We start from the raw sequence: 121,896 nt of genomic DNA on the forward strand, positions 1-121,896 counted from the left end.
AGGCTAACTTTTTTGAAATTTTGATCCAAACCCATTCCTACGAAAACTATTTTTCTGAAAAATAAGCCGATTTATTGCAATAAAATTGCAATGCCTCATATGCTGTAGCCTACCCACGTAATTTTTTTATGTTTATGGCATTTCAAGGAGAAATATTATTTGATTTTTTATTCAAAATCGCTATCCGGTTATAAGATATTTGCAAACAGTTTCAGTCTTTCAGACTATAGGCAAAATTCGGAACGATACAAAAATCATCTGTCACAACATCACGTAGGCTACATCATATTAAAAAAAAAACTGATTGTGGGAATCCTTATTTTCGAACTGGGAAAAATTCTTGAGCTAAATCCTGGCAGTTTCGCATAGGCCACTTGCAGAAAGGCTTTAAACTAACCACTGACGCAAGCCCAGTCACGGAGATTGGCAGAGTAACGTTTCCGATTGATAAAGTGTTGTTTTTCTGTGAATTATTCCACTCATCAGGTGCCACTGAATAGAGAGCAGTCCTTAAAATGGGTTCGGCAGAGGCCACGGCCACGGCAAAAAGGCCACAATACCACGTGGCCATCGAACCAGCTACACACCATGCTGGGACTCTGAGTGTGAAGCTCTCTATCGCTCATACCTAGCCGCCACAAGTGGTGCAGCTTCTAACATGGCCGCCACCAGACTATTTGAGCGGCTGGACACAAAGAAGCTTGAACGATGGAACGAAGCTGTCCAAACCATCGATTTCTCACACTCTAGCCGCAAAGCATGGAGCATCATCAACAAACTCACTGGGCGCTCAGCAAACTCCCCTCGTCAGTGCCCCGTTTCTGCTAATGCCATCGCTTCCCAGCTAGTGCAGAACGGGGTCTACAAGACAAAGGACCGCAAGGCATCCCGCCTTGTTGCCAAGGAAGTATCTGCCCTGTGGCGAGTGGAAACACCACAAGAAGAAACAATCTCTGGAGACTTCACTCCAGAGGAATTCGCCACCGCCCTCCGCCTAGTGAAACCACACAAGTCTCCAGGGCCGGATAAGATCTGCCCTGAGCTTGTGCTCCATGCTGGCCATGCCCTAAAGTCCTGGTTACGTAGATTCCTCTCTTCCTGCCTGCACCACCTCACAATCCCAAAAATCTGGAGAAGAGCTTTAGTAGTTGCGATCCCTAAGCCTCACAAGCCACCAGAGGACCCAAGGAGTTATCGTCCGATATCCCTCCTCTTTGTTCCTTTTAAGATCCTCGAAAGACTGATCTATGCACGCGTCAACCCAATCATCGACCCGCTCCTTTCAAAAGAGCAAGCTGGGTTTCGACACGGAAAATCCACCGTAGATCAGGTCACACTCTTAACCCAAGACATCGAGGATTGCTTTGAGGCAAAAAAAGGCCGGCGCTGTCTTTCTAGATCTCACAGCTGCCTATGACACCGTATGGCATCGCGGCCTTACTTGCAAACTGCTTCGCCTGCTTCCTGACCGACATATGGTTCATATGATTATGGAACTTGTCAGGAACCGAAGCTTCACCCTCACCACCGGTAGCTCATGGCGAAGCAGAATGAGACGCCTGAAAAACAGCATCCCACAGGGATCGGTCCTGGCCCCACTTATTTTTAACATCTACACCCACGACCTGCCAACTACGGTCTCCACAAAATACGCTTATGCGGACGACCTGGCAATTCTCCACTCCACAAAGTCGTGGGAAAATCTAGAAGACACCTTGAGCCAGGACATGAAAACTCTCTCAGCCTATCTCCAGAACTGGCGACTGAAACTCAGCGAAACCAAAACTGTGGCAGCAGCTTTCCACCTCCACAATCGGGAAGCTGATCGTGAGCTACACGTCCAGAACAACGGAAAATCTCTGTCCTTCTGCCTCGAACCAAGATATCTTGGGGTAACACTGGACAGATCGCTCACATACCGCTACCATTTGGTGTCACTGCGCAAGAAAGTCACATCCCGCGCTGCGCTACTCAAGCGCCTGGCAGGCTCTAGCTGGGGGGCGAGGGCTGACACTTTGCGTATAGCAGCCTTAGCCCTTGTCTACTCTTCAGGAGAGTACTGTGCACCTGTTTGGTGCCGCAGTGCTCACTGCCACAGCATTGAGACTGCCATAAACAGCGCCCTGCGCACAGTGACCGGATGCCTGCGTCTCACACCATTGGACAATCTCCCCATTCTCGCTGGCATCCAACCTGCTGAGCTTCGTCGCGTAGAAGCCACTCTGTCCCTCGGTCGACGGGCACCGGAGCTTAACCACCTTTTCCACCACAAGATTTCTGCTCTCCCAAACGAGCACCCCCGTCGACTGAAATCAAGACACCCATTCGTGCCAGCCGCTCAACTTCTTATCAACGAAGCTGATGTACAAGACATCTCTGCGGCTACTTGGGCGGACCATAAATGGAGTTCTGAATGGAAGTCAAACGCCACCAGACTCCATTCGTTCATCCCCGACGCTGACACACGCCCCATCGGCCTAACACTACCTAGACAGGCATGGGTGCGCCTCAACCGTCTTCGTACGGGCGTCGGGCTTTTCCGCTCAACCATGCACCAATGGGGAATGGCCTCTTCCTCCTCCTGTGAATGTGGTGCCGAGGAACAGACCGCAGACCACATTATCAATGACTGTTCCATCTTCAAGCCACCTAACGGAGTGGAAGGTCTGCATGTCATGGATGATGAAACCAAAGACTGGCTGCTCTCTAGCAGCCTTCCAGTGTAGTCCGGAAACATCGTGAATCCGGGGTGGTAAAAGAATAGACCCTCGGCCCCAGAGGCTCACACGACGACGACGAAAATGGGTTGTTCAAGCGCACCCAAAGAGTCGAACCGGCACCGCTTGATCTTGTAGTTTCATGTTTCCTAAATTCAGGCGCTTAACCAACTGAGCTATCGGGGCGGACAATTGTTATTAAAGGGGTACTAAAGGAAAAACCTGACTTGGCGATTTTCCACGTTCTTTGTGTTTAACATGCTACCATAAAACGATTTTCAATAAAATTTTGCCCCATTGCGGTCTGACCACCATTGTGGGCGTGCTTTTGTCAGAGCTTTCAAAATGAGATTGAGCCTGAGCAACGAAGCGTGCGACTGTGCAGTCTACGTCATAAAGGCTAGCAATCAACCGATCACGCAATAATTGTTGCTGCGGGCGATTTGACTGTAGGCTATGTATGTATTTACATCAAAACAGCACATTTTAACATCAAAACAGCAGACAGTTTGCTCAAAACATCAGATTGGTAACGTGGCTTTTGTTATTGCTGGCCTTTATGACGTATTCTCGAGCAGTGTTTGCACGTTTTGGTCATTTTGAAAAAAATGAAAATAAATGAAACTCTGGACTTTGGGCCTTGCCAGCGCCATTGAAAACAAATTTTTTTCGGTAATTGTTTTTGAAATGTATTCTTGAATGTTCAGTTTACTCATTTTAATGCTTAATTCCGGTTTGAAATTTTCCTTTAGTATGCCTTTAATTCAGCATTTAAGAAATTCCACAAAATGCAACCTAAGAAAAACTACAAAAAAAATGTTCACCTTAAGGCATATTTCTTAAAAGATGGTATTTTTCTCAACAAGGAAGCCTGGTTGGTTTGGAATCTTTATCCTCGAACTGACAAAGCCTTGATCGGGTATTCCTGGTAGTTTTGTTTAGCCTAGGCCTACTTGTCGAGGCTCTTGACGCAGGGCCAGTTATCGAGAGTGGCAAAGTGAAGTTTCCCATCGTTGTTGCAGTGTTGCCGGGGAATTAATCCATTCACTAGGTGCCGCTGAATGGAGAGCAGACCTGAAATGTGTTGCTCAAGCGCACACCCCAAGAGCCGAACCAGCGCCGCATGATCATGAATCGAGCGGGTAACCACTGAGTTAACGGAGCAATAGCCTATAGCCTAATTTATTAGTTCATCCTCAAATACGGACAAAACTGCAAGGTCTTCTGTTTTATTTTTGTCATGAGAAATATTGATTGATTTAATCTTTATCGTCGGACTGGAAAAGCTTCTTGAAGAGTTTAATCCTGGCAGTTTCGCATACTTGTAGAGGCTTTGAATCACTGACGCAGGCCCGGTCACCGAGATTGACAGAGTGAAGTTTCCGATTGTTGAAGTCTTGTTGCCGGGGAATTATTCCCTCCATTAGATGCCGCTGAATGGAGAGCGGTCCTTAACGTGCGTTGCTCAAGCGCACACCCTGAGAGTCGAACCAGCGCCGCTTGATTTTATAGCTTCCTCGTTCCAGAAGTCACAGCAGACAGCTTCTGACGGGACGATTGCTTCAATGGCGAGAAGGAGCTTAGGAATCTCAATTCTTTCATTTTAGTAAGTTCCGATCGTTGATAGACAATGAATTAACAGAAGAACGTGTGAAACTTGAAGGCATGGACATAGGCTACAACTCTGAAGTCAAGCGAGACTGCATTTCACAAACAACTCCTGATGCAAATTGGCTAATGTTGCGACCGAATGTCAAAACATAATGGTCGGTATCTGATCGGAATAATGATCCGAATGATTGAAAGTCTGAATGCTGAATTACGACGTGAATTATGAATGTAAAAAAAATAATCTATAACTTATATTAATAATATCTAATATTTATCTGGAGTATTTATATAGTAGCCTATCTCCAGATTAAAAAAAGGTCATTCAGTTGGAGCAAGAAAATGTCCAAATACGGAAATTTGCGGAGTTCTACTGACAAAGTTTGCGTTTACCTGAATTTAATTCTATTATTCGACAAATGGTGGTGGTGGGATAACGTAGCGGATAAGGTGCTCGCTTTCCAATTATGCAATCCTGGTTCGACTCCTGGTTTATGCTGGTTGTTGAAAAACACCGCTCACCTCTACCCAGGGTGTAATAAATTTAGTGGGCGTAGTTGCTGAAGTAAAGGCGGCCGAGAGAAAGGAATTGGCCACCCTACTCTCGTTAGTGCCGAAGGCTTAGTATAATGAGAACCTTATCTTCTCATTCCTCGATGCTTGGATTCAACTAAGGACTCACCTTTACCTATTGGCTATTGCTACTGTATTACACAAAGATGGTGGTCAATCAGATAGATCAGATTTTCCAAATTTCGAAAGACTTTGGCTTTTGTCCTGGATATACTAGTACTTGGCAACACTGGTTTATGTTGCCAGATGGTTGACATTTGCTAGAAGTGTCGTTAGAAACAAAAATTTAAAATTTCAAAAAATTTCTGATTCCGAGTACCGTAGCTAAATCGGGCAACGAGACCTGCCTTAATAATGAGTGAGGACCTCGTTTCTGTTTTAGAAATTAAAACAATTGGTAATAAATGCATCAAAAACCAGTGAAATTGCGTATATGGAATTTACTCAGCAGCCATTTGAAAATTCAATGAGTTGGTTCTTTCAACACAATTTTAAAAGAAAACCTGTTTCGCAATGATTTTAAATGCATTGACTTGGCATTTTGGTTTGGGTTTCGAATCTTTATCCTCAGACTGACAAAGCCTAGATTTGCTATTCCTGGTAATTTCGCATAATTGTAGAGGCTTTTAACGCAGTTGCGGCCGGTTACCGAGAATCCGAGATTGACAGAATTTCTTAATTATTATTTCAATGAAAAATAAATCACATTGATCCGAGGGTTTCGAATTTAAATTACGTCAGATCTCTGTCTTTATACCAACGTTCACACGTTGACAAGGCCTGTGTTTTTTATTATAAATTAGGTTATTTTTTTGCTTGAGTGATCAAAAAATGTTTTGAGAGTCTGGCAGCACTGATCTTTTGAAAGAAAAACAAAGTAGGCTAAAAGTTGGTTGGCAACATACGGTAACTAAGCCTTTGCCAGCTTGCCTTTGTTTTGTTACTCAACGCAAGGAACAGTTTACCAACCGTTAGCTAACCTAGATATTCTGCAGTAACACTTCAGCAACGTTTTGCGAGAAAAAAAATTTACATTTAAAGTGATATAGATTTATTAGGTACTGTAGCCTTGTCAGAATTGGGCTAATAACTGAGGACTAATTTAAAGCATGGCTTAGCCAACTGTTTCAAGTGTAGGTACTGGTAATTTATCCTATGTTTTAGTCTAGTTAACTATTATTCGAAAGTCAATCATTTTCAACAAATTTGGAAATCTTTAACTATGAGCATGTTTTTTTTCAAAGAGCATTTCCGAGCAGCGCCGAACTAGGGACCTGTGGAATTTAGCATGCAAACATTGTAGATGAGTTATGCAAGCTGATGCAAAAAGCAGCAAATTTGAGACTATAAAAGCGGCTTTTTATTCTCAAGTGACCGGGAACAACTGAACATGGCTTAAAATATATAATAGGCTACAGTAATTGATCAATTACACACCATACTGCTTAAAATAGCGTTATCATATATCAATTTTATTGCATCAGTATCTGAAATGCTGAACTAAATCCCATTTAACGTAGTGAAACCATTAGTTAATTGTTTTTAACAATAGTAACACACCTAACTATAACACCGATTCCTAATACAGTAGGCCTAACCCTTTTTATATCAAATTGATTAAAAGCATTAGTCGAATAACTGTATCAAAATGTTTGACAACTAGGATATATAAAGTCTAACAAATTTTGTCTGTATAGCCTACTGGTAACGCATGCATTACAACCCCTACACTTTTGCGAACTTTTATAAGCTGACATCAAGAGCTGGCTAACAAAACTCTCAACTTTTGGTTTTTATATTTCTTATGTTACAAGTTCCAACCAACCCAATTGTTGGCGACACTAAAAGGCGGAAATGTGGAAATAAGCCGGGCGTGAAATGGCGTACTGTCCGCAGAAGTAGCGCTTTAACACCGATGTAGAAAACGCGGAAATACGATCTTGGATTCCTAAACAGGAAAAAGGCGGAAATGCGATTTTTATCAACAACTCAATACCGAACATTTTCTTATGTTGAAATATCATTGAAAGATATTGTTTAGAAGCAATTGTGAGGTCATTAAATACTTTGACTGTTTCAATTCCACAGTTATTGGAGTAAATTTCGAAATTTAATGGAATTTATTGAAATGGGAAAACGGCGGAAATGCGATTTTTAGCCACAACTCAATACCGAACATTTTCATATGTTGAAATATCATTGAGTTATCGCTATGTTAAACAATATGGACACCAAGATCGTATTTCCGCGTTTTCTACATCGGTGTTAAAGCGCTACTTCTGCAGACAATACGCCATTTCACGCCCGGCTTATTTCCGCGTTTCCTCATTTCTGCCTTTTAGTAATGTTCAAACAATCTCAAAACAAAAATGAAGAAACTGCCTATGTTTTGAGAACTCATTAAAATAGTGTACGGTAATGGCTATTAATGCTACAAAAAGAAAAATGTTGCCATAAATTTTCCTTTTTAAAAAAAAAATCAGCATTGGTTTGTTTCTTTAACATTGTATTACTGTTAGGCCTATTTCAGCCAGGATTAACCTATAAAGGAATAGGTTAGGAAATAAATAGAATAGGTGGCATCAAAGGGTGAAACTATAGAACTGGCAATTCCTGTTTTTTGTTGTATCATGTCAAAGATTTTATTTCATAAAATGAAAGAATAAATGTATGTGTTTATCTGGTACGGTATATATAAAATTTCAGCATGACCATAACATGCCCACGCAGTCATTTTGGGCTCTAAACGTAAAGATAGAAAACAGTCATTTCTGCCTAATAGGGTTTTCAGACCTACATAAGATTTCTGTTAATGGTACTTCAACTCTCAAATTCAAATGGGCAGAAGAAAAGTCTCCAAATACTGCAAATAATCATGTTTAAGAGAAGTTATTTGATTGATTTGGGCGTTGAAAGCATTTGAAAGTTGAAAAAAACATTTGCAAAAAAACAAAATTTTGATGACCCTTCCAACACCTATGCTTTAAGAGTTGTTGTTTTTTACTATTGATTTGCGTTGTGCCTTTGTATAGCCTAGTGCAGTGGTTCCCAACCGGGGGGAATTCCCCACTAGGGAGGAATTTTGCAATTTTTAGGGGGGAATTTGGTTTTAGGATTGTAAAGCTTTTTAAGCCTAGTAAGTTGGCCTAGACCAGAGCTTTGAAGCGTTAAGAAGGAGCCCTTAACTTTCGATTATTTAAGCAACTGTGCACTGACATTGATGCAGACCATCACGTATAGGCCTACTTCTTTTTCATTCAAATACTCGAAGGCTTTCAAGAGGAAACGTAACCAAGCGAGTGTTTGAGCTCAGAGACAAGCTTAAATTATTTTTTGACCTTTAAATAAAATTGGAATTTGTTTCATTGCTGAATGATGACAGATGGATTAGATTCCTTGCTTATTTGGTTGATATGTTTGGTCCATTGAATAAACTGAATCTGGAAATGCAACGGAAAAACACCAATATACGGTATATGTATATTCAATCGCCATCTCCGTTTGAAGCAGATTGCGCATCGACATGGGTTATCTGTATTCATGCGCCATTGACATATTGATATTACGTATTGATATTACAGTGAATTTACAAACTGTAGGCCTACTGCTTCCATGCTGGCTCAAGGAAGGTTGGAAGAGAGTGATTGATTTATGTCACTGTCATTAGGCGATTGTCCTGAGGTACTAGAAGGCTCTGTTGTCCTGATCGCGGGGGGACTACGTTTTTTCTGGCCTCTACCTTTCGACCAGCCTGGCTTGGGTGGCCCTTCCAGGAACAGATGCCAATACCGCTCAGCATTTAAAGATGCTTTGGAAGCTTTCACTAGCAAGCTTGATGATTGAAAGAGAAAAGTTAGAATGAACAATGGAACATGTCACCATATTTAAAGAATTATCATTGGTGCTGGTTGTTGACGGCAAAGCACAAGTTCTTCCAGAGATGGAAAAAGAATCGATGTTGCAACATCTCACAGCATTAGAACTGGAATTTATTCGACACTTTCCTGAAATTTACGACGATGAGCTTGATTTAATACGAAATTCATTCATATTGTTAATAGAATAACTTCCCGATACATTGCAGAATGAATTTTCAGAACTCAAAACGGATTCTTGCACAAGAGTCAATCACTGGATTTTGGCCACTAACGTGTAATTCCTATCCCAAAGTGTCAGAGAAAGCTATTCGAAGTATCCTTCCGTTTGCTTCAGCTTATCTATGCAAATAAGGTTTTTCAACTCTTGCCCATGAAAAGAAAACAGAGAAACAGATCAGACGTGGAGAATGATATTCGTTATGCTCTTTCCAATACTCTTCCACCACATTCATGAGTTGTCAAAACAAAAAAAATCACAAGCTTCACACAGACTGTTAAATACCTTGACTCTTATATTTTGAATATCGTTGGCTCCAGCTCGTGTCCGATCAAATTTGGCTTTGGATGGTGATGTCATATGTGGTTTTGGAGGCCCAGTCTATGATGAGAAGGACGTGGAAAAAATCACATTGTATGGATGGTGGAGGACGTGGTAGATTTAGCTTCTCTTTTTTAGTGTTTCGTTGTTCATGGGCTTTTTGTATCCTGATTTTTCGAAAATTTTTGTGCCTTCCCTAGTTCTTTTTCTCCAGAGTAATCTGTCACTAGCAAGTTGTTCCCATGAATCCAGATCAATGATTGCATGGTTGAGGGAGACTTTCAGCTGGTCTTTGCATCTCATTTTTCTTTTTTTTCTTTAAATAAAATACTTTTCAGCAACGTTCTTCATTATTATTATTGTAACTGTCTCCGCTGCCACTGTAGCCAAATCGTTTGGCATCCGCTGGCTTCGATCAGTCTTTCAACAAGGTTGATAGGACCTCCATTCTGTGTTGTCCTTTGCGATGTTTTGCAATCGATGGAGATGTGGTGTGCTGAACAGGGATCCCAGGCCAGCTTTTCTGATGTCAGATCTCAGCAGTTGTAATAAGTTGGTACGGTGACGTCCGGTTCGGCCTTGGTACTTTTTGCTGCCAATTATTGCAAATTCAAGGGCAATTCAACGTTCTTCATTTATTAAATTATTACTAGTGAAAGTTTAGTTTATCTTACAAGACTTAGATTAAAATATTAATTATTAATGTAAACGAGTTATTAACAAACTAAATTTATAGGGGGGAATTTAGATTTGAATATTGACTAAAAGGGTCCACCGGTTAAAAAAGGTTGGAAACCACTGGCCTAGTGTATAACAAACTAGCATCTAGCAATTTTTAGTCTTCTATCACAATTACAATAGAAGTGATGGGGCTCTGAAAATGGCTGAAATTCCTATTCACTACCCCTACAAGTCAAAAACAAGGGTAGCACCCAAACTTCAAATGGCTGCCATGGGAAAGCCATTAGAGATATTGATCTAAAACTTAGGATTCTTTTGTTTGATAATTTAACCTAAGGCATAGTATAACAACTTTTCAGAAAAATCTGAGAGGTGCCATATCGGTACAAGATATCTTCATATTGGCTGTTTTCATATGGAATGACCCATTGTGCTTGAATTGTTGTGTTTGTTATTTCTCTGCTGTGGCTGTGGGTATAAGATGTGGTAATATATACCATAGCAACTCAGATTTTTATCTTAACATGCTTTGTTGTTTTTATTTGTTCTATCTAACAAACAAAAGTTTGCTTTTATGCGCTCATAAATAAGCAATGATTCAAGTTTTATTTTTTAAAGGTTTAAAAAAATTGTGCATAAGGATGGTCACTTGGTTTAAGACATTTATATCACAACCCAGTATTGGAGAGCAGTATTAATTGTTGGATAGCAGATATAAAAGATACCATGCCTGCTTCTGGATCTGAAAAAGACTTGTTAGTTTCTGAATCTGGTCACACAAATTACAACACTTCTCCAAATCATAGTTCAGTACAACTATGCAATTTAATGGACACAAACCAGGTATGTTGTTGATTACATCAAAACGAAAAAATTTCTGAAAAAATTTAAACCATCAAGAAAAGCTAGCGCAGATTTGTTTATGTGCTTTTGCAATTGGTTTGGTTAGATATGCTACCATGTCATATAGCTACCATGCCTACCTATCTACCTAGCCTACAAAAACTACCAAATAAAACTGAAAGTGGCTCAAAACTTATTGTGGCATTTGAGAAACACATTTTTTCTTTGAAATTGGTACCATGAATCCTTTTATTTGAAAACTCCAACCAGTCTACTTCATTGGTTTGGTTGGCATCAGTGTTTTAAAACCTTTCAACCAAGTAGCCTATAAAGTATAAGAAACTACCAAAACCAAACTTTTCTAAAAAAATGTTGTCAGTTTGTGTAACAATGCAGCTGCAATATCAATTCAAGTTTTTAAAATATATTTGTGTAATTCTATTACAGAGTCACGATGGGCAACAGCATAAATTGTCAACCTTTTTTGGAGTGATCGTTCCATGTTGCCTATCAATGTTCAGTGTTATTATTTTTCTGCGGATGGGTTTTATTGTTGGTCAAGCTGGTCTTCCGGAGAGCATAGCAATGGTTGTACTTGCCTATGCCATCATTGGTCTGACTGTTCTTTCCATTTGTGCCATTTCAACTAATGGAGCAATAGAAGGGGGTGGTGCTTACTGTATCCTTTTTATATAACTGTAACTATCACTTACTGAAGTTAAAAGTTACGGTAACTTCCTTCTCTTGGTATTTTTAAATCTCCTTATCTAAATATTGTCCAACAGGACCAACACTGCTGTATTTATGTCCTCAGTCATCACAAATTTTGTTTGCTTTACTCATGGCTACCTAAAGGTACGGCCTGATTTGTCCTATTTTGCAGAAACTTTCAAATTTTGCTAACTTTGGACAAATGTTTCAATAAATTTTTCTAGAAATTATATTTTTACGCTTTCTTTACTGTTTTCCTCAGATGACACAATAGGTTTTAACATCCTCAGATGTTAAAAAATAAAGAAAATTTGATTTCGAAGATTTTAGTCAGACTGTTAATTTTTCAATAACAGTCTGATTCAGCGTTTTTCAACTTACTTTTTCTCATTTGCTACTGCTTTCCCAAGGCAACAAAGAGCTTTTGTATCAGTAGGAGACAACAAAAAGTAAAAAAATCCCAGAAAATGTCAGTCAAACACTAGCAGTAGCTGTAATCAAAATGTGACAAATCAGGCCGCATCTCCAGGTGGCCATGCTTGACTTTAAAACATATGTGATACGGTACTGTGGTACTGTCTTCACTTGATTCACACACAAGACCGGATGATTGCATAAACAATTTGCCAAGCTTGTTTAATGTTCATGCATTTTACTGATATTTCTAATAATTCAAATATTTTTAGGCTACCTGGACATTGAATGTTTTCATTGATTTAAATATTTATATATATCATTAAATTATTGTTCTGAAACTACTATAGATCACTATTGTACTGCATGATGTTATTGATCCCCTAATATATGCACTATTTTATTATTATTGCTTAACAATACCTTAAATGCAGTCATGATAAGCCGTGCACTTGGGCCTGAATTTGGTGGAGCAATTGGTTTGATGTTTTTTTTGGCTAACGCTGCATCAGCTGCTCTGTATATTTTTGGTATTGTAGAGGCAATGGTATCATTTTTTGGTGATGAAGGACAGTTAGAGCAGTAAGTACGGTACCTTAACACTGTAATATAGTAAAACTTGCAAAATAGTCTAATGTATTGCTTTGTGCTACCCTTAATCTGAAGCTGCTGCATTCTCATCTCAAATGAATTTAATGGTTAAAACCGTTAAATGGAACTAACTTGTTCATTTGAGCAAATGTTTGTTAGATATGATTTCAACATGTAAATGTAAACAGTGAACAAGCACAGGACTATGGCAGCTTAACAAACCTCTGCAAACATTACTTTTTAAGGCCACGTGGAGGTGAAATTTAATAGTTAAATCCCAGCTTGAAGCAAGTTATATTTCACTCTGTTTACTGTTAGGAATAATTTCGAGAGTTATTTTTGATAATCTACTTTCTTTTTATTTTCGTCAGGGGTGTTTTTCACACCAGCATGGGTTGGGATTATCTGTATGGCACGGTTATCCTTTTTATCTGCTTATTGGTCTGTATTATTGGAGCAGACATCTACGCCAAAGCTACATTCATCATATTTGTTGTTGTTATTGTATCACTTGCTTCCGTAGTTGTTAGGTAAGTAATCAAAATCAAGAGTTTTGTTTGTTCAATTTGAGCCAGAAAATTGTGTCTTATGCCATTTTAGAGCGTTAAGTTTGCTTTGAATACCGTATGTAACAAAGTAGCCGTTGTTTTTTTCGTCTTTTGCACTCTTAGACCTTCAGTTTGATATATTTGAGAAAGGGTAAGGGAATTGATAATAATATTAATGTATACCAATCTTCGTCAACGTCGCACTACTAAAAGACTCAAGTTGCAAATCGGGGTGCTGCTCACCATCTGTGCGCAGTCAAGCGGAAAAGTCAAACAATGTTAGAGAAACGACTCGCACAAGAGTTGCAATGACTTTTAGTTACAGTATAAGGAAGTAAATATTTTAAAACGTGAGATCTTTTGTACACGTTTGTACGCGGTGAAAATGCTCTTCTTTCAGTTGAGGTTTTATGTAAGAAGATTTTTGTTCAAGTCCGTTTTTTCAGTTTATACTTTTTGCAATGAATAGTGTGATATATTTTAAGTTACTAATGTTAACTTGTTTTGATATTCAACCCTTTTTGTTGTATTTTAATGAATTCTTTTCAAGTTCTTTTCTATCTTATTGCAGCTTCTTCGCCCAACAAGAGATCATTCTTTTGTCTAATGACACATTGGCGAGTACTTGCAACTATTCGTCGATCACGTACACTGGCTTAAACATATCAACGATGCGCGATAATGTACCTTGTGAGTATACACACTGAGTGTACTGCATATGATTTTTTATTGGCTATTTGTTGAAATTTTGTTGTCTTACTTGCTTTTCAACAAATATTTCTACAAGACCTATTGGATGTTGCATCTTAATACCATGCTCAATTACGAGAAGTTTATATTATACAAGAAATATCAATTTACTAGAACAGTTGTTAGCGGCCACAATCCACATCCTTGGCATTGTTATTGACTGCAGATATAACAGTTCACTACTCGTGACGTTTTTAAAGGATAACTGTTAAAAGGATAAGCCATTGCACAAAAGAGCTGGACATAGTATTGAGTAACTATAGAATTATACAGCTTCGGTAGAGAGTTTGTCTTGTTGAACCATAGGCATACGAAGCCGAGCAACGTTATCAAGTTTAACATATTAAAGATTATTATATTTACAAAAAACACAAAACTACGCAACAATTAAATGTCGAACGTTTTCGACATCACATGATGTCCTCTTCAGGAATAACATATATACAATTTTTACTACATCTGAATAAAATATAATGGTTATTATAACTATAAACAGGAAAAAACAAAAACTGCACAGTGCTTCTGACTAGCTCAAACTCAATGATATAGGCTCTGCGAGAATCAAAGGTAACTGCATCAAAAGGTGTTGAACAGATCACATGATGTGGTAGAAAGGCAAGGTGCAAAAAAACTAATTTTAAAATACAGAGAGCAAGAAAGATGAGCCGCAAGCATACAATTGTCTGTTCCAAGGTGGATTGTTACGTTTTATGTACAGGGCTTCTAAGATTTTAGTTTGATACTCAGACCTGCCTCTGGACATAATCTCAAATTGTTTTATTGAAATTGTTTTACAACGTTTGTATATATATATATATGTTATTCCTGAAGAGGACATCGTGTGATGTCGAAAACGTTCGATATTTAATTGTTGCGTAGTTTTGTGTTTTTTGTAAATATAATAATCTTTAACATGTTAAACTTGATAACGTTGCTCGGCTTCGTATGCCTATGGTTCAACTATAGACTTTTAAAACCACATCAGGCTGTAAATTGTAACTGACCTGTGTATTCTTTGATGCTATGTGTTTGTAATGAATGTGGTAATGCAATCCTAGATAACAAACTGCAAACTTCTATTTGAACAATTTGTCATGTGACACTGAACTAACAAAAACGCTTGAAGCTGTGTAATAGTCACATGCAAAATGAATTGTACCATCGAACTCTTCCCATGTCAGACCTTTCCAAACAGCAAAATCCGTCGTTTTTACATTGATTCAACGTCTGCAGACGTTGAATACGACGGATTTTGTTACCAACTGCCTAGCTAGCAAATATTGACGTCGAATCAATGCAAAAAAGGCTGATTTTTTATAGCTGGGGCTCTGCATGTTTTTTCATGCTGTATGTTTTTTGAGAGTTTGAACTACGTACTTCCTGTTATTTTGGCGTGAATTCAAACTTGAAAAGTCAAATCAACAATCGCATAATATGTATGAATATTCAAACATGACATGTTGTTCTCTATACGTCACAAAAAGGGTTTGCTGTCTGGGCAGTACCTACTACGAATCGCGTTTATGCTACTTTGAAAGTAATTTTGTGAGTGGTTTTTAATATATTTATCTTTTATTCAGCTAATTTCACCAAGGATTACACCACTAAGAAAACTCAGACCTTCATCTTGGTGTTTGCAGTTTTATTTAATGGTTGTACCGGAATCATGGCTGGTGCTAATATGTCGGGTAAGTTGTGTATCATAGCTTAAGAATTAGAGTTCGGCAGAGTAGTGTATCGGCCAAACTCCGTGCATCGGCTATTTTCGTCAGTACATTCTTGTCAGTATCGCACCGGTTGCCACAAAACTCTTGACCATCGCCTTTCGGAAGTCTCTCAAGCTATAGCAGTTAAGCTTGCACGTGCAGTGAGACTGAAACTTAATAATATGCTGCTTTGCTGGTGAGTGCTCAGCCCAGTGGTTACAGCCAGAAGCAACTCCCTCTCTCTACATTACGCAAGAAAGTGGAAGCTCGACCAGCAAGCTGTTTGATTGCTTTGCAAAACAGTGATAGGTCATGGAATCAAGTGACCTATTGTGAAAGATTTGAACTCCTTTTCCCTCGCTCTGTTAACCCAGCTGGAAGAAACAACGAATTGTAACAGTCTCATGTGCTCAGTCGCTGAATCTCGGTGAATGAAGAGATGGGTTTTTCATCGTATTAAGCCTTCGGCACTAGCAAGGGTAGGGTGACTAGTTCCCTTTTCAAGACCGCGTTTCCTAAGTAGCTATGCCCTAGTATCCTGATTAGGCTAGATGGGATTCTCCTTGGAAAACGAGTATCTTATCCGCTGTGCCATTCTACCGTTGTGTAATGAAGTTATTATGAAGTTACGCCGGTTTATTGGCAAAGAATATGATAACATTTCACAATCACGGGCCGCTTCATGAATCAACTGAAAAGTTTCCTATTTCGGTTGGAGCGCAAAATCTGTGCGATGACTAATACCTGGTTGGTTCTCGAACAACCACAACTGTTAATGCGATAAATTTAAGAACTGCAGTCGTCAACAGTTTTGTCAAAAAAAATGATTCAACTTCAAAAATTTTCTGTCACATTGATGACGTGTTAGTGCTTTTTACTTACCTCGTTGGTAACTGCACACAACGTTACAATTTGACGCAAGTTTGTTTTTAGCGTGGTGCACAGTTTTTATTTGCCTTCAGGAGCGTGTGAAGACGAGAGCATACGTACACTACCCAAAGTCGGGCGTGGCTTGATTGCGGCACCTCGCTTTTGCACGTAGTTGTAGTGCCAAGTAAAAGCAATAGGAAGCTTCAACTTAGGTCATAAATTTATATATGTCTCGCTTACACATTTAATGGCCTCCTGTCCGCCACGGTGCCATTAGTTAGAAAGACTTTATTGTTTTTAGGTGATCTGAAAAATCCGAGTCGTTCTATCCCGGTGGGAACTATTAGCGCATGTGTGATCACTTTCTTCACCTATCAGCTTCTCATCATGCTGATCAGTGCAACCAGCCCCAGGTAAAGGACTTTTATCAATGTACAGTATAATGGTATCAATGCATGAAGTTGTTAGGCCTATGTCGCGGTTTAGTTTAAGCTTGTAGAACGAGTTTGCATGGCTGCGTTGTATTTATCGGTGCATCTACTTGTTTACACCTACTTATAATATGGGGTCTGCTACTATTCGGTGAGTCCGATTCGGTGATTTCCTAACCTCTAACCCCTAACCCTAAAACGGCAATGATAATTAGGCTACGGTACCCAATAATTAAAAAAAAAAATTGAAAAAATCCCCTGTTAAGGGATCGGACTCACCGAATCGGACTCACCGAAACGGGCCATTCCGTATAATATGTGCTTTTACAGCGGAGCACGTCTAATTTCCTCGGGTGACTAATTAATGCCTGATCAAGGAGAGTTATTTCTCTTCCCGGCAATGTTTGCTTGTGCGGCCTCAGTTGTTTCAGGGGTGGAAGGTGTGAATGCGACTATTGTATTGTTTTCCTTTTAACATGAAATTGTTCGAACTTTTATGTTAATCTTTTAGTATATTTTGTCAGCGCGGCGGAATTTGTTGGTGACGGTTTACTGGTTTAATGAGAGAAGTTGGCTTTCAACTAGAAACGAAATAATTTATGTTGTTTGTTGCGAAGCGCAACCAAATATCTTCACTGGCAGCAATAAATCTTTTATGCGCTTTTCTGTCTTCAGCTATTCATTAAATGTTGCATTCAAACAAAATGTACCGAACTTTCCTTTGATTTTAATATAGGATTTTCTGGAAATTGCTGACATTATTGCTGGGCAGCCTCGGTCTTTATGTGTCTTCCCGTGCAATCCAATGACGAGCTCACGTAAATGTTTCTGGGTTGCTGCTACCTCCAGCAATGGTGTTATGATGTATTTAGTTTACCACTTTGACATCTTACAAAGCTCAATATTTTTATTCCGCAGTTGTTTAGCTCGCGAAATCAATACGATAATATTCACTGCTCAGATAATAGTATGTCATTTTCCTCTTACTTTGCCATGTGTACTGCAATGGCTTTAGGCTTTTCCAATTAGGCTTAATAGCCTTAATTAGGCTTTTCCATGCCGAATTTTGTATGTTTATAAGTAAATGTCATTCAAGTTTGAAGAATCTCACTTGACGTTGTGAACCAATGTGTGTTGTTAGCCTGCAGATTCGAAAACACAGGAAAGCATTTATTACTAACAAGACGAAATTATTATCATAAACCTCAAGTGCCCGCCATTCACCGTCACACTCTTATTTGTCATTTTGTTTTCGCTCGATGTTGTGCAATGCTAAAAGGTTGTCGACTGCAGTCATTCTTTGAATTTGGTAAAACTGTTTTACTGCGCGTGACGCCAATGAAAAGCTTTGTATTGGTCAACTGACCGGAACGTGTTGGCTTTTTTGTCTCTTGTGCCAAGCATTGCACCTGTGAAGTATAATCATTGCTAAAATAAAGATTCTTTTAACCACAGACATATACAACCAAGCAACCACACGGCATTTAACATAATCGATTAAAATTGAACAAAACTATAAGCTACAAACGTTTTCGGCCATACACACGTTAGCCCTTATCAAGTAACAAAAAATAACTGCTTATCATATCTACAATGAAAATGAATAACTGATCTAAACACTGAATTGAAAAACGAAATGCTTCTTTTGTTTCTGAACCAGTTGTTTTGTGTATGGTTCAACTATCGATTGTCTATCGTCTACCGAAAATATATTTTGGTTAACCGACAAATCCGATACAGCAGTTGATTCTTAGCAACTGAACGCCTATTTCTCATCTCATGATTGTACTAAAATTGTTTTTCGGAGGTTAAAAGTTCAGTTATTAGTTATAATCTAAAATATCTTCATGTGATTCCAGAGAACTTCTCCAATGCGACTACAGCTTTCTTCTACGGATCAACCTGTGGCCGCCATTTGTTGTAATCGGCGTCTTTGCGTCGTCATTGTCGGCTGCATTAAGCTGTCTCATCGGGGCCTCTCGAATCCTGTACGCCCTGGCGAGAGATGATCTATTCGGTACGTCTATTTTGGCCTGGATTGTGTGAAAAGAAATCCGTCACTTGAGACGTTTTTGAAATATCTCTTCATTACACACTTGCAACTTGCGAATAATTTCAATGACGATACAAAGCAGCCCATAAGTAGCAACGTTTGTAGACCACCAATTGCACCGTAGTTGAATTTCAACAGTATTAATGCACACTGCGCAGTCGATTGTACAAATGTACAATGTTATAGTAGGTTTATAAGTATTGTCTGTTGCTTTTCCACAGGGGTTGTATTGCGACCCGTGATGAAGACAACTCGTAATGGGAACCCCATTGCTGCCGTGCTGGCCACATGGTTTCTTGTGCAATTGACTTTATTTGCCCGGAAGATCAACACCATTGCGCCGATCGTCACAACGTTTTTTCTCTTTTCATATGCTGCCACTGATCTAGCTTGCTTAGCCCTTGAATGGGCATCGGCTCCAAATTTCAGGTGCGTTGTTCTGCGTAGCTCATTTTTCAAATCATAGCCAGCCAATGGTTGTTTGAATTTCCTGTTTGACATTCAAAAGCTTTTAGGTTTACCTTAAGTCCGTAATGTTAGTTAGATCTTGTTATTTCACTTATAGTTGGATGCACCAAGAACGGGTTGTTTAAGCAGCCGATTAAGGTAATCCTCGGATTAGATAATCGAGCACCATTTTGCCCAAACTTTATATGTGGATCAGTAATCGGAGGGTTTAATCAGCGGATTAAGTCTGGGGCATGAGAAAAAAACAGTCTGCGAAAAAAAGTTCTTTATCAGCAGATATACCTGATCGGTGGATAGTTGGTGTATCCAACCCTCGATATGATAGTGAGTCACCCAACTTACGGTTCCCACAAAGCAGTAGGCAGGTAACTGATGACACAACACCATTGTTGTGCATCATGCCGCGGTATACGCGTGTCGCTTCCTGCTTCCTTTTCAACAGTGCATGCCAACTGTCTGATAATACAACGCCTTTCGCAGCCATCTAAACGTTATATTACAACATCAGGTCCCAAATCTGTGTCACCTGTCTGTTTCGGCATAGAATGTTTTGTAACCTCAAAATCGCTTCTATTAATGCGCTGTCTTCCGTTTTAGCTATTTGATTCCCAGCATTGTTATTGCGCATCAATATCAAAACCGTCAACGCTATTATAAAAATCAACGTAGTTTTGTGTACTAGGATTGCGGTCTAATAGTAAAATCATGCATTTTAAAGTTAATTCTTGCGATATTCGCTAAGGGTACTGGAGTTGTGTTAATTTTACATCTGTCAACAAAACACATTTTTTCATCCAGTTGTTTCTGAAATTGCCTGCGGATTTTTAATTTGCGTGCATTGCATAGCTGGACATCGACTTTGCCCCTCAAGTTTATTTTAAAGTTTCTTTTTATTTGAACCATAGAGAAATAAAACATAGTAACTTTAGCGGGTTTAACATACTTTATTCCACACAAAATATAACATAATTAAAAAAAAATAAACTCAAACGTTTTAATGAAAAATCGTAAGATAAATTTGACTATGCACTGTAACTGTAGCGACACTCAGGACTGAAAGCACAAACTGAACAAATGATACGAGAATGATTGCGAGTAAATTATGCGGTGGGAAACAGATTTCTTTTTATCTCAGGCCAACGTTCAAGCTCTTTACCTGGCATACCTGTCTCCTCGGCTTTCTCAGCTGCATCGTCATGATGTTCCTTGTCAGCCCAATCTACGCTTCAGTGGGAATCGTTGTTTTGGTCATTCTTGTCATTATAATCCACTACAGAGTCCCTACCTCGTCCTGGGGCTACATCAGTCAAGCCCTAATATTTCATCAGGTTTGAACAATCCTCAAGTTTGTAACAACATTTTTTTTGTGTGTGACAATTTTTTTGTCTTATCCAGGCGTATGCCCAGTAGTTAAAGATTTAGATTAAGTGGGCGAACCTAATCTTAGACATGGGTCCACCTTCAGGCATGTCTTTAAGTGTCCTGCCAAAGGCACAGCCACATGCTCTTGAGCGGTGTCGAACCGGCGTCCTTTCGAACACCGTGCCAGCGGTCTCACCGCTCAGCTTTGTAGCCGACCTAGCCGTGTGATATATTGACTAATAAAACTTTTCTGCTTTTGTGAACCAACCCAGCAAACTATCCACTTGAGGCGGTTGACTGTCTCTTATCATTAAATCCTGTTACTCAACGCAACAAACAACAACAAGATCGTGTGATATCTGTAAGCTACCGTATCAATCCCAATGCGAGAATTGTACCCAGCTAACAAAATCTGTCACTTATACATTGGTTTCAACGTCTACTCCACCGCCTTGGTGGTAATGTTGTTTTTTCAACCTCAGGTTCGGAAGTACATGCTCATGCTTGATATTCGGAAGGAGCATGTCAAGTTTTGGAGGCCGCAGATATTATTGCTGGTCAAAAATCCCCGAATGTCTTGTCAACTTATCGACTTCATAAATTCCATAAAGAAGTCAGGTAACATATCCTCTGTTGCTAAATGCTAATATAAAAAGTGTTTTTTCTTCAGACTGATAACCGAGATTGACAGAATAAAATTCCCTGTTTTTGTTAAATGTGAATTATTCAACCCGCTAGGTGCGGTGTAATGGATAGCTGCGCTTGAAATGCGTTGCTCAAGCGCACACCCCGAGAGTCGAACCAGGGACGCTTGTTCTTGCCGTTTTTTCATCACTCACAAAGTCGGGCACTTAACCAACTGAGCTATCCGCGCAGGACGTCCGCTATGAGAAGTCAAAGTATATTTCTTGTTCAAGTTACCAAAGTTTTAATTTGGTTTCACCATTTAGGATTGTTTGTTCTTGGCCACGTGAAGATTGGCCGTCTGGCTGACATGTCAACTGATATTCTGAGCGTGGATTATCCGCATTGGTTGAACTTGGTGGACCTTTTAGGAGTGAAAGCATTTGTCGAACTAACCCTTTCAAGTTCAGTCAGAGAAGGCACAGAGCACTTACTCAGGATCTCAGGTCAGCTGCCTCGCATTTGCAAGATTCGGGTAAATTTAGATATTTTGTGTTTTTCGAACGGGTTAAATTCATGCATGCAAAGCACATATTGAATAACAAATTCGTGAAAAGAAAAGGTCAAATTTTATTTCAGTTCATCAAGACGTATGTAACAACAACAATTTTTGGGGCTCAATTATATTAAGTTATATCTTTAGGGGTGACATCTGCAAGTCCATATTTTGAATAATTTTTTATGTTAGTTCGCGTCTTCACTAAGGTGGAGAATTTTTCAATGGCCACTGAGGACGTGTGATGTCATACTTAACTGTGAAAGGTTCATCTCCGGAATAAGAAAAGGAATTAAAAGCTGAATCCAGGAAGCGTTACAAACTTACAGCGTCGGTCTCGAGGCTTTGCATCGCCAGCAAAGGCTTCACATGAAGTGTTCGAAATTTCCACATGAACTCTCGTTAACTACTCAGACAGCAAAATCCGTCATTTTTACATTAATTCAACGTCTGCAGATGAGACTGCATTGAGCGAACAGAAACTTTCTTTCCGAAGAACAAAACCTTTTCTTTGCCTTAATTTTTCACTTTCAACCGCAGGTCTAGGTGGCATGAAGCCGAACACCATTGTGATTGGTTTCCATGACGACTCTCCCTACCGTGACACGTTCAAGGATGTTGGCTTACTTCAGGACAAGCGCAAACGATCAGGGTAAGTTCGTCCCTGGCCTGTCGATCTACATTTCTTATATTGACGTAGATTTTCTACCTCTAGATTCACTAATGTGCAGTGATCGTACCTTTATTCTTTATTCACTTTTATTAACGTAATATTTTTATACATTACAACGCATAGCTTTGTTTAACGTGTACACTGTACAGTGTACACATGTGGAAATTACTGGGTGCTTCAAAATGTTTGTTGCGTTAAACGTTCTTGTACCAGAACGTTTCCATGAGGAGTTATTAACTTTAAGCCATCAATGTAATTTAAGCTTAAGTCTTATAGTTGTACTGTAATAAAAATAATATTTTATGTTTTTTTCTTTGAATAAAAAGAGGTGTTACCCCACCATAAAGAACCAACTGCAACAACCAGTTTTAATACCACGGTACCACCGACTGCTCTGCTTCCATCACTCCTTTTTAAACAAAAAATCTAATGCATATTCCCAATACATCATGATAGTTTTAAAGTTAGGTCGAAGTTGAGTGATTTTTTAATTGCAGTGGAAAGCCTTCAACTTAAAATAACCTATTTGTCGAAAAAGGTCCAAGTTAACGGCTGCACTGACCGCCTCCAGTCCTCCTCCTCCTTCCGATGAGGTCAATGACAACAGTCTGGAGACGTTCTTTCAACCTCCGGATTCAGAGTCCGCTCAACATGACAACCTAGCTGATGAGGAATACGTTGCTATCATATCGGACGCCCTGAAATTGCACAAAAACGTTTGTCTGGCAAGATATTTTAACCAGGTCATTGCTACAATACTGAGTAATGAAGATTATTTTAATGTGGGGTTGACAATTGCTAGAAGATACTTCTTCCCTGTACAAGTCATTGAAGTTAACACATGCTAGTCTGATTTTTGTTGCTCTTAGTGTTTGCTAGTATTCATGGTGTGGTTGAGCTTTTATGGTGAACATCTGCAGTAAAACCCATGCTTCTGAACCCTGGTCAAGGCAGTAGTAATTAAAACGTAATTTGCAAATGACTCGTAATAACTTGTGAAGTAGAGTGCTTTCTGGAGGTGAATAAAAAATATCAGTAACCTGTCAATTTAATGTAGCAGCTCCACACAAAGTGAAAATTACATGGCTTTTTGATTCTTTTCATTTTTTAAAAGATAACGTCTAAAAAGACAAGCAAAAGATAATGTCAGAAATCCTTAGGATCGAAATATTGGTCTTTGTCTGCAGTTAAAAGTGTCTTTGTGGAGCTACAATGCTACATGTATTGAGGGTTACTGAAATAGATTTATGCATATCAGCAGTTTGTATCCTCTGTGGTTTCTTCTCTTGTATCATGGACCAATCCTATAGAATATAGATGTTTCTGTAACATTGGTACAACCCTTCATTTTTTTGAGTTTTCTAGAGGATCTGAAATTCATTTTGTTTTTCTGCATCGATTGCAAATGATTGCTAGGCATATATTCTTAAACTTTCAAAGACATCACATTTGCGTTGAAACGCATCGTTGGCTGTTGTCATAAGATGTTTAAAGCAGCAATGAAATTATACTTTGGTCAGTTGGTCTTATGCGAGATTATATAATATTTACAGTTAGACAAATCTACTGTATTAGCGGACAAGGGCACCATCTATTACATAGACGTTTGGCCCGTTAACTTCCTCCGTCCTCTACTGGAACCCACCGAACCAATTAATCCTTCTAGTCCAAACGCAGAGGTAAGGTGTCGTGATTCTTGAGACTTCAGGTTGTTCGCATTCGTTTTGTAGACATTGTACATTAATGTGTGGCTAACTCAGAAAGGAAATCAACCATCTTTTTGCATTGATTGAACGTCTGCAGACGTTGAATCAATGTAAAAAGCAGTTGGGATTGACGTTGTTCATATTAACCCAACCACGAACCCGTAAAGTTTCTGTTGTGCAGCAAAGGCTGCTTTGCACAATGTTAAAAAAGTTTTATAATGAGTTGTTTGGCTTTTAACTGCCACTTCGTCAAAACCAGCCTCTTGTTTTATTTAGCACTTTTTCAAGCATTATGTGCGTTTTTAGTCTAACTATTCTCGTTCTCCCGCCAGCAAATCAGCCTCATTTTACATTGATTTAACGGTTATAGGCGAATTCTTCGTAAACAATTCTTCGTAAAGCAATTCTTCGTAAGCAATTCTTCGTAAAACAATTGTTCGTAAACAGTTGTTGGTGAAATAAAATTCGTATAAGAATTTTCGTAAAGCATTTCTTCGTATACATCAAATCTCCATTGCATGCACGAATAAATGCTTTGGGAAGAATTGTTTTACAAAGAATTAAGTTTACGAAGAATTGTTTTACGAAAAATTGCTTACGAAGGATTGCTTTACGAAGAACTGTTTACGAAGAAAACGTCGGACACCGATTTAACACACAATTTGAATTGGGACGATTGAAGACCTTGATGGTATTTAAAAATTAGCTAGTTTTCTGTTTAGGGTGCAACGTTCTGTTGTATGCTCGATTCAATGTCCAAAAGTTGGATGATTTAAGTTTAATTTCATCCGATTTCTGATTCAGAGCTTCAACCAACCGACCTCGTACTTTGACACGACCTGCGTCTTCCTCATGCAAATGGCTTGCATTCTTAACATGACGCCGTTTTGGAAGAAGAGAACGAAACTGCGAATATTTCTTTGCGTGGAACCTGGTAATGACACCTTCGTTGCACCTGGTGACCAGGAATTGGAGGTGAGGCAAATTTGCTTCGTCGTCTTAGTTTTCTGTATATTGGTTGAACACAGCGGACCAAGTTAGTAGAAGTTGCCATTTTTACATGATTTCAACATCGTCAGATTGTTGGCCACTTTTACTAACTATAAATGACAACTGTTCTATCGAATGAGTTTTCATCTGAATTGATTTTTTTGTATACTCGTACAATGAGAGCATTGGCAGGTGGGCCCAAAAGATAAACGTTTCTCTTTCCTCATCTAGCAAATATGGTCGTTTTTGCATTGATACAATGTCGGAAGACGGTGGATCAATCTAAAGAAGATCAACTTTTTAGTTGGGTCTAGTCTGATGAAGGCATTGCGAATCTTGTGTACGTGAATCAATGCAGATTTACATAGTTATTTCACTTTTTAGTCTACAAAACGTTTGATGACGTTTATACGATGCAAAAACAACAACATTTTACTCTACGCAGCAACAGACCGAAAGAGTATGTTTTTGTAGTACATCTCTGACGTGGATTAATTACGTGAATCATCTGAAGTGTTTAATTCCTATGCAATAAGCTCGTAAAAGTTTTGATCGATTTGGGTGCCACTTCACCGCGCAGTTATGAAACCACTTCAAATTCACATTAAGACCTCATTCAAAGTTCATTCAGCGTGACACTAACCTGCTTGGATGCTTCAGGACTTTCTCAAAAGTGTCCGCATCAATGCGGAGATCAAGCAAGTGGCTTGGGACGACGTTCCCGGGCAGGACTTGAGCGCCTCGGCTGAGTTCGCCATTCACGATCCTTCCAAGCAAGCAGGCGGTCACTATGACAGCAGCGAGAATCTTCACGCTTCGCAGACGCAGCCGATCAATTCTTTAGTGAACGATGTGCCGTCTTACTTAAACGTAAGTGTTGGTTGTTTCGTGCGTGGAGATAACCTCAACGTTTGTACTTGAGGAGCACATTTTTAAAAGCAGATTACTAATTACCGTACTAAGTTTCAATAATTGTTAATATTTCTTTTAACAACTTTCTGTTAATGTACTTGTGTTGAAAGATTTTACAGCTTTACGACCTCTCAGCAAGACATGCTGAGACGGTGAATATTTTTTGCATGCACACGGACCAATTCGCTGTTGTCTTCGTTCAGGCAACTGTTCTAGGGAAAGTATTGTGAACACAAATAACTTTAAGTTTCTGCTTAAGTCGAAGGTTTGCATCGACTTGTAAATGTCAAACTGTTGCAAATCCCAACAATATATTTCACATTGATTTAACATCTACATTCGTTGAATAAATGTAAAAAGATAGATGTTGTTCTTTAGAAGGCTCCATATATCGTTATTAACCGGACTATTGCTTCCTTTTGCTCAACAGCTGTGTGTGAACAATGAACATCCACCAGTGTAAAATAATTTGTTTATTCTGTTGCTGGCTTGTGCTAACCTTTGCTTTGAATTTGTCCGTTGTTGTCTGTCTTTCTGCAGTGAATCATGTTTGCGTATTTGTCAATTTGTGCGTTTTATTTATTGTACGAATGTCCCGGTTCGTGTGAGTGACAACATATTATGTTTAAAATTTTGTAGGTTTAAAGTATCTAACACGTTGTAAAGTGCAAATAATTTGGTGACGATAACGACTATTGATTTGTACTTCACAGTGTCGCTGTGTCACGAAAATTAATGTAATAGTAACTTGAATTTTCCTGTTATTGTCTAGTTTAGATGCGAGAATATCTAAAACTCAAGTTTCACGAAGTTAAGTCATTAAACTTCACAGTAATGCACGTGATAATGGGGTTAGCACTTAGGCTCTTTCTTTAAAGCGGTTTCTTTTGTAAGGCAAAATGCAACATTGCACTTGTCACTCGAATGGCTGTGACTCTACCACTACTAGCAAGTACGGATTATTTTGATGAGTTCTGCTCGAAAAAAGTTGTTCAATATGTGGTGACATCATGATTCATGAACCATAGCTCTTCTGTAGTGCGAGGCAACTCCAGGTGTTTAACTGTTTAGCTACTACAGTATACTTCCCACTTCCCAGTATACAAATCAGCTTGTTAATATATTGATTCAACGTTTGCATACGTTAAATCTATCTTAAAGGGCTGATTAGTTGACTTGGTTCTTGGTTTGATAATACGGGTGGTTTTGTTTTCATGATTGTGATTCGTGGTATTTTTTGTCAACAACCATTTTTGTTGCTACGACAATCTCGGTTTAATTGCGCTTCATTTTAGACCCGCGCATAATCCCATTACACGCTTCTGTAGAATTTAGTGGTTCAGATATCGTGCTAGTTTGATTACACGACTCAGCAACTTTTGTACTTTGCAGCGAATCAACTCATTGATCCGTTCCCAACGAGCTTCAACCGCCGTCACATTCCTCTACTTACCAGCGCCACCTTACGGTTGCAATCCAAACGAATATGTCGACATGCTCACCAAAATCAGCAACGACCTGGGACCAACCTTCTTTGTGCATGGGCTATCGCATGTCATATCAACTGCTTTGTAGAGAATTTACTATAGGGCCTTTGATTGTATTTTATTCTCTTGTATTTTAAAGTTTTTGTTTTTGGTGTTTCTTTATCTGTGACCATACTAGTTTTTGTACACGTGATATTTTCCATTGCTGCATGATGTGGAAGTGGCAGCCATGGATATTGGATAGACTAAAAGAAAATTGGAATCGCAGTAGAAACCAACTCAACATTGAGGTATGTGGGTCCCGACGACAAGCATTCTTTCATCACTTGCAAAAAAGATTTTGGCTAAACCGAATCAAGCTATGTTGATAACCAGCAGCATTGACAACATTAGTGGAAGAATCATTCCAGCTGCCCAGACAACAAATCAACCGTTTTTTACATAAATTCAACGTATGCACATTGCACACGTTGAATCAAAGTAAAAAACGGTTGATTTGCTGTCTGTGAGCAAACAGGAACAGGTCTGTAAAAGTCTGTAAGCCGTTTGGTTTCAGAAAAAGTTCCAAATAATGCAGAAACGACCTGTTTCATGGAATCACTCCGTCAGAGGTTTAAAATAGAGCTTTGGCAGATCGTCTGTATTGCAATAGTAGCTTCATGCATGGCTACCTGCAGATGTGGCTTGGTTTATCACATTTTCAGATTTGACTACCGCTTCTTCTTTTACTGTTTGACTGAAATTTTCTTAGGTTTTTTGACTCAATGATATAAAAGCTTTTTGTTACCTTGTGGAAGCAGTGAAAAATGAGAAAAAATAAGTTAAAAAAAAGTGCAATCAAACTGTTAGCAAGCCGCCAACTGTCTGACTGAAATTTTCTGAATAAAATTGTTTTTGTGTTTCAAAGCCTGATGATGTTAAAACCCTATTTGTCACCCCAAAAAGACATTAGAAAAGCTGTTAAATATTATTTTTAGAAAAATTTCATTCAGACGGTTACCACAAGTTGACAAAATCTGAAAAAGTCTGCAGAATGTAGCAAACCACCCCGTACCTCTTGGTAGCCATGCTCAAGGTATTGTGAACCGGTCAACTTATCTGCTTTTGTAATATCGATGCATCGTATTGTTGTTCAGGTGGTAGTAGCCTAGTGTAAAATTGCGTATTGTCTAGTGTCCACTGCTTTTATTTCTCATTTTCATGCAGTGCCAGATTACTTCTTGTAAAGTTAAACGTCCAATTCATTTAGCAGTTGCCTGTTGGGGTTTGCTTGCTCAAACGTCTTGTGCTGTAGAGTTCACTATTTGTAGTCAATCTTATCAGAGATTGAAAATATTTTCGCCAACAGTAAGATTTTTGAAATGCGTGCCGTATTTTTAAACTTATTCCTTTCAACGTTTTTTCTGAATAGTTTTTGATTTTAATACCTTGATCTTTTGCTGGTTGCGTTTGTCTGAATGTAGCTTTGTTTGGTGCAGGATTTCCCAAGCGCTTTTTACCAGGGCTGTGGAGTCAGGCGAAAAGTGTATGACGCCTACTCGATTTATGACTGACCGCCTCCGGCTTCAGGGTTGCCAGATTTTTTTTTATTCAATCTCACTTTAATTGTGATCGAAATTGAATTGGCGACTTACACAAAAACTGACGAGACCAAATACTTCTATTTTGAGGTAAAGTTTTAGAGTGAAATACTGAAAAAAAAAATGCAAACAAAATTTTTATTGTTCATCGTTTTGTATCAAGTCGAAGTTGGTCTTTTCTTTAACGACTCCGACTCTGGACACGCTAAAACTCCTCGACTCTAACTCCACAGCTCTGCTTTTTACAACTGAAGTATGCATTTCGGTTGTAAAAAAGAATCCAGCAACCGGTAGGCTATGTACCGGTAATTTTTAACAAGGTTCGTAGAAGATATCAGTTTGAATGTCTGCGCGCTCGGCAACACTGGGCGTCGGGGTGTTTTGAATGCTACAACTGCACATATTCTTAAACACAACTGGGTGGTGGTCAATTTGACATGTACAAGTACTGTAGGTCATCGCTAGACATATTTTCACTCGATGTTTTGGTAATTTTGTTTTTATGCATGGTGGTGCCATACCCTGCTGTTGTTGAAGTGTTATTGAATCGTTGAGCGTCATATCCTAATAAAATATATCAGTTTAAATAAGCCAAAGCGGTTTTGGCCATAAAAATGACCCAGTGAAACTGTACAGCTGCTCGTATTGTGCTTGGGTTTATGCGAGCTCTTTTTCTCCCACTTCATTGTGTTACGTTTAGTGCAATATCACACTCTTTGTGGTGCAGCACGGCTGTGATTTTGAATTTATCGCTTTTTGATTTTAGCTGCGTCAAAAAAGAATTCTGCAGCCGAACACATCATTCTTGTTCCTGTGATGGACCTGTCCTGTTATTGCAAATCCTTTGTAATCTGCGAAGACGCTACTCACGCTGAGCGTTCGCAGTTTATAAAATATTCATAGTGGCATTTGTTTTGTCGATAAACAAGGTACTGGTTGCACTGGCAGATCCAGAGGGTAGCAATCGCCTCCCACCCTGAATCACAGAAAAGTAGCTTTATTCACGATATATATTTGAAGTCGCCCCCACTCCCCAAAGCTACTTGCTGGATCTGCTCCTTGTTGGTTGTGCTTTGAAATAGATACCGTATGCCTACATTGGTATTGTCAGTATTCACAATAGTTGTTTCAGGTATTTATCCTGTAGTGTAAACCATTAAGATGGATCCAGTGGAGTGGTGCCACACTTCGTTTCCAATCTGCCATGTAATCAAAACCCGATGCTGTCACCGCAAGTCAACTCTTCAACAAACAATAAAACAACATGTACCGTATGTTTTTGCTTTTCCTTTCGCATCCGTTAGATGAACGTTGCAACTAGCTACGGCTAGAAACCGTAATATTGCTGAGGACCACCCAAACTTGGTAGTATTTAAAGATGGAACTGTTGCACGCTATGTCACATGTTTGGAAGAATGTACAAAAATGAAATGAATGAATTTACATCAAAACTAAATGGCGGTTTTGGTTTCGACGCCACTGGCCATAAGTTGATTCTCAAACTCAAATTGCTCTGAGGGCCAAATGAACTGGAAGGCCGCAATACTTTTTTGTATTACGGAAAGTTAAGCCTGTTTCCCTGGCCCATTCCGTCATTTTAAATTTGCGAATGGGTGCTACAGTTCACGAACATTCGATGTACACCCTCCTTTCACAAGCACCTCGACTCCACAACCTAAGCTGGTGGACCTTTCCCCGGGTACATAGCCACCGCAAAATTACACTGTTCCCCGCCGCCGTGGGTGTGGCAGGCCGGTTCTTTGATATCTCTGGCCTTGCTATGTTTATTATGCTCTTCTCGCCGTGTCAATTCATTTGTACTCGCGCGTTGTCGATGCTGATAAAACAGTTCATCACCCTTCAATAAACAAAATAACAAGAGTAAGAACGCAATAAAAGAGATAGTAGGCCTAATAAGAACAAACAGATAAACAACACTGTAAAAAAATCCAAACAGAACGACGGACCTGAAGAACAAAAATCTGTTACCAAAATACCCACTCTCAAAAAGCGCAGAAAGAAAACGAAGTCCTTGAACTGACTGCCGCAAATGGGATAACAAGGTTGCTATTGCGATAATTCACAAGAAGTGAATAGGCAATGTGATTGTGATGTAACAATCAGAGTTTCTTGTACGCATTGAAATGACGCGACAATGGGCTAGGGCAGGGGTGTGCGGCCCGCGGGCCAAGTGTGGCCCGCAAAGAAAAATTGTGCTGCCCGCGAAGATGTGCCAGTTTTGAATTGTGTGCGGCCCGCGAAACGTGTTTATAATTTAGTTTAGTCTGGTAGTCTACGTGCAAAAAATTCATTGTAGAGTGGATTGTACATTTCCACCTTCTGTTAACCATTTAGAAATCTCCCACCGGCGACGGCTAATTCGATTGTATTTAATTATTTGGAACGTCAGTAGATCAGAGGCACAGAATTGCTCAGAGAATAGCTCAAACTATGAAACCGTATTCTGACGGTAATTTTGTGAAGCAGTGTCTTATCGATGTCGCAGAAGAAATGTGCCCTAAAATGAAGAGTGAGGTCGAGAAAATAAGTCTGTCACGCAGGGCCGTAGCCAGACCGCAGAGCAAGGGGGGGCCGAAAAAATTTGAATGATTTTGGCATTTTAACCTCTTAAACACCGGTATCCACAAAAATTGCAATATGTCAGTTTAGTGTTAAGACCAGTAGCGTAGCCAGGAATTTTGAAAGGAGAGGTTTTGACGACCGGCGGGCGAAGCCCGACGGCGTGTTCGCCTAAGACGACACCCAGCGACGGGGGGTCTGGGGGGCCTCCCCCAGAAAAATTTGAAAAATTACTTTGAATTTGGTGCATTCTGAGAGCATTTTCAACAAAAATGTGGGTATGAATATTCCTGTAAAATGATGCTGTCAGGTGGCATAGCAAAAGGATAAGATCATGTTTTCTTCAGCATTTTTCGGAAATAAAGCTAAGTCTCTATGTTTTCTTGTTGCTAATTCCTGGCTGAGATGTTTGAATGTTAGGTATTGGCACAACTCGCTCTTTTAATGCAGTTTTGTTTAAAATTAGGCAAATTTTTTTAGACTGAAAGCATCATGCTCAAGCATAAAGAGACTGAAAGCATCATTCTCAATATCGTGACGTCACACGCGTGCCAAAGGGGGGGGGTTGTAACCCCCCCCCCCCCTTTGGCTACGCCACTGGTTAAGACCAACACTGGTCTCTTATCACGGCAACCATATTACAATGACCAACATAACAAAGCAATTGTTGACTTGTTGTATAAATAGCGGTACTTGTTACGAGCAAAAACTTTAACTGGCTCGAAGAAGCTACTGCCGAGGATTTTGATATTTATGATTACATTCCGCCTATACAACCGTGAGCTAGTCTATTGCAATTGCAGTCGCGGATGTTTGGATGCAAGCCGTCTCACAAACAAGTTTAAATCGATAGATTTCGATACAGAATGTTCAAAGGCCATAAGCACTAAGTTTGCCTGTCTTGGTTGTAACATGCTCCGTCTAGTGGGAGCGTCAGCCCTTGTTAACACTGAGAATCCACACTCACAAACGGCAGTGTTAGATTCAAATGTAGCAATATCTGCTGCAAGGTTGAACACTTCACAGATCAGAAAACTAGAAACAAAATTTATTTACACTGATTGGATTGAAGAAAAAAAAATAAACACTGCTTAACTGCACAAATTTGGTTTATCACTGCACAGATTGGTTATCACTGACCCTTAGAATTAAGTATGGTAAGTAATGGGTATGAATTAAGAATGGTAAGTATTTAAGAATGGTAAGAATTAAGTATAGCCTAATTTGTACCGGTTTGTAGGCCTGCTGGAAATCCATTCCCTCTTTGTTAGGTTATCATTCTTTCCCAAAACATTTTTATTTTACTCAGTTTCTGACAATTTTTTTACCAACCTAACACGTGTTGGCCTTGGTTGAATTGAACCTGTTGAGGTTGCCAAAGGAGGAGTTAGGGGGGGGGGGGGGGCGAAATTGTTTAATCATCATAGCTGTTAACTAAACAAAACAATTGTAGTTAATTGGACCAGTTGGAGCTGTGCAACGGGAAAATGGGAAAAATCATTATAATTGCAGCTGTTGTTCAAGAATGTTGGGATTTTGCCAGGGGGGGGCGAAATTTTTTTCAGGGGGGGGCGAGGCCCCCCCTGGCCCCCGGCTGGCTACCGGCCTGCTGTCACGGTGGACGATAGCGAGGCGTATCGATGATCTTGCCTGTGATATTAGTGACACTCTCAGGGATAAGGTGAAGAACTTTGTTTCATGGAGTTTTGCGATCGATGAAAGTACGGACCAGAAGGACACAGCACAGTAGGCCTTATTTGCGAAAGGAGTGGACAAAAACTTGAACGAAAGGAAAGAGCTTCTGTCATTACATTCAATGAAGGGCACGACAACTGGTGCTGACATCTTTACTGAAGTAATTGATGCTTTTGACAAGTTTGAATTGGACTTGTCCAGCTTATGCGGAATCGCAACTGATGGTGCTCGATCCATGTCCGGAACTGGCATTGGATTCATAGGTCTCTTGAAGTCTACCTTGAGGGAGAGTAAAATCGATGATGACATAGCAATTTTTCATTGTAGCATTCACCAGCAAAACCTGTGCGCAAAACCCTTGAAGTTCAAACATGTCTTGAGCCCGGTTATTAAGGCAGTAATTTCATTCGAGCACGAGGGCTCAACCATCGTCAGTTTAAAAGTTTCTGAATGATCTCAACACGACACATAAAGATCTACTTTACTTTTCCGAGGTGCGTTGGTTAAGCAAAGGCTGCATGTTGCAACGATTTTACGAACTGCGGAAAGAAGTCATCAATTTTTTGATTTTTACCGAAAACATTTCTACCAAGATGACTTTTCACATTCGAAAAAATTCATGGCTTCAAAAATGGCTCTTTTTAGCTCAACGTATTTGTGCGAACAATTTTTTTCTAAAATGGGCGTCGTAAAACCGCCCTATCGATCGGTTCTGACAGACAAACACTTGGAAAATGGACTTCGAATTGCGAGCACTTCCATTAAAGTAAATTTGGAAAAAGTCGTCGGGAAAAAAAGCCAGCTTTAAATTTCTCACTGAACTCGTAGTCGGTGTGACAATACATTTGAATAGCAGATTTCTTCAGAAATTTATGCGTCTTAACTTAATATTTCTGCGAGGAGATCACCTATAATATAAAAGATCAATAACAAAAATAAACTACTTTTTTGTGCCTGCAACTACTATAAAGCATATGTTAAATAAACGTGCGGCCCGCGGTTTCACCCAGATATTTATATATGGCCCTTCTTTAATAAAGGTTGGACACCCCTGGGCTAGGGCTGAAAAGTTGTGTGATGTTTAATGGGCATTTTAGATTTTTTTCAGCAAATCTAAAGTGAATATGATCTCAGAAAGTGAAAAAGAGTATATTTAAATTGTTAATTATTTAAAAGTTCAAAATTGCATCGCGGACCGCACCAAAACGTCCTCCTCAAACTATCAAATAGCAGAAACCATTCAGTGATACATAAATCAGGATGTTATAGCATCAGATTTTTCATCTTGAAACAGTTTAACATATCGTAATACAAGAAGAATATATTCTTGATGGAAAACATCTGGAGTAGCATTTACTAATGATCACAAAATATGCGCTTGTTCTAAAATTCGTTTATTAGCCTATTAATTTGGTAGCCTACATTTTTATTTTAGCGGTAAAATGGGCTCTCCTCAAAAGTGAGAAACTACTGGTAGCCTACTCGTTTTTCCTTTGGATTTTGAAAGCCTACTTGTGCTGGAAATCTCAATAAGTGTCTGACAACACTAGCAAGAATGCCAGCGCTAGGTTTTTCCACCTAGATCTGGGTTTTTTGACCACATCTTGGTTTTAAGTTGTTGTTTTTTCAAATTTAGGTAAATCTAGGTTTTTCGGTTTGTAACTTTTATTTGATTCAAAAAGTTGCTGATAGGCTACAGCTCAACATAAGATTCCAAAAGTAGCACAAACATGGTGGCTTTCTTTAGAACAGGTCATCAGTATCAGCAGCATAAGTTATTAGAACAGTGGGTAGCGCTGGTTCCGTATTTTCAATCTCAATATAAGACTGACAAGGTTGATGTTGATGGTGCAAAACGGATTGATGATGCACTTGTTAATTGTGGAACAAAGCATATGCTCGTTTTTTTTGCAATATGTTCTTAAAATGGTAAATAGTGTCAACCTGGAATTCCATGGTGAGCATTTTCGTCTGCACAAGTTGTATTTTATGGTTTCTAAACTTTGTACAGAATATAGAAATTTTTGAGTCTTCTTTTTTCTTTGGGTTTTCTTTGCCTCGTCTGGGTTTTTTTGAACACACGATCTAAGTTTATTGAAAATTTGTCGCTGGCATCCCTGAACACTAGTAATTGGGAAAGATTTGACATCAAGGATGCCAGAGCTTGGTTTTTCCACCTAGATCTGGGTTTTTTTGACCACATCTGGGTTTTAAGTTTTTTTATTTCAAGTTTAGGTAAATCTAGGTTTTTAACTTTGTACAGAGCTTGCACAGTATTAAAGCACTGGGATCTTAGATAAATGGTCCACACTGCAACACAAAAATGATAAGGTACACCGGTAATGTTTTTTTGCATCAGCTACTGCAGTCAGTGAGGTACAGGATGCTGAAAAAATGATCCAACTTTATGAAAATGTGGATGACTAAAAATTGGAGTAGGCCTAGTAGCCTACAACTATTTGTGTTACTGAGCATTTATTTATTGTAAATTTGAGTTATTCTTTTCAACAGTACCGGTATGTTCAAATAAAAAAGGCAAAGCAGGGTTTGTTGCTAAGAACCAAGTTACCGTAGTTGTAGGCCTACACCAAACTGCAAGCAGTAAGCAGGCATGATGATTCTCCTCAGCCGCAGTCTACAACTCACACAGCAAAAAGTTTAGTTCAAAAGTCAAAACTAACCTTAATGCCTAGCCTATACACTCATACATCTAGTCAGTTTTAGAAATTTTGGTTAAACACAGACTAAACCTTGCTAGCTAGACGCTTTACCATAAAGGTAATTTTGAACCAAAATCTTTGCCGTGAGCCCATATAGGCCTTACCAAGCTCTTGTTTTTGTAGGCTATATAGTTATATTACACATATATTAACTGGTCATATTGACTGATTGAATCTTTATCCTCGGACTGGGAAAGCTTCTTGCAGAGCTTAATCCTGGCAGTTTCGCATACTTGTGAAGGCTTTGAATCACTGACGCAGGCCCGGTCACCGAGATCGACAGAGTGGAGTTTCCGATTGTTGAAGTGTTGTTGCCAGGGAATTATTCCATCCAATAGATCCCGCTGAATGGAGAGCAGTCCGTAACGTGCGTTGCTCAAGCGCACACCCCGAGAGTCGAACCAGCGCCGCTATTAATCTTGAAGTTTCTTCGTTCCAGAAGTCACGCGCTAACCAATTGAGCTATTGTATACCGTCAATTATATAAACATGTTACTATTTGTAGCTTTCTGAGGCTTCTGTGTAATGCTTTAAAATGGTACTGAAAGCACACGCAGGTTTTTTTAACCGCTTTACTACATATTTTCTGGACCTGGGTTTTTTTTGCCTCATCTGGGTTTTTTTTAGCACACAATCTAAGTTTATTGGAAATTTGTCGCTGGCATCCCTGTTTGACATGTGTTAACGCAAAATTAGGAGTTTTGCCGTGATTTGAGATCCAGTGATCACACTTGGGCAATTTATATTTTTAAAATAATTTTTTAAAGAAATGTAAAATAAATTTTTGCAAAGAGTTAAAAATCGAAATTGCATTAGATTTCAGTGTGGCCTCCCGTTCGCACGTTGTCAAGGCCTGTGAAAATAGATCGTTATGTTATTGTTGAAAAGAGAGAGTTGCAAGTAAATTAAGCACAGCCAAAAAATAAATTGATTGTTTCCAATAAATGAACCTCTTTGGTGAAACCTAACAGTTTGTTTAGGCTCTCCAGATGAATTAGTTAAAAGAACCAGTCGGCTGGTTAAACCACTCATGCAAATGTCATTTTAGATAAAGTACCCTAGGCTAGATATGGAAAACATTTAGGCTACGTTTACATGATGTTTCATTGCACCCGAAATGAAAGATTTCCATTTCGGTTCGTTTGGTGGAAGCGTTATCTGTTTACACGCGGCGACCGAAGTGAGATTCATGGCGGTCTGTATTTCACATCGGTAGTTTTGACAGAAATGAAACCGTTATCAAGTGGTTGCGGCTATGTAAACATGCCGCAATGAGATCCTAGCAATGAAATTAGCCCTAGTAGTTTGATTATAGTCAGTTAACTGGTAATGTAATAATCTGTACACACGTAAAAAGAACTTGAATATAACATAAATAAAATAGTTTTGTTTTTGCAGTCATAATAATACAGTAGAATTTTTCCACTGGTTTAGAATGTTGGTTGTGCTTTGGAACCAGCCATCTGCATGATATAGCCTACATTTTCAACTAGGACTAGTCTAGAATGTTGGCTGTTTTTTAGACTGAGCACAAAGACTTATTGTCAATGTCATCTGTAATCATTTGAGACATGCATTGAACTGGTGCACTAGTAAAGAGCAAATAATTAGTCAATAAATTAAGCTACCGTAGTCCATTCTTGAAGAACACAAGTAAATTATTGGCTCTGAACTTGTGATGTCAGTCTATTGACCCAAAAGAATTTTGAAAATACTTGTGATATTTCAGTAGTGGTTAATGTAGCCTACCCTTTCCCTTTGGAATTGCACGTTTTATTGTAGATTCTATGTGGTTGTTTTTTGGGTAGAAGAACCAGCTTTATTTTCAGCGTACCCAGTAGCCTAGTTACAGGCGCGAAAATCACTCATGCCTAGAGGCTGTATTTCTTTCGCCCGAAACCAAAAGCCGCCGCAATGAGATGGCATGTGTTGGCTTATTTTGCTGGTCTTTTCGCAGTCTCTTTGTCATATGACACACAGCAGATTATTGCATATTTTGTATTCTTTTTATGTTTATGTTTGTGACAAATGAATAAACTGATTGATTGGTCGTCATCAACCATAATGATCTATATAAACAGCCCTTGACAGCTTGCGAACTGAAGGCCGATGTAATTTTGCTTTTGAAATCTATGCTAAATTTACTTTATATCTAACATACCGGTACCGATATTTAAAATGATAGTCTTGAGACTCCTAAATGCCAAAGTGTGATCACTGAATCTCAAAACACTGCAGAACTCTTAACATTACGTTAAAAAAATAACGAAAATTCCTAATTTAGCAGTGTTTTCAGATACTTTTTAGATTTCCAGCACATGGCAAAATCCAAGGATGCCAGAGCTTGGTTTTTCCACTTAAATCTGGGTTTTTTTTTACCACATCTGGGTTTTAAGTTTTTTTTTCAAATTTAAGTAAATCTAGGTTTTTTGGTTTTTAACTTTGTACAGAGCTTGCACGGTGTTAAGGCACTGGGATCCTTGATAAATGGTCCACACTGCAACACAAAAATGATAAGGTAATGTTTTTTGCATCAGCTACTGCAGTCAGTGAGGTACAGGATGCTGAAGAAATTATCCAACTTTATGAAAATGTGGATGTCTAAAAATTGGAGTAGTACAACTATTTGTGTTACTGAACATTTATTTATTGTGAATTTGAGTTATTCTTTTCCACGTTATGTTCAAATAAAAAAGGCTAAGCAGGGTTTATTGCTAAGAACCAATTTAGCTGTACACCAAACTGTAAGCAGGCATGATGAATCTCCTCAACCACAGTCTACAACTCACACAGCAAAAGTTTAGTTCAAAAGTCAAAACTAACCTTAATGGCTAGCCTATACACTCACTCATACATCTAGTCAGTTTTAGAAATTTTGGTTAAACACACACTGTCAAATCATTATAATTCAACAAGGGGTGTTACGCAATGTCTCAAAAACTCATGAATGTTTGATATAAGGTGCACTTGAATGAGCTAAATCTGATTTAAGAAATTTCAGTGAAATCCATCGAGAAATGGCGGAGCTACACTAATTTGATTGTACCACTAGAGGCGCTGTGTGCGATAAAGTAAAAATACAAATATTGATAAAATTTGCAGTTCTGATGCTAGGAATGTGGCAAAAACTGGTGATGTACCATTTTTGGGGGTGTAGAATTCAAAAATGAGGTCAAATTAAGCAAAAAAGACTTGGAAATGGGTCAAAACTGGGATTTATTTTCAAAAGTGACCTATTTCAAGCGTGTGCCCTCCGAAAAGGGGATGATGTTTCGAAAAAATAAAAATAGAAAATTGACCTTCGGGAATCAAGAAATCATGTCCAATATTCAAAACAGGTGCCCCAATGCATTGAAAAAAACTTGTAAAAACTGTTTGAAAAATTGTAAAAACTTTTCATGTTTGAATTTGATCACTAAATTACAGTATTTTGTGCTATTTCAGAGTTTTTTTTCATTGCAATTTTCAAATTTGAAATTTGTCTATAAAACGCATTGGGGCACCTATTTTGAATATTGGACATGATACCTTGATTCCCAAAGGTCATGTTCCTATTTTTATTTTTTCGAAACATCATCCCCTTTTCGGAGGGCACGCGCTTGAAATGGGTCACTTTTGAAAATAAAATTCCAGTTTTGACCCATTTGCAAGTCTTTTTTGCTTAATTTGACCTCATTTTTGAATTCTACACCCCCAAAAATGGTACATTACCAGTTTTCGCCACATTCCTAGCATTAGAACTACAAATTTTATCAATATTTGTATTTTTACCTTATCGCGCACAGCGCCTCTAGTGGTACAATCAAATCAGTGTAGCTCTGCCATTTCTCGATGGATTTCACTGAAATTTCTTTTATCAGATTTAGCTCATTCAAGTGCACCTTATATCAAAAATTCATGAGTTTTTGAGACATTGGGTTACAAATTGCAATTTTCTTGTTGAAATATAATGATTTGACCCTTGAACCTTGCTAGCCAGACGCTTTACCATGAAGGAATGGTAAAGCCAAAGTTTTTGCTGTGAGCCCTTATAGGCCTACCAAGCTCTTGTTTTGTATATAGGTATATTCCATATATATTAACTACGGTACGGTACCATACCAACATAAGCATGTATATCATATTGTATAATTATATATACGTGTTACTATTTGCAGCTTTCTGAGGCTTCTGTGTAATGATTTAAAATGGTGCTAAAAGCACACGCAGGTTTTTTTAACCGCTTTACTACATATTTTCTGGACCTGGGTTTTTTTGCCTCATCTAGGTATTTTTAGCACACAATCTTAAGTTTATTGGAAATTTGTCGATGGCATCCCTGGCAAAATCTACTTCGTTATTTAAAAGGCAACAATAGCACAGAAGTAACTCAAAATATACACAGACTATGTTTATCAATTAATATTCAAATTATCAACTAAAATTAGCGATTTTGGCTACTAATAAATCGGCCTTCAGTCAAATTTTAAGCTGCATGATTTCCCCCTGGATCCGCCATTGACTGTGAATAATTTTAGTTCCAATTTTTTATCCGACTCGCTAGCTCAGTTGTTAAACGCCCAAAATAAGATCAAGTGGCGCTGTTCGACTCTCGTGGTGTGCACTTGAGCAACACATTTCAGGAATGCTCTCCATTCAGCGGCATCTAGTGGATGGAATAGCTCACTGGCAAGAACAGTTAAATTGTTGAAAACAGCTGTGGAAATTTCAATGTTCACTCTGCCAATCTCGGTAGCCTAATATGCTCTGCATAAGTCATTCAAAGCCTTACAAGTATGTGAAACTGCCAGAAATAACCTATCAAAGACTTTGCCAGTCCGAGGATAAAGATTCAAAAGCAAATAATACAAATTGTGTGATAGGCTCTTGTCCAGTTGTCCATAATACATATCATGAGTGCATTCTATCTTACAAACTTGCATTCTACTTCATAACGCTTGCATTGGATCTTAAAATGTATGGAGCCTACTGTATGTCCATTTAATGCATTTATAGAAGTGTAATCAATTTCTGTTTTCTTCAAGGTGAAAGCAATTTGGAATTCACGTATAGGCAACTGCATTATTATCATGGCTGTTCCAACTGCAATGTTAAATACTGGCCGCACAATTCCAATGGTTGGACTAGGCACTTGGAAGGTGAGTGTCAAGTCTTCTGTAGGCTACTGTATCTCATTCAAATCTGGTCCACCTTCCAGCTATATTATATCGTAAGAAGTTTTGTATTATGCTTAGGGTCAACTTTGATCAAGAAAAAACAGCAATATGTCTAAGTTCGATATAATTTGCAGAAATGAGAATGCTTCAAACAATGTATGGAAAAGGATAAAACTTGATAAAACCTTGAAGGATAAAACTTGTTTTAAACTTTTCATCATGGTTTATCCCTTCTTTATTTTGTGAGACCTAGCGTTTGCTCTTCTTGCAGGAATTCGCAGGGAGTTGCTCCCCTCTAATAGTCTCAGACCTCCTGATGTTTTTTCTAAATCAAAGTTTAAGCTATAATCATGAAATAAAACTTCCCACAATATTTAAATAGGCTAACATGTTGAAAACAAAAATTGATTTCATATTACTGTTGATCTTGCATTACACGCTTAGACAATGTCCAGTACAATTGCAGTCCAGTCCACTGAAAATTACTGAATAGACCTACCTTCAAATGCTGTAGGCCAACCATCAGGTCGGAATTTTTTCTTCATGGATTTTCCATTTGGGATTTTTACTATTTGGGATATTTTTTTCTGGATTTTTACTGATTACCGTTAAAAACACCACACACTTTTACCTGTTGGTGAAGGAAAGGCAGCTGAGAGAAGGGAACTGGCCACCCTACTCCCGTTAGTGCCAAAGACTTAGTATATATAATGAGAACCTTATCTTCTCATCCCTCGATGCTGGGATTAAGTGTGAGACTCACCTTTACTATATTTGCACTGTATTGTATAGGTATACTGGTATAGAATATAAATGGGTTTTAATTATTTTGGCATGAAAATCCTATATACCTTGTACTGGAGGAAGTTTTTGTGTGGCCTATCTTTATTGGCAACTAGTTAATATTGAAGTGTATTATTTTATTTCGTGTTTTTATATAATAAGTTGGATGTAGTTTTATCATCATCCGATATTGATTTGGTTTTCACTAGTGGGGATGGCCAATTTGTTCTATGCAGCGGTGTTATCTTTCTTTTTTTTTCATTTCATTCTGTCTATTGCATTTCTTCCTTTGTTTTGACCTTGTCTACCTCATCCTTTACTGGTTCTTTTCATGATCTTTTTAGAAACTCATGTTTCATCTTTTCATCTGCCTTCAAGTTCAGTGCATTTTGAAAACGTTTTTTTTTTACTACCGGTACGTTGATCTATTTGCCTTTACAAGTCGGTAGCCTATATGTTCTTTCCCATCTTTAGCATTTCCAGTTATCCACCAATTTCTTCAATCTTTTTTCTGGTCTCATTTTCACTCCATACACTGATTATTTTCTGGTTATGTTAATTTTCTGACTGATGTAGACATAACTATTTGTTGCAGTCAAAACCTGGTCAGGTTAAAGCTGCTGTTGAAGAAGCTATTTCTTGTGGATATCGCCATATTGATTGTGCTAATGCATACGGAAACCAGGATGAAGTTGGATGTGGAATCCAAACTAAACTTAATGATAAAACTGTGAAAAGAGAAGACTTGTTTATTACTGACAAGGTATTTTTGTAAACAATTTAAAGTTGTTTTTGAAAAATTTGTTCTTACTCATGTTAATCTTCAATTTATCATCATACACATTATAATAGATAAGCTAGGTGGCTGGTATGAAACAGTCGGCTGTGCCATTATATGAAGACAAGCTAGTAAAGATAACTTGAGCTCTGCTGAAACATGTTGAGATTGAGAGGCTGAACCATTAGGGTTGCAACTCTAGGTTATTCAAAATTGTGTAGAGAGAATGATATAACACATCCATCCATGAAAGACCAACATAATTTGAATAAATCTATCTATTTTACATTGATTCACTCACCTTGATTATTCAATGTCTGCAGACATCGAATCAATGCGAAAATGCTGATGGAAGTTTTAACTTTTTAATTTTATTACAGTTGTTTTGTTTGGCAGTTTGACAAAAATTCAGAATAGTATATAAACATTGCTTTCTGTACTAGTTGGTGGTAAGTGTTGTGCTGAAAACCAAGTAGAACTCTAACTTTCTACATTTCTTTTTATCACAGCTTTGGAATGTTTATCATGCTGCAAAGGATGTCAAGCCTGCTCTTCTGCAAACACTTAAGCTATTAAAATTAGATTACTTGGATCTTTATCTCATACATTGGCCAATGGGATATGTGGTATGTAAAACTGTATGATACAGGATAGGTCAAAAATGTGAACCCAGCTGACCTTTGCACCTGCACTTAGCTCTGCTGCATAGAAATTTGTTGCATTGTTAAAGGATGATATTTAATTGGAAAATAAATCAAATATAGTTACTACTCTCTAAACCCTTGACAGCCTGTTTCACCCTAAAAGATGGATCATCAGAAGGTCCTTATCCTTATTCAAATGTTTCACTCGCAGTGCACAGTTCATGGTCAAACCTTTCATATTTTTCAAATTAATATGTGAGCCTAAATTTTGTGATATGGTTTTGCAGAACAACGGCAGCATGTTTCCCAAAGATGAAAATGGAAAATTCATCTTTAGTGAATCTTGTGATTATGTTGATACATGGAAAGTAAGTATATTATATATATATGTTTTTTTCATGGCAATAGCTGATGAGGTTAGACTCATCACTCAGATGAAGATGGTAAGAAGTATGTAGCCTACATAATGAACGTATAATTGTATAATGATACACGTTCAATTTTATTTTTTTGAGTTACTTTGCAAAGTTTAGATTAGTTTATTCTGTCTTAAGCTTAGTTGTATCAAATATGAGATATATTAGCATGTATAATTGTACTTAGCAATAATCGTATGTGCTTTGTTGAAAATAGTGAGTGTTTGTAGGCCATGGAGGAATTGCAAAAAGAAGGTCTGGTTCGGGACATTGGTGTTTCTAACTTTAATCAATATCAACTGACTCGAATTATGAAAGAATGTTCAGTCAAGCCGGTGATGAATCAAGTAGAAATTCACCCATATCTTGTTCAAGAAGATCTCGTCAAATTTTGCAAAACGAATGACATTGTTGTGACTGCTTACAGCCCTCTTGGTTCACCAGACCGTCCTTGGTAAGATCAACCACTTGTTACAGTATATAAATACTAGGGTACTGTAGCTGTAAACATCATCGTCGTTGTTCCTTTTACATTACCAGCACGAACTAGTGAGCTTAGGCTAAATCTAATTTCCTGTAATGTATATTAGGGTGCGTCATGTGCCCCAATGTTCATATTTTTTGTATTATTTTTTTTCAATGGTGAGGTTTCACTGAAATAGCAATAATATGAAGTTTCAGCAAAAAATATTAATGTTTAGGTGCTCCACATTGCAGTTAAAAATACAGGAATTTGACCCTATACTCCATAAATACCTTGTTTTAACATAACAACACGAGTTTTGCTCTATGGACTTTGAAAACTGATTTAGAGTAATTTTGGGGTGCTGAATCCGAATCTGACCTCAGATTTATCCTATCGCGTCAGGTTTGTGAGATATGATAACAGCAAATTGTTACTTTTGTCAAAAGTGGAAGATTTGACGTTGCGTTTATTGCACATACACATTGTGCTATATCCAGAAATCCAGGCCATGTGGTGCATAAGTAGCTGGAATACACTCACCAAGTCACCAACTATAATTTTGATACCAATTTGTTTTCTAAGCATCATTATTAACAAGGCAGTAATAACAAGCTAAAAGGGACGCTAAAAGTATAACTGACCCCCTCCCCCGTCAATGTTTTGCATGAAACTACAACATTTTTAGCAGGCCTATGATAATGCTTAGCCAGTAACCTTACTTAGGCTGTTTTGGCCTGTCCAACACTAACCTTTCACTATAGCACTGCATATGTTGGTGGTGAACGCAACGCCTAATCTTCTACTTTTGACAAAAGTAGCAATTTGTTGTTATCATATCTCACAAACTGACGTGATAGGATAAATCTGAGGTCAGATTCGGATTCAGCACCCCAAAATTACTCTAAATCAGTCTTCAAAGTTCATGGAGCAAAAAAAATCTTTTTTTGTAGACCAGTGTAATATATGGATTATGCCTGCATTGCGCTTGGGCATGTTGAATGTTGATGAAGACTTGCAGTTTTTGTCAGTCGGGGAATTATGTCATTCAAGGTGGCTAACACTTGCTTGTAGGCTACTTACGACTCATGTAATCAACCCTTCCAAAAGTTTCATGAACTTGTCTGAGTACTGCATAGTGCATCAAGGTTTGCTTCCCATCTTGGCTTAAAATAAAACACCACAATTCATTATCTGATGGGTCAAAAAACTTCTTCAACATGTTGCAAAGAAATCTTACCAAAGCAAGAAGTAAAAGAGATTTCCAAGAAGGTTTTGAAACGCAATGCATTATTCGCTCAATCTGAAAATATCATTGTTGGTATGCTAGGTGATAAAGGCTGCCAAGTTAGAAGAGCAGCAGTCCAACAAATCTATTCCTTAGGTTCACAAGCACAGGAAAAGCAAAGCAAGAATCATGTTGGTTCCTCACAAAAAGCAGAAGATGAAAATCGAAAGCTGAGAAAGGAAATTTTACCAGCGGTGCCACCTGCAATATGCAGATTTCTTGTGCCACAGCTTGATACTAAAACAAAATCATACCACCAACTTGTGAAGCTTGGCACAGTTCATAAATCTGAGCCACCTATCATGAGATAGCTAACAGATCAACAGCTTGACAAATGTCATCGACGAACCTCTGCGGATGGATGATCCTTGCCACAACCGAGCAGTGGAGCGTCACATCAATCTTGTGACTGAAGCAAGCTTATAAGCTGTAGGTTTTGAAAGAAGGGATGACCTGGGCTGATTGATCAGGTACGATCTCCAATTTATGAAAGAATTCAACAGCAAGAAGCAATTCCCACTAGGGTTAACCTACTAGATTGACATGTTCACCTTTTTGTGCTGCTTGCTGAAGTCTCAATGTAGTACCGGTAGTCTAGCACATGCAGCAGTATGAAGTATATCAATCTGTGTGCTGGTATTTTCTTGACAATGATTTCATGGCAGATCACAGGCTACCCATCACCAATTACATCTACCAATTACACTATATGTTTTATGCACCTACACTTTGAACAGTCCAGTTAGTAACCCCCAGGTCATGCAGCTGTGTGTGTACATGACATGAGCACTATATTGTATCACCAATCACACTACTGTACCGTTAGATCAGTGCTGCCAACATGCTCTCGATTAACCCTTGTATTCTATGTGTCATGTGTGCCGTATATTATGCATACTATGCTGTATATTTATTGCAAATGCAATAAGCAAAAGTATCCAAGTCATCTGTGACCAGTATATGCAGTACAGCATGTGCATTTACCCATTACTTTGTGCTTACGCTACCGTTTTTGTCATAACTTTTTTTCTAGAGAAATTAAGGCAAAAAGTCCTCTTAGAGCAGATAAAAACATTACGATTCTGCATCATTTGATACCAAACTCATGTTTCTAGCACCAGCAGTTCTAAAGTTACATTCGATTTGAGAATTTTGGGGGTCTTCCCCCATAAAATGGGGGGTAGCATGGCCAATAGGTGGTACAACTCCCTGAAACCAGTTTTGTTGTTGTTTTTTGCCGATTTGTCAGGGGTCTAGACCCCCTTTTTTTAATTTGAAAAAAAAAAAAATTTTCAATCCACCCTATTGTCAAGCTAACAAGGGGATACGGGCAATTGCGATGTGGAGCACCTAAACCTTGACCAAATTCTTTGAAATTTTGTAATTTTGTTTTTTTAGTCAAGCCTCACCAACAAAAAATAATAATTTTGTTTTCAATCATTTTTTAAATTTTTGGGGGCACACGACGCACCCTAATGTATATCCAACAAACGAGAGACAAGTGTCACTTGGACCAACTCGTGATATGTTTGTTCTCACACAATTAATTTTTTCTTGATATTTCTTTAATGTCACTTATCTTTAAGCATATGAAGAATTTTGAGTAAGACTATTCTATGTATATCTTAGCTGCAAAAATATTATTGTAGATATCAGTTTGCACCATGGTGGTCTGTTTTTTGAAATGCTGCTTTTCATTTCCGCCCAGGGCAAAAGAAGAAGAACCAGTGGTGCTAGAAAATCCCAAAATAGTTGAAATAGCGAATAGAGTAGGTAAAAGTCCGGCACAAGTTGCATTGAGATTCCCCATTGAAAGAGGAGTGGTTGTCATCCCTAAAAGTGTCACACCGAGCAGGATTAGATCAAACTTTCAGGTTTGTTGTAAAAGCGAGAAAATTCGTGTCCAACTTGCATGTGTCACATATTAATCTCTTAACTAGTGGGTTACAAAAAGGTCACAAAAATGGTGAAAAGGACTGTTGTGTAGTACAGTCAGTTTAGCATGCTACCTTACTGCGTGGTTAATAAATTATCCAATCTCTCCTGCACTCATTTTTTTGCGATTCAAGTTGTATTTACACATAGTACATAACGAAGCTTTTCAATCTAAGAAGTTTTGATTTGATTTTTAACTTGGTTTGATGTATTACTCGTGTGTATGATTGTGTGATCATAATGTTGCTTTACAATGTAGCTATTCGACTTCAGTCTAAACAAGGCAGACATGGAAACAATTCTTGGACTCAATATGAACTTTAGAGGATGCGGTTTGGAATGGTATGTATCTAAAAAAGCTAAGAATCTGCACTGAAAGCTAACCCCATTGATATATCGAGGGTTAAATAACAGAACGAGCCAAGTCACCCAAAAGTAGTTTTGAGAAAATGGCATTTTAAAACTTTAAAATTTTAATTTCAAATTTGGAGTCAAACCACTCTTTTTTACTGTGTGATTATATTTTGGATCTGTGACGGCAAGTCGGCAATGATGACAAAATGAGCTATGTCACATTAGCTCATTTTGTCAATAGAGATGGTATAGATGCAGAAGCGGCACAATGAGCTATGTAGCAATAGCTCGTTGTGTCGTATAGCCCTCTGGACTTAGTTTAAAATGAGCAGTCAGTTCTGAGAAACCTGTTCAGGCTAGAACTTAGCTCTTTCTGTCCGTAAAAATACGGGGCTTGAGAAACACTTTCCAGTATCTAACCACAAAAAATGCAAAAATGGACTTAGCTCGTTCTGTTATTTAGCCCTCGATATTTTCCTTCCAAACAAAACGCCATGTGACATTTTTGGTAGCATAACGTCATGAAACAAGTCCATTGACTTTCATTAAACAATTCCAACGGGGACTGAATACCATCAAACTCCGAGTCTTCATTCCCAACGCTGACAACTGATTCACTTGCCTGTCCCTTCTGAGACAAGCTTAGGTGCGCTCAGGCCTCTGACTTTTTCTTTTAATCGTGCAGTGCTGAGAAACAGACCGCAGACATATTATCACCGACTGTATGGCGTAGGCCCACCAAGTAATGCAGAATATCAGAATTGTGGCTTGAATGGTGAGACCAAAGACTTGCTGCTCTCTGGTGCGGTAGCCTTTTGTTGTAGTCTGGAAAGCATTGAGAATCTGCCGTTGAAGGAGATCTTTAACCCAAATGCGATTCAAAGATGTTCTCAATTCGTCGAATTCGCTTTTGAAAGAATTTAACCGAAAAAAAATCAAATGTGATTTACCTTCATCTTGGTACTATAATAGGTTCGTGAAGGTAGTTAAACTTGACCGCATGCTTACTGCTGGTTGGGCATAGCTGGACTTAAGAGTTAGTTTACGGTGAAATCCATAGAAAGACGTTTTGTTGTCAAATTTATACACTTTGCTTGACGTGCATTTAAGGTGTTTAAAAGAAAAGCATTTCGAGACAAAATTCGACGAAAAGTTTTTTGCCCGGATTGTGTGAGAAATTTGTCAAAACCAATTTTATGAGAATGTCAGAACCTACGGTACTCGAAAGCGAGCTTTGAAATTCAGTGTTTGGCCTTGCATAACATTACAAAATTCACAAATCATTCAGGATGTCCGTAAAGCAATTTGTCTCACTTTATTTGGTTGCAACCTAAAATGTTCTTTTCTGAGAACAGTTTTCCGGCTTCTGTTTCAATAAAGACTACGCTTGTTTTTTGTCTTAAACACATGGAGTTGAATTTTTTTATTTGCTTTTTGCTACCGTAGTGAATTATACTCAATGAAGCTAATTGCGGTGTATTTTTTGTTGCAGGGTTAACCATCACAAGTATTACCCATTCAAAGAGAACTACTCCGAGTGATTTATTTGTTACTTTGCCATTTCTTCAACAAATCAGTTCGGTCCTCAAATCTTTGCATTGATATTACAATTTTTGTTAATTATATTTTTTAAACATTAATTCTACCTCGCTTTTGTTACCACGCTTATCTTAAGCGAGCTAAATAAATACAGTATTTCGATACTGCTCAAGGTTCAAATTTCTTATGTAGGTTCAGGCTGCATTGTCCTTGTGCTGAAATTTATATCTGTGTTAGTGCGTACAGATGTATCGGTTTCAGAAAGCCAGGTCACTGTATTGTTTATAGAGATATTGCATAGGTAATTTGTGCAAGTCATGGAAACTGTTTACGGAAATCCTCTTGATTTCCAGTCCGTTTTCTTTGTTTTGATCCATCAATAGTTTTTGGTTCATTGCTTCTATACTTTTCCTTCGGCTGTAGTTAATTAGCTGGATAAGACAAAATGCGCTGTTATGTTAATAATATGAAAATGGCACGACTCAATGATGATATAATTATGAAAAAAACAATAATTTATGTGCAATAAATCGTATCCTCTTCGATCATGCTCGTTTTTAGAAACAGTTCAAATGTTCAGATCTTTTGTAGAAAGAAAGCGATAGATGTAACAAACAGTGGTTACTTTATTGGCTGTGTTGTCAATCAATATCTTTCTAGTCCACGTGCATAAACCGAATCAATGTAAAAGGGGCGAACTTTGACAGAAGGATTCACAGTGATCGTTTGTTTGACAGGACACCAAATACAAGTTTTAAATTTTTTTTGACAGACGCTACAAATTATGGCCTACGTAGTTTTAGACAAACGGCTATTCACGCCGTGCAGTTCCACGAGTTATGGTTAGTGGTTAATGATTTAATTTGTGTTTGAATAACACACGTGCTGGAAGTCTTGCACAAGATGTACGATTTCTTGTGTTGGGCACGCCACGGAGGCAATTATTGCAGCCTGCACGAGAACAAACATTCTTTTAGCGCTCATTGGCCACTAACAACCCGAATGTTTCACAACAGCTCAAAAAAAAAAATGTTGAATTTTTTTCAAGTCTTGTGTGGGCATCTGCATCCATTGTAGGCTGGAGTAAATTACATGTGCCAAATTCTAATTAAGCCATGCAAAGCAAAAACGCTCTAGTTTTCTTGTGGAAAACAAAAAGCAGCATAAACGAATTGACATTGAAAAGTGGAATCACCGCCTAGCCTCTGTAGAGCCCAAATGAGGGATCCTAAAGTAAGCCTACTTGGGATCCGAAAGCAGGCTACAGTTATGAAGGTTTGCCAGGTGGCCTAAAATTTGGACAAAAAAAGATAAATTGGCCAAATTTCATATGCTGTGTCCTACGACTAGCAAATCATTCGGACTAGAGATGTAAATGCAAAAAAAACTTGGGCCAAAGAAACACGCGTTTTTTTCATATTTTTCTGGAAAAGTTGCAAATTTTTTACAATTTGCAGCTTAGTTTCGTTATAGTGCTCTTGAAAAACATTAAACTAGTAAAAATGGTTTTTATTGGTGTGCTGAAATTCCTAAGTGTGCTTGGCAGCATATGTTTTTTGCATAGTCCTACGTTGTTTCATTTCTTCATTCTCAGGCATGTTTGTGGCAGTAGACCTGACAAACATTGAATTAATGCAATTTGATACATGACATAATGTAGATGAGTTAATTTCTTTTTCCTTTTATGGAAGTTTGCCTACAATGTTATAGTATAGGGCTAGGCTACCGGGACTGGTTATTCTTGTACGCACTCAATGGGTTGACGAAATTTTGGCAAAAACAAGATGGCAGTATTCAGAACACACATTACCTTGCTTGTGGTAATTTACTAATGCAAGCTATTGCCAATAGCTTGTTTAAACATGTTTTTTAACTGATAGCTTAACAACGATGTAGCCTATGTATATGCTTTATAAATGTTGAAACAGAAGTATTCTTTTCGTGTGTTGTAAGGTCTTAAGACACTTTGTCATTGATGCTTTTTGCAGATCATTTGTGACATAATGCAAGAGATTTTATCACTGATATTTTTAGCTGTCAAAAGTAAGTGCATTCGTCAGAAAAGGTTTAGGTTAATGTTCCTTTCAAATGCCCACCACCCATGTGGACTATTGCTAGTAACTACCAACCCTGAATGAAGAAATTTTCCCTTCAAAGTGGAGTTTTTCAGCACTGCTCAGTGTTCAGATAGTGAATAAATGCTTCATAATAAGAGATGTAAAAAACGTTTTTTTTTGTTTTTAAAAAAAAATGAGCTCGTTTTCTATTCGTTTTTTATTGTTTTTTTTTACCTATTTTGTCATTAAATGTCACAATATGCAGCAATTAGGGTAAACTCATTGCAATAGCGTCTCTTTTAACAAACAAACAAACAATCTCATAACTCGTATAACTTATTTCAAATCACACTATAGCCTATGTCTGGTATATTGTTTTATTGCAGTTTTGTAGATCTCAAGTCTCAACACGCGAGCCATAAAGGTTTCTCATCGTCTCAAATAGTAGTAACAGTGTCCTATGGTTGGCACATCTCAAGTATTGTCTGTAATTTGGTTCAGCCAGTTGTTAAATGCAGTACCACACTCGTGCACAGTTTCGAAGCCACCTGGGCAAAAATCAGGTAAACGAAATATAAAGTTGTTAATCCACGTTTTTGTGAAAAAAACGGAAGCTACCCGCGTAGGCTACCACTAGTGGTACGCGTACCACAGGTTGGGAACCCCTGCATTACATCATCTGGTGTCGTGTATTAATTTGAGTTGTAGATCATAATTACATATTATTTTAAAGTGGCATGACTAAAAGAGAAATTCACTCCTGGTAGTTGCTCTTATGGTTATACCCTTCATGACGTCATTATTGCGTCATACTGTACTGGAATTATTGTTATTGCTTGCAATTGTAAAATTTTAAGCATTTGCAAAACTTGGGCCAATAATGAGAGTAGCCTATTTGGTCGCTTTTTTCGGAATAAACTTACCTTTGGTTCCTGAATTTCAAGTTGTCTAGTCTTAATAATGTAATGATGACGTCATAAAAGATGCAAACATGACGAAACTACTTTTAGGAATTGTGAAATAGTTTTAGTAACCGGTACTCCAACTAAAACCAACAGCAAACGACCGAAATAGGTTAAAAAAAGCAAAAAAATGTGATAACGTCATCAATCAAATTATTTTGTGTTTATTTTGTCTCACTTATTTGTATGTGCTTTTTAAGTTAAAGTGTACAAAAATCAAATATGTAATTGCACAAAAATGCCGTAAAAAGAGCTGAAACGTGGTTTCTGGGGAATTCCCCGATTTGGGGGTGATCACGTGACCCAAAAAGTTGCGGCATCCACTAAAATCAAAGTTGGGTTGACCAACTGCAAAAATATGCAAAAAACAATGTGTTACGCGTTTAGGGAACGTTCAAATATTACGTAACGCTTTTTTTCCGAATTTTTGACCCCCCCCTCCCCCATGTAACGCCAACGTAACGCTTTTTTCAATCCCCCCTCCCCCATGTAACGCTTTTTCACTACGAATTCAGCACAAAAAACTACCATTCCGTACTCCAAAGCGTTACGTAACGTTTTGCTTGAACCCCCTCCCCCCCCGATGTGACGCTAACGTAACGCTTTGCATAAACCCCCCCTCCCCCTCGAAGGCGTTACGTAATATTTGAACGTTCCCTTAGCCTAAAGATTCCCCTAAGGGCCTGCACTATAGCCTACCTGTCATTGTCGATGGGCTATGTAACCTACCAGCACGTCAATAAACGGGAAAAGATTTGGTTTTGAATCTTTATCCTCGTACTAACAACAGGGCCTACGAGAGGGGGGTACGGAGGGTACGGCGTACCCTTGAGGGCCCAGGCCTGTGGTTGTTGGGGGGCCCGAAATTGTGATTTTATAGTTTACGCGAAAAAATGTTTGGTTAAAACCATCCTAAACGACTAAATTCAAGCATAAATGTTGTTATTCGTTAGTCCTTGGGGGGCCCGTAATGTAGCAAAAGGGCCCGGAAAGAAATTAGGTGTCTAAAGTGGTGACTTAATGTCTTACGTGCAAACATTCTGTTAAAAGCACTCCAAATTAAATCATAAAAGTTGGTTATTCTCCTGTCCTAGGGGGGAGGGGCATAGTGTAGCAAAAGCAGGGTTGAGAAAAACCCGGGATTTTTTTTTTTAATCCCAAACTGCTAGTTTTTTTTTAATGCCCGGGTGATTTTGGGCTTTTTTGTGTTTTTTAAAAACTATTTGAAAAAGGGGACAATCTTGGTTTTGAATCTTTATCCTCGGACTGACAAAGCCTTGATAGGCTATTCCTGGTTGTTTCGCATACTTGTAGATGTAGAGGCTCTTGAAGCAGGGCCGGTTACGAAGATTGGCAGAGTGAAATTTCTGATTGTTGAAGTCTTGTTGCCTGGGAATTATTACATCCATTAGGCGCCACTGAATGGAGAGCAGTCCTTAGAATGCGTTGCTCAAGCGCACACCCTGAAAGTCGAACCAGCACCGCTTGATCTTGAAGATTCTTCGTTCACGAAGTCACTTGCTAACCAACTGAGCTATCGGGGCGACTTAAACCTTACATTATGTCATTATTCAGATGCATGGTATAGAATTTAATCTAGGGTAGGCCAATGCCATTCTTTGTTGTTACAAACTTGTGTTTTATGATGCTCAGTCTTGTCTTATCTGGCAGCAGGGCAGGGTAGGCCGGTACCCGGTCATTTGGTCGACAGGACGTTTGGTTGACAGACATTTGGTGGACAGGACGTTAGGTCGACAGAACGATTCATTATAGGGTTAGTTAACTAACCTTAACCCTAGCCTAACTCTAACCCTAACCTAACCCAGGGATATTTATAACTACGGGATTGGAAACTCTGTGGAATTGGAAAACCATTTCATACACCAGTAGGGTCACTTTTCTTTGTGCGCTGCTGTGATAAATAATCACATTAATTGACCTCAAAGGGCAGCAAGTAGTAGGCTAAACGAACAACCAAAAGTGTAACAATCAATTCACCTGCTGTAAATTGTAAAGTGTACGCTTGCCTGGTTTGTTTATTTGTTTGTATTTCATTAGTGCAGTGATGTTGTATTTTGTTTGCTGCTTAAAAAATTTCCAGAATGAATATTGGTTTTAGTTCTGATGACATCGTAAACGGATTGGTTTCGTATTGGATTGGTCTGTGAACAAGTTGATGACACAACAGCATATTTCACTGATTGCTGAACACTCCTCATTTACTTCTGATGTGATTTGCATTACGCAAAATGCTAAAGAACAACAATAGGCGGTTTTTGGACTCGTTGCATTCATTCATTTTTTGAATTCATCGTTTTTTTCTAGCAGCGTAAATGTATTTTTATAATCAATTAAGTTTTAATGTGAGAGTAGAGCAGGCTTAAAGCTAACGAATGGTATCTTTCCTGATCAGTTATGATCATACCTTAGTTTGCCAGGCCATTTTTTAGTTTAGTTATAAAACCTGATTTTGCCCAAAATTCAATGGCACTCCTCATAATTTCTGCTGTGGTTACAAATTTATTAACCTTCACTGCTTGTACGAAAGAGAACTGAAAACTATGCCTTCCATTGAAAACTCGTGGTTATACGCTTGGGTTATCACATGGAAATCGTGCTGTGACAACACGCCCCACTTTGCCCTACATTTTGTATTATTATTGTAAAATCGAATTTTGTGTATCTTTTAGTCGGTGTTTTATTTTGTTAATCTTTCTGTAGTCGTAGCAGGTCGTAATAATGTGATGACCCTGCTGATGTAAGCTATAGCACTGGATAGAGTTTCCAATCCCGTAGTTATAGATATCCCTAGAAAAAACTACGCAGAATTTCGCTGGCCCTGAATGTCTGTATTTTATTATAAATGCTTGTGTTTCTACAAGTAAATAACTAATAAGCTAAGCAGCTAATTACAATACAGTCTCAAAACATAAAACCTGCTCTTTATTTATAGCCATTGTTCGCCTAAACTTGGTTGCAATACTTCCGTTTTGTGAGACACTGGCTAAAATAGCGCTAGAAATTAGCGCTGACGCTGACAATTTCTTTAAGAGCTTACGCAGTACGTTACGCCGTAAAGTTTTTAGGCAGTTTGCGCTGACGCCGTCAATTTATTTCATTGACGCGTACAACACTGAATATAGATTTGTAGACATCTGTTGCTAACAGATAGACTAACGTTGTTGAGGTTTTGTAGCATTGTCTAAATGTCTAATATGTAGTCCTTTTGTTACAGTATTTCTTTTTCACAATATCATTTCTTTTGCATTATGACAAAGAAAAATAAATTGAATGTACGATATCTTGTGTATCAAAACTAAAGCACTTTTGAACAACACATTTGCCACAACTTGTTGCAAAATTTTAACTCAGACCTTGTGTATTATATCAGATAAATTGTTCCTTTACATGAAAAAACTCCGCTTAAAATAACACTTTTTTATTTGAATCTGGCAACCCTGATATGAAGCAGGCTATTTAAAATGCTGATGAACCGAAATATTTCATTAGTGGAACATCCTCGCCAGAGCAAGGTCGAAAAATAAGTTAAGACTCATTGTATTGCTCCTTCCCACGGAAATCTTTAGTAAAAGGCGAAAGATTTATGCTGTGTGGAGAAGCCAGAGTGATATTGTGATATCGCATGTTTGATTTGTTTATCCCGAATTTTCTTACATTTGTGGAACTCAAGGACAGAAAACAATTACTCCTACTGATTTTGAATGCCGGACGCAAGATGTTTGCTCTCCAGTTCTAAGTCTTAAAACTGGATTTCAGCAAGTTTGGATCTGGAGATAATCTAAATTCAAGAAGGTATAAAAGAAAAATTACGAATCCATCTTCTTCAAAAGTTTGCAAGGGAATTAATGTCAGAAAAATGTGAAAAAATGGAAAGCAAAGAGTAGGCTTTCAAATGGAAACTCGGTTATATAAAAAAAGTTGCCTGTGCTGGACTGAGATGTGATTAATTATCATTAATACAACTTTAAATGGTGCAAATTAGTTATTTTTGTCATCAAATTGTTCATTAAATTATAAGCTGACTATATTAGCCTAACTATATTTTTGAGCAGCGCTGCCAGATTTTTTTCTATTTTTTTGTACTAAACTTTGTATCATCAAAACTACTTTACTTCTGTAGCTATAATGTTTTATAAAAATTGTTACAATTGTAATTGTTTTCCTTAAATTGCTTTTAAATACATTTTATCACTATGGCAACCTTTTTGGTAAAATAATAATTGAATTGACATCGCTAGAAAGTTAATTCACCTGTAACTTTTGAAAATTAAAACGAGTTGATTGATCAAAGTTTATTCCAACAGAAGTAGAATGTCTGTATTTTATTATATTTCATTATACTTTTATTGACTTTTTTTCTAAATCCACATGGTCACACTGAGCCGGTTTCCTGCAATTTTTACCTTTCTGAGTTATTAATGACATTACAACAAAGTTTTTGAATGCGAGATTTTCAAAGTAAAAACTTCGGAAAACTTGTCACTTTTTGAATTTCTTTTGTGTTACCGTACTTAAATCGCTCTTGTTGAATTGTTGCACTTGCAAATGTTAGCCTAATTGTAGGCGTATTTTTACTAGATGACGAAATAAAAATTTTCTTTTTTTTCTTGCTGTGCATTTTTAAGATAATGTTTTCCAAACACTGCTTTATCGATGCATATTTTATACCTTTCGGTTTTGTCATCTTTCCCTTTTGTTGGTGTCAAATTCGTTTGTTTACTTTATCGTTGTCTACTTGTTCGCGCTAGCAATGAAGAGTAAAATTGATTTGTTTTGTAATATTTGGTGGATGATTTGGAAACAAATGAAAACTGCAAACACAGAGCTTTTCATTCGTAGCTTGCGGTCTATGAAATAACTATTGCGGTGCTATAGTTAGACTGGACCATGTAGCCTAAGCCTAACACACTGTACAAGTGTACATGGGCTATTTCGTGCCTAAGCGCCAAAAGCACTGCATTTGATTCTATGCATATTGCGTGTACACTGTACTAGTGTTTTTCAAATTTCAATCTTCCTTTTGCCAGTAAAAACTACAGTAGACTTATAGCAAAACACCAAACAAAATTCAAAAAATTTGCACTGCGTTGTACCAAGAGTTGCCAGGTTTCCTAAAATTGGGACAAAAAAGATAAATTGGCCTAATTTAATACGCTATGTCCGAGGTCTAGCAAATCATTCGGACATTTATTTGTGCCAGTGTTTAAGTTTCTGTAACATCAATGAAGTGCTGGACCAAAAACAAAACAGTTTTTTGTTAACTGGCCAAAAATGTCCGAATTTAAAACTAACACTGCCAGAAATCTTCTAGGTTTCCCTGACAGCCCTTAAACCACGAAAAGGTTGCTGATAGTGATGTAGGATTGTAGGCTACATATCTTTCGGGAAACGCAGTGAAAACGAAACGATATCACTTTACATATTATGAACGATTAATTGTCATGTAGCTTATGGTAGCCTGGGTAAATCATCAAAGAACATCACACAAGATCACCATTGCGCTTCGAACTATCAATCAATCATTTTATTTTTCGCCCTCAATTTTTCTGTGGATGGGGGGGGGGGAAATGGTGCCCTTTTGAGGTCATGTAAGCTACTGCACATTTTGCAATATAACAATTTCTGCTATTCGCTTTAGCCTAATTATAATCTTTCATTGTTGCCTCAAAATAATATTCACCACACAAAATTCTGTATCACAGTAGCTACATCATTATAACATAGCATGATGCCCTTCCGTGCCATTGTTCTTTGTATACCGGACGCTTGTATCATTACTCGATTCCGATTGTAAGCTGATAGATGAACATTATCGCTATATCTTATCTTAAAACTTAAAAAAATTGGTCTTTCAGCAACAAAAGTGCCCTTTTTTTCATAATCCTGCCCCCCCCCAGTCAAAAATTGTTCCGGCGCCCCTGTGTGGATGAGCAGTCATAATAATAATAATAGGATGGAGAAAGAAAACCGGACATAAAAGAAACCCATCCTCAGGCAAAAGCCCGTTTCGATGTGGCCCAGGAGAGCAGGTGTTGAGCTCTTTCTATGGGCAAACTGCACATCACACAGTAGCCTAAGACGATTGAGGTTTGAAATCCAGTTTAAGTTATGGTTTCTTGTCCTGGTGGGTGATGGAATGAATGAGCTTGTAGATGATGATGTCCTGATGGTGTTGATGAAGCTCTCCTCCCCTTTTGCGACGTGTCGTGTTGATTATGGAGTATGGTGCGTTTGCTGTTAATATCTACAAACATAAAAGTACTGCACAAGCAATCGACATTATTGTTGGGTAGGCCTAATCCTTTGTAAATTATTTTGGATTTCCACTAAAATCTTCACAAGAATGCAAGAAAGCCTTTCTACGTTGTCTTTCTATTGCGTGTCCGTTTTGCTTAAATGTTGTTTTAGTTTGTGAACAAAAAGTGACTTTGTATCAGTCTTTCTAATCGAAGAAGGAAATTCGTTCCATGTTTTCGCACCTGTGAATTCTATTGAATGCTGAGTAGCCTAAGCGTTTTTGAGAAGTATGGAATGTTTAGAGAATCATTATCATGGTTTCTCGTGGACATGCTGTGAACCTCTTTGACATATTTAAAAAGGTTGGAGAAGCAATCTGGTAGTAAATTGTTGTGAAATTTAAACACGAAACCACCAATTTCCAGTTTGAACAATTGATATCGGGATCTTACTACAACTATGGACAGTTGCTATGAAGATCGGCCATGGTGCGTTATCAAGAGTGCTGATGGTCCCCTTACGACCATCAGCACTCTTGATAACGCACCATGGCCGATCTTCATAGCAACTGTCCATACAAATCTTCAATATATCAGCTAAAGTTATGTAGGCTAATAAAGTTATAGCCTACATATATATATATTTAGTTGTTTTGTAACATTTTTTTATTTTTTTTATTTTCCCTTTATATCTTAAATTTTTCTGAAGGTGTTGCGACCGTGCCAAATTTTTTTTCAACTCAATAACTTACTTCGATCACAAGCACGTATTAACGTTCGCGTTTTGTCGCTTCTACCTTTTTCTTGACTTTTGCTATGTTGACGTGTATTGTTTTGATATGATGGTCAGAAATAAAAACAACTGAACTGAACTATCATTGTTGGGACGGAAAATACGATGAAATTTGTCACAGATTCTTTGAAGTTTTGGTACAAGTCCTTCTTTGCCATATTTCCAAGTCGTAATGCAATTCCTCAGGTTGCTTTCAATTTTTAGGCTCTTTCACATTCTGAGATTTTTAGCCATGTTCTTGCGGCCGTGCGGCGGAAAAATTTTGTAAAGACGCTAAACTACATAAGATACAAAACGAAAAAAAATTAAAGTCAAAGCAAAACAGGTTTATTTATATTTTTTGGATAACTTTTGAACAGTTTTATTTCGAACAGCTTTATTAGCGTTCTTGTCTTTTCCATCTTTTGAGTACCGTACTAAGGCAAAGAAGCCGATAGGCTACAAACCTAATTGATGCTCATGCAATGATTTATCCGGTAGAGATGAGTCTTATAGCCTTCAATCCAAGCATTGGGGGATGAGAAAATAAAATGTTCATTAGGAGTCGGAAACCTTTTAAGGTAAGAGAATCATAAAAGCCACATACTGTATTTGGAAATGGACTTACGTAAGAGTTATGTTATATAATGCTTTAACATTTGATACTGTACAACTAACATGTAGCGGCGGCTGGCGAGTTGTGTTCGATAAAGCCAGTAATTTCGATTAAACAAAGTGGATGCTGTAACAACATTGAACTATTGCGTGCTGATAAAGTGAGGCCGCCTTTTTGCCGAAGACAATAAAAACAATGGGAGGGGTCTGGGAGGCCTCCCCCAGAAAAATTACATTTAATTTGGTGCATTCTGAGCGTATTTTCAGCTCTAAATTGAGATGAAAAGTTAAGATAAAACTTCCGCGTTTTGAACAAGTTAGATTTATCTGCAAGCCAAATGCCGTCATCAAAAAGCCATTAATGGCTCGCTAACCATATGGGTTCCCGATCCCTGTATGCTACTAAGCAGGGCCCGATTAACCATGAGGCACACGAGGCACAGGCCTCAGGCCCCCTGGATTTGGGGGCCCCCAATTTTTTTTTACCTTAGTACCGTAGGCGTCAATACTTTTATAGGTTTCAAGCAGTGCCGTGTCAAGGGGGCCCGGACCTCGGGCCCACCATCTCAGGGGCCACAAATAATACATTTTTGCGTTTCAGTAAAGTGTTTTTGAGTTGCTAAAGTTCACTGCAGGTACTTGTCCATTAAGAAGATGATTTAGGCCCTTATTATACTAAAACATCTCAAATTTGGCCCCTATTATACAAATTTGGGCCCTAACTACACTGAAACATCTCTAAAAACAAAGTTAAAATGGAATAACATTAGTAACATGATCTGCAGAAATGTATTTAACATATAACAGGTTTGATGCAATTGAATATATGAATTCAAAAAGGGCCCAATTGCCACAAAGTGTTTTTGGCACAACTGTTTTAATTATTTTGGTCATTTACTTTTGTCGTGAAACTTCGATAATGATTATATGCTTAAACATACTGGTAAGAAGCATCATACCTAAAAAGTTCACTCAGTGAGGATTCTGTGGAGAAACTACAAAGAAATTGAAGTGCAATTGCTGTAGTTGGGCCCATTTTAAAATCAATGGAAAAATTGATAGGGTATTTTTTATGTGTGTACCGGTATGTTTTAAATATTTGGCTGTTTTTTTAAAGTATCATTTAGAAGACATTGAAAGAAATCGGAAAGCACAAAAAGTGAAAAAAAAAACTGGAGGGCCCTTTTTGAATTCATATAATCAATTTCTTTTCATTGAAAGAAATCGGAAAGCACAAAAAGTAAAAAAAAATGGGGTTGGGCCCTTTGTGAATTCACATATTCAATTTATTTTCACCAATAAAAGTGTTTTGTTTTAAAAAATTGTTAGGTGTAAGCAAAATAGCATTTCAGATAGTTTAATTATCATTTCATTTTAACATTTACCATACCGTAATTATAAATATCCTCGTGACTAGTGATGTTGCGAGCAGGAAAAACCTGTCCTGTACTTTTAGCAGAAACGTTCTTCTGTATTTAATTTTTCTGAATATATGCACATGAAATTGCTCTTATCTTCAAATACCTTATAAGCCTGGCATATCACATGTTGTACGGTACAAAACAAAAATCATTCTTAACACAAGGAAGCTGTTTATTCTTGCCACTAACCTAGGCTACCATACCCTAAAAACTTTAATTAGACTTGAATGCCTACATAAATTTATGAAAGCTTTGCCTTGGAATGAAATAATGTTGAATAAAAATAATTGAACACCTGATCCTCAAAACGCTTTACACTCCTTTTGTTTACAATTACTGTTAAGGCTACAATGTTTTTACCTTGGTTGACAGAACAAGTAATGTTGCCAGATAAAAAATAAAAATGGAGAAAAACAATTGTTACCAGATGACCAAATCTGAATGGAAATTAATAATTTCTACAGTTTTGGTTTTGTCCTCAGATTTTATCTGCGCGGTACCGGGCGGCAAAGTTCAAACAGTCAAAATTTTGTACGATGGTATTACCGCGTCGTGACCGATAGCCTATGTTTGATATGTTCCATTGCCAGTATTTTTTTTATTAGAAATTGTTAACACTTTTGGCTTTCATTCCGAGCAAAGGTGTAGCTAAGAAATGATAAACCTGTGTTTGCGGTTACTTACACTTGTGTTGTTTTCTAAACTGGTGGGAAAGTCTATTGAAATGAACCACATTTCCATGTCGGTGCAGTGAAAATATACACAATATTATAGGTCTGCTTGACGGTAGAGAGCCCAAAATTATTCTGGCCCCGGGGCCCACAAAGGGTTTAACACAGCACTGGTTTCAAGGATCCATTAATAAACTCTGCTAGTTCAAATTCAAATGTAGCCTATATTTTGCTAGTGTTTCCAGTATGAAATTGAAATGAGCTCAATTTTCAATCTGTTAGAGAGATTCTTCATCCAATAATTTTTGTAACAAGTATAAGAGTGTTCATACTGTTAGAAAGTTGTAGGTAAATTGGCTAAATTAATATTTATGAAGTTATAGTTTTGCTTGAACTATTTGTTAGCCCATATTTCATCATTCGCAGAGACTACATGGTATTGCATTGAAAGCGATTGCCAACAGGGGCCCCTAAACTTAGCTGTGCCTCGGGCCCCCATGAGCCTTAATCAGGCCCTGCTACTAAGTCTTCGGCACTAACGAGAGTAGGGTGGCCAGTTCCTTTCTCTCGGCTGCGTTTCCTTTAGCAAATACGCCTACCCAATTTATTACACCTTGGGTAGAGGTGAGCGGTGTTTTCATACTTTTTGAACAACCAACAGCTTCTGCCGAGACTCGAACATGATTGGCTTGCATGATTGGAAAGAGAGCGCCTTATCCGCTGGCCAATCATACCTTAATCTTTAGGTCATCCAAAACTATCCATCAACTAAAAGCTGGTTCCCATACTTGATTGCAAGCATCGGGAGGTTAGATCATGTTCTCGTTACTGTTGGCACTTTTGGCACTAAAAAGGGTAGGGTGGCTAATGGCTATGCAGTGTAATATTAGAAACGTGCCTTTAAACTTTTAATTTATTTGAGAACTTGCCTTTTAAGTTTGTACCTTGTGCTTTGCATTTTGCCTTACGCGTTTTCCATGACCTTAATTGGCCGCTGTTAAATACGCTTTCCTGACAGAGTTGCGTCATTTCAAAACTCGAGTTCCAAGTCCAACAATGAGTCAATCGTTTTAGTGCGGTAGCTATGTGGGCGTTTACGTTGCTAGTTTATGTTAAAGTCTGAGTACATGTTGAAATTCAAATAAAGTTATCTGCTTGTCTATGAGAGTTCGTTCGAAATAGTTAGACGTCAGATCGCGCTAAACATTACATGGTGTCAGAAGTGGATTTGAAGTCCACGAAACATTACATGCAGTTCCTTTCTACCAGGTTTCTTTCAGTAAAGTACGTCCACCATATTTATTAGCCTACACCATGGGTAGAGGTGAGTTGTTCTTGAACAACCAGCTTGAGCGGGGAGTCGAACCTGGAAAACGAGCGTCTTATCTTCTACGTCATTTCACGAGAGGGTCAAAAGGAGATCCAAAACGATTTGCTACTAACAGACATGCAATCCGCACACCGCTATTTTAAAATACCCTCATCCAAATGACTACTCCTCCTCCAAGCCCCCCAGTGGCTATACGTCCACGAGTCAAAAAGACAAATTAGCTTACGTAGGCTATAGCCTACTGAAGCCGCACAGGTAAGCTACAAAACTAAGAGAACAATTAAAAAAAAAAACAGCAACAATAGTTATCTTGTTTCACAGTAGATGAAATTGTGCATTTTTAGTTTTTTACCGACTCCGAACACCTCAAAATCTCTCTTACTTCGATTTTAGCTCTGCAGACTTGATAAGGGAACGTTCAAATATTACGTAACGCCTTCGAGGAGGAGGGGGGGGGTTATGCAAAGCGTTACGTTAGCGTCACATCGGGGGGGAGGGGGTTCAAGCAAAACGTTACGTAACGCTTTCGAGTACGGAATGGTAGTTTTTTGTGCTGAATTCGTAGGGAAAAAGCGTTACATGGGGGAGGGGGGGGATTGAAAAAAGCGTTACGTTGGCGTTACATGGGGGAGGGGGGGGTCAAAAATTCGGAAAAAAAGCGTTACGTAATATTTGAACGTTCCCTAAGTCGGCGAACCAGTTTGAACTAAAACTAGTTTAACTAGTGGCTGGCCCATGAGATAACGTTGGCTAACACAAACAGACTTGCTGGACTATGTTTTGCAGTAATTATTATTAACGTATAAAACTTAACGTTTGGTTTTCTTATGACAACATATAATCAAAACATAAGCCTACTTGCTTGAGCGGAAATTACGCAGGTTTTTCTGCAGGCTCTAGGCTATAGCTGTGCTGAGCCCAATATAGCAAAACGTGACCAGAGTCATAGAAGGCTACTGCATTTTGTGAGTGTTGACCAGGTTAAGTCTGAACAAAGCTTATTGGAGGTAAAACAATTCACCACGATAATTTTTATGGCAGGCCAATGCGATAAGATTTTATATCATACACGTCACGTTACATTCTTTCTAAAATTTTCTCAGAAAAGGCAAAGTTTTCATAATTTTTTTGATCATTTTGGATTTTTACAAAGTTTTTTATGAGTAAATTTTATTGTCCAAATTTTATTGTCCAGATTCAGCTGCTGAAAACAATGACATCCACGACACTAGTGTGCTCTGGAACTAAGGATATTTTGGTTGGTTTGGTTTTAATTCTTTATCCTTAAACTGGCAAAGCTTAGATAGGTTATTCCTGGTAGTTTCGCATACTTGTAGAGGATTTTTGACGCAAGGCCGGTTACCGAGATTGACAGAGGGAGGTTTCTGATTGTTGAAGTGTTGTTGCCGAAGAATTATTCCATCCATTAGGTGCCGCTGAATGGAGAGCAGTCTTTAGAATGCGTTGCTCAAGCGCACACTCCGAGAGTCGAACCAGCGCCGCTTGATCTTAAAGATTCTTCGTTCACGAAGTCACAAGCTAACCAACTGAGCTATCAGGGCGGACACTTCAGTGAGAAACTGAGATCCCGATTTCGGGGCTTAAAGACTTTTAAACTCTCGGCTTTATGTTAAAAAAATTCCTGGTATTTCTAAATGCTAATCTGCAGTCTCTTTCCAATGCTCGGTTGAGCATTTTTCATCAGTTCAAGTAGAATGAGCTTTTTTCTGCAGGAGTAGGACTATTTAGCTTATCACTAAAATAATTCGTTTACGGTTTAGTAACAAATCTGTAAATGCTTTCAGTTTTCTACGCTGTTATTGCATAAAAAAAATGAAAATATGATCATAGCCGCATTTTTGCCTTCTATCAGCCTTTTTATGTCATTCAAAAATGTTTCATTGCTGACCATGTAGTACGTAGGTAGGCTATATGCAGGCTGTAGTTTATAAAATAAAGTAACTGAATTTGGTGTAGTTATATATGTATGCAGCTTAATCTCTTATATCTTTCCTGAAATTGAATTAAATTTTTTCAGGTTTCATGAAAATCCGAAAAATCAAAAGCCGGATCTTATCGGGAACAGATACTCCCCTTACCTCCAATTAGGCTACGTCACTGCCGGCACCAAACTCCAAACAAACAAAAATACGAACAACTTTGGCTACTAATAATGCAGGCTACCGCTGGACGCCATGGTATCCTAGTCCTACGCGCTTTGCATCGGGGTGGGCTGGCTTTATAAATGTAGCCTACGACAACCATGGTAGTCCTACGTGGTTGCACTGGCCTTGGGAGGGGGAGGGCTGTAACTACGCCTAAGGCCTTGATTATGTCATTCTCTGAAAGTTTGAAACTACTGTAAGCTTAATTTATCGCTATGGTTAAATGTAAATTGAGTTTGAGTTAACTTGTAATGTAACTTATAAGTTATTTTAGATCGAGTTTTTATATTTTTGCTAGTTGAAGTATATTTTGCAACAATGTCTCTGGCAACTTTGGCACTCAATAGTGGACGAAAAATACCAGCACTGGGACTAGGAACATTTAATGTAAGTTTTATATACAGCTTAATAGTTTGTTGCAGCACGTTATGTTCAAAGAAACAAATTAGGCCAACCGCACGCTACATCCAGTAGTGCACCTTTAACACTGCAGCCTATGATTGAATTAAACATTTTTGTTTTATTTTCGAACGCAGTAAGGCTAGATTACTTCAAATTAACGAACACTTGCCAGTAAAGGATGTAGGAGGATGAAATTTTCCCACGTCCCTTCCGAAAAAGGAGAAAAAAATGCAACTTATCTATTTTTCGCTCTTACATTGATATAGTTCTATATTCTGACTTAAGTAAACGGATTAGCCTCAATTTCCCAACGTGAATCAATGAAGCGAATGCATTAAAAACGTCACCGCCTACACTTGTCGAAGAGACCAGGTGGATGGCGAACTGCCGCAATCCGAGTCCCTCCAGAAATTTACAATTTGATTAATCGGTTTCCATAAATTACTGAAGTTCTTTTGTGATCCTAAAAAATCATTCAACTTCAGTTTTACACCAAACCGACTCCAAATTTACAGAAATGTCATTTTAATTTCACGAAACTTGTATTATAAAGATTCGCCTGGTGCAAAACATGTATATTTTAAGCCATAAAATACGCAAAAAACAGAACCGGATAAATTTGTCAAAGTTTTCTGGGGCAAGCCCCCTAGACCCCCTACCATGGGTTACTATTTACTTTTTCGGATCTCAACTGTCATGAGGTATATTTTCTATTACAATTTTTGCTTGCCTGATATTCTGCAACCCCTCCCCATTTTTTATTCTATATCCGCTTCTGATCTGATCATCTTGATTGTTTTTTTATATTGCAGACAAAACCTGGTGAAGCCCAGGCAGCTGTTGAGGAAGCTATCTCTTGTGGATATCGTCATATTGATGGTGCTGAGATATATAGAAATCAGGAAGAAGTTGGAAATGGCATTCAAACTAAAATCAATGATGGAACAGTGAGGCGAAAAGACATTTTCATAACGAACAAGGTAGATAGCCTATTTGTTTTTCATTTCTAAGGTTTGTTTGTCCTGCCCATGCTAACTGATTGAAGAATATTTAAATAAAATGAACCGAAAGCAAGTTCGTGTCTAACTTTGGGCATATTTTTAGAAATTTTACTTTGCTACACACAGTAGCGTGTTATCGATGCGTATTTTTAATCATTTTTTTTATTCTTGCGTCGTTTCCACATCAATATCATACAGTAGGCTTACTGCGATCACAGATGCAACCGAGCTGGAAGCAGCGAATAGACAGGTCGACTTTGGGTCAGCTTTGCTATTACCTTCATTCTGGCTTGCCATTAAGTGTCTTTGTTGAAACACAGCCGTGTGTTCTGGAGAGGTGTCAAACCGACGTTCTTTGAACGGCGTTTAGATGTTCTCATCATATCGTCATGCAGACGTCGTTTTGAACGTCTTAACAACGCGCTCAGCTGAAACATTTAATAAGTGAAATGGTCTAGTAAGAAAATAACCAAGGCTGTGGAGTCGGAGGAATTTTGGCGTATTTGGAGGTGTATATTTTTTTGCCCCATTTTCACAGCCCTGTCAAGGTTGTGGAGTCGCAGTGGTGGTGTCGGAGCCTCGTGTCCGGGTTCGGCCAGTTTTAAATCGAGGAGTCGTAGTCGTATATTTTTTTCCAGACTGCACAGCCCTGAAAATAACCCAGATCAAGCGCGAAAACAGCCGGTTATTGTGGCCATAGTTATTATCATTATGTTAGGCTATATAATATAGATTATAGAAAGTTATGTTATGTCATTCGAATATTGTCGTTAGGACCGGATTTAGCTGATGGGGAGGCCTGGGGCACTTTTAGATCCGGGGGCTCCTGCGCAAAAAATTTTTCGCGCCTACGGCACGAAAAACTACCTCTACGTCTACAGTAGCATTAATCCAGCACTGCACTGCACAGCATTTTGCAGAAACTTCATAGGCTGAAAGAAAAAAATAATAATAACACAAAATCACATTTTTTCCACGTAGGGGGGCCCCGGGCACCTGCACCCTCTGCCCCCCTAAATCCGGGCCTGATTGTCATCGTCAACTGTATAGCCTAAAACGAAATATGCAATAACTAAGCGATTGCTAACCTTTTCAAGCAAGTTGAAATTATTGTACAGCTATGGTGTACCTATCACGCGGTTAAGGATGTGAAGCCAGCTCTTGTACGCACCCTTAAGAAAATGCAATTGGACTATTTTGACCTCTACCTGATTCATTGGCCTGTGGGCTTTGTGGTGTGTATGAACGCTTTACATGATTTGATATACTGCTATTTTTTAATTCATGGTAACGAATACAAATATTAGGCCTATAAATTTTTAATTACCTCATTAAATGTGTAGGCCAATATGAAGTTTGGAATGAACTATCACAGAAAGTTATTTTCTTTTTCATTTTCTTTTTTCTTCTTCTTCATCTTTTTTTAACCATAGCCACACGAAGCCCAGCAACTCAAATGTTATGTTTTACAAGTTCACTAACTTGAAAGTCTAGCAAATCTTTTGTATTGTTCGATTTGATAAATATTCACTAGTTTGTTTTGGGGATTTTGATTTTTCAGAACAACGGGAATCTACATCCCATGAATCAAAACGGGGAGTACATACCTGATGACAGCGATTATGTGGATACCTGGAAAGTATTTGCGGAAAACATTTCCTTTATCATAGCATAGCCTACTTTAATTAATTATTTATACAATTGAACTGGATGCTTGTTAGTTGGTAGTATTAGTTTTATTTATCCCCTTAACAAAGGTCAATATTTAGACTCTATAAGCTAACAAGTCTAAAGTCAAATATTATAGGCTCTCACAGTCACAACTAGCCTATCCTTTTTTTGACAATATCTTAACTACAAACGACTTGTTTGATTGAAGTAAACCCGATTCATGTGATTTCATTAAATGATTCAAAATGAACATTCTTACAGATAGCCTACAGTCTCCTACGACCAACAGTAGACTACATGCCAAAAAGAAATAAATGTAACAGGCATGTTTACTGCAGTTGAAATGAAAAAAGGTGGCCACTTAGGCTATAAATTTAACCACAATTTAGGCCATGGAGGAATTGCAAAAAGAAGGCCTGGTTCGAGATATTGGCGTCTCCAATTTCAATCAATATCAACTAACTCGAATTATGAAAGAATGTTCAGTCAAGCCAGTGGTGAATCAAATAGAAGTTCATCCATATCTCGTTCAAGAAGATCTTATCAAATTTTGCAAAAATAACGACATCGTTGTCACTGCTCACAGCCCATTCGGGTCTCCATATCGTCCATGGTAAGATACATCAGAAAAATTGATAACTTTGATTTAACTACTAGCTGTAAAAACGTTTAGGTAATATCTCTAGTGATGACACTATGTGGTAAAACTATAAGTTTAACGAAAAACTTTATTCTTTTAGGGCAGGAAATGAAGACCCCATTGTACTTGAAGATCATAAAATAGTTGAAATAGCGACAAAAATTGGAAAAACTCCAGCTCAAGTTCTATTAAGGTTGGCTGTTCAAAGAGGACTTGTTGTTATTCCTAAAAGTGTTACACCAAGCAGAATCAAATCGAACTTTCAGGTTTGTTGTAAAATGTCAATAGGCTATAGCTATATTGTAGCAGCCTAGCGAACATTTACTACTTTCTTCACAATGTACCAGTAGATACTATCTATCTATTTTAGCCTGAAGCTTTTCGTCATAGCACATGACTAGGGAACTGTGTTCCGAAAGCTGTTGCATATCGCTATTACCACAGCAAACTCGTAGCATCAGGCTAAAACAGATCGTTAATATCTGCATTGTGAAGTAAGAAACGATCATGCTGCTAAAGCGAAACTCAATCTATTGCATTTATTATTAGCCTATACTTTGTCCAGCAGCTGACTCGACAACTGCTGGAGCTTGGAGTTTTTCGCTGCTTCCTGGCTGTTTTGAAATTCAATTTCATGTGGGCTATTCGAACAACAACCGAAACAAACTTCTTTCTCTCAACATTGTTTTGTTCTTTATATTCATTCTTATGAATAATTCAATTGGATTAAATTTAAGAAATAAAAACTTATTTATGTGTTTGAGGTAGAACAAAATTAATCTAACTCGACACTGTCTAACTTAACGTTTTGCATAACTCGAAATTTTTTTTTCTGGCACGGTATAACAGTATATGATTTTGTATATAACCGGCTCAGCTAAATCGACATCGGATAAATCAACGTTTCGTCTAACTCGACACTAATATTGTAACACCTACAAAATAAATTTCGTTTTCTTCAAGTGGACGATTTCGATGCCAGACTAAACGTCATTCTGCACTTTCGAAGGACTTGTGGCAATCCTTGAAAAATTTGTTACTTTCTTTTTCCAAGCTGTGAAATTGCAAGTTTTAATTTGCTTATATGTGAAACCTGTTTACGTTAATGTAACGTCAGCCTATACGAACTCTACGAACTTCAATTTTCGACAATGTCTAGAAAATTTTGAGCTGAAATAGAGAACTTTCGAAGAAAAGTATACGATTTTGTCACAAGGCATAAAAGGGAAAGAGAAAAAAGCAATAAAAAAGCACCTGAAGAAAGACGACTTTGATTCATCAAATATATAATAATCAAGATATAATCGAATATAGTTTTATTCTTTCCCGTATCACCACATAATTACGTAATTCGGAGTATGAAATTTGAGAAACGGTTTGTTTTTTACAATGTTTTCACGACTTCATCCAAATCTCATTCTCTAAATTTTTTTCTATCTTACATAGATGGCATACAAACAAACAGTGTGAACGGTTTGGAAAACAATGGAAATTTCACGAATTGCTTAACTCGAAATTTTTGCCTAACTTATTGGCTTTTTCCATTCCCTCTTAGGTGTCGAGTTAGGTAGATTATACTGTATAGTCAATTAGTCATATCTATTCGTTACATTCCGAGGTAAGTATTTGTAGTATGCATTCATTATTGTAAGGATAAATTTTTTGAATACTTTGTTGATTTAGAAAAGCAACAACAGTGGCTTTCTGAAAATTGTTTTGTTGACAAATTGCATTGAGACAATATAGTCAGGTTCGTTATGTAATTTCGTTCAAAATTTTTGGAGATTAGCAAACCTATACATTTTCGGAAAGCTTAGACCATGAGGAATCCGAAAAACGTTGATTACATTTGCAGAGATGTCCCCATGGCCACCATTTTGAATTTTTAAAATGGCCGCCGCAAAATATATATTTTGATATATCTCGGCTCCTAATAAACTTAGAAACTTTATCAAACATGCTAATTCCATATTTTAAGGGTGAAGAAATCCATTAGAAGCATACCTAGATACCAAGCGTTAACTACTTTGCAATTATCCGCCATATTGGTTTTCGAAATGGCCGCCGAAATTATATTTCGTTACATTACTACTTATATACAGTGTTACGTCGTATTTGTCCGTAATTAAGTATAAAAAATGAAAATAGTGAAATGAAAAAGCATTTATTCGTATTTGTTGTCCGCGTACTGGAAAGGCACCACACATGGAACAATCACTGCAGTGCATCAGAAAGTAAATGTTCCAGGAGAACTAATCGCACCAAAGCTCGAACTTACTGCAGGTAAGAACTTATCAATCCTTCCATATCATGTGCACGTTCAGCCATGTGCCAAGCCAAAACCAGAACTTGACAACAGAGCCAACACAACAACACAACAGGTGTTTGAGGCCAACACAACAGGTGTTGCTCAGTCAAATGAACTGACCCAGTTAGGGTGGGTCACATCATCTACTTTGTCCAGAGCAAGAGAAAATGATGAACAGACCAAGATCCCCGGATGGGCAGGATACAAGTCACTCATCTCATCTTGCCAACCACTCACTCACGTTGGTGCACTGCCCCTGCTACCTGAAGTTGCTCACGAGTGGCCTACTATGCTGACTGTGATTCTACAAGTATCCAAGCAGAAGACGTTAGTCGTTGGTCAGGGGTACCCAACTGTGATAGCCTTCGACATGGCCCTCTACGAAAAGGCAGTATAGTTGCTAGACGCACGGGTCGACCTGAAAAGAGAAATTGTTTCCAGACTGGGTGAGCTGCATGCTGTGATAGGCTGCACTAAGAGCTCTCGGAACTTCCATAGAGAACTCTGGGGTTGATGATGCCTGGATCGAAGCCGATGTGTATAGATCTGCGATCACAAGACAAATTCTCAAGTGTGCGCACTACAAGAAAACTCTTCGTGCACACATCCACACTTGCATAGATTTTTAAAAACTGGCCTGGGATCAGTTTTTCACAGAGAAGCCACATCTGAAGATTATCTGCTCAAGATCAGCAGATAAGGTCCAGGAGGCATGTACAATGCACATCGTTATATGATAACAGAAACATTACTCTTGAATCCATCTCGACTGCTCATGACCATCTGGAACAAATCCTCATAGATTAAGATGTGATGCAGCAATCGAAAGCATGGGAAACGGAAAAGTCCTCTAATGCGATGTTTAAGTCAATGATGAACTATGTTCACCGTCTGGAAACGATCTTATTCTTTGTCGAGGTATCCCGGAATGCAGATCTCAATCTCCATTTGCAAGTTGGTGAGGAACTGAATAAGTCCTAGATCGGATAAAGTACAAGCGCATTTGGCCACGGTATATTGCAGATATGCATGACCTGAAGATCAACCACCCAAAGACTTGGTGAGAACTTCAAGAAGGCAATGTGTCTGTTAGCAAGGGTGAGATCCCATTTGTGTCCATTGGTGCAGATCGTGCATGAGAGCAGTTCAACAAGATGATGAAAGTCCGCTCTGGACTAATTGGCATTTCTAACAACACGAATGCCCGGCAATGGTTTTTCCTGGCTGCACCAAAGGTGTCGCGCCTCTGAGAAAAGTTCAAAGAGCAGTTTGGAGACACTTCTTCTAAAAAAAAGTCACCCTGAAGTACAACCAGCCAACTTAGTCAGGAAAGAGCATGGAGCTGTTGACAAGATAAAAGCTACCGTACTGAGTCACGGAAATCCATTCGCAGTTGAAGGTGATGAGTTGTATAACTTCATCACACACGTATGTGTTCCACAAGAAAATGTCAAACAGATCCTGACCATCGATGAGCAGGGACAACAGCTCTACAAAGAGTATGCTGCAGAACGCATTAATGGTAATGTCAGCTTATGGGCACCAGTTAAGAAGCAGAACAGCCCCATGTAGATGTCAAGAAACAAGTAGGAAACAGTTAAGGTTCGTGACCAGTCGGTCGATCTGAAAGAAACAAAAGATTCCTAAGGGAGCTTCATGGTCCTATCCAGATCAAGCCGGGACATTGACTAGAAGAACGCTATCAGTAACTATGAGTTCACCCTCACACCGAGAGCACTATTCGCTCCAGATGGATCAGTTCTACCATGCACTGATAAATCAAAGCTCATCCATTGCCTGCAGCATCTGGTTGAAACTGATGGAACAGAGCATGATGCGCATGAACCAGCATCGGGTGGACAGAGAGTTGACACTGCTAATGCAGAACTGTTACCATCGGCATCGCACATGAGTCAGAAAATTGCCATTGTCAATAGCATGGTGGTCGTCCAGAAGATGACAAAGAATACGGAGCCATCACGACAGTCAAAGATCTTAGCCAACACTTCAATGACAAGCTCATGACGTTGACAGCAGAGTTTGACGAGATTATTCTGGTGTTCGACACGTACAAGTCTGACTCTTTGAAACAGAAAACTAGAGCAAGACGACGAAAAGACAAAGATCCCGTCTAATACCAAATCATGGATGACACCAGAATCAAGCACATATACCACTGAGTAGGCTCCCGTCCCATGACCAAACGAAAGCAGATTTGACACAGTATCTTGCTGAAGAAGTAATCGGGTACAACAAGCATTCTTCAAAGCTGGTGATAACTTCAGCGTCAGGCCACACAAGAAGCAATCTTCAAACATCACGTTTGAAGTGAACAATCACGAAGAAGCTGACACCTTGATGATCTGCCTCGCAGCATCACAGCGGAGTCTTGGTGCGCAGTTAGTCTTCTTCAGTCTGGCCACAGACTTTCTTGTCCTTGCTGTTGCAAACTACGACCAACTCTGCAAACACTCGTCCATTTCCATGCTATTAGGCAGTGATGTACGCGCATACAAAAAAATATTGACGCCGTCAGCGTAAACGCAAACGTTCGAACAAACATACGCCGTATGCGTCAACGCAACTTGTAAAAAAAGTTGGCGGCGTCAACGTCAGCGCATAGGCCTACACTAGCGTAAACTAATTTTGTTTGCTAGGTGCCAAACATTCACACGGTATAAACCACTCGAAACAAACAAGTTTTATTTTGAATTTCCACAAAGAAACACAACCATCTGAAAGTGTTCATCTAACATTTTGCTGTGTTTTGGTTCCAATATGCCTTTGTCCATTGAAAAAAGTCTTTCAACTGCAGCGCTGGAAGGTATTGGCGTGTTGTAGAGAAAAAAATAGGCTACATTAAAAAGTATGCGTTGACGCTATGCGCTAAAAAACCGCGAAAACTTTACGGCGTAGCCTCAAGCGCAAACTATCCAAAAAAATGTGGCCGCAAGCGTTAGCGCAAACAAAAAGTCTACGTCGCAAGTATGCGGCGTAGAATTTGCGGCGTATACGTAGCCTACATCTCTGCTATCAGGTACACTGGTGATCGCACCAATATGGAGAGCTGTAGGACAAGAGAAGGCAAAAGCATTACCCGTAGGTATTCCATACTTTCAGTGGAGCTGATAATGTTGGCAGATTCTCAGGATTGGATAAAACCAAGTGATTCCAACAGTACGTGAAGGCAGGAATGGAAACAATCAGTGCACTAATACACTTACCTGAGGAGAGCACACTATCTCCGAATGTTAAAGAAATGCTGGCAGCTTTGTCTGCACGATGTACTGCCCGAAGGGTGTCCACATAAACAACAATCCAGAACTGAGATGGCACCTGTTTTGCAAGAACTTGGCGGAGAATCGAAACTTTCCTCCAACAATTGGTGCATTAGACTCTAATGCTCTAATGATTAGAGGAGCACGTTGAAAGCGTGCGAGTTCAGAGTCGTGTCTGGTGCCAAGCCACTGTCATGTGGCAACAGCTCCTTGATCCACTTCGGCATGGCTACCATCAGCATGAAAGTGGGATTTCACCTATCACCACAAAGATTCTACCTGCACCACAAGCCATTATTCAGCTAGACCAGGGGTCACCAAATGGCGGCCCGCGGGCCGCATGCGGCCCGCCACGCTGTATCGCTGCGGCCCGCGGAAGGTATCAGCGTACAAGTATAACCAAAAATACTTTTCTTGAGGAGTTAATGAGCACGAAGGCAAAAATACTTTCTGGGAAGCATATTTTCGCTTTGCATACGATTCCACCAACCGACCAATCAGATTATAGTTCTAGGTGGGGGTTGCTTAAAGTTATTCCAATGCGATGTCCAGCCACACTGTCCCAGTGGTTGATTAAAACGTCTGTTTTCGAATTTCAAAATTGTCTGTGAGCATAGGGTTGCTTATTTTATGTTTGCAAATGTCATGCGTTTCACCGCTATTGTGTTTCACGAGCAGTGTTCTCTTTATGCAAGTTTTTGTTGAAAAATTAGGTCGGTGTGCCAACTCAATTTATAATAAATTGGCAAAATATTATATATACATTTAAGGACTTTTTCTGATTGTATTATGAAAATATTTAGCTTAGTAGGCTACTGCAAAATGTTTTTTTTTTTTAAAGAAATATGGAACGCTTCACGATTTTGCGTGTCATCCTTGCGCAGGGGCCATGCTAATCTTCTCTGTATCGTTCCAATTTTAGTATTGCCGAAGCATGTACTGCCGAAGCAAGTCCTCCAAAATGTTGTCAACAATTCTTGACACGCTGATAAGCACCGCAAGTGACAGTTGACAATAATCAAAGAAAGACGGTGTTATAGACTCTCACAAAAAGGATGAAAACCAGCTCATTGCTTTTTTAGGAAGACTGTTCAAGAATTACGATTTTTCGGTGATTTCGACAAGCGTTTGTTTCATGGTGCCTAGTTTCTTTTTCCCTGTTATTGGAGCTCATTTTTCGCTGATATGTTTGCAGGTCACTATTGTTGCCTATATTGCGATGTGTCAAACATTTCCTTGTTTACTGAAATTGTTAATTGCAAGATATCTTTTGTGAAGCGAAGTGACAACTCCACTTTTGCTTGGCGATGAATATGCTGATTTTTTTGTTTGTCGTATCCAGGTTTACACCTGGTAGGCCTAGTTGAAGATTTAGATTAAGCGGACAGGAAGGCAAGGAAGCCAATCTGGGTACGAAATGCGTTCTTTTCTAGCATAAGAGTCAACCTACCTAACATTTTATTAGTGCGGCCCGCCACAGCTTTCCTTAGTGCCAAAGTGGCCCGCATGCAAAAAAGGTTGGTGACCCCTGAGCTAGACCGATGCCAATGCAAAACCAACTGCTCAACCCAGAGATGTTCGTGTCGAAGGAACAACTTGACCTGCACCGACTTGTGCCTGTGTGGGATAGACTGCGAAAATGACGTTGACTGTAATGCTGGAAATAAGACTCAGGACAGCAGCTGTTGGAAAATGTTTGTCCAAAATATGACAGTGGCGTGCAGGCTTGCTTCTAATGAATTTCTTAGTCAACATAACTTAGTACTAGCATGTTATTGTTGAATGAAGTCTATATCTCAACTAGTAAGTAGTAATGTAACGAAATATAATTTCGGCGGCCATTTTGAAAACCAATATGGCGGATAATTGCAAAGTGGTTAATGCTTGGTATCTAGGTATGCTTCCAATGGATTTCTTGACCCTTAAAATATGGAATTAGCATGTTTGATAAAGTTTCTAAGTTTATTAGAAGCCGAGATATATCAAAATATATATTTTTCGGCGGCCATTTTGAAAGTTCAAAATGGCGGCCAAGCGGACATCTCTGCAAATGTAATCAACGTTTTTCGGATTCCTCATGGTCTAAGCTTTCCGAAAATGTATAGGTTTGCTAATCTCCAAAAAATTTGAACGAAACTCTTTTTTTTTGACATAGTGAACCTGACTAATGGTTAAAGTAGTCGCTATAGTACTTAGAGTAGTACTTAGTACTTGAAGTGGTCGCTATAGTAATAGAGCTTTGGTACAAAGTTTGTCTTGTTGCACCGTAGGCATACGAAGTCAAGCAACTTAATCACATTTAATTTAACATATTTCAATTTATTACAGCCTTTACAGAAAAAAAAAACTGCATTGCTTTTTTCTGTTGATAAACTTAATATCTAACAGTTGTATTTTGTTTAGATATAAATAAAATTACCATATATTATTTCTGAAGAGGACATCATGTGATGTCGAAAACGTTTGAAATTTGTTTCAAATGTATCATTTTTGTTTGTTTAGTAAATAAAGTTGTACAACTTTGTTTTGCAAATTAGGTATTTGACTTCACTTTATCTCAAAAGGATATGGCCACACTTTTGGGACTCAGTATCACCTTTAGAGTTTGTGCTATAAATCCGTAAGTAGCCGTGTTCAAACATTAAAAGTGTGGGATAGGCCATTTCCAGCAGCCCACATAAGTCTACGTGCACCAATGTTATGGTCAAGATTATTTATATAGGCCTACTGAACAGTAGGCTAAATGCAATAGTTGGCAACTTATTTTAGGCCCAAAATCCAAGGAAATTTAGATGAGAGGGTGCGAAATTGCTTACACTTTTGGTTAACAGCCTACAGCACCACATCAGAAGGATTATATTTTTGTCGATTTGCAAGATGTTGTAGGCTACATTTTATAGACTATATATGGAAGTAGGAAATTTGCTTTACCATTTGAAGTATTTTTGTTAAAAACACGTTTATAGTGTTATGTTATGCCTTATCATTACGTTTATAATAAAAAGTAGTCGAAGTGAGAGCTGACCCTTTCAGAGTGGGCAAAAAAGCCGAATTTTGCATCGCGAAATGAATGTCCTCAGCAGCAAGCCAGCAACCATGTAAAAACATATAAGTTGTTTTTCCTCTTTCATTGCATGTACTGTAGTGAGCAATGTCTGTTCATTGTACAATTGACCCTTTTATTTTTTGTGTTTCAGGTGTATCAATCACAAGTACTACCCTTTTAAGAAAAACTACTTCGAGTGAAGCTTCTCCACCATCATTTATAAGCCTGCCCTACCCTATACACTGTGCATTCAACGTGTTATCTTTTACCTTGCTATAGTCTAATTCTAAGCGTCTGCAGACGTTGAATCAATGTAAAAATGACCAATTTTGCTGTCTGGGGGAGTATGAAGACGTGTAGGCTAACTTCCTTGAAACATCAATAAAAATAAATATATTTGTGCATAGGTCTACTTCTCTCATCATTATATTGTATATCTTCTGTGAACAATTAGATTGACAGTGCAATAATAATGTTATGGTTTTTTGCACAAAATTTATAAATTTCCACTAAATTTAAACTTTAAGTCAAATGATAGATCAGTAATTTCTTCCTGAGAGAAGTGCTCGGTTAGCTACTTTTCTTTACGTTGCAAAAAGGTTTTGGATTCAATATAATTTGGCATTGCCCAATTCTGGAAAAAAATACTTCTGAAACTGTCAACAGATTTGACAAACGTTTAATAACCAAAAGCTTAATAAGATTTGATTTCACATCATTTTGTTAACCAAAAATTCAGTAAATGAGAACATTTCAAATGAATAATTTTCAACTTCTTGTTTCCAGACGTTTAATGTGTTGATGAACGCTTTAATTTTTGATTTCAATGTAAAACAAACGTAAAAACATAGATGTTTTCTCTATGGAGGGACAAATTAAATTCGTTCAGTTTTTTAAGAAAATCTGGTAAACAGCTTAATTTCAAGAACCAGATGTCATTGCGAAAATGGTGGGCAAAGTCTGCATTTGTTCGTTAGAAAAATCACGAGTTCAATTTTCAACACTAATAACCTTCTTAGCTTCAACTTTTGAAAGCCATCTTACTTCACATTGCAATAGAAGGGTTTTGATTTCCGATTCCGTTTTACAACACCAATTTGCGGAAATACGCGTACTGGGTGCGTTACTCTCAACGTGTTTGGTTACAGTTAATAACTTGCACAGAAGTGTTAATATACAGTACTTTGGGTAAAATTGACATGCTCTCTGCGACCCCTTGAGGGGTCGCGACCCCCAGTTTGGGAAGCCCTGCGATAAAGTATTATCCAAATTCAACTCAAGCAAAATTCTCTTATAAATAGTCAAAATAAGAAAATTGAAGTACTTCGGACACACAGTTAGGCAAAACTCGTTACAAAGATCATTAATAGAGGGGAAGATAAACGGTAAAAGAAACAAAGGCAGACCAAGAATGATTTGGACAACAAACATCACTAAGTGGACAAAATTAAGTTATGAAAATGCTGTTCGAACAGCTCATGATCGAGAACAATGGCGCATGGTATCTAACCCTCTTCACGAGGAAGGAACATATTGATGATGATGTAGGCTATGTTTTGGCCTCTATGCAGTAGGTCTACGTCATCTCGGCCTACGTGATGCTGCTGCATCAATTACGTCAAAACAAGACCATGTCGTACGTATTCTTCTTTCCTTTGAGGCTGCCGCAGGTCTCCTTGTTATATACAGTCACAGCAGCCAATGTAGGCCTATTGTGTATTTATCGAGCGTTGTTAGGTCCACTTATCTATTCTGGGGTCCGTATACAGGGCATTGGTAGATAATGTGGTATGAAGTCTTAAAAACTGAGTCACATGCACAAGATGGTGAGTCGGCAAGGCCCTACTTACTGTAGTTCAGCTCCAGGTGGTGTATTGGTATTGGGAAAGACTGTGAATGGTTCTCTCGACTTCTTTTCATTTGCAGGGGTTCTAGTTTTTTTTTATTATTAAATGTTTATTAATCCCCTGATGACAGCAGAACCGCTGCTGGCGTGACTATACTTCGATGACATAGAGGTAACAAAATGAGTCTCATTGCAGAATAGAACACCAATTTTTGAACTAGCGTTATTTAGAATAAATAGAGTTTTGAATTTGGATATAAGAATTATATGTTATTTGTTATCTTATAGTAACTTATCTTTTATTATATTATGGCAAAATTTGTTTGTGTGGAGGTAGGCCAAAATAAAGCACTTTCAAAATAAAAGAAAAGCCAGGGGATTACGTAATTTAAAATTTACAAATTCCAACAATATGTTTGCGATTGTAGAACAACAAAGTGTAGAACTCATGTTGTAGTGGAACTCAAGTAGAACTAATGCAGTAGAACTCATGCAGTAGAACTCATGTTGTAGTGGAACTCAAGTAGAACTTATGTAGTAAACTCATGTTGTAGTGGAACTCAAGTAGAACTTATGTAGTAAACTCATGTTGTAGAACTCAACGAAGTTGTAGAACTCATGTTAAGATATCGTCATAGAGGTGAACTGCGGAGATATTGAATAGTTGTTACTTCACAGCAACTTGAAACTGACGCTATTTCTTGAAAGTTATCGCTGATGAAATCAGCGATTTGACGTCATAAGGTAACGTATTGCTAAAGCGTAGAAAATTGAGCCATCAATCGCTGTTGAACAGAACCACTGGTGAAAGGCTGCGGTTATGTTGTCTGGTAGAAAACGATTTATCAATTATCTTTGTTTACAACAAGTGAGTTTTTTAAGAAACGCAAATATTATAGGAAAAAAACATTTTATACAAGTTTGAAAACAACGAACATTCATCACGGGTCCTACACATTCACTGATCTAAACTTTGGGAATTTAGAAGTTGGAGTTGCAGATAGCTGCAGCACAGCGGGGAAAAAAGGCTTCTGCATGATTTTAACCGCTGGGGCCTTTGGAAGTGCGAGTTTAAGCATTGGTTTAAGACAATCTGGTTGAGGAGGTGATCATCTCGTGACATATCGGTAGCTTGTAAAACTAAACTAGCCTACGTAGGCTACGTGATTTACCTTATGCAGTTGGAACGCAGGCAGCCGGTGATTATTCTGATGGAGGTGTTGAGAGTAATGTCAATTTTGCTATTGGCACTCTGTGCACCAGTGGGAGAAGCATATTCTTAAATGCTGTACGTAACGATGAGGGTCTGATGTTAGAAACGATTCCCCGCCCATTTAATATTATTGTTGTATCTCTGCTCCATTCTATTTTCATGCTTGAGTGACCCGGCCATGCATTAACAATTTTTGCTAGTTGATCTTTCTTTTTACGTTTTGGCATGGACTGGAGTGGTCATTGTTTTATAAATCTGGAGAACTGGAGATTTGGAGTGACTAGGGAATATGTAAGAATTCGGTAAGCAACTGTTTGTTTTGTTTTATTATTGTCGTTTTCAATACACCATTTCTTCTAATAAGTAAGGCCTGCACTTTATCCAGTCTAGGCAGAAAACGTTTTAGACATCATTTATAAAACATACCTTTGCTTGGTGCAAGGTTATGCCTGTCTAGTTAACTCTAGCTAGTTGTGTAATTTGTTTGTTATCCTAGGGTAGTCTTTTCAGGTCTGCCAAGGATTCATTTATGGTATGTGCCTTTGTCTAGCTCACTTTAGCTAGTTGTGTAATTTGTTTTGTTATCCTAGGGTAGTCTTTTCAGGTCTGCCAAGGATTAACTTTTTGGTTTGTGCCTTTGAGCCTGCCATGCTGTAAAGTTTCTTTGAACTTTGTAACTAGTTGTTTGTTATCCTAGGGTAGTCTTTTCAGGTCTGCCAAGGATTCATTTTTTGGTGTGTGCCTTTGAGCCTGCCATGCTGTAAAGTTTCTTTGAACTTTGTACCTAGTTGTTTGTTATCCTAGGGTAGTCTTTTCAGGTCTGCCAAGGATTATTTTTTGGTTTGTGCCTTTGAGCCCGCCACGTTGTAAACTTTGTTTAAATTTTGTAAATAGATCTTCACTTTGGGCAGTCTTGTCAGGTCTGCCAAAGATTGAAGCTTCTAAGCCTGTACTCTGTCAGGCCATTGTTCTAGTCAGGTAGAACTGGTTACCGTTAAACCCTGTAATTTTAGTAGGTTGCTTACTGACATTCTCCGTAACATCGTGAAGGTCAATTGTCACCTCACCAAAGGTAAGTACCATACAGATTTTGTTTTTTGTAGCTTGTATATTGCTGTGTGTTAATTATGGCTCGTAAAAAGCCCAAGCAAACTCCAAGACGGAGTAAGCCAAATGGTTATGCTAGTGGCTCAACAGAGCAGCATGAGGCCGCCTCTAATATTAGTGGTCAACATGACAGTAGCGAAGAGCTGCCAGGTCTCGTTGTGTTAGAACAAGAGCTGGTTGAAATCGAGCTTGGCATAACTTCCATCGACATGGAGCTATGCTCAAGTGATGATTTCCTGAGTTCTTCTGAAGTTTTGGAGGTAAAGAAAAGATGCCTTGAACTTCAAAGGAAGCTCTCCCTTAAACGTTTAGATTTACTCAAATGCAAACCACAGCAATCAGGCTCAATAGAATCTAGGATGAACCGTATGGGGGAAAGCATTTATGGTTTGCTTGAAGCATGCTCTACCCTCATTCGAAGCTGTCGAGAGCAATCCAAGCAAGTGTCACATCAAACATCATCGGTAGTTATGGATGCAGGCAGTGACACAGGCAAAGCTGCTGAGTCTAGCAGTCACGTGACACCCCGTGAGAGTGGTGTAAAGATACCACCTGTAAAAGCAGAACAGGGTATCCTTCAGGGCAGCAGTAGTGCTAGTAATATTCTTAATCCTTACACATCTCCCTTTCGCACTGAAGCTAATAATAGTAGTGAATTTCCCATCGTCGTGCCTCAACCCCAGCTCAGTGCAGGGTTTCAAAATGTTCATGGTCCTCGGTTGTCGCTGGAGAAGTTTGACGGCAATGTGTTAAAGTTCTTTAACTTTAAAAGGCGTTTTGAACGATACATTGAGTCAAACTATCTAAGCTTTGAAGATCGCATCGCCTTTTTGGAGGACAATTGTGTAGGCCAGGCCTTGGAAGTAATTTCTGGCCTGAGTTGCTTGCAAAATAGTGAAAGAGCATATGGAATGGCATGGGATAGATTGAGAAAAAGGTTTGGCAACCCTGGAAAACTCATGGCCAAAGTGAAGGAAGATTTGCTGCAAGGACCCCCTATTTCAGAGTGGGATGCGCCGGGCCTCACAAAGCTTTGCGACAAGATGTATAAGTGTGAAGTCAGTTTCGATGGCTGGGGTAAGTCCCATCTTTTAAACAGTGATGAGGTGCTTCAACGGCTGTTCCTGCGACTTCCTTATAAGTTAAAGGAGCAGTTTGTTAATGTTAATCACTTGGGATCGGACTGTGCCACGTTTGGCGATTTAAGAGTCTTGGTCGAGGATGCAGCCTCTCGAGCCGACAGCCAATATGGCCATCTTATGCAACCAGGCAAAGAAGTTAAGAGAGCTCTACAACCAACGATGGCTCGATCTAATCCGCAAGGTGGCTACAAGCGTGCTTCGGTTTGCACAACCCAAGAGCAGATTTCCCAATCTGCTAACCATAAGCAAGAGTCCTGTTGTTTGTGTGCAGAGTCGCATGCCCTATGGAAGTGTGAGATGTTTAAACAAAAGCCTGTTGCAGAAAGAAGAACCCTGGTGCAAAAGCATAGACTGTGTTTTTGTTGCTTGAGAGCAGGCCACAGAGTGGTTGATTGCAGATTTAAGAAATCTTGTGCAACGTGTGGATCGAGGCATAATTCACTTCTGCATGTAAACCGTGTGGAAGAGGAAAGCCCCTCTGCTCTGAAGAAGGGCATCTCAGCAACAACGTCCGCAACTGTGCCAGCAACATCTGGGACAACAATTTTTAAGGTTTTGCCAGTTAAGGTATGGGCTGGGGACCCCTCCAACTATACCTATACTTATGCTTTTATCGATGAAGGTTCTAGCGTCAGTCTATGCTCCTCAAGCCTCGTATCTCGCTTAGGGGTTGCTGCGACAAAAAGCAATGTGGAGTTGCTGACCACCAATGCTGTCTCCTTTCATGACAAGAAAATTGATTTTTTGGCTGTGCAGGGAATGGAAGAGCAGGCTGTGTTTTCCGTTGCAGATGCTCTGGTGATGGACCAGATTGTGGATGTCAGCCACAGTATTCCCACCGAAGCACTTAGTAGTGCATATAGTCATTTGGAGGACTTAAAGTTCCCTGAACTAAAAGATAGGAAGGTTGAGTTGTTATTGGGCAGCGATCTTCACCAGGCTTATCTTTTGCAGGAAGTTCGTACTGGCGCACCAGGAGAACCATGTGGACTGCACACTCTTCTGGGTTGGACCATTTATGGGAAAGATGGTGGCGATAGGCAACTCAACTCACCAGTAATGGTAAACTTTCTTAGCGTAAAGGAGTCTTGCGATAGAATGTTAAATGTATTGTTGCAGGATTTTAATGACATCGATGAGCCACAGGCCCCCTGTCCTTCAATTGAGGATAAACGTGCGCTGCAGATCATGCAGGACACGGTGAAGAAGGTGGATGGACACTATTCTGTAGGGCTGTTGTGGAAGGATGAAGACCCGGACTTGTGCAATAATCGCTCTATGGCACTCAAGCGCCTAGAGGGAATGAAGCGCCGATTTATTACTGACCCGGTGTTATTCAATAAGTATCGTGATAAAATGCAGGAATATGTTAAATGTGGCTATGCTGTGCCACTTGAAACTGGTGTGGTAGACACACCAGGGAAGACGTGCTATGTGCCCCATCACTGCACGACCAATGCGGCCAAGTTTAGAGTCGTTTTCGACTGCAGCGCGAAGTTTAAAGGCGTGTCATTAAATGACAAGCTGCTTCATGGCCCAGATCTCACCAATAACCTTGTAGGAACATTGTTTCGCTTCAGGCAACATCCGATCGCTGTTGTGGGCGATATTAAGGCCATGTTTTCCCAAGTACGTGTAGACGAAGGAGACAGGGATGCCTTTCGATTCTTATGGTATCCGGACGATGATCTCAAGCGGGAACCTGTCGACTACCGTATGCAAACTCATGTGTTTGGAGCAAAGTCGTCGCCATGCTGTGCTGCCTTCGCACTTCGGATGACTGCCAAAGACAATGAAGCAGGTGCTGATCAAAACACTGTTAACACAGTTTTAAAAAATGTTTATGTTGACGATATTTGTCATTCATGTGAATCGCCGGATCAGGCTATCGAACTAATACAACAACTGCGTGAACTATTACAAAGTGGCGGCTTCCATTTAACTAAATTCCTGTCTAACAGTGCAGAGGTCTTGAGTTCTGTGTTGCAGGAAGACTTGGCGTCGAAGGTCGATTTGCCTCAGTGCCAGCTTCCAACGCAGAAAACCCTTGGTGTTGTGTGGAATGCTGCGAACGATTGCATGGAGGTGAGGGTGAGTATCCAACAAAAGCCTAACACCCGGAGAGGCGTTCTCTCCATGATTTCGCAAACATACGACCCACTAGGTCTAATACAACCCTTCATTTTACCTGCTAGGCAACTCCTGCAGCAGGCATGTGACGCTCAACTTGATTGGGATGAACCCCTTAATGGCCTTGGGCCAGTAAACATTAATTGGGAAGCTTGGTTAAAGGCCCTTCCAGAGCTTGAATGTGTTTCCATCGCTAGAAGCCTGACTCTTTTTGGTAAATGTGCTATCCGCTTTGAATTGCATGGTTTTTGTGATGCCAGTACCAGTGGCTATGGGGTCGTGTTTTATGTTAAAGTGTTTTATGATGATTCTGTAGTAATTTGTAATTTTCTATTTGGCAAGGCTCGAGTGGCTCCATTAAAGCCTGTTAGCGTACCTCGCCTGGAGCTCACTGCTGCTGTGCTCGCTGCCAAAGTCTGCAATTTTATCCTGACGGAGTGTGATTTTAAATTCAATTGTGTTGTCTTATGGACAGACTCAACTGTTGTGCTGCGTTACATTAATAATACTTCGACTCGTTTCCACACCTTTGTGGCTAATAGGCTGAGCACTATTCACATGCTTACCAGTGTCAATCAATGGCATTATGTACCGACTACTTTAAACCCCGCTGACCTCGCGTCTCGGGGAGTTTGGCCTGATAAAGTTAATACCGCTAAGCTTTGGTTCAATGGTCCTAAGTTTTTGCATGATGTCACGAGCAATTGGCCAAACCAGTCCGACTTTGTTGGCGGAATTTCGTCAGACGATCCAGAGGTTAAAAACATTGAACATTGCTCAGCCCAGCAACACGCGATTACGGACTCGGACTCTCTCTGTCGGTTGTTTACCCGCTACTCGAACTTCCACGATCTACAAAGAACGGATGTTTGTATTTTTAATTGTTTGGCGACCCGTGCTGTGCACTTTGAGGTCGTGCAATCCCTGGAGGCAAGTGCATTCATTCAAGCCTACCGAAGATTCTGCAGCCGTAGAAACGTTTGTCCTACTGATCTGTACAGTGACAACGGAGGAAACTTTGTTGCTGCAGACCGCGAACTTCGGCAAGGACTCAAGAACCTCCATCAAAAGAAAGTCACCGATGCCTTACTTCGGCATGAAACGAACTGGCACTTCAACCCTCCGCGTGCTTCACATCAAGGCGGCTTCTACGAAATATTTTTTCGTTTATTAAGAAAATTGATGCGGTCGCTGGTAGGAAACGCTACGTTGGATGAGTTCGACCTTCTAACGCTGGTAGCAGAGATTGAAAGAATTTTAAACGATCGTCCCATCACTTCGCTCCCATCGTCACCAGATGATCTGCAAGCCCTGACTCCAAGTATGATACTCACCGGATCAGCTTGTGACACCCTACCGCCAGATGTTTTTATGAAGGCTGACGGTTATCGACGCTCTTGGAGAAAGACCCAATACCTCACAGACAAGTTTTGGGAACAATGGCTGTTGCAATATCTCCCTCTGCTGCAGCCCCGACAAAAGTGGTTTGGCACATCTCCAAGCTTGAAACCAGGCGATTTGGTACTGGTAGCGGACGAGGCAACTAAACGTGGGCACTGGCCCAAGGCTATTGTAAAGGAAGTTATGCCGGACACTAACAAACTTGTCAGACGCGTGCGAGTAAAGGTTGCTGACGGTACAGAGTTTGTTCGCGACATCAGAAAGATCTGCCTGCTAGAGGGCAGTATGGACTTTTGAAATGACAATTTTGTTTTCTAGGCTGGCTGGTTGGCACGATTGCACAACTGACATTGCTCATGCTGCTTAGGTTTCATATTTGAATTGTATTGCGTGTTTGTGTTTATTTTACTATTATTATTCTTGTGCTCCTCACTACCGCAGCTAGCGCGGTGTCGTCGATGCATTTGCATCCAGCAGTTCTGCCATAACTGTGTTATTGACTCCCATCAATAGTGTTGTTTCTATTTGCATCCTGCAGTTATTTACACTGTAGCAGTCTAGCTCTGTTTTTGGTCTGACTATTTCACACACCTGTCTCACTACTAATGCTTTTGCTATGTGCGATATTATTTTTCGTGTTTTGTCAATTCATTGCTTAATTATCACGACTCGACTTAACAGTCGCGTGTTTTTTCTGGTAGCCTACTTTTGCTCTGACGTTAATGTCACTTGCGCTGGTCATAGCATTGTGCAGTATTAGGTTGTATGTGTGCTTTTGTTTATGCCATATCCCCACTTCTGCCACTGGTACCATGTATGCTATCATTTGTTTTTCGTGTATCCGTTTATGCTGACTTCCAGTTGTCGGTAGACTTATGTTTTTGTGCTTAATTTTAGCAATCGCTAAGCATGTTGGTCAAAAGGGTTTTTTAACTCCTCTTGGGCGTGTCTTCGATGTCCTTCTGTAGGCTACTGTTATGCATGTTCTATTAAGTTTGTGTGTAATGCAAGCCAGCCTTTGTGTTGCAATTGTGATCCTTGCTAACCGCGAATATTTTTGATTCTGGTCGATATTTGCATAATTCATGTTCATTGTCGTTTATTTGGCCACCTTGTGGCAATTAGTTGGTTTGTATTTTGCTTCGTTGTAATCGTTTTACAGTGGTAAAACCCTCATTTGTTAAACTCTGGTTTTGGGGGTGGGTATGTTAGAAACGATTCCCCGCCCATTTAATATTATTGTTGTATCTCTGCTCCATTCTATTTTCATGCTTGAGTGACCCGGCCATGCATTAACAATTTTTGCTAGTTGATCTTTCTTTTTACGTTTTGGCATGGACTGGAGTGGTCATTGTTTTATAAATCTGGAGAACTGGAGATTTGGAGTGACTAGGGAATATGTAAGAATTCGGTAAGCAACTGTTTGTTTTGTTTTATTATTGTCGTTTTCAATACACCATTTCTTCTAATAAGTAAGGCCTGCACTTTATCCAGTCTAGGCAGAAAACGTTTTAGACATCTGATACTCCAACCATACAAAGGAGGGTCCCATACTTGATTCAAGTGTCGGGTATGAGAAGATAAGGTTCTCATTATACTAAGCCTTCGGCACTAAGGAGAGTAGGGTGGCCAGTTCCTTTCTCTCGGCCGCCTTTCCTTCAGCAACTATGCCCACCCAATTTATTACACCCTGGGTAGAGGTGAGCGGTGTTTTTTCAACAACCAGCTGAAGCAGGGAGTCGGACCAGGTTTGCATAATTGGAAAGCCAACGCCTTATTCGTTGCGCCATCCCATATAAATATTTATTATCTTAACAGGCAGATTTATGCTTATTTCGGCACCATATATTCTATTTGAATCATCATCATCATCATTATGTTCCTTCCTCGTATTGAAGGTTGGACAGTGTTGTACGCGTCATTGAAATAATTTGACGGCGTCAGCGTCAGCGCGAATTGCCTAAAAACTTTACGGCGTAAAGGACTGCGTAAGCTGTTAAAGAAATTGACGGCGTCAGCGTCAGCGCTAATTTCTAGCGCTATTTTTTGCCAGCGTCTCATAAAACGGAAATATTTCAACCAAGTTCAGGCTAACAATAGCTATAAATAAAGAGCAGGTATTATGTTTTGAGACTGTATTCATGGCCACCTGGAGATGCGGCCTGATTTGTCACATTTTGCAGATTTTGATTACAGCTACTGCTTGTGCTTGACTGACATTTTTTGAGATGTTTTTACTTTTTGCGGTTTTCTAATGACATAAAACTTTTTTGTTGCCTTGGGGAAGCAGTAGCAAATGAGAAAAAGTAAGTTGAAAAACGCAAAATCAGACTGTTATTGAAAATTAACAGTCTGACTAAAATCCACAAAATCAAATTTTCTTTGTTTTTCAACATGTGAGGATGTTAAAACCTATTGTGTCATCTGGGGAAAAGAATAAAGAAAGCGTAAAAATCAAATTTTTAGAAAAATTTATTTAAACGTTCGCCCAAAGTTAGAAAAACCTGGAAATTTCTGAAAAATGTGACAAATCAGGCCATATCTTTAGGTGGCCATGCTGTATTGTAATTAGCTGCTCAGCCTATTAGTTATTTCCTTGCAGAAAAACAAGCATTTCAAAACGTTTGTCTGACAATCTGCTGCGTTTGGGACGCATATTCAGGGGCGCCGTAGCTATTTTTGACTGGATGGGCAGGAGTATAAAAAAAGGGCACTTTTGTTGCTTTTTTTTTGGCCTTTTTTTTTGTAAGTTTTAAGATAAGATATAGCGATAATGCTCATCTATCAGCTCATTATCGAGTAATGATAGGCTACAAGTGTCCGCTATACAAAGAACAATGGCACGGAAGGGCATCATGCTATTTTATAATGATGTAATATAACTTACTGTGATGGAGAATTTTGTGTCGTAAATATTATTTTGAGGCAAAAATAGAACATTATAATTAGGCTAAAAGCGAATAGCATAAATTGTTATATTGCAAAGTGTGCAGTAGCTTAGATGACCTTAAAAGGGAACCATTGCCCCCTCTTCTCTCCCCATCCACAGAAATTTGAGGGCAGGGAGGCATCCGCTCCCCCTGCTCCCCTCCGCTTCCGGCGCCCCTGCGCATATTGTCCTTTCCAAATGAAAACATGCGTTCCACAGCAGCGCTGGTTGGTATTGGTGTGTTGTATTTCAAAAACAAGTTGAAAACGTTTAGTCGGAAAGGTATCACTGTTCCAAGCTTGCTGTGATAGTTTAGCATGTATAAATCTTTTAACGAGGCCCACTGCACCAACATCGCTCTTTTCAGGGACATAGAGCTCTTGAAATAAAGTATATTCAACGTCCGCGATGCCATTCATGGATTTTTCGCTTTCTGTCTCTGATCCCTCGTTCTCAATACATGAGTGATCACCATTTGACGAACTTCTTCCGCATGTATTCCAGGGAGCCATTCCAACCAACGCAAAGGCCGGTAATTCGGAGGAGTCGCGCTGGCCAGAATACATTGTAAAACTCTTATTGTGAAACGAGATTTTCCATGAAAACAAAAAATGACGCTTAGCGCTTGACGCTTAAAATCGGCAAAATAGTTGACGGCGCTATCACTTCCGTCAACTGAAAAATAAATTGACGGCGCTAGCCTCAGCGTCAACAAAAAGTTGACACCGTCAAATGACGCCGTCAAATTGACGGCGTCAACGTACAACACTGGGGTTGGATATAATGTGCCTTTGTTCTCGACCATGAGCTGTTCGTACTGCATTTTCATAACTTAATTTTGTCCATTTAGTGATGTTTGCTGTCCAAATTATTCTTGGTCTATTAGCTATTTGAATAAGATAGCCTACTAAAAAAACTGAAAGTTTGTCTCATTTTGTTTCGATTATTATTTTTTTGTTTAAAAAAGGCTCTGCTGCAATACACCCGAAGCCAATGAAGCATAACTGGAAAACACTCTAGATATACGCATGAACACAAACAGCCAATAACTTGAATGCACGCACTGCAGTCTGCAATCATGGATGACTCTTATCTGCTGTGATGCTGGAATGGATGCAGCATGCAGTGGGCAAGTTTCTTTCTTCTTGTTCTCATTCTTGCAAGCATGTGCAGACAGTGCAGTTGCCCAGCAGTCCAGGCCTAAGGTGAACAGGTGATAATAAGTGTAAGATGCTTTAAAAGTTTTATTTTTTAGCAGACTGGTAGGCCTACTTTTATTTACTTTGAATTAGCAAATACATCTGCATCATGTCTGTGCCAACTGTAACATTTAACAGTGGACGAAAAATACCAGTTGTGGGACTTGGAACTTGGAAGGTATACCTTAACACTTAATTGTTTTTTTATCAAGTAGGCGTATGCACTACTCCATGGTTTTCTGTCATTTTTTTGTACTGCAAAGTTTAGAAGTTAATTTGATGCTATTTTGTGCACACCAGAAATAAGTTTGATTGATAACAAGTTGGTAACATGCTATGCCAGAGGAACCAAGGTTTGGTTAATTGTGCTACACTCTGCTAATGTTTCATGTTTGTTGCACATGTGTTTTACACTAACCTGTTTTATTGTAGGCTATATATAAAGAATTACACAGGCCAACAAAAAAGATAAAACATTTTGTGTCTGCAATGTAAGATGTGATTAGGGGTATATATATTGAGGCTGCTGATTTCAAAAATCACATCAGATTTTACCCATCACATCAGGTTTTTGAGATTTTTGCATGATATTTTTTCTCATAATATTGGCTTTTTGGCCGAATTGCAAAGCCAATTGGGGATTTGCAAAACCACCAAACCTACTTCTTAACATGAAAAAAATAACAATGTAGCCTACTCTTGTAAAAAAATGACGTTGAACGTTTAGTGTTAGCAGATAAACTTTGAAGAATTGAGTTCAAGTTACCACACTTCAATAAAATTTAAAAAAATAAAACAGGCCTTGAAATACCTCAATGTTTTCATTAATATTATGTTTGTATGTCTTGTGTAGACTTTATCGTGATGAATTTAGACTTTATCACAGACCTTGTTGACAAAAAAGAGTTCAAATTCCATGAAACGCCATAGTCTACCAATATAGATCAGGAGTCGATTTTACCCATTTTTACCAAAACAGCATTCAGATATCATAAAATCCTGATGTGATACAAAAAATCTGATGTGATTTTTGAATTCAGCACCCAAAATATACCCTAGAATGACATTTACTATGCTGACACAAAAAGTGTGTTGGCTTGTGTTATCCAATGAGATGTGCCTTTAGTGTATCTCATTGCATAAAAAATTACATCCAATCAACCATGCATCAGCATAGGTTGAAATTCTGCTGTGCATTAATTATTTCATTTTCCCATAACAAAAAATAACATGACGATCCTCCCAGTTTTATACAATCAATGGTATGATGTCATGTTCTTATAAAATTATTAATTTTATACGCTTGGTTCTGTACTTTGATTCGAGTGTATTCACAAGAAATTTATTAATGATGAAGGTTTTAAGCCAGTGCTACTCAAACTTTTTGATGCCGTGTACCGGCTGAACACCTTCCATCACTTGGCGTCCTGGTCAATTTGCGAAAAAAAGACAAGAGCAAAGTCATTATTACTTTTGTAACAAATACACAAAAAAAAACCACTTTTATTAATAATCTTTCGAATTTTGATGCGAAGTGTGCGCTTGCTTATTTGCAACCAGCTTATCCAATTGCGTTTCAATGGAAAACAATGCTACCTGCTTCAATAAATCTATGTAAAAACATGTTCAACTCACTACAATCATCTGATATTTTGAAGTCAGAGTGTGGCCGATCGATTGAGCCTCTCACTTCTCTACTCGTTACTGGATGCTGCAGGTATAGTCAAGCACGTGGACACAGCACAAACACATAAAAAGGATGATCATCTAGCATCGAACATTGCAATACTTTGTTGAAATAATGGATAACAATTACGAAATAACATTTCTTTGTGACGTCACTGGAAGTCGTCGTAGTAGCGGGCCACCAAACAGTCTATAGCTGGGAAAGCAGATTGAACATTATCGTTGCCTAAAAATTTTTATATAGACGTTTTGATCAACATAATTACTCAATTTACAATTTCTCCTAACTGACCACGTACCAGCAGCCAAGTGCTCGCGTACCGGCACTGGTACGCGTACCGGCGTTTGAGTAGCACTGTTTTAAGCCAACTAGCACCATGAAAAAGATGACAAAAAGCTATGAACAATTATGTGTCTCAAATGTGAGTGGTATAAAACCTGAACACCTGAACATTTTTATGTAAAACTGTCTTGTATTATCTAGTCCATGTGCATATTTGCAAGCATTTTTTTCAAGACCTCTGAAAATAATACCTAATCACACTTAAACAGTTACTCTTTTTTGTAGATATTTTGATACGCATAAGTATGTAATAATTTGGTGGTATTGTTACATGTATTAAATTAGCAATAGCACATTTTATGTTTGCTGTTTTAATCCCAAAATGCGTTCAAACAACACTGTCATTCTGGCGGAATAATTCTGTGCGATTTGCCTAACAAAACAATCTGTAAAAAAACGTGCGGTAAATAATGCAATGACAGCAACAATCGTTTATAAATTGGTAGTTATAATAAGTTAATAAATATTTTTTTGTACATGTTGTGTGTTCAGTCAAAACCTGGTGAAGTCCAGGCAGCTGTTGAAGAAGCTATTTCGTGTGGATATCGTCATATTGATGGTGCTGCAATATACGGAAATCAGGAAGAAGTTGGGAATGGAATCCAAAGTAAAATCAATGATAAAACAGTTAAAAGGGAAGATCTGTTTATAACCGACAAGGTATCATGTTTTGTGTAAGAATAACTTCTTTCATATTGAAAAAATTAATAGTAATTTGGATATCACTACTAACATCATAGGCAGAGTTCGATCTTAACGCTAGTCTGGTAGCCAATGGCTAGTGAAATTTTGCGCAAACTAGTAGAAATGTTGCAGTACTAGTCCGATTGACTAGTGAAAATATTCGCCGGTGAAAAGTTTTGGTTTGAATGGCGATTGGCGACGTCACTCTGAAATACTGCAAAAATTTGCTTGCCAGATGCGAAACTGCACGGAGAAGGCTGCAAACTGAGCACATGACTACTTTTTTCTCGCAACTTCGTTAGACACGACACGTGGTAGTAGTGAGCACGCCAGCACGGAGAAGCCAGCAAGCAACAGTTAGCAAAATTAACGTTTTTTGTTGTTGATATATCGTGATCAAATGCTGATTCAACGTTACTACAAAGTGTCTAACGCTTAGTGTTAGTTGGGTAGTTACCGCTATTGAGGCGCATATAGTACAGGAATAGGCTATGCTAAACTAAAACATTTTGTTGTTGTTGGCTTTGCAGTGCTAGTTAGAATCACTCAGAGAAGAGCTTCAATTTTACTAATCTTTAGTCCTTAGTTTGTTAGAATGCCAATGTGGAAATATTTGTCAGGAGGTTCGAATCTAATTGAAAAGAGGAAGAGAACAGATAATGAGGAGGAAACACGGAACGGAAATCTGAAAGCCTTTACTTTAGTTAGTTTTAGTCTAAGCCAAAACAGTTATCTTAATACGTCATCAGACAAGTGAAAAGTCAGTAAACTGGTCGGACTAGTGAAAAATCGTGCGGGCTAGTGAAAACTGGGAGCAACTAGTCTGGTGGGCTAGTGAAAAAAAAAAGTTAAGATCGACCCCAGATAGGCTATTTTTGTGACTGATATTTTATCTTGTGTTCTGAGGACTAGACATAAATAACCTCTCCAGAAAAATATCCCCCTAAGAAAAAAGCTACCCTGGTAAACATCCCCAAAATGTTCTACACTGATAATATCACCTCATAAAATCCTTTTGAAGTATATATGTAGTAAATATCCCCCCCCCCCTAAAAATAGTTGAAACGATTTAGCGGGTGGGGTATGTTTTTCCAGGTTGATATTTATCAGTATGTTTTTTTTCTGGCAGGATATTTATCAGAGTGGATATTTTTTGGGCAATTTTTACTGATTAATGTTATGAATCAAATGTTGTTCGATGTTCCCCTTCCAGAACTGCACAGTATGTACAGCTAAACCAAAATTCTAAGCAGTTAGCAGTGTATGGTGTATTGATTGTAGTTCAAGGTGGTCATTAAAACCAACTGATGTTGCCAGGGTTGTTTGATTTAAATCAAACAATAAAAAAAGTCAATTAGATATATTTTTTTAAGCATATGAAGGTAAAAGACATACTAAAACTGGGCCTTTTAAGTCATACATATTTCGAGTAGATGCACTATTTTGTTAAAGAAAATTAATTAAAATGACCCCCCCCCCTTAAACAAACAATAAAAATATGTTTAAAAATAATACAATTTTTTTTTAAATTATGATTTTTTTCTACTCTGTAGCGTAGCCTGCTGAGTGCTGGTTGGTCTTATTCATGCAATCTAAAAGATTGGCTGTAGGCTATGGTACTGTTTATTGGGAGTATATAACTGATATTGAATATTTTAACTTTAAGTGCTAGTGTACTGGCCGGAGATTATTCTTTGCACTGCAGAGTTATTGTCTTTTGCTGTCTTGAATATAGTTTACAAAATATGTCAATGAGCTTGAACTGGAAACTAAGAATGATATATAACTGTTACTTTTTGATTCCATTTTTCTATTAAACCAAATGAATTATATAATACTTATTATAAGGTAGTTTAACAGCCGATATTAATTATCCAGCTATGGTGCACCTTTCATGCACCCAAGGATGTTAAACCAGCTCTTGTAAGCACACTTCAGAAGTTAAAGTTGGACTATTTGGATCTCTATCTGATACATTGGCCTATAGGGTTTGTGGTATGTATCACACTTTTAAATATTGTATAGTACTCTGCATAATTTGCTCTGCCATTGTGTTTTAATCAATGATAGTGATCGAAAATTACCAATCGTTTGAAATGATTTCATTAAATTCTGGTTACTATGGTGTTAGTATATAAATAGCATGGTTGATGTTTTTCTCGACAGTCAGTGTACAGTGTATTTCTCGCTGCGAGAATATTTGTTTCAAAAGCTACGCCATTGGAAACAGAGGTGGGTATCCGCTGCTTTGAAAGTACAATATGCCAAAAGAGTGGCATTGCCGCTACTCGCTACCAGTCAATGAAAAGTAGCGTGCGCTACTTTTATCTTAAACTGACACTGAAAAGCTCTGTTCAAATTCCTTGTGAAGTCAAAATGACCTTGAAAATGAATGATGTCACAGGTCTTTCAGTAGCCTACCACGTTTGTTTTCACTGCCATTTAAAGTCATTGTAGAAAAGTTTTATTCTTATGCTCCAAAGTTGCCATCAAGAATATCTATAAACAATTGATTATTTTCCACTTTAAATAGGAAAGCTGTGGGTAGTGAAAGTAGAGTCTGCTACTATTCAGCGAGTTCTCTATTTGGTGACTGCCTTTTTCGGCAAGTTCCCTATTCGGCGATTTTTTGAAAAACCCAACGACGCCTTCTGTAAATCCAAGGATTGAACATTATTCAATATTCAGACATTGAATCAATGTGAATACGAACTGTTGGCTAATTAGGTTCTTTGAACAAATCGAATGGCTTTTGTAAATGTTTCTCAGGTACTACCTATACCCATAGGCGTCGATTTTTTCTTAGAAGAGAGGAATTCTGGGTGGGCAAGAGTTTTCAAACAGATTTCATTGAATCTGTATGTTCGCAAATTTGCAATGGTTCAGTCTTCGAAATTAGCATATTTTTACTTCGGCAAAAACGTTGCCGAGGCCAAATTGCCTCGGCAATTGCTGTGAACACTTATTACGAAAAGATTGTACTAAAACATGTAAAACGACAAGCTAAAAATATACTAAAGTAGTCTATCACGAACGCATTGTTTGATTTGTTGTGATGTAATCATAGGCGTCGAATTTTTCTTAGAAGAGAGGAATTTTGGGTGGGCGAGAGTTTTCAAACAGATTTCATTGAATGTGTTGAATGTTCGCAAATTCGCAATGGTTAGTCTTTCTCACAAAGACTGCGTTTAGCGTCGCTGCAGCAATTAAGCTTTAATAGGTTTGATGTTTGCTTTCTTGCGCCTTGCGATCTTATGAGCCCTGCTAAACTAAACAAGCTTCTTTTCTGTTTTCCTTTGCAACCTAAAAAGTGCGTGACCTGTTATCTTTAAAGTGGCGCCTTCGGATTTGCCGCATTTTGATTTGTAAAAGGCAAAGATTTGTGAAAAGGCGATTGTTTCAGTACGTCTTTAGTTTGTATCGGTTATTTTATTGTCATGTTCATTATGATGTCATCTGGGGGGTTTTTCGGTCATTTATCGGTCATTGACCGATTTTTTAGCAAAATGTCCGAAAAAAATACAGTCAATTCGGTCAAAATTTCCGAAAAAAGTGTTGCAAGGTTGAGTTTCGCTGATGAACGTTGAAGAAACGTTTGTCTGTTCTAACTTTTCTCAGATAAAACACGACAACGTTTCTCAGCGAAACTTAATGTTGTAGCTAGTCAGGAAGTGCCAATTTTGGTTTGTACAGTCTTCGAAATTAGCATATTTTTACTTCGGCAAAAACGTTGCCGAGGCCAAACGGCAAAAGTTGAAATTGTCTCGCAATTGCTGTGAACGTTTATTACAAAAAAATTGTACCAAAACATGCAAAACAAGAAGCGAAAAATATACTAGAGTAGTCTATCACGACCGCATTGTTTGATTTGTTGTGATGTAATAATACCAAAAGTAGCGATATAGCGAGCAACGCGATTACGCACACTGTTATGACAATTCACGTTAAATAACTAACGGGGGGAAAAGTAAGTTAATTTTGGGTTGATTCAACGTTCGAGTCAGCACAAATCGATATAATTTTCCCAGCAGGTTATATTGTGTAACAACACTGCCCCATAAGAAATTTACATTTGTTTTACATTAATTCGATATCTAGAGACGTTGAATTATCATAAAATAAGGTTAATTGCTCAACCAGGTACCGGTAACAAATTAATAGCTCCCTGCGAGAAGATTGCCTCGATTTACGTATACAGTACACTAACATAATTCGGCACAATTGGGATACTGCGAGCAACGCAAAGTCTGTTTGATCAAGAACTAGCTGTCAGAATCGGAATCATCAGATGCTGTATGGGAGGATGAGGTTGTCGCGTCATCACTGGAATCAGAAACATCAAGAGGCTTATCGCTTAGTTGTAAATCTACACTGTCTTCGCCGTTCACAATGAAGCGTCCACGTTTTGCTGCTTTCGTGCTTTGATACCCATCCACAGGCCTCTTTCGCAGAGCTCCATCAGAGTGTTGACTAAGGATCAAATCTATGGCTGTGGCTGGGAGGAATGTCTAACCCCAACCGTGGCCTACGATATAACACGGCCGGATATCGTGCCGCGAAGAGAAAAAATTAGAGGGGTAACGCTTTGCGTCTGGCAACAGGGTCATTTCATTATAATTCATCCAGAAAATTGAAATTTTGGAACCATAGAATTTAGAATTGTCCCATTTTTTCACAGTTTAAAATGCTTCAAATTCTGAGTTATTTGGCACAAATTTTGTCAAAATTGGTTGAGCGGTTTTTGTTTTATCGCTATTTTAATGTTTGACCACCAGGTGGCGATTTTTTTAATGAGTCGCATAAAAATGCTCATATCTTGGGACCTAGTTGCCCAATCTTCATAAAATTTGTATCTATCCCCCCATTTTCAGGGGTGGGCTTTCCAAAAATGAAGGTTAAAATGAGCTAGGAGTTATACTTTTTGTGATATAACCATTTGTAGTGCTTTGATAGCGTGGCCGATTTCGCCATGTGGCCAAGCATTTTTTTCAAAATTTTTTTGATCATTATTATTAACATAGATGTTATATTCCAAAAATATATTTTAAAGCACTTACAATTCACAACCTCATAATAAAAATTGTGCACAAAAATGCAGAATTTTTAAAATAGTCAAAAACATTGGATTTTATTTTTTTTGAATTTTGGGATAAGACTTTAGATTTCATTACTACTACTTGTATTACAACTATTTTATGAGCAGCACTGTAGTCAAGCCTTTTTCTCAATACTAATATTGACGTAGATAACTGACTCCTATTCCAATAATTCCACTTTAATCACTAAAAATTCGTCAGCCCATACTGGGTGATCCGCCCCTCCCCCCCCCTTACTATGCCACTGTATGTCAAGCAAAGAATAATATTATAATACACAATTACACAAAGTGAAGGAGTCAAGACATAAAGATGAAGGAGTTTAATACATCGAAAGGATGTAATGAGCTTGTCCGATGTGGGAAATAATTATATCATTTTCCAAACATGTCTCGCTGCTACTGGTAGGACAGTGTGCAAAGTACAATTGCGTTACTTTAATTTGTCAGAAGTTACATTAAAGAACAGCGACAGTCTTAATAGTAAAGTGAGCTACATGCAACAATCTAAGAAATACATAACAATCTGAGAAAGAAAGTACATTGTAAAATAAAGTCACACTATTCTGAGGATATAACTACAAGTCTATACACTTCTGCTATCATTTCTGAATTGGAATATATATATAGGCTTTATCTGCACTGATCATTGTAAAATTACATACACAGTTACACACATAATTATTAGTGCCAAGAAGAGTACGAAACATTAAAGATGTTTTTATTGCAGAATAGTGACTTTCTGCAATAAAATACAATTAAAAAGGATTCAATAAACGTATAGTTTTGCATGCATAATTAGTGCATCCCACTTTGCATTTAACATCATGTGACACTGGACAAAATATGCTCACTGCAGAGCCATTACAACATGTAAGGGGCAACAATCGGAATGAATAAAAACGCAATTGAACAAGGGCCACCATGCATGTAAATAAACCGACAACCACGGTTTCTACCATGTAGCTAAACATGTGAGAGGCAGCATAAATTACTATACAATTGAACACGGGTTGTCATGCATGCGGATAAACTGTAAACCACGATTTCTAGCATTTGCAGTAACTAAGCACTGTAAGAGGAAGCAAAAATATAAATACAACATAAATGAACAAAGGTTGTTGCACAGTGCACACTTGGACACATAGAACAGCATGCCAGTATTGTAACATTAGTCAAAACCTAGACAGCAATTTCAGGCAATCAAACCCAACGTAATAGAAGCCAATCAATGCTCATCTTGAATGCAAATGAAGCGACGATTCAGTTTCCATGTTTGGAGCCGAAAATGTGTATATTCTGCCAGTTGTAGTGGAAGGACTGTCCAAAATCATCAGGTTTGAAGAAATTCAGGACCAGGCACAGTGCTTCCACGCTGGAATCTTTGTTTAGTATTTCTTACTAGCTGCAGTTCCTCAGCTTTTATGTAGAAGAAAGTTACACTTGTTGTAACAGCTTCAGAGCAGTATTGAAAGGCAGCTGCAGCAGTCAAAATTTGATTAGCAATTGGTCTGCCTAGACTTTCGTTACCAAGCTTCCTTTTTACTACTCCACCAATCCCGTCACATGGAGATTTACCATGACTTGTGGCAAAAAATGACTAACTTGCACGCTCTGTGCCTGGTACTCGTGGATTCCATTACTTTAGTTCAAGTTCTTATTGGTTCTTTCAGTTTTAAGCGTGTATCAGATGATTCACAATTCACTGGTACGCATTGTTTCTTCGATGCAGCCCCAATGATAAACATCCAAGATCTATGTAAGTGTCATGTCTTATGTAGCATGTGCTTATGACGAACAGTGGTGGGTTGGGCTTGTTGAAATCGTGGACAAAGAAAAGAATGATGTTCTTGTCAATTTTATGCATCCTTGTGGCCCCTCTCCATCTTTCAATTGGCGTGGCCATGAAGATAAGTGTTACATGCACATTTCTTCAATCCTGATGATTTTCGACAGTCCTTCCACTACAACAGGCAGAATATACACATTTTCGGCTCCAAACATATAGAAACTGAATCGTCGCTTCATTTGCATTCAAGATGAGCATTGAGCATGATTGGCTTCTATTATGTTGGGTTTGATTGCCTGAAATTGCTGTCTAGGTCTTGACTAATGTTACAATAATGGCATGCTGTTCTATGTGTCCAAGTGTGCACTGTGCAACAACCTTTATTCATTTATATTGTATTTATATTTTTGCTTCCTATCACAGTGCTTAGTTACTGTACATGCTAGAAATCGTGGTTTACAGTTTATTCGCACGCATGACAACCCGTGTTCAATTGTATAGTAATTTATGCTGCCTCTCACATGTTTAGCTACATGGTAGAAACCGTGGTTGTCGGTTTATTTACATGCATGGTGGCCCTTGTTCAATTGCGTTTTTATTCATTCCGATTGTTGCCCCTTACATGTTGTAATGGCTCTGCAGTGAGCATGTTTTGTCCAGTGTCACATAATGTTAAATGCAAAATGGGATGCACTAGTTATGCATGCAAAACTATACGTTTATTGAATCCTTTTCAATTGTATTTTATTGCAGAAAGTCACTTAAAACAATCTTTAATGTTTCATACTCTTCTTGGCACTAATAATCTTACAATGATGTATGTATGTAATTTTACAATGATCAGTGCAGACAAAGCCTATATATAAATATTCCAATTCAGAAATGATAGCAGAAGTGTATACTGTATAATTATATAGACTTCGACTTGTAGTTATATTCTCAGAATAGTGTGACTTTATTTTGCAATGTACTTTCTTTCTCAGATTGTTATGTATTTCTTAGATTGTTGCATGTAGCTCACTATACTATTAAGACTGTCGCTGTTCTTTAATGTAACTTCTGACAAATTAAAGTAACGCAATTGTACTGTGCACACTGTCCTACCAGTAGCAGCGAGACATGTTTGGAAAATGATATAATTATTTCCCACATCGGACAAGCTCATTACATCCTTTCGATGTATTAAACTCCTTCACTTTGTGTAATAATGTATTATTAATATTATTCTTTGCTTGACATACAGTGGCATAGTAAGGGGGGGAGGGGCGGACCACCCAGTATGTGCTGATGAATTGTTAGTGATTAAAGTGGAATTATTGGAATAGGAGTCAGTTATCTACGTCAATATTAGTATTGAGAAAAAGGCTTGACTACAGTGCTGCTCATAAAATAGTTGTAATACAAGTAGTAGTAATGAAATCTAAAGCCTTATCCCAAAATTCCAAAAAAAATAAAATCCAATGTTTTTGACTATTTTAAAAATTCTGCATTTTTGTGCACAATTTTTATTATGAGGTTGTGAATTGTAAGTGCTTTAAAATATATTTTTGGAATATAACATCTATGTTAATAATAATGATCAAAAAAATTTTGAAAAAAATGCGTGGCCGCGTGGTGAAATCGGCCATGCTATCGAAGCACTACAAATGGTTATATCACAAAAAGTATAACTCCTAGCTCATTTTAACCTTCATTTTTGGAAAGCCCACCCCTGAAAATGGGAGGATAGATACAAATTTTATGAAGATTGGGCAACTAGGTCCCAAGATATAAGCATTTTTATGCGGCTCATTAAAAAAATCGCCACCTGGTGGTCAAACATTAAAATAGCGATAAAACAAAAACCGCTCAACCAATTTTGACAAAATTTGTGCCAAATAACTCAGAATTTGAAGCATTTTAAACTGTGAAAAAATGGGACAATTCTAAATTTTATGGTTCCATGGCCTGGATGAATTATAATGAAATGACCCAACACTGTCAGTTCAATTTTCACCATTTAATTTCATTCTCTGAAGTTACTAAACTGTAGCCTAAATGTAAAGTGTTGCTGTTGCAGAACAGCTCCTATAAAACCAAAGCTTTTAAAATGGTATCTGTTGCAAGAGTAGGCACTAGGTAGCACCAGTAATCATACACCATTTTAACATCTTTGGTCTTGTTAAAAACTTTGCTGTAGCAAGCAGTAGGCCTATCAATTTTGCTGACAAAACAGCAAATGTAATTCGGAGTGGCTATTTTTACCCACATATTGCCATGGTCACAATCAGGTTTTGCCAGAGTTAGGATTAAAGTTAGGATGGGTTAAGCTAAGGATCTTTGCCCAGGACTAAAAAAATTTCCAAATACAAGTTTTGTTTTCAATAGCTTTGAACTTTTCTCAAATTAGTGCAGAATTTCTTATCTGGCAATGCTATTGATCCATATCTAATCTAGTTTGAATTGCTGATTGGAGCAGCTTGTTAATGCTTGAAGATAAACAATAACAATAATATAGCGATAACTTTTTGCACAGAAAATATTACTTAGCAATAGTGACTAACAGGTAAAGGTTTTAGTGCAGTGATGACACTGCAGGGTAGACGTATATTGTGCTGCAGTACTAAGTTATGCTCTATGTTATAATCTGCAATAATGGGTAGGCATTACATTATTAGTCATTAGATTATTCAGTTTTGTGATGTGATCTAGGCCGTAGTCAGGATCGAGAGCAGCAATTAAATAGTTTGCATTTTTTCCAAAAATTCTTTTATTAACATTTAGTAATTTGATGTCGAATTTTTGAAAAATATCCTTGTACAAAGCCCAGAAGCAACCAAACTAGAGGAAATTTTGGCTGATATTCCAAAAACCACTTGGTTATAACCAGTATATATTTGTCAAATGTCACAAGGTTGAACAGACATAATCATGCACATTAAAATTTTTCTGTGGAAGTCAAGTGCCTCATTTTCGTCAATATAGCTACAGCCTTCGTTTGGATAGTTTATGTGCTTATACTGTAATTGTACATATTAATTATAAAATATGTTTGTAGCTTTAGCAATATTTGGAATACCGTTAATCGGGGTAACTTTTGACAGTCAGTGTGACTTTGACATTGGTTATCAAAGTCACACTGAACGTCAAAATTGAACAATGGTGTCCAAGATTCTGTATAGTTGTGTTTTCATGATAGTAAATTTGTATTTTGTGTTGTCTTTGTAGATACTGATTAAGTTTGATACTATACTGTAACAATTATGCCATGAGTCTACAAACGGAAAGCTGGGTCGAGGGAGTATCAAACTGCATATACTCAAGTAGACCTAGAAAATGCTGTGCGGCAGGTGCAGAATGGACGATTGACCATTCATGCTGCATCGAAGCAGTTCAAAATACCATATGGAACGGTTTGGAACAAGACACGTCCAACAGTGAACCATGCAGGAAAACCAGGTGGACAATCAGTGTTATTGGCTGCTGAAGAGACAGCACTCGTAAAAGTCATCAACCACCTAACTGATTGGAAATTTCTATTATCGTCTTCTGACATTCGTTACCTTGTATATACAAGATGTTAATCGACAAGGTAAAACCATAAAAATCTTCCGGGAAAACCTGCCTGGTTGGGACTGGCTAAAAAAATTTAAGGAACGTCAACATCTTACACAACGACTTGCTGACAATGTGAAGCTAAGCCGTGCTGAAATTAGTTCAACTATCGTGAAAGAATATTTCAAAAACATTTATGAGGAACTGAATGGGGTAGAGCCCCAAAACGTGTACAATTATGATGAAACCAATGTAACAGACAATCCAGGGGCTAAACAGTGCATTGTGAGAAGAGGACTTCGAAGAGTGGAAAGACATCACACTCCAAGCAAGCCGTGAGCATGATGTTTTGCGGAAATGCAGTGGGAGAGTATCTCCGATGGTCGTGCATCAATCAAAGAATCTCTATGCTGGTTGGACGGAAGGTGGCCCACCTGGTGCATTATACAATCACTCAGTCAGTGGTTGGTTTGATTCCACTACGTTTGAGGAGTGGTTCAAGTTGTTTCTGGACCATGTAAAGGAGAAGCCTGGGAAGAAAGTGCTTATTGGGGATAATTTGGCATCACATTTCAGTACACAGGTGATAGCTGATTGTGAAGAAAATGATATCAAGTTTATCAGTTTAGTACCCAATGCAACCCATATACTTCAACCACTGGATGTTGCCGTATTTGGGCCAGTAAAGAAGATGTGGAGAATGATACTGGAGGACTGGAGAAAAGAGAGCAGATTGAGGGGCAGCATACCAAAGACAGTGTTTCCATCGCTTTTGAAATGACTGTGTAACCAGATGGAGGAGAAAAAGGAAAACCTTGCAGCTGGATTCAAGGCTTGCGGTCTAGTACCTCAGGATGAGCAGCAGGTGCTTAAGCGTCTCCCTGATGCAAACAACAATCCAACTGAGACAGTCCAATAGGCCTTGGGAGAAGTTGTGGCAAACATGTTGAAGGAGCACCTGTCTCCACCAGCAACAACACGTCAAAAACGTGGCCCCAAAGTAGCAGCAGGGAAGGTATATACGTCTGAAGACATAGCTGCACAGAAAGAAATGTCGAAGATGCCATCTGGAACAGGATCTGGAAGTACCAGTAGTCAGAGAGGCAAGAAACGCAAGGTCATTGAAGTACCATCGAGTTCTGAAGAAGAAGATGAAAGCGAAAGTGACAATGACGGTAGCTGCGATACTTTGCCACATCGAATTTTCAAGTTTTGACTGACCAGATTAGCAATTGAACCAAGCATATCAGCGTATGATTACAATTTTATGTTGAATGCTTTTTAACGCATCATTATGTCCATGAATTGCTCAGAAATGTAAAATATTTTGTCTGTTAACCATTGTAAAGCTGTTAGTATATGCAACTTTGGGCAGAAAAGTTACCCCTCTAATTTTTTCTCTTCGCGGCACGATATCCGGCCGTGTTATATCGTAGGCCACGCCCCAACCCTAACCTTACAATCCGCTAGTGTGGCCTCGGCATTTTTATTGCCGAGGCTAATGCGCCATTCATGCATCTGCGTCGGCAATCACCTCGGTAATTGCCGACGCTAATTTCGAAGACTGTTTGTATCAGCTACTTGAAAGGAAATATTTTCATCAGAAAAAATGCCTGAAATAAATAAAAAATAACCGAATTTTTGCACGTCATTTCGAATTAATGACCGAAAAGTCTCAGCGAAAAAAAACCAGGATGTCATGTTCATATTTCCTTACGCTGACCCGGAAGTGAAGTTTGATTGTGACGTAACGAAAGTGAGACCATTCGGAGAAAAGATCAAACGTGGCTTTCTCTCACCAATGCGCCAGCGTGTGGCAGTTGCCGCAGCAACAACAATGCAGTCATGTTCATTACCGCCTTTTTTTCAACGCAGCGTTGTTGTCGCGGAATTGTTTTGTTCTGTCGGTTACCTAGCGATTCGAGACACACCGGTAGTATAAAATAAGCAGTTGCGATGCAGTTGGTTGGATAATTCAGCGTTTAACAAAAACGGAAATAATTGTAACGAACACTTCATAAGTGTCATGAAAACAGGGTGGGCGAAACATATTTTGCCCACCCTCGTTTCCGGCCCACCCTGTTTCGACGCCTATGGATGTAATATAATACCAAAAGTAGCGAGCAACGCGATACGCCATGGATTACGCACGCTGTTACGGTAATTCACGTTAAAAAACTCACGGGGAGGGAGAAAGTAAGTTAATTTTGGGTTTATTCAACGTTCAAGTCAGCACAAATCGATTTAATTTTCCCGGCGGGTTATATTGCGTAACAACAATGCCCAATAAGAGATTGACGTTTGTTTTGCATTAATTCGACATCTAGCGACGTTGAATTAATTATCATAAAATAACGTTAATTGCTCAACCAGATTAATTTCGGCACAATTGGGACACTGTGAGCAACACAAAGTCTGTTTGATGAACTAGTCAGAATCGGTATCATCAGATGCTGTATCAGCTGGACGAGATAACGGAAAGTGAGGTGCAATAAGGAGAATAAATGCTTACAATAATTTGATGTCTACTGGAGTTAAATCATTGCAAATAGGGTGATATTTCTATAAAAGATTCTCCCAGCTGGGCACGTGGCTAAGCGCCGGCGAAGTAGGAAGTATCCCAAATAAAACATCCAGCAATAGTAAGATCGAATCAACATCCTAGTCTGGTGTAGTCTGAGAAGATTATTTTTTTTTGTAATCTTGTGGTCCTTACAACAAGCGCTCGTGTGGCTTCGGCATTTTTATTGCCGATGCTAATTTCGAAGACTGTGGCTGGTGTTTCTCACAAAGACTGCATTTAACGTCGCTGCAGCAGTTAAGCTTTAATAAGTTTGATGTTTGCTTTCTTGCACCTTGCGATCTTATGAGCTCTGCTAAACTAAACAAACTTCTTTTATGTAACATTCCTTTGCGACCTAAAAAGCCCGTGACTCGTGACCTGTTATCTTTAAAGTGGCGCCTTCGAATTTGCCGCGTTTTGGTTTGTAAAAAGCGATTGTTTCAGTGCGTCTTTAATTTGTATCGGTTATTTTGTTGTTATATTCATTGTGATGTCATATTCATATTCCCTTACACTGACCCGGAACTGAAGTTTGATTGTGACGTAACCAAAGTGAGACCATTCGGAGAAAAGATCAAACGTGGCTTTCTCTCGCCAGGAATTGCCAGCGTGTGACAGTTGCCGTAGCGACAACAATGCAGTGAGTAACGCATTTTTTTCACGCAGCGTTGTTGCGGAATGGCTTTGTTCTGTCGGATACCTAGCGAGAGACATACCAAAAAACAAGAAGTTGCGCTGCAGTTGGTTGGATAATTCAGCGTTTAACAAAAACGGAAATAATTGCAATGAACACTTCATAAGTGTCATGAAAACAGGGTGGGCGAAACATATTTTGCCCACCCTCGTTATACGGCAGGGTGGGCGTCGCCCACCCGGCCCACCCTATTTCGACGCCTATGCCTATACCTGGTCAGCAAAAGTTCCCTTTTGTACACGATTTCAACGTCTGGCGACGTTAAAACGATGTAATTGCCTTTACATTACATTCAAAAGTTTTGTTGACATCAAAAATTCTTCGACTGTTTTGAGTTGCAGCATCATTTTTTGAAAAAGGTTATTTTGATGTAAACTATATAATATTTGAAATATCATATATACAACATCAACAAATATATAGCTTATTTAAAAAATGAATGACATGACAAATGACATAAACATGACGCAAAGAAGGTGGATGACGTAGGATACATGTCAATTTTATCGGAATGGCCCGTTTCGGTGAGTCCGATTCGGTGAGTCCGATCCCTATTCGGTGATTTTTAAAAAAAAAATTTTTTAATTATTGGGTACCGTAGCCTAATTATCATTGCCGTTTATTAGGGTTAGAGGTTAGGAACTCACCGAATAGTAGCAGACCCCAATTTTATGTGAGCAAACATTTTAATTTTATGTGAGCAAACATTTATTGCTAACTTTCATTTTAATTTATTTTTCTTTGTCGGAATGCAAAAGAAACGATATTGTGGAATAAAATACAAAATTCTCTAAATAAACAGAAGGCATCGTTGGAATTTCAAAAAATTGTTGAAAAAGGCTGTCGCCGAATAGGGAACTTGTCGAAAAGGGCCATTTCCGTGGAAGTACGACTAAATGCTAGAGTAGTGCCTCTCCTTTATATTGGAAAAAGTAGCGCGCTACTGCCTATCTCTGACTGGCAGAGTCTGTCTCTTAACATGTTCAAATATTTGTTGACCGCCAGTCTTGAATTTCTATCATAAAATATTAACTACCGGTAGCTTGACCACCACACTTTGCAAAATTTAACTTACAGTCTTAACTACCGCACTTACCGTAAATAAGTTATGTAATGGATGCAGGGTTGTCGATATTTTACCCGACCCAAAAAAAACCACTTAAAAAAACCAAAAAAAACCCCAGAGCATCATATTTGTTCAATTTTTATCAGAAAATTGAAAAAATGAACCAAAGTACTACAAGGTACTTAAAACAAACTTCAAGTTAGGACTTAAGGATGTGATTGTGAAGGAAAGTTTCAAGGATAAATTGAAAACACAGTGGATATTTCTGTACACAAAAATCAAGTAATGCCACTTTGTACTACACTAAAACTCATTTATGCAAGAAGGCCTCATAGTTAAACAGCCCTAGTGCGTTATTTTATTGAGTTATGCCAGCACCCAGCATGTACTGTGAGTGAGAGGCACTTCATTGGTAAAAAGTAGTACTTGAAGTGAAATAAGCATACATCTACCTTTTTTGCATCTTTTTTAAATAAAACCCAAAAAAAACTGGGTTTTTTTTTAAAAAAAACATGCGAGTTGGGCCTTTTTAAAAATACACTGGTTTTTCTCAACTCTGAATGGATGGCATTATGGCACATCCTGTCAATCTTAATGACTGACCTATTTTGAACAGCATTGGTCAGATAATCGGTAACTTAGGTAATTTACCTCAAATAGCATGAAATAAAAATTTCAAGACCAATTTATGGAGTTTGTGATGTTGTAGGTAGGCCTTTGCGCATTGTCTCATCATTATTTTGTCATAGTATCGTGTAGCTTAGTTTCAATTGTCCGTAGCCTATAATTTTTTACGCAGTGTTGTACCAGTTAGTCTTGGCCAGTACCTTAGTTAGGCGACTGCAGATTCATTTATTTAGTAATAGTTTTAGGTGATGCTTTGGTATGTTTGCTTTTTAAGCACTAATGATCCTCTACAGTAGTAGAGCGAAATGCATATGCCATAAATAGGGCTCTGCTGATTCTCCATGCACTTTTAATAAAAACAATGCAATACTGAATTGCTACTTGATGGGGAATCACTGGCCTGCTGCTTCTTAGTCAGGAGATCCCCTATCCTTAACGGAACTCAATAGATGCCTTGCTTGTTGTGTGTGACGGAATTGTTTAACTTTGACGGAACAATGAACCAAATTTACAATGCTTAGTTGTGACATAACAATAAACCCTACATCAAAATTTCAATAAGACGGAATGATTGTATGTGCATTAGAAAAAATAGTAATGAATTGGGTTAAAGCATTCGTTTCCACCAATATCACGCGGCCAGATTAAATAACCCAACTGGCGGATTTGGCCCGCGGGCGTAGTTTTCCCATGTTTGATCTAGAGTACTTATCAAAATCAAACCGAAAAATTGGCCTGAACAGGGAAGCGTTTCGCTATCGTTGCTAACTGAGAAACTCTCTTGTGAGTTTCTGGCACATTTCCGTTTTTATTGGCTTAGTTGCAAACCTACCGGAAAATGGGCGTGGCGACCTACTGTTTTGATTACAGCTGGTCTGGGGTATGTGTTTACTGTTTATTGAACCGCGAAACACCCTGCTATCGCTGTGTTAATACTTCTTGCGACTGCAGGCTGTTGCGAAGCAATTCATTTGTTTGTTACATTTTTATATGTTACATATTTCTACAGAACAATGGAAATTTATTTCCTTTGAATGAAAAAGGAGAGGCCATACCTGATGACACCGACTATGTTGATACGTGGAAGGTGAGTATTTGTAGATATTCTATTTTTAATAGATTGTCCTAGTTTTAATTTTATTGAAACTACCCTCTTTTCATTTTTCTTCAAAGACCTGACTTCTTTAAAGCAAAATAGAGAGAGAGAGGGTCCTTCGGTCTTCAGTTACCTTGCCTGAACCAGACATCGACGGCCTCAGACCAAATATTCCTTTTATATGTTGCATGGATGATTGTTTCTGTCTTGTCGTTCGAGAGAGTCCTAGAATTATTAAAATCATATATTATTATTATATATCATGTTTAAAATTTTGCTGAGAGTTGTACTTAGAAGAAATAGAAAAATTATCGAAAATGAAATTAATGAAACTCAAAGTGGTTTTATGCCTGGAAAGGGAACACGGGAAGGAATTTTCAATATGAGAACTATATGTGAACGTTACAACCAAATCAATAAAGATGTTTATACTTGCTTTATAGACTATGAAAAGGCCTTTGACCGAGTTAAACACGAAAAATTGATGCAATGTTTGGCTGATATAGGTTTAAATGGAAAAGATCTGCGACTAATAGCAAATCTATATTGGACGCAAAAGGCGTTTATTCAGATGGAAGATGGTCTATCTGGTGCAATGGACATAAAACGTGGAGTTCGCCAGGGATGTATACTATCTCCATGTCTATTCAACTTGTATACTGAAATGATTTTCAGACAGATTGATGGAATGGAGGGTATCAGCATAGGAGGTATGAACATATCCAACCTAAGGTATGCAGACGATACTGTTTTATTGGCGGAATCAACAGAAGCTCTCCAAACAATAATAGAAAAAGTGAACAATATTGGAAAGGAATATAACATGAAAATCAACATAAACAAGACGAAAACTATGATTATTACAAGAAAAGAAAATGTACCAAGTTTAAATATTACCATTGGCGGAATGCTGGTCGAACAAGTCAAAAGCTTCACCTATCTGGGACACACAATAACTGAAAATGGCAGATGCGATACAGAAATATTGAGACGAATAGAAATAGCAAGAAACAACTTCGTGAAAATGAAAAAGACATTAACAACACGCAAAATTAACATCAACACTCGAAAACGAATTGCGAAATGCTATATATGGACTACACTACTCTACAATGCAGAAACATGGACACTGTCATCACAAATGGTTAAACGACTTGAGGCATTTGAAATGTGGATTTATAGAAGAATGCTTAAAATTTCATGGAAGGATAAAATCACAAACAAAGATGTACTATCCAGAATACAAACCAACATGGAAGTTCTACAAACAATTAAATCAAGAAAATTGAAATATTTTGGCCACATGATTCGCAATAATTCTATTCAAACACAACTACTAGAAGGAAAAATGAACGGCAAACGAAATAGGGGCAGACCACCAAGAATTTGGACTAATGATATTGAAGACTGGTCAGGACTTAACTACAAAACTGCAAAAGAAAAAGCTCAAAACAGAGAAACTTGGCGTCTCATTGCCTCCAACCCTCGACGAGAGGAAGGAACTTAATGATGATGATCATGTTTGACTTTGCGACAGCATGCACTGCACTAACAGATGCAAAATGGCAATACCACACAACAAAAAGTCGCGAAGGGACATAGTCATTGATTCAGCTGCTTCCATTATTTTACCATCGATTGTGGACTAGAGCGTTGTCAAACCGTTGTCACTGTGATACGACAACAAATCTTCTAACACTAATCTTCAACTGTGACACGACAAAAAAAGAAATGAGTCATGTAACGTCATCTCTGACTGACATCTTTGTCTTTTAAACTCCGTAGTTCATATTCTTATATTTTAGCAGAGTCTTGAAGAAGGCTTGTTTTGTAAGTTAAAAACATGTTTTTAGGCCATGGAGGAATTGCAAAAAGAAGGCCTGGTTCGGGACATTGGCGTTTCCAATTTCAATCAATATCAAATGACTCGCGTTATGAAAGAATGTTCAGTCAAGCCAGTGATGAATCAAATAGAAGTTCATCCATATCTTGTTCAAGAAGAACTCGTCAAATTTTGCAAAGCGAATGACATTGTTGTGACTGCTTACAGCCCTCTTGGTTCACCAGATCGTCCTTGGTAAGAAGCATTAGTGCACGTTTTTAAGTAAACAAGAAGTGAATCTTTGTATCTATCTACTGTCCACCCAAAAATATCTTTAAGTGACTTGCTAGAGACCAGTCTCCTGCTCTTGATAGTTTGTGACTGACTTTCTTCCAAGTGTCGTACTGGTGCTTTCACCAGTCGACTGCCCCGATAGTGCACTGTTAAGCTTTGTAGTTTAGGTTAGACCTGGATTTTTTTCCCGTCATTTATCGGTCATTGACCGATTTTTTAGCAAAATGTCCGAAAAAAATATAGTCAATTCGGTCACAATGTCCGAAAAAATATATACGTTTCTCAGCGAAACTTAATGTTGTAGCCAGTCAGGAAGTGCAAATTTTAGTTTGTATCAGCTACTTGAAAGGAAACATTTTCATCAGGAAAAATGACTAAAATAAATAAAAAATGACCGAATTTTTTCAAGTCATTTCGGACAAATGACCGAAAAGTCTCAGCGAAAAAAAAAACAGGGTTAGACTACAATAAAGCATAATTTAACATCACTTTTAGGGCAAAAAAAGAAGAACCAGTGGTGCTTGACAATCCTAAGATCATTGAAATAGCGAAGAAAATCGGCAAAACCCCAGCTCAAGTTGTTTTGAGATTCCCCATTGAAAGAGGACTGGTTGTCATTCCTAAAAGTGTCACACCAAGCAGGATCCGGTCGAACTTTCAGGTTTGTTGCAAATGCATAACACAGTTTTATTGATCTAGGTTAGTTGAAGCCATTTCGATAGGAAGGCAAGACCTCGTTGACTCGGTATTTCAAGTAGATGTTTTGAACTATTATTCCTTGTTGTATTTGTCAAAGCGAGTCCTCGCTTTCATTCTTTCAATGTGCTTGTTTCACACAGTTACTTTTAATTTCACGCTTGCCCCAGGTGGCTGAAATGTGGTAATAATGACGTAGCTCGCTGAGCGGTGTTGCCTGAGAAACCGTTTGATTTTCTAGATTTTTGTTGACAGTGAAAGTTTATGAACTCCAGCTGTGTAACCATGAACTCGATCACTTTTTCGAGTTGTACAGCTAAGAGTCTCACCCCATCTGGAAAAAATGTTTTTTTACAAGGTTCGACGTCTATTTATTAGACATGGAAGCCAATGGCGTAGCCGGGCCAAACTTTCGCGTTCTTCAAAAAAGGTTATAAACCAACGATGTAGTCACTCACACTGAGTTAGTTTTTGTCTGAAGCTTTTGTATGACAGCTTTTGTCTGAACCATGTTTCAACTATCCAAAAGTATAAAATTTTACCTATAGCATTTCACGTTGGTTACTTTCTGAGAAATAACGTGCTTGCCATTTAGGTTACACATTTTTCATCCTAACTAAATCGAAGCTCGAATCGGTTGTTCATAAGTTATGCTGTTCTAAAGATTTTTAAAGTTTTGCACTGGACGCAATAGCACAGCCTGCATTCAAAGAGGAAGTAATTTAACACGAACAGCTTTCGCTTGAATCTCATGCAACACAGCGAATAGAAACAGTGTGACGGTTTGAATTTTTAGGCAAAAGTTAATTTGGAAATATGAGTTACCTTTTTTGTGCGACTTTGTTCATATTTAATGTTGTTTTGTATGATGCCAAATACCTATTTGATTGTAAATCCAAAGCATTTTGATTGAGCCAATCCTTTAGGTCAGGGGTCACCAAATGGCGGGCCGCATGCGGCCCTCCACGCTGTATCGCAGCGGCCCGCGGAAGGTATCAGCGTACAAGTATAACAAAATATACTTTTCTTGAGTTAATGAGCACGAAAGCAAAAAATACTTTCCGGGAAGCATATTTTCGCTTTGCATATGATTCCACCGACCGACCAATCAGATTATAGTTCTAGGTGGGGGTTGCTTAAAGTTATTCCAATGCGATGTCCAGCCACACTGTCCCAGTGGTTGATTAAAACGTCTGTTTTCGAATTTCGAAATTGTCTGTGAGCATAGGGTTGCTTATTTTAAGTTTGCAAATGTCATGCAAACACTAGTGTGCGTTTCACCGTTATTGTGTTTCACGAGCAGTATTTCCTTTATGCAAGTTTTTGTTGGCAAAATAGGTCGGTGTGCCAACTCAATTTATAATAAATTGGCAAAATATTATATATAAATTTAAAGACTTTTTCTGATTGTATATTATGAAAATATTTAGCTTAGTACTGCAAAACGTTTTTTTTTTTAAGAAATATGGAACGTTTCACGATTTTGCGTGTCATCCTTGCGCGGGCCATGCTAATATTCTCTGTATCGTTCCAATTTTAGTGTATGTTCTGCCGAAGCAAGTACTGCAAAATGTTGTTAATCAACAATTCTTGCCATGCTGATAAGCACCGTAAGTGAGAGTTGTCAATAATAAAATAAAGACGGTTTTATAAACTCTCACAAAAAGGATGAAAAACCAACTCATTGCTTTTTTAGAGGGAAGACTGTTCATGAATTACGATAGAATTACGATTTTTCGGTGATTTCCGCAAGCGTTTGTTTCATGGTACCTGTTTTTTCCCCTGTTATTGGAGCCTATTTTTCGCTGATATGTTTGCAGGTCACTATTGTTGCCTGTACTGCGATGTGTCAAACATTTCCTTGTTTACTGAAACTGTTAATTGCAAGATATCTTTTGCGAAGTAAAGTAACAACACCACTCTTGCTTGGCGATGGATATTCTGATGAAACCGCTCGCCTCGCTATAAGTGCACAAAATAAGTGGCCTCGTTTATTAGGCATTGTTAAAAAAGTCAAAAGTGTTGTAAAAGGAGCTTGGCCTGGCAGTAGCGTTGTTCGATTAATTTTGTTGCTGCGTTATTCTAACATAAGTATGAACAACATGTAACGCTGGATACTGGGTACGAAATGCGTTTTATTCTAGCATAAGCGTCAACCTACCTATCATTTTATTAGTGCGGCCCGCCACAGCTATCCTTAGTGCCAAAGTGGCCCGCATGCAAAAAAGGTTGGTGACCCCTGCTTTAGGTCATTGTTACATTGGTGGTGATGTATGATATTTTCCTGGTAGCTGGGAGTAACTGGGCCAGGGCTGCGATTTATGCCTTTTTCGGCGGCAATGCCGTTCGACACGCGCTGTCACTATTCGACAAACGCTGTGTCTTACGGGAAAACAATTAATAAAAGGAAAAAAAAAACTGAGAGAGGACGTCAAGTCAGGTGGAGGAACAATCGGGGAGTGGGGGAGCATCAGGTGGTGCAATTATAAGAGTGTCGACTTACGGAAATGGTCTTGCGCCAGGTACTACTTCAAGGCAAGGCCTAAAAGCGACGCTTCACGCTAGAAATTTCCAAGGTGTCCGCGCCGCCGTTTTTAACACTACGGAAAAATGCTTAGATCGAAGTTCTAATGCCTGGCATCAAACATTTCGCCACACACGTTTCGTGCTATTTAACACAACGGGTTTCTTGTATAGATGAAATAACATAGGCTACTTTTAGTTGTCAACGTCTATACCAGTTGGTATTTCGCCGTATGAGCCAATTAACAATATTGTTGAATGCGATTGCGGCGCGGAGGAACAAACTGCTGACCATGTCGTTCTCGAATGCCCCATCTACAAGGCTCCAAATGGAACGCATGGTATAGCAACGCTGGACGAAGGTACACTGACCTGGCTCTCCACCACCTGCCCTGAAATTTGATCTAGTCTCAAAAGAAGGAGAACAATATTGTTGAACCAAAGAGAAATAAAACAGAGTAACCTTAGCGGGTTTAACATACTTTTTTACACACAAAAAATATAACATAACCAAAATAACCTCTTAAACGTTTTCGACACGTACGTGTGTCATAATCAGGAATGACATTCCTTCCAAGAATGACATTCCAAGTATGACATTCCAAGTCTGCGTCTTGTATTTCCGATTGCCAAAAATAAACTGTTTTCTTTGCCGTCATTAAAATCGATTTATGCGTGGTTTGACGTAATTCACTTCAGTTTTTTAGGACATTTTGCTAAAAACTTGGTCAATGACCGAAAAAAAAAACTAGCCAGATAGGATTTGTTTTTTATCAGCCAAAGGTTTGCCACTCTGTTGTACTATATATCGAGATAAGTCTATTTTGAAGATGAGGGTCTCAATTTTACTCAAAGTTTTTAGTGTTCTGTTCATTACTAGTTGGTGCTGTATCGGTACCACTAGATTTTTTGCGATGTTGAAAATTTATTGGCGCATGTATGGCGCCCTTTCAAGCATGTCATTGACTGTTTAGCCAAAGCACAACCCCGTAATCTTAATGGGTATCGGACCTTAGTCCATTCTAAACCAAAAAGATGGTCTTGTAACCAGGGGCGGATCTACCGGGTGGGCCTGATTGGTACAGATCCACCCAGATTGACAGTGGGCCCACCCAAAATCAGATTCTTGAAAAATGAACATATTAATGTTTAACACTAGAACAACCAAGTGGCACTGAATTGTCTGTGGCATCACTATTTCATAGCACTTGTAAGAGATATTCGGCAACACTAAGTTTTTGTGTGTTGGCCCACCGTGGCATTATTGGTGAAGACCCACCAAGATATTTACTAGGCCCACCCATAAATTACGTTCTGAATCAGCCACTGCTTGTAACTCGGAAGAAATCGCATATAGTTGCTCCTCATGTCAGTTTCTTTTTCTCTATCGAGTCTTAACTTCAAGCCATATAGCAGGGCTACTCAACTGGTGGACCGCGGTCCGAATCCGGACCATCTGGGTGCTGATGGTGGACCTTGAGCTTTTGAAAGAATAACCTCATTGCCACGTTTCAGGGCTTTAAACAGATTTCTACCGAGAAGAAGCAAGTTTTACTGTGGTTATCCTAGTTGCTGGGGCCTTCGACTCCCAGACTCCCCAACACTTTCTCAGAAATCCAATTAGAGTTATATTTTACCTAAAAAAGTGGTTTGGTACAGATAATTTAACTTTCGTGGTTGCGTGTGAAATAACTTGTTCGCCGGACCGCTAAAAATACTCAACTTGTCAAACTGGACCTTTGTTAAGATTAGTTGAGTAACCCTGCCATATACGTAGTACCAATCAACATACTGAGGTTCTTCGTTTGTTTCTTTGGATTCGCAGCAGTCTGTTGTGAAATGACATCGTTTTTTAATTTCCTGTAGGTGTTCGACTTCAATTTGTCCAAGGAAGACATGAACACAATTCTTGGACTTGATCTCAATTTCATAGGTTGTCCCATGAGTATGTAAGTATCAACTGTTGCAATAGCGGTGTGAAGTAACTTTATGTATATACACTTATTTGTTGCGGTAACTTCATATTGCTTTGTTTTCGACAAGCATGGCGCTTGATCTATGGGTGGGCAAATATTTTGATTCGAGAGCCAAATCATCATCATCATCATAATCCATCGTCGGTTTGTTCCCCACTAGTGGGGATGGCCGATTGTTTCCGCGCAGCAATTGTTTTAATCCCATTTCACCCTGTCCCTTGCATCTTCCTCCTTCAGTCCGAATTTTTTAAATTCATCCTTCACTCAAATATTTCTCTGAATTTGACAAGCGGGTCATGTGAGTGTATACTGTACAAAGAGTGGTTATCTAGCCAGGTAAACATCATTGATTTAACTAGTAAGCTTATTAGTATGTGCAGCGCTGACTTTGCAATTCTACATAAGCACAACTCTGTTTGATATTGCTAGACCTGCAGCTCAGTGCTGCCACATGCCGCCACCGAATGAATTTCCCCAGAATCGCTTCATAAATTCCCAAAATTGCAATTACGGAGTGATCAAACCAAGTGTAGACAAATATTTATTGAAATAACAGTACATCCAAACAGGAAAAAATTTCCACATACTAGGAAAAGTAGAAACAAAATGTACTCTTATTTTTCAATTACTATCACGCGGGCCGTAGTTTACCTTTTTCTGATTACTGCTGCTGGTATTGTAGAGCAGGGGTCCGCAAATACTTTTTGGTGCGACCCAAAAAGCAATCGTTCGAAGTCTTCGCGACCCAAACGTTTCGGAAGCATATAATTTTGCGCAAAACACTTTGCAAATTAATATCAATTCCAATACGGTCGTCCCCATTTATTAAGGCCACATCGGGACCGGACGATTTTGGCTGCGGGAGACAATTTTCTACCACTCCTATACCTTCAGTAATTCCGGAATGGACCAAATTGGGCTTAATAAGCGGGTGGACCTATTAACCGTGCGCTTCGTCGTCGTGCAAGCCTCTGGGGCCGAGGGTCTACTCTATCCTTTTACCAGCCCAGACTCAAGATGTTCGCGGACTACACTGGAAGGCTATTAGAGAGCAGCCAGTATTTAGTTTTATCATCCATGACACGCAGACCTTCCACTCCGTTAGGTGGCTTGAAGATGGTACAGTTATTGATGATGTGGTCTGCAGTCTGTTCCTCGGCACCACATTCACAGGAAGAGGAAGAGGCCAATGGCGCATGGTTGACCGGAAAAGCCCGATGCCCGTACGAAGACGGTTGAGGCGCACCCATGCTTGTCTTTATAGTGTCAGGCCGATGGGGCATGTGTCGGCGTTGGGGATGAACGAATGAAGTCCGGTGGTACTTGACTTCCTTTCAGAATTCCATTTATAGTCCGCCCAAGTAGCCGCAGAGATGAAGTTCATCTGCTGCGTTGATCAGAAGTTGAGCGCGGCTGGCACGAATGGTTGTCTTGACTTCAGTCGACTGGGGTGCTGGTTTGGGGAAGCAGAGATCTTGTGGTGGAGAAGATGGTTAGGCTTTAGTGCCCGTCGGCTAAGAAACAGAGTGGCTTCTTCGTGACGAAGCTCAGAAAGTTGGATGCCAGCGAGAATGGCAAAATTATCCAATGGTGTGGGACGCATGCATCCGGTAACTGTGCGCAGGGCGCTGTTTATGGCAGTGCCGATGTCATGGCAGTGTGCACTGCAGCACCAAACAGGTGCACAGTCCTCTGCTGAAGAGTAGACAAGGGCTAAGGCTGCTATACGCAAAGTGTCAGCCCTCGCCCCCCAGCTGTGGCCTGCCAGGCGCTTGAGTAGTGCAGCGTGGGATGTCATTTTCTTGCGCAGTGACACTAAATGGTGGCGGTATGTGTACGATCTGTCTAGTGTCACCCCAAGATATTCTGGTTCGGGGCAGAAGGTCAGAGGTTTTCCATTGTTCTGAACATGTAGCTCACGATCAACTTCCCGACTGTAGGCTATAGGTGGAAAGCTGCCGCCAAAGTTTTGTTTTCGCTAAGTTTCAGTCGCCAGTTCTGGAGATAGCCTAAGCTGAGAGAGTTTTCATGCCCTGGCTCAAGCTGTCTTCCAGGCTATATATATAACCGTGGGCTTAACTACTATACTACAATCGAAAGTATAAATTTTCTTGTAGCCTACCAAATTGTACGAAACTCAGCACATCAAAGACTATATGATTGTATTTATTTTTGCCATACAAGTTATATTTATGGTAATTTTAAACCGTTTTGCGACCCACTGTGAATGGTCTCGCGACCCAAATTTGGGTCGCGACCCAGTATTTGCGGACCCCTGTTGTAGAGCACAGCGTAGGCAAGTGTCGGCTGACTCCAGCTTGACCAGTGCCTCCCAGCCTTTTTATATGTACGAACCTCTTTTAAGGATGACTCCAAGTGAAATTCTCCTAGATTTGATTTAAATGTATGAACTTTAGCGCTTCTTTAATCCCAAAGGGGTATGTGAACCTTAAGTTAGGAACCGCTGAGCTTGGCGTTGTCCAATCGATATAACGCTTGAACCACATTGGCTTAAATGTTTTCCTGCAGGTCTGTCAATCACAAGCATCACCCCTTTCAAGAAAACTACTCTGAAAAGCAGACAACTCAACGACTATAGCCTAATCAACCCACTATGATTAGCTTATTGTATATTTGTCATAACCTGCAACTTCTTCGCTTTATTACCTCGACATGATGCTGCTAACGGGATGTCCACTACCTTATAGCGTGAGATCTACCTCTCTATTCTGTGGGCAGACGACATATTTTTCATTTGTGTGCTTCACCCAGTAACCATTGCATAATTCAAAAAATAACACATAAAATAAAATAGCTACATAACTTCAAACGTTTTCGGCAAAACTTTATGCCCTCGTCAGAAAAATACCTTAATTCATCTAAACAAAAACAAATATTCGTGAAATGTTAATAATACATGACTGAAAATAAATAAAACTGCACTGACCTGCGTACAAGCAACAACTAATGAACAAACACAAAAGGTGGTAACAATCTGTCAAACTATGCGGGAGTGTGGTTATGAGACAAGATAGTGAGCGGAACAACATAAAGGCAATCAAGGAAAAACCACTAAGCAACATAAAACAAACGTAATCTAATACAAATTCAACAGAAAAGATGCCCCTCCAGCGAATAATTGTTTGTTGAGCCTGGGGTTGTGCTGCTTAATTTGGAGTGCCTGTACGCAGGTCAGTGCAGTTTTATTTATTTTCAGTCATTTATGATTAACATTTCACAAATATTTGTTTTTGTTTAGATGAATTAAGGTATTTTCCTGACGAGGGGAGAAAGTTTTGCCGAAAACATTTGAAGTTATGTAGCTATTTTACTTCATGTATTATTTTTTGAATTAGGCTATGCGATTCAATCTTATAAAAAAAAGGATTTCGTTTAGCACTCGCGGACTGAGCCAATGTCGTATTATTGCCCTGAATGTCACTGACATTGTCGATTCCTCTGACTGTGTGGGCCAGACGTTTCTCTGCATTTTAGTATCTCCTGGCAACAACCTGGAATTTCCAAATGGTAAAGGGCTCCTCATTGTACAGTATATCGCATCTGAATTGTCATGTGAATACACAACCTCAAGTAGTCAAGTCTGATATTGTCGCTCAAACTGTTCTTTATGGAATAAATGGTTGGTTGATTATTATCAGTTGCACTGTATGCAAAATAATTGTGTCGTGTTTGACCACTGAAACTATGAGAACCACTGGAGCAAACTTGAAAGAAACGTTATGCGAGTGTTCTTTCTTTTTGATAACCGCTATGTATATGAGCTGCTATCCAACCTGTCTTCTTCCTAACTTTCGACTCAAGTTCCACATGTGTTGAGTGAAGATTGATGGTATATTGTTAACAAGAGACGGGTTCAATTGTGATGTGGAATAGTCACTTCACACTCTTAATTACGTCCGTCCGTTAGATTCACACATCGTAAAAGGAAGACGAAGCACGTTTGGAAAACACAAGTTAGAAAAAGAATGACGAGAGATTGTCGCTCAAGCGTGACAGTGCATCGCAATGATGACGTCACGATTGCGCGACAATCCATGTCACAATACGGAGACAGATAACTTGGCCATAATTTCGTGAACATAGCAGCCTCCAAGATGAATATTACAATATCCATCTTCCAGAAGATTATTTTTGCCTAAACGAAATTACTCATCATTGGCCATACCTAACACGCATTAAACATAATAGCAATACCGCATAATA

At 38.7% G+C, this 121,896-nt stretch overlaps 5 protein-coding genes and 3 non-coding genes across 8 annotated transcripts; 5 read left to right on the top strand and 3 right to left on the bottom strand.

Annotated features, from left to right (window-relative positions):
- The first annotated feature begins 10,637 nt into the window (after positions 1 to 10,637).
- Positions 10,638 to 31,063, top strand: LOC145782008 (solute carrier family 12 member 9-like). The gene is made up of 18 exons (XM_082593736.1): positions 10,638 to 10,838; positions 11,286 to 11,517; positions 12,398 to 12,545; positions 12,926 to 13,084; positions 13,674 to 13,792; positions 15,433 to 15,540; positions 16,730 to 16,841; positions 18,719 to 18,876; positions 19,134 to 19,341; positions 20,516 to 20,708; positions 21,225 to 21,360; positions 21,693 to 21,872; positions 22,463 to 22,574; positions 23,134 to 23,338; positions 24,149 to 24,274; positions 25,106 to 25,276; positions 25,952 to 26,161; positions 27,596 to 31,063. The coding sequence occupies exons 1-18, from the start codon at positions 10,722 to 10,724 to the stop codon at positions 27,776 to 27,778; spliced, it is 2,877 nt and encodes a 958-aa protein (XP_082449862.1). The 5' UTR covers positions 10,638 to 10,721; the 3' UTR covers positions 27,779 to 31,063.
- Positions 31,064 to 38,654: 7,591 nt separating this feature from the next.
- Positions 38,655 to 50,171, top strand: LOC145782586 (aldo-keto reductase family 1 member B1-like). Its single transcript, XM_082594400.1, has 9 exons — positions 38,655 to 38,783; positions 41,290 to 41,403; positions 42,800 to 42,967; positions 43,492 to 43,608; positions 43,914 to 43,994; positions 44,273 to 44,496; positions 47,502 to 47,667; positions 47,988 to 48,070; positions 49,575 to 50,171. The coding sequence occupies exons 2-9, from the start codon at positions 41,335 to 41,337 to the stop codon at positions 49,621 to 49,623; spliced, it is 957 nt and encodes a 318-aa protein (XP_082450526.1). The 5' UTR covers positions 38,655 to 38,783; positions 41,290 to 41,334; the 3' UTR covers positions 49,624 to 50,171.
- Positions 50,172 to 56,157: 5,986 nt separating this feature from the next.
- Positions 56,158 to 56,269, bottom strand: LOC145782665 (U5 spliceosomal RNA). The gene has a single exon (XR_014290882.1). It is a non-coding gene; the product is annotated as a U5 spliceosomal RNA (small nuclear RNA).
- Positions 56,270 to 66,149: 9,880 nt separating this feature from the next.
- On the top strand, positions 66,150 to 79,158 carry LOC145782588 (aldo-keto reductase family 1 member B1-like). The gene is made up of 8 exons (XM_082594401.1): positions 66,150 to 66,258; positions 67,086 to 67,253; positions 68,393 to 68,509; positions 68,836 to 68,913; positions 69,335 to 69,558; positions 69,686 to 69,851; positions 77,709 to 77,791; positions 78,369 to 79,158. Exons 1-8 carry the CDS (start codon positions 66,190 to 66,192, stop codon positions 78,415 to 78,417), a joined length of 954 nt encoding a protein of 317 aa, XP_082450527.1. The 5' UTR covers positions 66,150 to 66,189; the 3' UTR covers positions 78,418 to 79,158.
- On the bottom strand, positions 76,011 to 76,113 carry LOC145782639 (U6 spliceosomal RNA). The gene has a single exon (XR_014290867.1). It is a non-coding gene; the product is annotated as a U6 spliceosomal RNA (small nuclear RNA).
- A 3,245-nt stretch (positions 79,159 to 82,403) lies between the features above and the next one.
- On the top strand, positions 82,404 to 87,353 carry LOC145781701 (uncharacterized). Its single transcript, XM_082593373.1, has 2 exons — positions 82,404 to 85,869; positions 86,131 to 87,353. The coding sequence occupies exons 1-2, from the start codon at positions 82,404 to 82,406 to the stop codon at positions 87,351 to 87,353; spliced, it is 4,689 nt and encodes a 1,562-aa protein (XP_082449499.1).
- A 3,885-nt stretch (positions 87,354 to 91,238) lies between these two features.
- LOC145781873 (aldo-keto reductase family 1 member B1-like) lies at positions 91,239 to 121,362 on the top strand. Its single transcript, XM_082593553.1, has 8 exons — positions 91,239 to 91,362; positions 93,706 to 93,873; positions 95,776 to 95,892; positions 110,275 to 110,352; positions 112,215 to 112,438; positions 112,973 to 113,138; positions 117,563 to 117,645; positions 120,202 to 121,362. Exons 1-8 carry the CDS (start codon positions 91,294 to 91,296, stop codon positions 120,269 to 120,271), a joined length of 975 nt encoding a protein of 324 aa, XP_082449679.1. The 5' UTR covers positions 91,239 to 91,293; the 3' UTR covers positions 120,272 to 121,362.
- Positions 114,633 to 114,737, bottom strand: LOC145782654 (U6 spliceosomal RNA). Its single transcript, XR_014290878.1, has one exon. It is a non-coding gene; the product is annotated as a U6 spliceosomal RNA (small nuclear RNA).
- Positions 121,363 to 121,896: the final 534 nt, after the last annotated feature.

This window comes from Aplidium turbinatum, chromosome 13 (assembly GCF_918807975.1).
Source record: "Aplidium turbinatum chromosome 13, kaAplTurb1.1, whole genome shotgun sequence".
NCBI lineage: Eukaryota > Metazoa > Chordata > Ascidiacea > Aplousobranchia > Polyclinidae > Aplidium > Aplidium turbinatum.

Excerpts from the sequence above, each read along its gene's own strand:
- LOC145781873 (XM_082593553.1), top strand. The coding sequence starts at position 91,294 with ATGTCTGTGCCAACTGTAACATTTAACAGTGGACGAAAAATACCAGTT. Across the intron at positions 112,439-112,972 it reads GGTTCACCAGATCGTCCTTG|GGCAAAAAAAGAAGAACCAG; the intron begins GTAAGAAGCATT and ends CATCACTTTTAG. Across the intron at positions 117,646-120,201 it reads ATAGGTTGTCCCATGAGTAT|GTCTGTCAATCACAAGCATC; the intron begins GTAAGTATCAAC and ends GTTTTCCTGCAG.
- LOC145782008 (XM_082593736.1), top strand. The coding sequence starts at position 10,722 with ATGCCTGCTTCTGGATCTGAAAAAGACTTGTTAGTTTCTGAATCTGGT. Across the intron at positions 24,275-25,105 it reads CTTCTAGTCCAAACGCAGAG|AGCTTCAACCAACCGACCTC; the intron begins GTAAGGTGTCGT and ends TTTCTGATTCAG. Across the intron at positions 26,162-27,595 it reads ATGTGCCGTCTTACTTAAAC|CGAATCAACTCATTGATCCG; the intron begins GTAAGTGTTGGT and ends TGTACTTTGCAG.
- LOC145782586 (XM_082594400.1), top strand. The coding sequence starts at position 41,335 with ATGGCTGTTCCAACTGCAATGTTAAATACTGGCCGCACAATTCCAATG. Across the intron at positions 41,404-42,799 it reads TTGGACTAGGCACTTGGAAG|TCAAAACCTGGTCAGGTTAA; the intron begins GTGAGTGTCAAG and ends TATTTGTTGCAG. Across the intron at positions 42,968-43,491 it reads ACTTGTTTATTACTGACAAG|CTTTGGAATGTTTATCATGC; the intron begins GTATTTTTGTAA and ends TTTTTATCACAG.
- LOC145782588 (XM_082594401.1), top strand. The coding sequence starts at position 66,190 with ATGTCTCTGGCAACTTTGGCACTCAATAGTGGACGAAAAATACCAGCA. Across the intron at positions 68,914-69,334 it reads ATTATGTGGATACCTGGAAA|GCCATGGAGGAATTGCAAAA; the intron begins GTATTTGCGGAA and ends ACCACAATTTAG. Across the intron at positions 69,852-77,708 it reads GAATCAAATCGAACTTTCAG|GTATTTGACTTCACTTTATC; the intron begins GTTTGTTGTAAA and ends TTTGCAAATTAG.
- LOC145781701 (XM_082593373.1), top strand. The coding sequence starts at position 82,404 with ATGGCTCGTAAAAAGCCCAAGCAAACTCCAAGACGGAGTAAGCCAAAT. Across the intron at positions 85,870-86,130 it reads TAGAAGCCTGACTCTTTTTG|ACTCAACTGTTGTGCTGCGT; the intron begins GTAAATGTGCTA and ends TCTTATGGACAG.